At 40.6% G+C, this 144,179-nt stretch overlaps 3 protein-coding genes across 8 annotated transcripts; all 3 read right to left on the bottom strand.

The window, feature by feature from the left end:
• Positions 1-25,246: 25,246 nt before the first annotated feature.
• On the bottom strand, positions 25,247-31,106 carry SPP2 (secreted phosphoprotein 2). Its single transcript, XM_075181388.1, has 5 exons — positions 31,055-31,106; positions 29,428-29,570; positions 29,184-29,312; positions 27,433-27,543; positions 25,247-25,405 (listed from the first exon to the last, which is right to left on the bottom strand). Exons 1-5 carry the CDS (start codon positions 31,104-31,106, stop codon positions 25,247-25,249), a joined length of 594 nt encoding a protein of 197 aa, XP_075037489.1.
• Positions 31,107-41,585: 10,479 nt separating this feature from the next.
• On the bottom strand, positions 41,586-56,283 carry LOC142098012 (speedy protein 1-A-like). 2 transcript variants are annotated; one of them, XM_075180417.1, is made up of 7 exons: positions 55,801-56,283; positions 47,469-47,552; positions 46,831-46,888; positions 46,463-46,545; positions 45,350-45,503; positions 43,833-44,087; positions 41,586-41,953 (listed from the first exon to the last, which is right to left on the bottom strand). In XM_075180417.1, exons 1-7 carry the CDS (start codon positions 55,881-55,883, stop codon positions 41,948-41,950), a joined length of 723 nt encoding a protein of 240 aa, XP_075036518.1. In that variant the 5' UTR covers positions 55,884-56,283; the 3' UTR covers positions 41,586-41,947. The 2 variants fall into 2 exon arrangements, with proteins under 2 accessions (XP_075036518.1, XP_075036517.1); XM_075180416.1 differs by having other exon boundaries at positions 41,586-41,919; positions 43,818-44,087; positions 55,801-56,282.
• Positions 56,284-56,371: 88 nt separating this feature from the next.
• On the bottom strand, positions 56,372-133,467 carry LOC142098011 (transient receptor potential cation channel subfamily M member 8-like). 5 transcript variants are annotated; one of them, XR_012678289.1, is made up of 30 exons: positions 133,405-133,467; positions 126,648-126,764; positions 126,499-126,572; positions 125,210-125,366; positions 124,011-124,188; positions 122,545-122,717; positions 121,269-121,443; positions 112,838-112,905; positions 106,170-106,370; positions 105,947-106,049; positions 101,914-102,032; positions 100,760-101,041; positions 99,349-99,444; positions 97,876-98,005; positions 93,379-93,524; positions 92,335-92,447; positions 90,378-90,591; positions 89,398-89,489; positions 84,069-84,210; positions 83,536-83,707; positions 78,764-78,941; positions 77,533-77,723; positions 73,589-73,685; positions 73,003-73,036; positions 72,762-72,838; positions 60,779-60,837; positions 60,407-60,489; positions 59,588-59,765; positions 58,714-58,968; positions 56,372-56,791 (listed from the first exon to the last, which is right to left on the bottom strand). XR_012678289.1 is itself a non-coding variant. In XM_075180413.1 (26 exons), exons 2-25 carry the CDS (start codon positions 126,735-126,737, stop codon positions 72,788-72,790), a joined length of 3,276 nt encoding a protein of 1,091 aa, XP_075036514.1. In that variant the 5' UTR covers positions 126,738-126,764; positions 133,405-133,467; the 3' UTR covers positions 70,448-71,367; positions 72,762-72,787. The 5 variants fall into 5 exon arrangements, 2 of the variants coding, with proteins under 2 accessions (XP_075036514.1, XP_075036516.1); XR_012678290.1 differs by lacking the exon at positions 56,372-56,791 and adding an exon at positions 56,813-57,298; XM_075180413.1 differs by lacking the exons at positions 56,372-56,791; positions 58,714-58,968; positions 59,588-59,765; positions 60,407-60,489; positions 60,779-60,837 and adding an exon at positions 70,448-71,367.
• Between the last annotated feature and the right edge of the window lie 10,712 nt (positions 133,468-144,179).

Here is a 144,179-nt window from a genome sequence, read left to right as displayed (position 1 = left end):
ACTCACGGCGTTGAACATCGGGCGTGTCATTAAGCCCTGTCCCCGCTAATTTAGGCAATTTATGGTGGCGGCGTGACTATGGTGATGCACAGACGTCACCAGACGTCACCACACCACATCCTACGTCTGTCACATGACCTGTCCTCCCGGAGGACAGAGTCACAAAGTCGGCAACTATGATATATATATATTTGATACTGGCAGATGAAAGACACATATAATGTCTTGCTTGGTAAATGGCACCCTACTGTCCAAATATATTAAATGTGCTGCAATGCTGTGGCTGAATGTACAATACACAATCTGAGATACAGGTGCAGACCGTCCTCCTATGAAATTCTTTATATGCTGAAGATATATGCTGACTGCCTTCTTTCTGGTCCAGCGCCCCACCCATCTATCCATAGTTGTTTCTAATCGGAGCAGTCTGGTTAATACTAATGCACCTTGTAGTTTATAGGCACTAAATTAGGTAAGTTCAGTATTATAAAATTATAATTTGCTAGTGTAGGCACCCATCTGAAAGAGGTCACCTTGGACATGGTACATGGGCATCCACAGTTTGATCAACATGTGCTCTAAGAACCTCATGTTTATTCTACTTCTATTATAGAGTTTATACTACTGCAGAGTTTAACATATATCTGCCTTTAACTATGTATAGATATGGTGCTAGTGCTTAAAGAGTGCATCTGTACCTTGGATTGTGTGTGTATATATATATATATAATACTCACACAAACACTCGTATATGTATATATTCTATGAACATTTAAGGAACTCACACAGTGCACTAAACTTTTGCCAAGTTTTTCGCTTTAATTATTTTTTTTATTTATAGAGTTTTATATACTGTGTTCATTTTGGGTTTATCCTCTAATTGTGTCTTTGGGGCCTGTGTGGACCCATGAGATGTGTCCTGTTTAGAGTAATGATTACACTGCTGTAAGATGAAAGAGATGGAAATGAAAAGATTCCCTCCATCCACCTCCTTTCTTGCAACATAATTACACTAAGAATTATTAGAATGTGAAGTTGGGGCAATTTTCTTGCTCTAATTTAGTAAATTAATGACAATTTGTTCATATTTCTATCCTTTTTTTCCCCCTTAACTTAGAAGTTTTTTCATATTTTGTATTTAGGGCATGCATATTTGTTGAATTGTTAGCTGCCCAGTGTCTTTGATATTTGTAACTTACATTCGTCACCTTTTATGGTATTATTTTCTTGTTTAAAATGCTAAGTACACTCTGTACATACATCATCATCATCATTTATTTATATAGCGCCACTAATTCCGCAGCGCTGTACAGAGAACTCATTCACATCAGTCCCTGCCCCATTGGAGCTTACAGTCTAAATTCCCTACTATAGACACACACTCACACACACAAAGACAGACAGAGAGGGAGAGACTAGGGTCAATTTTGATAGCAGCCAATTAACCTACTAGTATGTTTTTGGCGTGTGGGAGGAAACCGGAGCACCCAGAGGAAACCCACGCAAACACGGGGAGAACATACAAACTCCACACAGATAAGACCATGGTCGGGAATTGAACTCATGACCCCAGTGCTGTAAGGCAGAAGTGCTAACCACTACACCACCGTGCTGCCCATACATACATATGTACATACATACACACATACACTTGCAATCATATGTCTGTGTAAAGGTATACTAAAATTTGGGCTAACATGAAAGTAGCGAGCTATCTAAACCTATATCTGATTACAATTTCCACAGACCCTCATATTATTAATTAGATTCACATCCATTCAGCTCTATGCTATGCCTCCCACATAATCTTTTCAGATATAAACGCAGATAAAATCTGTGCAAAATGGTGTTAATTGGCACAGTAATGCTGAGCAGTGTAATCACAAGGTTGTTTCAAGTAATCTACTGGATAACAACTACAACCACTGGACTCACTGAGATCAACTGTCAGTGTCCTGGATCATGTGTTCAATCAGCAGAACTGCCCCATTATCTCAGCCAGGGTGGTGGCAAATGAACCTCCACCTCACTTCCCTGCCTTGTACTACTTATATCAACTGCTCCTCCCATTCTCTCAATACCTAACCCAGCTACTCCACATTCATTCACATCTCTCTCACTCCACCATGAAGTTACTCAATTTTCCTACTATGTTTCTCCCACTCACTTCCACCACACTCTCCAAACACCTCTTCTCTCTCCAGCATCCTATTTTTTCCTCTTCCGTAATTTTTTCACTCTCACTATTCTTCTCCTCACTTGTCTGCTCAAATGAACTGTTCTGCTTCCTGACTTAGCTCACCCACCAATGTACAACAGCAGAAACAAACATCACACTCACAAGTCATTGCCCCAAGTCCTCTAAGGCTGGGTACACACTACAGGGTTTTCAGATGATTATCAGGCAATCACCTGATAAACGACTGTTCGGCATTAGTGTGTACACTGTAACGATGAGCTCATCGTATTGTTTCATTTGATTTTTAAACCGGACTAAAAATCTTGTTCAACAATGGAACGACATCCTTCCAGTTCTGCAGTGTGTATGCACTCAGGATCTTCATACAGTTTACAGAGTCATGATCTTTTCAGCCGATGGTTATGACAGAGGAAAAGTACAGATCTGAAGGTAAATCTTGTAAAACCTGTATAGTGTGTACACATGAATCAACATAGTGATCTGGACATTTTCTTTTTATCAGTCGTTGGTAAAATCGCTATAGATAACACATTGGGAGAAAATTTCTGTAGTGTCTACCCTGCCTTACTCTGCCTGCTTCTTCAGCTGCTGTCATCTAAGCCAACCACAGGCCATGTGCATTTCATACTATCTGCTTACATTCCTCTTTCCATGCTAAACCTTCCCATCCAGCCCATAATTCAAACCCCTCCAGCCTTATCTGTATCTCTCCATATCTTCCTCCCATTTTCTTGAGCACACTCTAATGCAAGACCTATTTATAACAAACTTGCGTACATCCATGATCTATTTGTTTCAAAATTCATTTTGCACCACAAAGCTTCTGTTGCTTACTTCCTACTTCTGGTCTCTCACAATTTATTTCATCTCGCCCCTACTGAGATGTACACTCCATTAACTTCATCTTCTCACATTTCTGCTCAATCACTGTCTTTTCAAACTAGGCATTTGACCACAACCCCTTTGCCTTGCTTTACTTCATTCTCCATTGCACTCAAATTCACACACAGAGCAACAAATGCTGTCAACACGATCCATTGTTTAAACTCAAACTAATCCTCTTTTCTACAACTATCCTGTCCGGATCTTCCTGCCTCTTCTTTCACAGCACATTCATATCAGCCCTTGACAAGGCATCTCCAATCATCAACAAGGCTGTGATGATGCAAACTTGAACCACGGTATCCCAAACATGCCCATTATGTGCAAAAATGCTTTGGTACTGCTGAGTGTCACTAGAGGAAATCTTGCTCCAGTGTCAACTTCCTTCACTATAAATGTATCCATTCATCTTACAATACTGCTCTTTCACTTTATTTCTCTAATATTCACCCAGTCTTCTTGACAAAATAAACACCATTCTTAGGATATCTACACATGCCAGTCCCCACATGTCCCACTCACCTTCTCCTGTACTCCTTGATCCCCCCTTATTTAATTATCCCCATAAATGACAATTAAGTGTCTCATTTATCACTCATTTCATCTTCTCACCCCACAACTGGCCCCTCACTCCCACTCCCTCTAAACTGGGCTTCATGCCCACCTCTAGGTCCTCTTCACTAGCACACCCATAATCACTAGCACATTCCCATCCTCCATGTTTATTTCACCAATCCTACAGAAACTTCCCTCCACAAACACCTCCCTATTTTTCCACTTCTCTTTGACTTAAAACTACTTGTGTTCAACCACCTAACTCTCCTAATTTCTCTCCTCTCACCCTCTTCTTGACTCTCTGTAATTGGGTTTCCCTCCCCAACATCACTTCTGCATACTCATGATACTGGACCTCCTTGTTGTAGGTGACACTAATGATCACCCTCTTCTCCTGCACACCCTCCATGTATCTATACAGTGATCAAATGTATGGCTTGGTAGTCAATGCTGGGGACAAAAAGACCAGTCTTTGTTCATATAGACTCCTGTTTGAGGTTATTATCCAGATATTATCTGAAAATTTTCAGTCCTGGTTTTGATAATGAATATATCTGGCCAAACAGAATGTGGGTCCCATGTAGGTGTTCAATGGGATACTCATATGATCTGTGTGGGTGTAAGTGTTCTGCTGACGTTTATTAAAAAATGTCCACAAAGTCATAGTACACAGCCAGAAGCTCAGGTGGTGCAAAGCTAATGGTAGCAGAAATAGAAGCAGTCACTGGTGTCAAGAAGCAGTCAAATGTGCACCCATAGATTGTAAGCTTGCAAGCAGTGCCCTCTCAACTCTTTATCTGTTTTACCCAGTTTGTCTATTACTGTGCTTGTCTCCAAGTAAAGCACTACAGAATATGTTGGCGCTATATAAATAAATGTTGATGATGATACATTGTTGTTGTAGAAAAGTTAGTGTTCTCCTTTCCAAATATATGCTGGGGTAGAGAAAAGACAGCCTTAGTATTCCAAGAACAACAGGAAAGTGTAGAGTCTTGACCAAGTTAAATACATTTGAGACAATAATAAACTGAAGTTGGCAGTTCTGAGTAGGGGACGCCTTTTGAATAGTGGGAATCTTGCATTACATATACAAAGACTCATCCATGAAGTTTCCCATAGACCTGGTGTGAAAGACAGCTTGTATTTTTAGGGCATTTCCCACCTCTCATTTGAATTTACCATTGAAAGGACATTTTTGAAGAAAGTGCTCTGCGCTAGCACAATACATGCAGAGATTCCTTTCTTTCTCAGTTTATGGACCACTGATACCATCAATCTATATATTCGCCCTTGGTGAGAGTGGGCCCAGGAAAGGCATTAAAACTCAGGCGAGCAGTAGAAGAGGTGGCGGTGGAGAACAGGTAATCTCTCCTTCTACTGCCGTTGTTCAGTAAAACTGGTGTCAATGATGAAACACTAAGCAATAAACTCCTACAGATCATGAGGTAGATCCATGCATGCCACCTGATACTTGACCTCATCATTAAGACCAATCAATGTGATTTAGCCATGGCATAATTGTGTGTGTCACTTACACAGCTCTTTTCTGTAGCAGAACAGTAGGAGTCATCAACAGCTGCTGCTGTAGAGATGTGCCCCGCTGCCTTACCCAGGAAGAGGGCGAAAATGATGTGTCCCCTTGAAGTGCCCGTGAAGAGGGCGAAGGCAGAAGAAATTAAATTCTACTCACCGTTCTGGCGCCGGTAAGTACTTCTTTTCTTCCGCAGGTCCGGGCAGCAGTGGGCAAGTGAGCCAACCAGGCCAATCGGCGGCCGGCCATTTGAATTATTGGCGCCACGGCGAGCCAATCAGTGCTATGATGACAGCGCGCCGGTAGTAATTTAAGCCACCGGGCGCCGCCAGCTTGAGTTCAGTCCGTCGGTGGAGCCAGAGAGAGAGGACGTCATGGGACCGCTGCCGGCCAGAAGGAAGACAGCGGAGGTGACATGGTGCCCTTGTCAGGGCAAGGAGCTACCCTGCCACAAGAAGAAGGCGCCGGAGTCGTCGGCAGGGAGCCCTTGTAGGGGCTAGGAGCTCCCCCGCTCAGAAGACAGCCGCGTCGAACAGGAGAAGAGGCGTCGGTGGCTGGAGGGTCTGGAAGACCTGGAAAAGGAGGCGTTGGGGACAAGCTGAGTATCCTGCGCAGAGCAGGTAAGTATACTGTGCACATTTAGGTCGGGCATAAGGACCGGGGGCACCGTCGGGCACTAGGCCCGTGGTCACTGATAGTGGGCACAAGGCCCTGGTGCAGATAGGCACAAATAGGGAACTATAAAGGCACAAGGCCTTAGTTAGACAGACTCAAAGCCCATAGTTAGAGGGCACAATGTCCTTTAGTTAGAGGGCACAAGGCCCTGTAGTTAAAGAGGAGCACAAGGCCACACTTGAGAGCCAGGGCACCAGGCCCTTATAGGCTGAGCGGGCATGAGAGCCCTGAGTAGAATAGGGCGCAGGACCCAGAGGTGTAAGTGGATTAAGGTTACAGTCCTAGGCAACAGTTGAGCAGCGGGCTCCTGTTACTGCTATATAAACCGACTGGATAGATAGGAGAGGAAAGTGTATCCATTGGTAGCCTGCCAGATACAGCAGCAAAGTGTTATTGAGCCTGTGTGGTGAAATACAGTATTATGCATTGTATTTGGTTGTGCTGTGTATGTTTATTTACAGGTGCAAGATGTCAAAAGGTAGGCTCTTGTTTCCTACTGTAATCCTGTGATACTCTGTGTCTGTGGGGACAAGGGGTAGATAGAGCACACACGCAGTGAGGGTTAGAACACACAGTAGTCTTCCAGTCCCGTAGGTCCCCAGGGTTACAAAGGAATTCCTGAGGCAGTGATTGGGCACCTCACTGGCAGTGCAGCACAGCCCTTTTGAGTTCCAGGGGTGTGTCCCGTGGTTCCAATTGGGTGTCCCTGTCTGATTTCCGGCAGGTTCCCTGGTGGTTCCAGATTGGGGCGGTGTTCCACTAGGGCGAACGCGACCATCTCTAATTCCAGCAGTGGCCACTGATGGCTCCGAGCGGAAGCCGCTACCCTGGTGGCACGTTACTTCAGTAAGCCCCGGTCGTGCAGATGGCAACTGGTCCTTGGGATATTGAGAATGACCCCATAGTGAGAAGTCTTCTCGGTACGACTTGGTTGAGGGAAAGGCTCAGCCCCGGAGTAGAAGGTGAACACCGGCTGGTGTTCCTCGCAGGTAGTGGGAGGAGGTCTAGGGAGTGCACTACACCTAGTACTTAGCAAAGTTGCGTACCCGACCATTAGTTGTTTGTTTTAGGGTCAGGGTGCCTGTTGGTAGCTAGTACCAGTTGTGTGGGTGGTACATTTAGCCTCACCTGTAGAGTAGAGGGAGGACGTGTTGTGTTCTGTCTTCTACAGGTGACGGAAAGGAGCAGGAGAGCAGGGACCGGAAGTTGGAGTGTCCTGGGTGAGTATTGCTCGTGATTCTTTCTTCCAGTTAGGCCCTCACCGAGAGCTGAGTGAAGTATTTGGGGCTGGTTCCTGGTTCCAATTACTCATAGTCCTGCGCCCTTAGCAAGAGCAAAACGAGGTCTTGGCAGACTGGGTTGAGTGAAGGTCTCTTCTCCTTGCCGTAGCCTCGGACAGTCCCTTTCTGGTAAGCACGGCTTATAATTTCTGTTTCTTCCCCAGAGATAGAAGGGGAGTGAGGTGACGGAGGTGCAGCTGCTGGCCTGCCAGAAAGGGAAAGAGCAGAACGCCGAGGCGGAGAGCGGCTGGGGTGAATCCGATGCTGATGGAAGGTGGTCATCATTCGGAAGGTTACGCTGCGATGTTCTGCAACACATGAAGCAGACGCCATCTCAGGATGGCGTTACCTGTCTTTTCCTATGGGATTCTGCTAAAGCCTCTTTGGCTTTGCAGAATAAGATACAGTGCGCGCACTAGGATTCCTCTTATCGCTGCCAGTAAATAGGAAAAACTAATCACAACACAGGGGTCACTTCGCCTGGACTCTCAGAGTAGCCCCGGCATGGTGCATTGAATCAGTACTTAAATACGCATCACTGCGATTTGCAGCGATGCATATTTACTGGTACTGCATATTATTAATGCATAGAACCCTGTGGATGTGCAGTCCTATGTGGTGTGAGCGGAGAGGTCACGCAGAAAACCATCGCGTGTGCAGTTCAGGAACCACTGTGAATAGAGGACTCGTCCCAAGTTTGCCTATCGAGGTGCTCACAACATGTTGGGTACACCAGCGAAAAAAGTTACACATCATTTGGGAAAACGTTAGGGACTGTGTAAGCAAGGTTCTTAGCATACAAGTTGTTATAGATTCATGTGCAGTAAGCAGGAGCCCAGCAATGACTATCTAGAACAGTCTCTGGAGTTCCCACTGAAGTACAGTGCAGCCCCATTTGCCCTTTCAGTTAAACTGTGATTATTCTTATCACATTGGAACAGAAATCCCAAATTGGGTAGAGCAGGGGCATCCGGAGCTGGATGCAATTCTCAGGCGGTGTAGATAGCTGTCCCAGCGAAATTTTATTATTAAATTGTAACAAGCAGCGGAAGAAAATCTCACTTATCGCCTAACAATTGTAAGTAGACCCCAGATCTCACAGGTGGTCTCTTATCGTGAACTGAAATCCAGAGTAGAGTTCTTATCAGTAACATTTCTGGTGAATTAGGAATAATATAGTATCAAATTGTCAAAAGTTATGTTAACGTTTAATGAATAACTAAGGAATCAATTGCAATATGTCAGGGAATTCCTTTCTGAACATGGGATCCCAGTGTCCAGAAACCTTCAAATATTTTTATTTAGCTATTAGTAGCTACTTTTTATTCCTTATTAAAGTCAGATACATTTATATATCTTTATAGGCATTGCACACAAAACTGGAGAAACAGTGTTTTGTCTGTAGCTTGTGGTAAGATCTCCCAGTTTAAAGGTAGCGCTGCCAAGCTCTGTTTTTTATTCCTGTTGCTCAGGGTAACAGGTCCCACTGATATTCATTTACCTCTCTCCCAATGCAGGGTCAACGTCAGGCCTCACTACCCCTTCCTAAGCTCTGCCATTCCTCTTCTCATCACCGTCACCAAGGAAACAGCGGTGATTAGCATGCACTAGGAGCATCCAGACACCCAAGAGAAGGGGAGGGGGCTGGTAACCTTCTCCCTGCAGCCCCACCCCCAGTAAGATGCCACATGGATCTCAGTAAACATAGGTGTTAGATGTAAGCTCCAGGAGAATAGCTGTGTATTTTACCACACGGTTAACCAACAAGCAGCTCTGCAAAATAACCCGTCCTGTATTCAGAATATGATGGATTTATTTTTAATAGCAGAGAAATAAAAGTACTTCACATTGTTTGTGGCTAACCCTAGTTACAGACGCTTTCTCTTTTCTTGTAATATTGTGGTGAGTGTGTAAAATTACTTCTCACCTTGTCGCATTTTTTCAGTGTGAAATCAGAGGTGTAAATAGACCCACAATATTCAGAAGTAAATTTGCCTGCATATAATTCTGCACCACAGTTTACTTTTCTGTTACCCTGACTGGAGTATTGTTACCAGTAACACTTATTAAATATTCTGTGTTGCTTCCTCTGGATTACACTTATGTCCTTGCCATTTATAACTATGACAATACGCAGCAGTAGCAAGGAGACTGCAACCATGTTAGAGGAATCAAAGCTGAACAAAAACGGAAAGTGTGCTTCAAATAGTCAACAAACAACAAAACTGGGAATTAAAGGGAGTTTTCACGTTAATACTTGTATTAAATCCCCTTAGATCCTAATAATAGTATTTTGGTGTGGTCCTTCCTGGAACCCCCATGACATGCTCTTTTTACAGTATCCCCGGGGCTCACAGACGAGACCTTTGCCGACTATTTTAGTTGCTGCTCGGCTTTCTATATAGCAAGAGACACCTGACACTAGGGCATACTTGCCAACTCTCCCGGAATGTCCAGGAGACTCCCGCATTTCGCGAGAGTCTCCTGGACTGACTAGTGAAGTGGGCAGAATTCGGCTCAAACGCAGCGATTCACCCGGAATCGCGGCATTTGGCCCCGCACCCGCTGTAAAATGACTCGTTTTGCATCATTACGTCACGGGGGTGGGGCCAAAATGACGCGATTTCGGCGCCCCGCCCCCTGCACGCCCACGTCCCAGCCGGCATTTCCCGGAAGCCCAAAAACAAATGTTGCCAAGTATGCGCTAGGGGCAGTTCAACATCTCTACATGTCCCTATTAGCCAAGTATGGCGCAGATTTATCAAAGGTTAAAAACCCTATTACTGGCAAACACAGGAGTTTTCATGTGCAACAGAGCTATTTTAATTTCACCCTATACAAGGGTTACCACTGGCAATAATCCTGCAATAGCTATTGAAGGCATGTAGATAACAGATTAATATAATTTAAAAAACTGCTTCCTATCTGGGCTTTTTCTTCCATTGAACCTGTGCAAGGCCGCCCTGGCTTAGACTGGCATGGTGGAGTGGAAGTTAACCCTTACTGTTTCTGTCCAGTTGTGGTTGTACTAGTTGCGCTTGGCTAATGTCAGGAAATATGTGTGTGTGCTCAGCGCCGGTGCTAGTGTCCTTGGCGCCCTAGGCACACTGTGAAAATTGGCGCCCCACGCCCACTTTAAAAATCGGCACCCCCCGCCGCGGGTACCCTGTCCAAATTGGCGCTTCCCTCCCCTCCCCACGTCTTTCCTTATCTTACCTGCATTAAGCTGCTCCTCTCTGCTCTGTCTTCTCCCCTCAACTCACAGACACTGTCAGGCCGTGATGATGATGTCACGCCCGACAGAGCAGAGAGGAGCAGCTTAATGCAGGTAAGATTCAAAGCCCCTTCCCCCCTCCCCTCCCCGTGGATTTCTCGGAAGCTGTGCGGAGGCTGCCGCACAGTTTTAAACGACCATAGTCCTTTTTTTTTAATTTTAAGGCGCCCTGCAGAGCCCGGCGCCCTAGGCAATTGCCTAACCTTGCCTAATGGGAGCGCCGGGCCTGTGTGTGCTACAAACACGGATTCCTTTACCTAGTGATCAAGAATAAAAATGATACTTATCTGTCTGTAGCCGTTGAGCTCTGCTTCTTGGAATTTGGTGTGGTGGTGCTATACCTTAATTGCAGTCCGTCGATGATGTACATCCTCACCCTATCACACTCCATCCTGTCGTCCAACCAGGGGCACCCTAAAACCTATGTACAAGTAATTTAATACTATTAGTCTAACACCTTTAACATTTTTCTTGCTCTTCCAACACTTATACTAGATACTAATATATCCTACTAGACATGTGTCAAACATACTGTATTGCACCTACATTTAAACATGTTTAACCCTTTGTCACCAAAGGGGACTATCAGCATTTTTATTTTAAAGTGTCCACTGTTGCTACCGTGTATTGCATCCCCCAGCTCTCCAAACCAGTAATAGCCTTACACACCCAATTTCTATGGACCACCCCACAGTACCGATGGACACCAGCTCAGACACAGCAATGCCAAACCTCTAGACGCAGCGTTCCACAGCTAACCTTACTGCTGCTGGACAGTTTTACCTGCTGTTTCGCTCAGCTGTCCGGCAGTATTTTTTGCCAATTGGCCGATAAAAAAAATCAGTTATCGCCATGCTAAGCAGTGACAAAAATCAGACGTATCGCTGCAAGCTTCTAATGATAATACGCCCCTATGCTTTCATCTTATTCAATTTCATCTGTGAAACAATAATGGCTTGTAGACTAAAAGGTATATAACGCACCTCTAATGTACAATGCAGTACAATATAGGAAAAGCCTTTTACTAAAGAGAAGTGAGTCACTTTATTGATCCATTTATCTTACCTTGTTTTCACTTTGTGTTAGATAGTTTTATGCTTTATGATACACTAATGGATCCCTGCTAATAGTTAGTCTAAGCCTGTAAGTCCCAGGATAGGATGCTGGGATCACTGGACCTGAGTCAAAAGTAAGGCAAAACAAGAAGTAAATGTTCTCCAGGACAAACCATATTACAATGCAACGGGTGCCAATTAGTTTATTATTTTATATATAAATTAATTACTGGTTGTTTTTTCCATGTAGCTCACAAATACTTGATATTTTTCCACTGAAATTTAAAATTGATCTAGGAAATGTCCTATCCCAACTATAAATCTCTCCCCACATTTTAAATTTACCTCCTCCTCCAATGCAACATGGTTTTGCCAAGGTGCAAAGTTACTCCTTTTTTATGCTTTGCTCTCCTTAATGACTCAGGCCCACTGTGTTTATTTCTAAAATCACCTAATATCTGTTAAACTGGAATATGAACAGCTCATTTTACACAATTAAGCAGTAACGGATGAGAACCGAGTTGAGGCGATGCTGAGGTAACGTGAGCACTTACCAATGTACAGAGGAGAGAAGACCTACTGCCTGGTGCTGCGTTATAGGCATGTTGGGCATAATGTATGCTATAAAAGACAGCACGTAAAAACATTATAAACTACACCTACAAAATCCTATAATATATGCACAATCAATGCAAAAAGCATTGATTATTAGCTTCAGAGGTGAATTTACAATCAGTCAATCAGAAGTGGATAGATAGTGCTGGTGTTGGTCCCCATCATCAGCGTGTATTTGCGTTTATTTGCATGTATGTGCATAGCAATGACCACCCTAATCCACCCCTTTATCTCACTTCAAACGATGCGTCTCCATGCTGGTCTACCTCAGCCACAACCGCGTGAATAAGTCCTTACTGCCCTCTGCCCACTGTAGACTGCCCCTTCCCACCCCCTGCATACACGTGCACTCTCTTTGTGGGCATGCGCAGGGCAAATCCTCCCTATTTACGCTTTGCAAACAGACGTATGTCCAACTATGCATCAAGTCTATAATGTGCATCACACAATTCCATTAAATATATTTAGATGTCCTCCTTCCCAAAGTTCCAGCCTAACCCCAGCATTGCCTATACATGTTATATAAAACTACATGTCTTACACATATAGCTTTGTCAGGAAAATATCTATTACCAGTGTAATTTGTACCATCACTTCTTGGATAGGGTGAGAGTAACCACACTCTATACATATTTATGAAGGATCCTAAAACTGCAAACTGCAGCTGTTTTGAAGGGAAAATTTAATTTGTTTTCTTCTACTCAGAACTGAGATAAATAAATAGCAGCAGCCTAAGTGTATTTTTATTAACAATAATTACACCATGTTTATCTATAGAAACACTGTGAACCTCGTTTGCTGGATGGGAGACGCAAATCGCTGTACTTTTTCACCGCTGCATCTACATGGACGAGCAAAAGTGTAACTGTCACATCACAGTCCATCCTCATATCTTTCAATAAATGAATATTGTCTCTTTTTCAACTAAAATATTGCTAGATTTAGCCTCATTTATTTTATCATGAGGGGTTATTGTGACTTTTAACTAAGTGTGGCACATTTGTATGTCTGAAGTTTTGTTTACATTGGGCAAAGTGTGCTTAGACATGTGCTTCACCAATGAAGTGTAAAAAGGGTCAAAAAACATCCCAATAAGCAGTGCCAGCTTAAGACCCTATAGGGCCATAGACTCCATACTAGTTTGGCCTTATTTCCCCTCCATTTGTAAAAAAAATCCAAAACATAAAAATGTGTTTTGATAACCTGGGTCCCTCAGTGCCCATGGAGCCCTAGGCAAGAGCCTATGTAGCCTAATGCAGGGTTTCCCAAACCCAGTCCTCAAGGCAGGTTTAACATATCTCCTTGCTGGAACACAGGTGTATTCATTACTGACTGACACATTGTAACAGATCCACAGGTGGTCCTAATTATGTCACATGTGATCCAGAAAACCTGGACTGTTAGGGAGTCCTGAGGACTGGGTTTGGGAAACCCTGGCCTAATGGATGATCCGGCTATGATTAAAAGTATAGGGCAAGACCAGATATCCGCCAGTTTAGAGTCCTTTCGTGGATAGGAAATGAATAGGTGCATAGCAATGAACACCTATAAATGTTCCCTTTCCACCCCTTTATCTCATTTAATAATCTTGCTCTACAAAATGAAATCTCCTTTTGGACTTTCTTCTCTAAACTTGGCATGTCGGTGGCCTACCCTATACTGTGTAAGGGCCAACCTCACTTCACTTATCCCATAGACCGGGGCAACCTTCTCCTCCGCAGTTACCTACATCTTGCTTCATAAATGTATGTGCTTTGGCAGTAATCTAGGAGCATTTACACAAATTCAGGAGTGTTACACTACTAAACAGGTTTTTACACTGCATACTTGTTCTGCGCTCACTGCAAGTTTTGTATTGTAACAATCAGTTCTCCCATATGTTGGAGCAGCAGTGCCTTATACATTGATTAGACCAATGACCAAGTGCTCAACACATAATTAAATCAATACTCAATTTTCCATCAAGGTCCAAACTAGCAGCCACATTCCCCAGTGCCATTCAAATTGCCTAGTCACATGTTACTATTCATTGTCCTGCTACATTTCCCTGTCCATTGTCCAGCCATGTTGTATTGTCTATGGCCCAGCCATCATCACCATCATTTATTTATATAGCACCAACTTATTCCGTAGCTCTTTACAATTGGGGACAAACACAGTAAAGTAATAAACAAACTGTGTAAAACAGACAAAGAGGTGAGAAGTTCCCTGCTCGCAAGCTTACAATCTATGGGACAATGGGAGTTTGATACATTAAGCTAAGTCTACATTTTGCATTTCAGTCCAGCCAGAGTGCAAAGGTAAAAAGTGATTTGTAAGCTAAATGATCCTGTCACACAGCAATGTTGGTCAGGGGGTTGTTGTCTTGTGTGAATTGTGTAACGGGTGGTAGTAATAGGGTAATCTAGTGAGGTTAAGAGGGTGGTTGAGGAATATTATAAGCTTGTCTGAAGAGGTGGGTTTTTGTCCATGGCACAGCCATGTTGTAATGTCCATGGCCCAGCCAAATTGAACTGTCAGTTCCGACCTATGTCACACTATCCATTGACAACCCATGTTACATTGTCAGTTTCCAAGCCATGTCACATTATCGATAGCCCAACTACATCAACACTATTGCTCAGCCATGTTTCACTGTCTATTGATTATCCACATTGCACTGTTCACTGTCCAACTATTTTGCGCTATCAATGGCACAGCCACATTCCCCTCTCCTTTATGTAGCCACATGCAACTATCCCTTTTCCGACCACATTGCAGTGTCCCCCATTCAGCCACATTGTACTGTCCACTGCCTAGCCTCACTATTCCCAATTCCCAACAATGTACACATTTTACTTTTAATTACCCAGCTGCATTGCACACCTCATTGCTCAGCAGAAGTGACAGTAAACACGTCCCTCACGCCCTCATGTCAATAATTGATCTGGGATCTCATGGCTCAGCAGCTTAGCATCACTGTGCTATATTCCAGGATCATATTAAAATTACTTCCTTTCCTTAGCGTGTGCAGCATATAGGAGAGGTGGAAACCGATAAAGAGAATTGCACCCAGCAAATAGAAATACAGAACTCCAGAAGATAAGGAAAGTCACCCCATGCTTCCCTTGGTGCGTCTAATGCAGTGAAACAGCTCTAGGGGGCCACTCGTGAAAATAGCGCTCTTTTCATGCCAACGTCCAAAATATCTTCTAACTCAATGGAGGCGCCTGCTGCCTGCTCACCCAAAACTGTGTGGTTTTGTGAGCGGGAAAGTTGAATGTGAAACTTAAAGTAAATGTATTGGCTGCATTCTCCAAAATATTGGTGCATCACAAAACTGCCTGTCTTCCTTTTCTGATAGCGACAGGTACACCTTAACAAATGATGCCTGGTTTTTGTTATTATTTCTTATATAACACAAGCTAACCCGTGCATGATACTCATGCATTCTAGTCAAATCAAGCTACTTAAGCTGTTAAAAAGGTTCTTGTCATGCATTTGGGGCTAGGCCAGGCCTCCTCAGGGGAAGAGCGTTACCTCCCGACGTAAGCGCCCTTTTTAACGTGGTTTTGTCCACATGTCCCCACCTCACCATTCTTCTCCATCACCTCATCCTTCATCTTCATCGCCACATCCTTAATCTCCATCGTCTTACTGTTCTAAAACCTCTCGATACACAACGTTTCTGCTAAACACCTTATCGCTCTGCTCAATCAGTCTTCCTTGAAGGGCAGTATTCATAACCTGCACTTTCACATCACTGCTTCTCCGTACTCGTGAAAATGTGACATACAATTGTCCATGACCAAACACAGGCTCTGGTAAATAAATACCCACACGGTCAAGAGTTTGAGCCCTCAACTGGTAAATTTAGCCTTTACTACCCCTCCCACGAGGGAAGGGGGGATGATGGAAGTTAACTGACTTCACTATAATTTTTTTTTGCCAAATAATGTCAGTATACAAAATTTCAGGTCAATTGGATGAGCCCTTTCTGAGAAAATAGTTTTTTCCACACACACACACACACACACACACACACACACACACACACTAACACACGCCGCTAGGCTTATATATATTAGATTAGATAACCGATTTTTTATTGTTACTACGTTTTTTGTTACTATGTTTTTATTGTTATTACAATGTAGTCCTCACATGTGCATATAGTACACAATATTTTTCTATCCTCTATCCTGAGAGCAGGGAGCATTGACGTCAAACTCGATTTTTTTCAGACACTTGCTCTACTGACAGTTTCTCTTTAAGGTTCGTTATTTTATTTTTTTTAACCTAGCCAATGCAATGCCCCCAGAGCCATGAGAGTGTCTGACACTCTATGTGGGAGGAGGGGTTGAGATATCCACATCTGAGTGAGGGAAGTGAGGAGACTGGAATTACATAGTTGCATTCTGCCTGTGGAGTTAGAGGAAACCAGGAATACTTACTCTAAACTCATATAAATAAGGAATGCCCCAATCCGCTGCGGAATTAGTGGCGCTATATAAATAAATTAATGATGGTGATGATGAATCTGCCCAGCTCTCCCCCCACCCAAGGAAAAAAGAGAACAATTTTGCACCCCCCACATTCACCACCACCAACATGTACATCACAAAATTACATTTTCACAGAGGACTTTGCATTTGTAGCTTTGTACACAAACTATAGTATCATTCATGTATATATATATATATATATATATATATATATATATATATATATATATATATATAGCACCAGAGTATTTATAGTGGTTTACTCAGGATGCAAATTTCAGCCATTAAGCAGAGATCTCTTCCTTAATAGTAGATGTAATGGGAAAGGCAAAAATATATTTTATGGTGTATGCTCAACTAATGCAAACATTAATGATGCCTTATGTAAGTGATGCAAGGGGCACCATCTAAGTCAATAAAATAACCAGGTCTAACCAGTTTTACAATTGCCTACAAGTATATTAATAATAAATAAGAAGTGTAGATTTGCTAAAAGAAAAGTAAAAATATAATAAAGTAAAAATATAATAAAGTAAAATTTATTAATAGGTATTACACATTCAGTTTGTAGAAGGACAATCACTGCTATATACATGATCATGTTATAGGTTTAGACCCACAGCTTAAGAAATCCTGATATAACTGCACAATTGCTGACTGTCCCAAATTTCCGGAGACAGTCCTAGGTTTTGCACCTAAATTATCCCTATTTTTGTAACCATCTGTACAGTACAACTTGTTCAGTATAGCAGCTGAAATTCTCAGCACCTTATTTAATCTTTTATGTTTAATAAACACGCATGGTTTTAAATTACAATGCTGTAGTGTTAAGTTCATACTCATTGGTGAAATACTGACAGGTGTTTAATGTCTTGTGTTTGTTGCGTTGCGCTAATGAAAACGTTTATGTTCTCTTGTGTAAGTGGTAACGGATGTTTTTTAAATTATCGCTGAAAATTGTCACAGAATGGTAGAATTATGACCACCAATATTATGATAGTAATGGCAATATAATAATCCTGTATCTTATAGCATTTAACACTAACTACAATAATCATTAACAGACCAGAAGATCGCTGCACTTTTAGGAGGCATTTTTACATAATGCTTAAAATATCCTGGCACATAAGACATTAAATTTGTCAAAAGCAGTATTGAAAGGCAGGTTACATAACACATAGCAGAACTCAGATCTACAGATAGCTGTGATCCCTACAGAGTATCTGAAGACATGTATCTTCTGGAGCTCATGAACACTGGATCTCAGGTCATAAATTATGTAAAATAGATTGTACAAAGATGAGGTTCATGCAGAGTTCTCTCTCAATGTTTACATTGATTGGGTTACTCTGCCATCTGCAGGTCATATGAGGTAATAACAGGTTCAAATTCACTACTGAGAGTTATAGCAGCTCATTTACCATATATGTATGTATGTATATATATATATATATATATATATATATATATATATATATATATATATATATATATATTGAGGTGACTTCTAATATCCTTTGTATTTACAGTAGGGGATCCATTATTCCATGTTCTTAGTACAAGCAGGTTGCTTGTGTTAGGTGATCCTCAATTCCTGATGTGTTTTATCTTCACTGACTGTTAAGTTACAGTTCTGTTATGTGAAACAAGTGACATTAACACTCTTCAAATATAAGTCATATCTTACAGGAATTACCTCTATACTCTCCAACTACAAGTTACATTGTGAGGCACATGCACTAATGCACTTGGCTATAGTTGGGGCTGGAAGTGTGCACTATCGGCACTCAGTCCTCCATCTAAAAAACCTATAAGTTTTCTTGTCCCGATGTCCACTTGGTAGACAGTATTGCTGTCACACACCAGATCTGGGGGGTCCGTTTGGTTGTTGTTGAGTTGGAGGAGAGAAGTTAAAGGGTGCACAACAGAGACACAATTGAGACAAGGGTGAGGGCTGAGGAGAGAATCTTACAATCATTGTCATCATCATCATTATCATCATCGGATCACATCAGTATAGATAGCAATCTAATGAGAGCTATTATTGAGAATCCAACATATAGAGGGAGATAATGGGTGTTAAAATCAAATTGGTAATTAAGGGTAACTGGAGGGTTACAGATGGGAATAGATAGACAAATAAATAAAATGGATTACAGACAAAAAATATATTGTACAAGAGTGATATCACAACTTTTAAAAAAATGTGTTCCTTAACGCTGACATAGCTTGACACATAGTAAATTTACGCAGATTCACAATGACAGTAACTGACAGACAAACAATGACCATGACTAACACAGACTCACAATCAGAGATGCTCAAAGTGGTTATCAAACCAATTTGTCAAACCGGTTCTTGAGTATGAAAAGTAAAAGTGAATTCTTGAACTTTAGACTAAAGAGCTAAATTCTAGCTAGGTAAACAGGTTAGACCAGGACCAAGTCGGCTCAAATATGTTTGAGTTTGAATAGCTACAATTTCTCCAAGTCACTACACCATCGTCATCGGGTTCCCCACCCATAACCCTTGTCACCCACACATAAAAGGAAAAAGAGTTATAAACACAAAATTGTTATAAAAGACAAACAGCTATAAACATTGAAAACCAGACCTGACAAAAACACTTATTACCACATTTTCTACGACTAACATTACTCCTTGGCCCCTAAACATCACCCACATTCTGGTACTTATCTCCCATCTATTTCCTCCACATAGTAATCCCAGGAGGAGTCCACCAAGCAAAGGACAAGACACATAACACCAAGAGGAGGAACAACCACTGTTCTGAGCACAAACACCACAAAAGTAACTATTACCTACCTCAAAACCAGTCGGCTATAATATGCATCTGGCATTACACTAGTGCGGCTCTGCCCCCTGGTGATTCCGACTGGCGGTTGTACTAGTTTAACGAGGCCAGTGCCTCACTCAACATGGCACCAGTCGGCTTTGCCCCACGTAGGAGCCAGACTCTGGTTCCCATGCTAGGAGAGGCAGCCATTTTCAGTGAGCCGGGAGCCTGGGAGGCAGGAGTGTGGTCCCAGGTCCACAGCGAGGGGGGATGAGCGGTGGATGTTATGCGGGTACCAAAGAGTAACCCTAATAAGGGAAAGATAGCCCATTATGGAGGAGCCCCAGAGAGGGGCGATGAATGCAACAGGCGGATCCCCACCTCTAAGGTTACCCTAGAAGAGGTACAAATGAATGGGTGTGGATGCTGAAATGCAGAGAGTTGCGCCTGGATGAGAGAGAGCAAGATGGGGAAAGTCCCCAGTGACAGAGGTCTCAGAAATATTAGATAGTCTTTTGATGACAGTGCCTGGAAGTTGAGGCATGGTTGGGGAGAGAAACTCTTGGAAGAGGTGAGTGATATCGGTTGAAGCCACATATGATGTGAGAGACGACCCTGTGTAGAGCCCCCATACTGTGAGGGGGCAGCTAGCTAGCAGGAGCTGAATTAGGGGAGGAGGTTCCCCCTGTAAGAGAGTCCCCTTGAAAAGACCCCAATAACATGGGGGGCAGGGGGTATGATGTTTGCCTGAGTATTTAATGTCTCTAAGTTGCACAGTACTGCAGCTTGGTTCCCAAGCTTTGAAGGGTCCCTGGATATTGGTATGATATTGGAAAGTGGTAGTGGGAGATGTAGCAGTGAGGATGGTGTAAGAGGGACCCTGAGAGGGATGGGGTGCACTGTAGCAAGGAGAATACCTGGATAGTAGGATGTCAGTTAATCCTTGGAATGTAGCACGAACCTCCGTAGTATATCCATTGTGTACTGACACCTGTGAGAGTGAGCCCAGCATTACTAGAAAGTGTAGAACTACTGCACCCGGCAACACCGTGCACGCAGTTGTGTAATTAAGTGATAGAGCTTAACATCTGCTGCAGCTTATGTGCTAGAGGCATTTGGAGCAAGCTGTACGTGTACCATTATGATCTGTGCTGGAGCAGTTTGGTGTTTGAATCAATGTCCATTGCAACGTTATGACATGTGAAGGAGAAAGCGTTGGAAAATAAAAACTGTTTATTTTTGCTATGAGATGGTCTGGTTTGCAACCATTATTTTCCTTTGCACCGCACACCACTAGTGACCACTCCATGTTAATTGTGTTTAAACACTTGAGTATTCAGGGAACCCTCTGGTCAAGGATGCCACACTCACACCATAGCTGACGCAGAAGAGGAAGGCAACAGTGAGTGGATACCACATCACAACATGGTTCCCAAGTAAGTGACCACACAACACATGAACAGCACATGGTGTTGCTTCTAGGTGCCTCACTCACTTCCATATTAAGATTGGAATGCCTATCTTCCCTGCGGTGGTAGTCTTATTTCCAGCAGTAAAAATACAGACGGAAATAATACTGACATGAAAATCCCGACAGTCTAAATACAGCCATAGAGAAAATATCTACACGGAAAAAATACTGACAGCGTGATTGCCAACAGTGAAAATGCCGCCAGTCACAATACTGGCATTAAAATGGCAATGTCGCCAGCAGTAAACTAGAAAAAAAAAAGTATACCCCTCCCCCCTACCCAACCATATTAACCATAGTGCTGCCAGACTAGTGCTGGTTGGAGGAATAACGGGGGGACAAACAGCATGGGGTTCTGCCCTGATTCTCATCCAACCAGCCCAAGGCATAGCCAGTCGGGGCTGGTGGCAACATAGCAGGGGAACATGCAGCAAGGGGTCCCACTGCCATGATGCCAACCAGTCTAAGGCTGGTCAGCACAGGGCTGGATTCCCTAGGGAGTTGGGATCCGCAAAAAACAATGTGAGCCCCCTCCCTAGGGTTACCCAGTCCTGTGGTGACAACTCAGGGCTCTTCCCACACCCCTTGGTGGTGGGTGAGGGTAATTAAACTGTTAAATAATAACCCTAATGCTGCCAGCCAAGGGATGGTCGGAGGAAAATCGGAAGGACAAACAGTGTGTGGTCCCCCCTATTTTCCTCCAACCAGACCTAGGCTTAGCCAGCCGGGGCTGGTGGCATCATAGCAGGTGAACCCACAGCAGGGGGTTCCCCTGCCATGATGCCCAACATCTCCAGGCTGGTCAGCACAGGGCTGGATTTCCTAGGGAGTTGGGGTCCGCCAATATAAAATGTGGGCCCCCTCCCTAGGGGGACTCATCCCTGTGCCATAGGGCTCTTCCCACACCCCTGGCCAGTGGGTGTGGGTTAATAAATGTATAAAAAAATAGAAATAAATGAATTAAACACTATTTTACATTGGTGAACTGCGGGTTCTAGCAAGTCCGGGCTGCCCTGAGCAGTATGGGCATGTATGTGCTTGTAGTACTACAAGCACCAGCATACCCATGGCTGCCATGGAATGCTGGCACTTAGGGAACCCCAAGCCCACTGTGTCCTGTAGTGTACTAATGTAAAATGCAAATAAAAGACACCCCTCGTTAAAACCACAATATTTTATTTAAAAAAAACTAAAAAAAACCTAAAAATTCTTACCAACTCTGTTCTTCTTTCTTCAAAAAATCTTCCAAGGGATGAAATAAGAAAAAAAATCTTCCATCTGGCAGCTTGATCTCCAAAATAAACCAGCTGGAACTTGTCTGGCAAAGCAAAAAGAAGTCTTCAGGAGATGTTGCAACAAATCCTAATAGTCAGCAGGTCTATTTATAATCTGGGACTGCGTCTTTGACAGCGTGGAAAAAGCATCCCTGGCGCTGTAGTCAGGGACAAAAAGATTGGTTGATAGATGGAGCACTGGCAGGGGGTCCTTGCCATCTGTGGGCAGGATGGTAATAGGGGCTTCAAGAGAGTGCTGGCAAAAACCAGTCTTTGGAAATCTCTTTGAAGGCCCCTAGGAGCATGGGGTTTAAAGACTGCCAGAAGGTTTTATAATAACTTATAGTAAATGCGTCCGAGCCTGGACTCTTGCCCACCAGCGTTGAGGAGATGGCGTCACTAATTACTTCAAGGAGAACCGTTGGAATGGGTATTTTTTTATATGAACATAATTATCATGTTTTAATTATTATTTACCATTTTCTTCTTTTTATTCTCTTCCACTTTTGGAGAAAAGGTCTTGTGGAGTCATATAGGTAAGCTACCTACCACTACGGTGGTATGTGAAAAAGAAGGTCTAGTACACATGAGTGCAAGGACAAGGGCTGCCCAAAATGGAACTTTAGATTACAAATGAAGCAAGGGTTGATTATTCAAAGAATTCCAGGAATCCCAGATGAGAAGAATAACAGACGAGTGATGCTGATATATTCCATTTGGTATGTTTGCCAGATGCGATGACAAACCATTTTTAGGGAGGGTTGATGAGACTCCTTCCATGATACTCCTATCTGGCATATAGCTACGCTAATAATATACAGGTGTGTGAGAGTGTTTGGGAACATCTTGAATTGGTAGGGGAAGTAGAAAGTGTTTTATTTTATTTTGAGACAGTCAGTGGTCAAAGTGGAAATTTATAAGTGGTGGTATAGTAAGTGTAACTGATTGTCCGGGAGCTGCATAGCCTCCAAAACTTTAGGGAATTAGATTTGGTTTAAATTAATTTTAGCCCTAATATTAGATGCTTTTTAAGACTATTTAATAAAATACCAATACATATTAAGTGATAGTTGTATTTTACTAGTATTAAGAGCCATCTAATATTAAGGCTACGTGTCTCCCACTTCTCTCAATGTCAAACACATACACACATGGGACAGAGACTGAGAATAACACACAGTGTGCAGCAATCTGGCTGTAACACTAAATTACCTTTTGTGTCCTGAGACATGGTGAGAATGGGTTTGAGTAATGAAGAACTCCTTGTTTGTTCTTTCTGTTGAGAGGAAGTACCTAAATAAAGTTTTGCCAGAACAGGTAAATTAACTTCTATGTTACAGATGAGGTTATACAAGCAGCAGCCATTTTTCTGGATACCAAAATACTATGAAGCTTGTGTAAATATCTCAGACACTGTGGCTTCTGCATTGGAGACAAATTTTGTCATAACAATTTATTACCAAGAGGTGATCTGAGAAGTGCTGGTATAACATAACGCTCATAGTTGCCAATTCCGCTTATAACAAGCAGAATTGGGCTTCTTTTTTTGTGAAGTTGCAGGTTTTTTTCCACTGCCGCGGGTAGCTTGTTTTTGGGCTTGGACACTTTCTCCAAGTCCTCAGGCTGTATAATCGTTTTTTTGTTTTTTTTCCCTCTGTTACCATTTTGTGATTGGTGCATTCAGGTTTTATTTTTTGTGGGCGGGTTGTGCAGCGAATTCCTCCAATGAAGTGGAGCTTTGTGGGTGGGCAGAGTCAGAGGAGGACGTGGAATAAATCACAGGAAGACGGATCTACAACAACTTACTATAATAAGTGATGTGACAGACACACGATCGCTGCACTTATAGCAGGTAACACAGCTATATAACCCCCTCCCCTCCCATTTAGTAAGCTGCTCTTGTCAGAAGACTGCTTATACTGTTATATCATGGGACTGTGTGCTATAGACATACCAGTGTCCTAAATTACAGCATTTGCTTTTTCATTTGCCATATCAGTGTATAAATGTGTCCTCATGTGTTTATAAAGCTTTTATAAATGGAGATTCAGTGTAGAAATTAGTGTTATAGAAAAGGACGGTCCCCTGTAAGTTGGTCTTTTTTTGGACTTTTTTGGATTGCTTTGGGCTTGTTTTGGGCTTGTTTTTCACTAAGCGGTTGCTTGTTTTTCATTTCAGAGCTGGCAACCCTGATAACGCTGTATATGGGAACACTTAGACCACTGGGACAGATGTATTGGTGATGGTAGATATCAAGCTTATGATATTTGTCCAAAGGGATTGAAGTATCTAGGTTTTTGGGATTATGCTATGAAGCCTGTTAGAGACACAATAACATTGACACCGTAATTTATAGGCATTTTTTTTATATATAAACTGTTTCACTGAATTAAAACAAATAACACCAGACGATGAAAGCTTTACAATGGGCATGGAAAATTTAGACAGTGAGCAATACAAAAATAATTCATTTACCAAGAGCTAACAGAAGGCCTGAGGCCTGAGCCAGGTGGGCCAGGTGCAGGCATTTTCTTATGGAAGGTTTGGAAACCCCTTTCCAAATATGAGGCCATTACCCCGAGTCCAGCATTTCGGGAAAATCTGATTCCCATTTAACCTTTTGTGCCTCTCCCTCATAATTTGAGACGGGGGCATTGTAGAGCATCAAGATTAGACCCTTATATGAGTTATTATGAAGGTAAAGGGGTATATTTACTAAACTGCGGGTTTGAAAAAGTGGAGATGTTGCCTATAGCAACCAATCAGATTCTAGCTGTCATTTTGTAGAATGCACTAAATAAATGATAACTCTGATTGGTTGCTATAGGTAATATCTCCATTTTTTTCAAACCCGCAGTTTAGTAAATATACCCCAAAGTCTGTTGAGAGAGGCCTGCGAGAAATGTCTTATTTACCAGTACTGGTGGGACTGTTCCACAGAAATCCTGTAGTAACAAAGTATTTTACATGTACAGTAATGTCTGTGAGATGGACACAATTTAATATACAAACGTGAAGGTGTTCAAACTTGTCCTTTACTCTGCAACATTAGTCATATGAACCCAATTAATAGCAACAGGATGCTTAATTGAGCTCTTCTCATATATTCACAGTACCAGTACAGCATTTAAATGTATGGTAGACTGCAAGCATCTATTCCAGAAGGTAAGGGTCCAGAATCTTCTCTTCTTCCTCTTCCCAGCGTGGGTTCAGGTTGAGATTCTTCTTTCCATGTGGATCCCATGGGGATGGAAACCTCTCTAGTGGAAAATGCAGAAGAAATTGGTGTGTGCATATGACATTAACCGGATGCTGTGCAGATATAAGTGTGGAAAAAATATAAGGCCTAAGGCATGAAAGCAGTTAATAAAGTATTTTTTTTATTATTCTAATAGCATTTCACCTGTTTGTTTGTTTTTTAACGTTTTATTTCTTTTATATGGTATCCCAGAATCTTTTTGGGACTTTGGTTTAATCTTTAGAAATCAAATAGAAACTGCATTAAAAATACATTGCTGTGAATGAGGCCTATTAAGCTTTCACCTATGTTTCTGCATGGTTTAGGCATAATTTAGTATCATAGTTATATAACAAAAGCCTAATGCAGGAGATATCACAGATTAGGCATTCGGCTAAGTATAGCATTATACTGCAGTCCCCATAAATATTAATGGAGATTGCGATCTGGGCCAATTAATCAAGCCAGAAAAGACAAGCTTTTCGGAGCTTAACCCCATGGTAAATGTCATCTGAAGATGATGTTAGCCGTTCTGCCCTACGGATAGAGCATCCATCGCAAGAGAGTGATCTTCTGATTCCTTCTCCGGCAGGCTTTGTGCACTCTCCTCCTTTAAGTAACAAAAATGGCTCTGCTCATGCACGACCTTAGCTCACGCTTACGAATTAAAAGCTCTGGGTCAGATTCTGCAGTAGTTAGTATAGTAAAGTTGTCTACAGGACAGCCTCTTGTCAGATGTCCTGCGATGAATTCTTAATAAATGGCTGCAGTATAGTATCTCTTATTGTTGCGATAAGCGATGACAATTAATGGGGACAATTAACATATTCTCCTGTTTATTAAAAGTCATGACCATGCTGATACATGGAAGCAGAATTGTAGGTGCAACAGGCTATCCCTTGTTTCATCAGTTTATCATAATTCTCTTTTACTATGAGCGAGGCACCATTGTAAATGATCAGTTTTTTTATACCTTATACAATGTATTTTTTCTTTCATATAAATAGGACATGGTGGAGGTCAGAGTAATGAAATGAGCTCTGCAGTAAGAGGGGGTGGGAGTAGGAAAAGGAGACAAAGGGGTCTAGAGAGGCAGAAACATGAAATCTAGTCATGATAGGTGGGTGAGAGAAGATATGATTGTCAGGCATGACATAAGTGTTTAGCTTAACAGCAAAGAGTCAAGTAAGATTTTAGTACATTTACCCCTAATAACTCCTCACCTGGACGGGTCCTTAAACTCCGAGCAGAGTTGGGAGATCTCAGGAACATCTTGTTTTGCAATGTAAAAAAGAAATGTTAACTATATCAGGCTGGACAAAATCCTCCAAAAGTTTTTGCAGCCTAAATTAACTGCATAGACTACCCAGCTAATCATCTACTGTCCCTATATTAGACCACCTCCCCCACAGTATAGCAACCAGTGGCAAAACTACCATAGGTGCGACAGGTGCAATGCACAGGGGCCCTTGGAGGTAATAGGGCCCGCAGCATAGGGTCGGAGGCTCCGATTTCAGCCTCCCTGCACCAGGGCCCACAGCTCGCTAGTTTCTCCTCTGATAGCAACCAGTGTCTCCTACCACACTATAGCAGTCAATGTCTTCAGAAGGAACAGGTGACATTTAAGGTGCTATATAAAGTTATCAAATAATCCGCTAGTGGAGCTAAGCATAAGTGGGCCTCTAAGCATATTATATGCAAGAAGAAAGTGACCTGAGTGCCCTCTAAATCACAAAATCATTAAAATGAGTATACTTATGGTGCACTATATATATTGAACTCAATATTACTTTTAATATTTACTAGTGGTCCCTGTAAAACCAGGTCTGGTACTGGCCTTGCATATATAAAAGTGTACATCCATTGCTGTCCTATATCATATTATATATATATATATATATACACACACACATACACACACACACACACACACTATATATATATATATATATATATATATATATATATATATATATATAAAATCCCCAGTGCAGAAATATCAGTGCAGCCTGTTTCCCGGTTTTAGTATTGAACATTGAGAAACTCTCCAATATCTACTAAAGAGGCTGCGTTTGTTACTGACATTTATCTAATTTCTTACCTCTTCACTGCTGGAAGATTCAGATGAGCTGGAGGTATGTAGGTTGCAACGAGCTTTTAAAACTAAAGCTCTTCCATGAGATACTAAAACTTTGCTTTCACAGGGTGTTTCCTACAAATGTAAAAAATGGAAACAGTCAATGTTAGTCCCAAGGATGCAACAGGCAACACCGAAACCTGGGTACCATTTGCGTACACATTCCTAGTCATTGCTCAAAGCAACCTATGTCTATCCATCTTTAAAGAGATTGAGGTAGTCACAACTAATAACCAATAAGATCCCACCCTCTATGGCACCAAATGCCCCACGCCTTTTCAAAGCTCCCCCAGACAAAAGCTGTCCAAATTTAAACTTTTGAAGAGTAACCCCTACCCCCTGCTTCCTCTTACTAGCGTTACAGGACTCCCTCCCCTGAATTCCCCTTCTCTGCACAGTTTGGGTCCATGCAGCGCTTCAGGGAAATAAAGGGGTCGTAGAATTACTATTCAAAATTTTCAATAAAAAAGTGGAATTATCCTTTAAAACCAATTAGGCAAGGGAGGGCTGGCAAAGTTCAGCCTGAGGGGCAAGACTCAACTCAGCAGCCTATTTTAAAGGACAGAAAAATGTTGATGGCCCATTGACCCAGCCAAATATAGCCCTCTATGGGACTGGCCCGTTGACCCAGCCCAAGATAGCCCTCTATGGGACTGGCCCATTGACCCAGCCCAGCCTGCCCCTGCACTTAGGTATACAACCCCATAGTGAACGAGCAGTCCGATCCCCAGAATTCTGTGATGCGTCAATTACACTGGAAATAAGTTTATCACCTACGGCTCACACCGGTTTAAAAAAAACTTGAATCAAATTACATAAACACAATAATGTTTATTATAAAAGTGTGCTATAAATGGTAAAAATGTGCCTTTGATTGTTAATTTACCTTTAATTAATTTGCCATCTATTTAGTCAGCTATAGGAACTTTAACAGTGCACAATGTCTGAGAGTTGTATGGCTTAAAAACAAAGGCAGATGTTATTTTCCTTCAAAATATTTTTAAATGTTTCACTATTGTTTTTTTTTATACTGTGATGAGATTCTGGTGCTGTCGCATTGGGTCTACTATACTAATAAATTCAGTGTAAATGTTCAAGAATGCACAACCATACACTGCAGTATTAAGGGCAAAATTGTAACACTCTGTGCAACAGTTTGGTGGCCTCAATAGACTCCTTGGGGTATAGTTACTAAACTGCAGGTTTGAAAAAGTGGGGATGTTGCCTGTAGCAACCAATCAGATTCTAGCTATCATTTATTTAGTACATTCTACAAATTGACAGCTAGAATCTGATCGGTTGCTATAGGCAACATCTCCATTTTTTCAAATCTGCAGTTTAGTAAACATACCCCTGGATTTTAGTGTTTGGCCTCCATGTCTTTTTTTCAGAATTTTTTTTTTGTCTGACCTACATCTTGTCTGCATGCTTCAAAATGGAAATAGTTTCATGTGTGTTATGATTGGTTTTTTTTCTGGTTTACCTATTTGAAATGTGATACATTCAAAATTAGTTTGCCCCATGTTTGCTAAAATCAGTCCCTAGTCTGGTTGTTCAATGAATACATAAAAACATATTTTTTTTTGAATGAAACAACTTTCACAGACCAACCTTACAAAATATTACATAACATTACAAATGGTATTCTGATTTTCCTTAAACCCAATCTTGAGTCATTTGAATGCTGAAGAAGTGAAGACTGATGTTGTACTCACCATATATGTCTCCACTTGGAATTCGCACTCGGTAGGGTCACTAGCTGTGTTCTTATTGCAAGTGGTTTCTCTTACACTGAATTGTAAAGTTACTTCAAATACTGCACCCACATCCTTTGGATCTCTCACCTATAGCCAAAACAGAGGGGTTACCTGTCATCTGTAAAGTACAGTAGATGGGAAATCTAGAGATAGCTGCAAGCAGGACAGTCAGAATACTACAGGGATCAACGATTAATCTCACCTTTAGTGAAGGTTTCACCCTCATTACTTTGGTCCGTGATATTCTGAGTAGGTTCTGCCCCAAGGACTGACTATTCACCTGGTCAAGAGAGGCATCTAATGCACTGATTAGTGCTGTTTGTCTGGGATCAGAAGTTGGAAAGCCTGAGGTGGATAAAATACATTGAGTAAGGTATGTAATTACCATGATTATGAGGAAAACATTTTGTGATGACAATTTTGAATGCAAATATTTTCCTGGCTATAAATAGTCCACATGGACACTTTGCACCCATGTGATCCTTGTTTTGTTTATTTCTTGCGGAGATAGAAGTGGAGAAAGCCACTTGTAAAGATTGGGTCATTGATTTCTATGGTAATCAGAGCTCTGTGATATCTGTGATAATACATGTAGAGTCATATATTTAACTAGTTAAAACAAAAGTAAGAGCAACTTCCTTTTAGTAACCTAGATTGAGTTCTCAGAGCCCTTTATTTCCCTAATTTTTAAGTACACCACAATGGTGGCTTCCTGACCATGGCCTTATGTGTGTGGAGTTTGTATGTTGTTCCCGTGTTTGTGTGGGTTTTCTCTGGGTACTCCGGTTTCCTCCTACACTCCAAAAAAACATACTAGTAGGTTAATTGGCTGCTATTAAATTGACTTTTATCTCTCTTGGTCTGTGTGTGTGTTAGGGAATTTAGACTGTAAGCTCTATTGGGGCAGCGACTAATGTGAATGAGTTCTCTGTACAGCGCTGCGGAATTAGTGGCGCTATATAAATAAATGATGATGATGATTTGCATTTCTTGACAAATGTTCTACAGCTTCAACATTCTAAAATTCCTGATCAGGGTGCTATCAGGTCTTACACATGAAGGCATTTAATGGAAAACAAAAAAATACTATTCTTTCAACAAAAAGTATTGCTGATATAGAAATGTGAATCTCTCTGTAATCTCTCCAGCATTATTTAACACTCAGAGTGGTCAAACAATGACATAACTCTCTTCTTGTGTGTAATGTAATGCAGGTTGGGGTACAGCATATCGATGCCGAGTACCCCGACAACACTTACCACGACTTGATGATTCCGAAGGGCTCCTTACTGACGATCACTGATGATGACTACTGTTGAAAGCGACTTGAACCAATCATGAAGTAGTAATAAGCCGGCTCCCCTTCATGACGTAATTCACCATGGCGACAGGATTATCGCAGCTCTTAATGGTGTAATGTAAGTATGCGCCTCTGTACAATGTAGAAGGCTTTGTAAACCACATTGTACATAGGCGCATACTTACATTACCACGGTGAATGACGTTGTGAAGGGGAGGCGGCTTATTACTTCTTCATGATTGGTTAAACCCGATTTCAACAGTAGTCGTCATAGGTGATCGTCCGTAAGGAGCCCTTCGGAGTCATCATGTCGTGGTAAGTGTTGTCGGGGTAGTCAGCATCGATATGCTGACTACCACCATGTAATGCATACACTCCCAGCAACGTCATGTTATAAAATTATATAAATGATATAAAATCTATACCCTGTCCCACAGAATATACAGTATAAATGTATTCTCACTCCAACGCAGCAGCTCTCTTCCCATTCCCCTCTGGGTGTAGAATGATTCTAGTCTCAACTCTTTACCTGAGCAACAGACAAGAGTAGCCAGAAGAATGCAGAGTAGCATCATTTTCATCCTGGAAAGTGACACGAAGTGAGACTGGTCTACTGTACATGTGCCCTTATATACACATACCAGTCAGATTTAACCTCAGGCAAATTATTAACACAGTTTTTGCCTATGACCTTGAGATTTCAGTTAAAATGTAGAAATAGATGCAGCGAAAAGTTGCATCAGTTTGTCTGTATCTCCAGACTGGCCTAGAGACTCTTGCAAAAAAATCAATGGAGTTCTCTTGTCTGCCATCAAAGTGTATGTGCATAAAACATATTAAATAGATTCAGTGTTATTTAGATTAATGTTGCTTTAAAACATTGCTAATTTGTTAAACAGCAAAAGGTTTATGTCAGATGGATACATAACTCTGAGCATGTATTTTACAATTACTTGCAATAATCTGGCCAATGGGAGCACTCTCCTCTTGTAGAAAGAGAATGATGTTTCATTTTGCTTCAGCTGTGTAAACAATATCAGGCACTGCAGCAAGGCATGATGGGATACCTATTGCAAGTTTCCTTCCTCGGCGATCAAATTATAAATATAAAGAGACCTTTTAGGGCGCTCCCTTATGTGAAAGGGTAAAAATGCTGCCAAATGGAGATAAATATGAAACCCCTGATCCTATACTAGTAACCAAATCTAGAGAGAAAACTCCAAGGCGCAAAGTGTTGTGAAAGTAGCTAGTGGACGTGAAGTAGCTGTAATGAAGAGGGGTTATTGTATATGCAAAAATTTTATTCACACCATGAAACCGCTAAAAATCAAACTCTGTGGGGCATATTCAATTGTTGGCGTTATAGCCAAAATTCTAGCGGCGTGCGCACTATTACCATCATTATGGTAATAGTGTTCGGAAATACCGGTATTATGGTACTTTACATGCTGGATTTCAGCTCGCGGCTCAGGGAGCTGCAAGCTTAAATCCAGCTTACTATTACAGTAATATTGGTAATAGTTTTTCCGCGGCGGAGACCGCGGACAATTGAATATGCCCCAGTGAATAAAGCCCAAATGCAACTGTAACTCTTGGACCCAGTGCTCACTTGTCCAGGGAGACTGGATCCCGTTATTTTAGAGACTTCCTTAGGTGCTGAGAACTGTATATCCCAGCATGCACAAGGAGGGAAGAGACAGAAAGTAACATCAGTGCACGCCTTGGCTGAGGGGTTTTGAATCCAGAGAAGGAGAGAAGTGCAGCCTGAGAATAAGGTGGGGCTGCCATTGCCAGGACCACAATCTGACTGAGAGGAGCTGATAGAGGAGGCAAAGCAGAGCAGCTAAGTCTACTGAGCCTATCAGTGAGCACAGAAACCTTGTAGAGTGAGGATTGTGGCGAGAGAAGCTGCAGAGAGATGCACAGTGAGAGGGACTGAATGGCAATCCATTAGTAAGAGCTGCCAGTTTAACAAAGAGAGTTGCCAGTTTAATAGAGAGCGCTGCCAGTATAACAGGAGAACCGCCAATTTACTAGAGAGATTTGCCAGAATTACAGAGGAAGTCCAGTTTCAATGCAGAAGTCTAGAAGAAGTCCCAAGTCCAGAGGGAGTCAAGATATGGTCCAGATTGAGTCCAGATCCTGTTCAAGTGTCCAAAGGGAGTTCAGAATTGTTCAAGTTCTTTGCAGAGTGCCATGATTTATTCCATTTATTCCAGGTGCCTGCATTTGCTACTACCTTGTGGTCTCATAAATAGAGTCATTGGAGACTGAGTCCTACTCTTTATGTATTCAAGTCTCCAGAAGGGGGCTGAGGACCAGTACAGTGATCTGCCTGAGCTAGAGGTCTAGCCTTGAACTACTTAACACTGTAAAACTACTCCTCCCCTCATCTCATACACCTATTTGTATGTATTATTATTGTTGGGACTACTATTCCCATCTTCTTCATATTAATAGTTATCATTGTTGGGACCACTACTCCCGCCCTTTATGAGAAATTAAGAGACACACATTTCTTCATTACTCTTATTATAGAGGAACTCAGTTTGACTCGTTGTCATTGTCTTTACAGTACAATTATTGTATGCTGATACCTCAACCTTTTTTAACTCACAGTTTTATTCCTCTGATCCTGGTGTTTTTCCAGTTCATGTTGACTTCTTACATGTCCTGACATGACATTAGCCAATTTAAGTTATGTGACTGTACCTTTTACCTTGGCTGAGGACAAGATATTCTTTCTATCATTATCTACTGATTTACTGGCCTTCCAGTTGTCAGCACATGTAATAAATGTGATTGCCAGAGGCAAGAATCGGACCAAAAAACTATTCCTCCAGCCAGTGACTTTGAAAAGTGTTACTTATACATTCAAATATTACATTTTTCATCATGGCATAACTAAAGGCCCCTACTTAGAGTCTGGGCCTGGGCTCACTTATGTCACTGGGCCCAGTGCCTTGCACCTCACAACACATAGCATGCAAACAATAGCTACCTACCTGTGCCCGTAGCCATTTCTCCAGTGTTGTCTGCCTATAGTAGGGTAGTTGTGTCTGGATTCCTCTATATTGCTTGCTCCATGCCTGATCATCTGTCCTTGTATGTTCCCTTATCTTATGTTTGTATACATTGTCTTCTGTATATCTTGTCTCTCCTTTACTCCCCATGCCTCCTGTTTACCTGCCCTTATCTCCTGCCAGTCAGTTTTATGTCTCAATGCAATTAATTCCTCTGATATGTACTTGATGATAGTGAGTTGCAGCAATAATAGTTCCTAGTGGACCTTCTTCAATAATACACGTATATAAGCACAAGATATGTTATGAAGTTTCTTAGCTTTTACTAAAAAAAATAAAGTCACAAAGAAGCTGGATATAGTAATATTGTAGCCAGGGTAGGTCTGCAACTTTTGGCAAGTGATCGATATACAATAGGGAGAGCATTCTAGTGACTAATAACAATACAGAGAAAATACTAGTGACCTATATACATTACACAGAGCATCCTAGTACCCAATGTATAATACAGAAAGCTTTCAATGGACCTCTCTACAATACAGAGAGCATCTTAATAAACAATATGCAATACAGAAAACATTCTAGTGACTGGTATACAATGCAGGGGACCACATGCAGTCTCTGGGCACTCTGGAGTTTGGCTATGGTGGGGTGCCGTCATACCCAGTAGACAGATCCCAGCACTCTGATTGTTAGGTCATTCCAGCCATTCACCAATCAGTGTGCTAGCAGTTGTCTGCTGGGTATGACAGAAGTCATCATACCTAGTACTATGTACAGCACAATTAGAACAGCAGGCAAGTATCTCTGTGCCTTCCCCTCAGCCAACAGATGTGGCCATGCACGTTGCGGCCACAGGCAGCCTGGCCCGATTGCATTGGCCCAAGGGGCACATAAGCCACATCCCAGCCCATCCCTGATTGTATATCTCTCTCTGTGTCATGGATAAAATATGCCTTCTTGTTATGGATTCAAATTAAATTAATAATTATGCATGATATTAATACAGCTTAAAGCTAATTAATGTCCCCTTCTAATAGTATTAATAACCATTCAGGATATGTCAGAATTCCCATTATATAACCTTAGATCTAGGGCTAGATTTACTAAACTGTGGGTTTGAAAAAGTGGAGAAGTTGCCTATAGCAACCAATCAGATTCTAGCTGTCATTTTGTAGTATGTGCTAAATAAATAACTAGAATCTGATTGGTTGTTATAGACAACATCTCCACTTTTACAAACCCGCAGTTTAGTAAATATACCCTCAAGTCTGAGTAAATTGTGAGCTTGTTTGTACCTTGACGTTTTACATTCAAATTATATACTTTACATTCCACAGCCCACTTCTACAGGTCATGAGACATATGTTTGTTTCCTAATAAACCTTTTGCTTTAGTGCATTGACCCAGCAGATGAGCTGTCCATTAACTGCAGTAGAAAGGGCCCTGGGGTATCTTGACTGTAATCTCATATCAAGGCCATTCTCTGGGTTCACTCAGTTGTCATATTCAGAAACATGACAGTTGTGTAGAAAGGATAGTTGCAATTGGCTAAATTGTTTTCATATTAATTTATTATTTTTATTTTTTTCAAATTAGAATAATCAATTTACAATACCGGGTGCTTAGAAACTAGTATGTTTCAAAGAGGTTCCTTCAATGTTACAACAGACAATTACAATAGAACATATACTGGCTCATCTGAAAAACAGCTAAAGCAATAATGTTGTGTATGTCTGTGAGCTATAATTGAAGGCACATTACTAGATATGTCCCAACATGGCAGCAATAGACAGCCAGGGGTAGGCTTTATAAAATAGACCTAAAGGCTTATGTGGAAAATATGACAGCTAAATGACATGCATTTGAAATAAAAATAGATGATGTAAACATAAGGCAGACATTTATTGTGAAATAAGTTAGCATTTTTCCTTCCTATACACGTTCTTCTTGTTCTTGGGAAAACATTGCTACATGTCTTGTAATCATTGATCAGTTACTGGTACACATCGTTCAACTGGCCTGGAGTGGTAAGCGTTAGTTGACTGCTTCACCGAGCTAGTCTCTGCTGATTCAGGCGTGCAGGAGTCAGCTGCATAGTGGAAAAAAAGTTTAAAAGAAATAAAAATATTTTTTTACAAAAATGTCTTATTCAATTAGTGAATAATTTTTTTAATGATTTCCATCTTTTATCAACCATTCTGAGATGGTTATAATTAAAGATGCTCAGGCTCGGTTTCCTGAGAACCGAACATAGCCGAACTTAGCAGATCCGAGCCGGCTCGGTATTGTCGCGCTTTTTTGGAATTGAAAACGAGGCAAAACGTCATTGTTACGTCGTCGGATCTCGAATCTCGCGAGTTTTGGATTCTATAAGTACCGCCCCCCCCAGCGATCCAGTGACATTTCACAGAGGGACACAGAAGGGGTAGCACAGTCTGTAGAGCAGTTGGGCAGCAACATAGGTAGAATAGAAAGAGGAGGGGTAGCTGTGTTCTTCAAAGTCTACAGTGACATTCAGGAGAGCTCCATTGCTAATTGTCATTGCTGAAATGGAATTAATAGGGCAGACTTGGTCTTCTAAATCTGCAGTTCCATAATGTACAGTGTTATAAAGGTAACACACAAAGAGGAGAGCTCCATTGCTAATTGTCATTGCTAAAATACAAATACCAGGGCTGGCAGTCTTTTCTTCTTACTTTGCAATCAAATTGTACGGTGTTATCAAAATGGATTAACAGCAGTAAACAGAAGAGCAGGAGCACCAAGCAGCTGCTGCCACCAGTCATGATGATAGTAATCCCTCTACGTCATCTGGTAAAGCCTATGTAAAAGGGCATAGTGTTTTTAAGTCAGGTAAACAAAAATGTAAAAAAACACCTTTTACCTTGGTCAAGAAAAAAAGACCTGTAATCCAGGCAAAGTTATCTGCAGAAAAAAATAAAATTGCCAACATGCCATTCTACACACACAGTGGCAAGGAAAGAATGAGGCCTTCACCTTTCTCTATGAGTGCGAGTTCTGCAACTGTCACTGAGGCATCTTCTTGTAAGGTCAGTCGTGACTATGTAAGACCTTGTCATTCGGACTCCAAATGTGGTGGCCAATTACTTTTACGTGTAAAAGCCGAGCTGGAAGAAAACAGTAAGGCATTAGAGGAAAATGTATGTTCAGATTCAAAAATGACACAAATCCCTGACGAGAGTGTATCCACGAGTGCTATGTGTAATCCTGACCATTCTGATAGTGTACACATAAAGAAGGCCCCTTTCAGCATTTCTGCATATGTGTGCATGAACAGCCCAAGTGTAGCCGGTGATACACCATTTCAGGATGCCACTTTGGAATTGCAACAGGATGAGGGGGATATTTGTGTAGCCAACGAGGGCGCTAATGAGGATGTTGATGAGGATGATGTTGTTGTGTAAGTCCTGCATATGCTTCTGCGGATGGAGGAACAGCGAAAAGCCATCCACGCTTACTCCACAAGCCATGACATTGGGAAAGGAGGGGGGATGTATTTTAGTCAAGCTCTGTGGAGAATACTTTCTGTGTTGTGCAAGTTGCTGAAACCATTCAAACTAGTCACCTGTGAAGTGAGTTCAGACACGGCTAGCTTGAGTCAAGTGATTCCCTTAATTAGACTTTTGGAAAAGCAGCTTGAGAAACTGAAGGAGGAGATTAAACAAAGAAATTCTGCTAAGTATGTCTGACTTGTAGAACAAATACTTTATTTGCTTCGCCAGGATCCAAGAGTTATCATATTCTTGAGATCGGATCACTACATTTTGGCAACTGTGCTTGATCCTAGGTTTAAGAGCTATGTCTTCTCTTTGTTTCCAACTGACCCAGATCTGAAGAGATGCAAGGAGTTCCTGGTGAGCAAGATGACAACTCAAGTGTTATATGACAGGGCGGCGTCTCCTCCTTCAGTTTCACACTCAACTGCTGCTAGGAAAAACTTTGCTTTCCCAAGACACCCAGGGATGATGCAGATGGCTCTGCCTCAAATTTTGACATCTGGTCTAAAAGAATTGACCAAAAAACGTGACACCTCTGCCGTAACTCCACTTGATCCTACTATCAGCATCCAAAGGATGGTGGAGGATTATTTTCACAACAGCATATAAATAGACACATCAGACAGTCCTTTTACATACTGGGAAGAAAAAAAGGGAATTTGGAGACCCATGTACCAACTCGCTTTGCACTGCCTAAGCTGCCACCCTTCAGTGTGTACTCGGAAAGAGTTTTCAGCACAGGCGGAAACCTTGTCAGCGATCGGCGTAAAAATGAACTTCAAGTTCCACAAGGAAAGCCTTTCCCACAAATTACATCAAAATACTGAGACTTCTTCTGCTACAATTTGTTGTTGTCTATTAAGCGTTATTCTTTGCATTTTATTTATGATGTGTATATTTTTTACTTATTTCATTTCCTAAGCGTATTTGTACCCATTTACCATTAAGTTTCTGTTTTAATTTATCAAGCGTCTACAAACTACTGGAGCATTCTTAGTCTAATGGACATCACAGCGACTACCAGGGACAGAACAATACACCGCCAGGCCCCTTAACACAGTTGGGGTAGGGGCACCTATAACTTCAAGGGGGGACTTTTCTGAACATTATGTCTGGAAGAGGACTCTGCACTGTTGTTTTTAGAGTGTTAGCCTCAAGGGTAATATAGGGCCCTGGGGGTGCAAGGGGTCTGCTGCAAGGGTCTCCTGTGGGGGCCTTGGAGGAGGGGGGGGCATTGGCAGTGCTGGTTCCTCTCAACTTCAGGTCCCATAGCGACTACACTCCGTGTACCTATGGTAGTTCCGCCAATGGTGTTAATCTTAAACCAGTTATAGGATAGGAACAAAGACTATGGGCTAGATTTACTAAGCTGCGGGTTTGAAAAAGTGGGGATGTTGCCTATAACAACCAATCAGATTCTAGCTTTCATTTATTTAGTACATTCTACAAAATGACAGCTAGAATCTGATTGGTTGCTATAGGCAACATCCCCACTTTTTCAAACCCGCAGCTTAGTAAATCTAGCCCTATATGTCCATACCAGCTGTCTCCTAAGCAGCAAGTAAGTGATGTTTTTTTAATATGATATAACATACATACTCTGTAGCAAAGAGGGTGTCACCATTGCTATCATATACACATTATTAAATCACTTGGTTCTCCCTTATTAATGGTTATGTTTAACAATTCATCAAATTATAACAACAACAAATCATAAACTATCTGTTTGTGGCAATGGATTGTTTCTTATAGATATTCTATGTATTTGTCAGTGTATATTCTTATGTTGTTATTTACAATAATATATTGATGATGTCATCTGTGTATATGTGGAAAATTGGTAATCCTAGTAGCTTATATAGGCAACCTGTGCATTGTGAAGTGATGAAAAACATCAACTTCAGAAAATCTCATTCATTTCTTGTTTCACAACGGAATGTGACTGAAAATAATAACTATAAATGTCTTGACGTTAACTGCAAAAGACAACACGTGAAAGAATGAAGATGCATGCAAAAACATACACATTGCATATAGATAGTATAATAAACATTAGTTGGCAGTGTTTTATGTGTGACATGTGATGGGGAGAATGGGTGAGGTTGTACAATGATCCCTTTGGGTAATTAACAAGGACTTCTGAAGTGGTCCCAGTACAATGAACCATGGAACGTACATGTTGATTGGAGAACCCTGTTTTTTAAGTGGAGGACTTAGAGACGTTTCCTTTATTTGTATAGCGCTCCGTAGCCCTGCCCGTTATACGTCACTCCCGGGGCCTGATACTGCACATACTGTAGTGTCTTGTATAGTAGAGCACAGCAGACCTGCACCCAAATTCATCAGCGCACATATCTTTAGATCTGTTCCTTGTTGAATTCGGGAGTTCGCAGAGTGATTTACGTGCTTTTTTGAACACACGCACGATGCGCTCAGAATGCATGTCTTAATGGATCAGGTCCCCTCAGTTTTAAGTGAAACAGTGGAGAGTCTTGTTGTTTCCCTAATTTATGTAACCACCCTCAGCTTGGATGTTTGTGATCTTTTCACATCTTCTACAATTTGACTGCTAGTGCTAGCAATAAGTGGCAAATTCCAAAAGGACATCATTTTGTTAAGTATGAGGGTAAGGATTTATGGAGTGTGTAGCAGGCTGGAGGCCTTTTGTTTATGGGTAATTGTTGATAATTGGGCAAAGAATGGTTCCACCTGATGCTGGTGGCTGGAGTGTACCAAGGTCAAGGGTGTCATAAGAAGAGTGATTGAGTTTACATTTATATAGTGTGACAAAGAGAGGTGTTTGCCTCAGGCATCTAAAAGAGAAGTTAGGTATTTAGCTGGCAATCTGCAGAAAGGATGCAAACGAAGTTACATACAGAATTTGTACACTAGTTCGCCTAAGATAAAGAGATACAGGTGGAAGACATATGTGTGACAAAATATTAGTAAACTGTCTGATTTTACGTACATGTTTTGAAGCGGTTTAAAAAAAACAAAGAAATTTTTTCCAAAGAAAACAGCAGCCTGACAAGGTGTGTCTGCAATCAAAACAGAGCACCTGCAACAAACTTCCTTTTAAAAACAAGGTGGGAGTGTCATCTGTTGATCAAGTTAGGACTGTGGGAGGAGTGTTAACTATTTAAAACTGTCTGTTTCATTGCTCAGTTTTAACTGATGCCAGATAGTTGTCAGTGGCTAGTGAGTTGGTCTCTGTCTAAAGCTGGGTATACACTACAGAATTTTCCACCAACTTTTTATGCCGATCGATTTTACATGCGATCGATGTTCCGATCGCTCGGTCCATGGACTGCATACACTCTAGCGTTGTTTAGGACGATAAAGGGAAGAGCGGACGTCCCTTTAGCAACTTTTTACAGTCATCCTGTCGTGAGCAATGATTGTAATTTCGTACTCACTGTCGTGGATCGGTCGGAAGTTTATACACACTACACAACGGAAACGAAAATATTAAACGGTACGACCAACCAAATGAGGCAACAATCGTCCATTTGGGCAGACTTTCGACCATCGTGTCACTACACACACTGACCCGACTTTTGAACGAGCGGTCGTATGTCGGCTGATTTAGCCGATTATTGGATGAAAACTGTGTAGTGTGTACCCAGCTTTAGAGTGTGGAACTCTATGCTGTCAATTTACTTTATCATCCTGACAATAAAAGCACAGTAAAAAGGAAGAAAATGTTTGTGTGTGCATCTCCTGAAGTGTGCCTTTGTCATAAAGGTTAGAAATATTTTTCAAAGTGCCAATGAGGCTTCTCTCTGTAGGGCCATAACCTGCCGGTTCTGCTCAAATTCTTCTGGAGATATACTTTCTTCCATAATATTTTAGGTATGAGAATTTCTGCTTCTCTCACTATCTACTACAGTACCTTTCAAAGAAATAAGGTAATACAGTAGGTTGACACAGGGGCGGATCTAGAAAAATGCTGTACCCGGGGCGATTTAGGGGGGAGCAATTTAGGCCCCGCCCATTTCTAAAATCTTAGACTGCCGACGGCTGCACACTATGTGCAGGTCCGTCCAGCCGTGACAGGCAGTGACAGTGTGCTGCCCGGCTGCTCTGATTGTGTTTTAAACACAGTCAGAGCAGCCGGGCAGCACACTGTCCCTGCCTGTCACGGCTGGACGGACCTGCACATACTGTGCAGCCGTCGGCAGCAAGTGTCTGCTAGGGGGGGGGGCGATCGCCCCGATCGCCCCCCCCCCTGGATCCACCACTGGGTTGACATTAGAGACTGGGAAGCAGATTGTCTTCTTCTGAGGGTGCAGTTGTGAATTGTTTGTTTACAACTGTTTTGTGTGTTAGGTAATTGATGTCCCCCTCTCAGCAATACACAGAAATACGTAGAAGCACATTTTTATGAAGGAAACACACAACTTTGTTAACTGATGATTAGTAATAGTTTTTTTTCTTTTTACCTTTTTTTTTTTAGCTCAGTTGACATAATGAACAGGAAAAATACACAAATAAATGACTCAGACAAAATTAAAGATGAGTTTTAAATCTGAAATTTAATATAAGGTAGTTATATATGTTATTTTATGTTAAGGTTATTAAGTTATGAATTATAAAATATAATAAGAAGGCACTAATTTATTTACAAATAAATAGTAATATATAGAGAACTAGTAATCATTATCTTATAATGTTTAATAAAATAGACAGTTACCTCCCATCAGTCACAATGCCATATGGGTGTCTATTACATGTTATGTCTGTGTACTAAAATGAAAGAATGGTAGAAGATCCTCTTCCTCGTCTGTGGTCCTCTGGTCTTCCATCTACTGGTGTTCTTCCTTTGGTATTTCAGTCTTTCTTCTCTTGGGCTAAATGAGTCCTCTTGGTGCTTGCTCTTCATGACTATAAAAAGACACACACGATGGAAGCATATTACGTTAATTTACCGGATTTCTTCAATTCATTCTCAGTTACACTCAAAAAGGGTAACAAACTAACTGCAAAAGTGTAAAGCTGAAGTACAGATACTCTTTTGTGATGTCACATGACTTTTTGTGTGCAAGTGCACCTAGCTGAGCAGGGAATAGATTTGCAGGTCAGGATAGCAGCATCTGCAGGGTGAGTTTGCACCAGTGATGAGAGTATTTGTGTGTCCCTTTCTAAAAGCAGATCAAGCACATGAGAGTGTAACATTTATCTGCTGAGTGCAGGAAGGAAATTTAATTTTGTGGGATTGGATTATTTAAACAAAATGTTGAGGGTGAGAGGGAGCATTCACAGGTGCACACCCTGCTTTTTGAGAGTTTGCACAGCTAATGAATAAATGGGGTGAACATAAAGTGGTAGTAGGTCAGTATTTGATGTAATGTTTTTTCTGGTTTTATTATTTTCTGATGCATCCACCAATTTGCAAATATTTGGGAAATTTGTGTTTATGGGGTGTTTCTGAACCTCCATCAAAGGGCTTGCACATTTAGCTGCACTATCCAGAAAAATAGGCGAAGGTAAAGAACCACCATTGTGGTTCAGTAGATTTAATGATTTATAAATGAGTTTAAGAAATGTAAAAATCTTTATCTCAACATTATCATTTTCCAACATTTCCAACTGATGCTGAATCTGGATCAGATACCAGAACAAATAAGAATAGACACCATGTTACTGTCCATCACACTGAGAGGAAGCAGGAGGGATATTTATGGATGCGTAGAACTTCATGTATGTGCCAGTTCTCCAGAATTATGGGAGATTAGTGGTCTGATTAACTTACTGATTTGCTAACATAAAATGATAAATATCCTCAACTTTCCAAATAAAATGGCATTGGAAACAATTAAAACAATAGGTAACTGGTAAAGGTTAATCCTGCACTGTGTTGTAATATGTTGTTTCAATTCATATATTAGAATATTAGAAATGGAAACCCATGTTCTTGATACCACATTTTCTGATTATTTATGTTTTACTACATTGAGTAATAATAACAAGTGTGTATCTTTATGCTCAGACAGTAATCATTGGAGACAAATGATATTTGTAAAGTTAAACCTGAGCTCTGAAGATTCATAAAGATATAATGCATTTCCCTTTAAACATATCTGTTTCCAAAATGTATAAAAGGTCATTCTGGTTACAAATCATTTCTCATGGATTATTGTTATATAGATGTACAGTTATGTACCAGGCTATAAAGTGGAAATCCAGGAAGAGTTGATTGATGATATTTTATGAAAGGGATCTAAGAAGCGGTGGCTGAGTAACTTTCTGTGATTATTATGGTTCCATGTTCTTCTGTACTCAGTATGTCAGTTATTACCTCCTGAGTCCAACAACATTTCTAAATGTGTTTATTATTCTTGATCACCTCTGCCTTGCCTATCCTCTAACCCCAGATGTGATCTTTTCTCCACTTCAGAAAACTACAATTTATAAAGTTTTAATTATTGGAAACTTTTTAATTGTAACATGAGTCAATCCCTAAAATAATTTAATACTTAGGGGTATATTTACTTAACTGCGGGTTTGAAAAAGTGGAGATGTTGCCTATAGCAACAAATCAGATTCTAGTTATCATTTTGGAGATTGTACTAAATAAATTTTAACTAGAATCTGAATGGTTGCTATAGGCAATATCTCCACTTTTTCAAACCTGAAGTTTAGTAAATATATCCCTTAATGTTAGGTATTAATATCCTTCATATCTCTGCTTCCATACAAAAAAATGGTTATTTAGATACTTTTACAATGATTACATTTTCGTTACCACTGACCCATTACTCACAGAGGATGTATATGGGACCAGGACCTTCATAATGGTCACAGACTCCTCCTGCAGATCTTCACGGCAGATGATGTTTCCTACCACTTCCCACTGGATCCGATAGTTCATAGGGGCGTTACAGAGGGAGCAGGATAGAGGGCTGCTCCCTGGGCCTCGGATACGATATTCTTCAATGTTCCTCCGATGTATGGTCCAGCCATTGTGTTCTTTCCTATTACTCATCCAAGTCCAGTGAGTTGGGTCTTCTACCATGATCTACAAAGAAATAGACATCAATGAAATTAGTCTTCTCAATGTGGAATCTTAACCAAACACTGTTATTATACTTTTATTGTGAATGTACTTTAGATGTGATAGCGCTCAAAGTGAAGGGCTGTGATGTCAAGGAGGAGCAAAGAACTGAACAGCTCATTGTTGTGACCATCGTTATCACATGTTTGTTGCGTGCTCCAGAATCCCTTGCAACCAGAATTCTGGAGCATAAAATATATAAGTTCCCCTCTGAGCACTATGTGGCTGGTCCGCTCCGCTGTGCTCTGCTGTCAGAGGGGATTTATTTGTGATCAGCCACCTCTGAGTGCAGAGCTCAGCTCCACTCTGCAGTTGACAATGGTGCAGTGAGAGGGGATGCATGGCTACAAGGGGAAATAATGCAAAAGGGGGGATCAATGGCCACAGGAGTGGGGAGGGGGTGGCGGGTTAATGCTTTGGGTCACCAATGACTACAAGTGCGGTTAATGCTATGGACGGATCAATGGCTATAGGGGGATAATGCTACAGGGGGACAAATGTCTACAAATGTGGGGTGAAATGCTACAGGAGGATCAATACATAGAGGTGGGATATTCCTAGAGGAAGGACTCTTATCCATAAGTTTTAAGTAACACTAAAGTGCTAACTGAACCTTGCTTACCTTAGAGCATAATATCGCATTGGTGAGGAGACAACGGCATTAACGGCCTGCTAAGGTACCTTTATATTCAATAAGAGAGTTTAGAGAATCTGGGCTGTAGTATCATAGAGCAGCGTGGCCCATCTAGCCTGCCCTTTTTGCTTTTCCTTTTGAACACGTTCTACACAACTATGTTGCTGATCATTTCTCACCTGTTACACTCAGTGTTGATTTTTGGCTGGGGAGGGGGTGGGGAGTGTCAGCAGAATTTAGAACTAAGTTTCAGTATATAAATGGTTAAAAGTTATTTCAAAAGTACCTATTATATGTTATTTTTTATAAAGTGAGTGGTTCCATTTCATATCTGAAACTTAACCCTGGTCAAACAGGTTTTGGCCTTGATTTGTTTTATATAGTAAATCAACATAATAAATAAATTGTATTACTAACTAAAGCCCAAGTCATAGAAACTGAGTAGCAAAAATAGGTATGTGGTAAGTTCACTAAGTCTCCACCTTGTATTTACAAACCTATTTTCTCCATTACACAATACTTTATCCACTGTTTAACTCCTATAGTTACTATCAAGTCCAGCATAAGTTTCTTATTCTTCATTAATACAAACCATATCACAGGTGGCCCGGTCCACCAGAGCTTGGAATCCCATCTTTGTCAGCAAAGTGTTTCTTCTCTCTTGCCTCAACGTCCATCCCAGGGCCCAGGGATAAATCTCCATCATGAAGGTGATTTTCTCTTCTTCCTCTTGGCTTGCTAAAAATCTGGAGCAACACACAGCAAGTTAATATAGACAGAAGCTGTAGACTTCCTCTAGTAAGTGACAGTAGGTAAAATATGTAACAAAAAGGACACAAGGTAAAATAAGCAGTAACGTAATCATGGTCAGGTATGTAACTAAAAATTGTCAGGGACTATAGCTGATTATGCACGAGGGGCAGCACTTGTTTAATGTCTTCTGAGTGTTCACAAAGGCATCATCATCATCATCTATTTATATAGCGTCACTAATTCCGCATCACTGTATAAAGAACTTACATCAGCCCCTGCCCCATTGGAGCTTACAGTTTTAGTTCCCTAACACACACACACACACACACTAGGATCAATTTGGTAGCAGCCAATTAACCTACCAGTATGTTTTTGAAGTGTGGGAGGAAACCGGAGCACCCGGAGGAAACCCTCGCAAACACAGGGATAACATGCAAACTCTACACAGATAAGGCCATGGTTGGGAATTGAACTCATGACCCCAGTGCTGTGAGGCAGAAGTGCCAGAGACCATAGCAGACTTTTTTGGGGGGACCCTTTCTCTGCTCTTCTGAGTATGCAAGAGGGCCAGCACATGTTCAATATAGCCCGTTTGGGGTTTATGCTCTTGAAACAAAAGCCCAAATTGGGCAGAGCGGGAACTGGAATAGCGGTTGGGCCCCTCACCCCTGAGCACCACAGCTATAGTTCTGCACATGACATGATGTGGGTGTGTGCCTAGGGTGCGCACGCAAGTTGGCTTGCAAACCCTTATGCTAATATGTAACAAAGTGTTCAGTATTGGGGGCAACTGCACATTAGTTTCCCTGCTAGCTCTATGGCGGAAGGGGCTTTCATACCTGAAAATCATAAATAGCTAAGTTAGTGGTGCTTGGATTAGTTTGGTCAAGTTCTGGTAATAAATAATTATTTCGGCTAAACCTTCTCCAATTCATTTAATGTAGATACTTACAGGGTGGCGAAAAAATACTTCCTGTACTCCTCGGTCTTCAGTCCGGCCCGTTTGAAGTAAGCCAGGACCATGGCCAGGAGATACTGGTGGGGAAGAGAAATATGCTAGAGGCTGTTAATGAATGCAAAACATATTAACAACTTACCTTTGTATTCAGTATATGACATAGTCCCCTTACACACATATCAGAAGGTGATGTTCAATGTCAGCACTTAATAATGTCTGTTACATCCCAACCAACAAAATAACATTGTCTAAGCCGGTTACAACCACTGTAAGGTTATTTATTCATATAGAAATAATTTGATATTGTCAGTCACTTATATCTGTCATGTTGTCTGTCTCTTTCAGTGTAAATGTGAAAATACCTTGTCTGAGATTCTCAGGCCGAGTTCCTGGCCAGGAAATCCTGAACGTGATTTTCTTCTAGAATAGATAAAGATATCTCAGCTGGGATACTCAATGTGTTACAGTTGTACTAGGTCACAATCTCTAAATTCACCTGTGAGAAACAGTCTATGTTCTACAGTGTTACATATGGAACTGTTTGTGGCAAGGAGGCTGATTTGTCTCACCTCTCCTATAGGAAAGTAGGTAAAGACCCAGCTAGTCTGCAGGAGGGTTACATTTTCCATGGACTCCTGTCAGCACATACATACACAGATGTTCTAAATGGGTGTAATTGATTTGTTGTTTGCTGTGGTTGGTTTGTAGTGCTGGGGCGGATGATAAGTATACTGTTGTATTTGTGGGCTGGGCCACCGATGCCGGTTAGTGGCCGGCTAGTAGTGAGGGAACTACTGTATAGCCAGATATTTTATATATAAAATCTATCCAAAATGTTTATATCATCATAAATGACTGTCACCCTGACACCTCCATAAAAGGAGTAATTAATTCAGGAGTAATTAACATTATTTGTAAAGTTGGTCTGTAATGCCATCTATACACAGTATATATGCTTTTATATTGTAACTGATGAAATAAGATCAAATCTTCCACTTACTGCTGTTCTCTATATTGTCCGCTGACCTGTCTCTTCCTCTTCACTCTCTGGACCTGGGGAGAGGTGACAGCTCCTGGAGATGGCCTTGATGAGAATGATTTATCTGTTATTACTCTATAGCTATCTTACTGCATTTCAGCTATAATGAGCTCTCTACCACCTAGATGAGGTGAAATAGACATTACAGAGCAGAAAACATATCTGCTCTAGATTCATATATACCATATTCATCTAGGCTAATCTTCTTTGACATGCTCTAACACTCTAGAAGGTCATGAGAATGTAGAGAGTGAGACTCACCATCTACATGCAACTCAAAACTGAGAAAGTGTGAGTCCCAACATAAGTGTGCACGAGATCCCTAAGCAATGAGCTGAAACTACCAAGGTTAGGAGGAGGCTCTTTCAGAGCATGGATCTTCCCATTCCTGGTTCATACTATTAGTATATAGGAACACTTTGCTCCGTCTCCTTCCGTTATCCCTGATGGTCTAGGTGGAGAACCGGAAGTGGGGCAGGATGTCTATGTCTGATTTGCGCTACTGCGCATGCCCAGACCCTGCAAACCAGAAGTTTGGCTTTTGCGCAATTACTTCCATCCCAGACAGCGAGGGGACAAGACGCAGCTCTGATAGCTGCAGTATTAGAGTGTCTAAAGTCCCTCAAAGCTCCCATACAAGTGACCAGAGACTCTCCCCGGCATCCCTAATAGGATTAGAGAGTCTGTGCCCACGTCAAGTATTACTTGCACAGAAGTACAGAGTATTAGAGAACCTGCCTGCATCTGTATCTATACTGTATGAGACAGTGTATATCAACATATCTACATACACGAGTGTATAAGTAAAACTGCATAAACTATATTGCCTGCAGTACTACAAGCAAATGTGAGTACCTACATATTCTACTGTTGTTATCATCTTTAATAAACAGCAACCTGTTTAAGTTACAAAAGTGTTGTGGCTTAACATCTACATTAACACTGCTGACACCTTTAATTCCATCAGAAGTTATAACCAACACATAAAAACTTATGAGCACCATTGTTTGGATGAGAGTCACCTCATTGAAATTAAAGTGCCTCTGTTTAATAAATTATTTATTTTAATATTCTTATTTTTTTAAGAAAAAGTGAGCTCTTTTTAAAATCTTGATCCTAATCCCATATTCTGCATGATTAAAGGAACACCACTATTTACCCGATGGGTATAGTCTTTCATAAAATTGCCATTTTAAAAAATTGATTGCAAAGCGCCAAGAATCGGCGGTTTGTCGGAACCGCTGCTTAGTAAATATACCCTTTAGTCTTGCTTCTCTTTTCTGCAGAGCGAACATTCAAATTGTTTGTATCATTCAGAGAACTTTTGTTGTATGCCATTGTGTGCCTGAGACTGACTTGTTTATTAGTGGCCGTATTATTTGCTAAAGGAACTTTGATACTGCTCACCTGTCATGCTGAACCCATTTTCATTATCTTAATACCTGTTACTGCACACCACAGAAACAGCGATGTACTCCATTACTAACTTGCTCCTCTGTGCCCATACTGTTATCCACTGAACTTGTTGCTGACTGTCTTCTGTGAGGGGCGAGTGTCTGACCTGCTCCTACTATTCGTTTTTTTGCTGTTTATACCACTGCAGTGTCGGTGACGGACTCCATTACAGATTGGCCATCAGTGTCTCTGTGTCTGGACTTGTGATAACCTTTCCGGGTTCTGTGAGTGTAACCATTTCTGATTCATTATCAAGGGCTGGCTGGCTGGCAAATTTTAAATCAAACTAAATGCAGGTAGCCCAGTGACCCAGCCCAAGATAGCCCCCTATGGGACCTGCCCCCAAACTCAGCCAGCCCCTGTTCATTATTAAGGCAGAACTATCTATGTAGTAGCCATCTCTAATTTTATGCATTGCTACATGATGTGGAACAATAAGTGTTACTGTGCTCCGGATAATCCTTGCTGTATTCTGAAATACATGAACTGTGCCGATCCATATTGATATTGATATTTGGAACAGTACAGTTATCATCATTCTAAAGTATTGTGGTTCATTTATACTCAAGGCCTAGTTACAGCTCTCCCAGAAGTCCATGGGGAGTATACTGTGAGAGTATAAAACAATGAATAGTTATTAAAGGTACAAATATATGTGTGAAATATCTTAAAAAGCTATAACTGCAGATATGAGAACTACGCCCTTGACATAAGAACATGGAACAGAGACAAAAACAGTCAAAGTGTTCCCTTTTGTTTGCCGCTTACTAAAGATGTCACTGACACTGCTCCTCACAAAATTGCTTTCACCTTAAAACACTCTGGGGTCTATGCATTAAGCTCATTTTGCACTTAAAAGAAGTGGAACGGCTGTTTCCGCATCTTTTAAGTTTAGTTGCGAAGCATTACATGCCTAACGGAGATTTCACAAAAATCTCCTCCATTTACGCAAATACTGTGCAGCATCGCAATCCCCATAGATTAGTATGGGGACTGCGATGTTCTGCAATGCATGAAGCTTTGATAAGCTTTGCATTGCGCAGACTGTTTTTTACTAAAGATGTCACTGATACTGCCTGTCACTATATTGAGTACTCCATATACAGAGAGAGTACAGTTACATAACATGGGAAAGGGTCAGTACTCAATATAGACATACAGAGAGAGTATAGTGACACAATGTGATTAATACAGGTACTCAGATACAAGAGAAGAGTACAACAGTGATAAGAGTGACACACAGCCTGAGTAGTTACAATCACACAGCAGTAGAAACAAAACTTTCCCCCAGGTACAAGAGAAGTGTGGCCATCAGCCTGAACGCAGTTAAAATCACGTGGGTGAGTGATTAGGTGTTTAGTCTATGGGCTTGTGTTATATGTGAACCAATAGGCAGAGAGGGGGGGTGGTTTAGTTTTATATAGGTGAAGGTTCTCCACCATTTTCCCCTCTCTGTTTCCGGATTCCTCCCGCCCACCCGGCAGTTTTTAGAATGGTTATGTTTCTTTCGGTGGGAGAGCAGTGCAGTTGGTAAGTTTGCATATGGTGCTTGGGTTATATGTCATAGGTCACTAATCCCCCTTTCGGATTGTGTTGTCATCACGTGTGTTGGGTCCAGTGAATGGGACTCTGGGCCAGTATGTTGAATATCTTGCTGGCGGTTTAAATAGGGGGTGTAGTCTTGCCGTTGAACATATGTTTCGCACCGGCCAATAGATAAGGTATTGTCCTGGGTTGGTGGTTCAATGGTCTGACCTTTCCACCGTTATTGGTTTTGTATTTGCTATCTGCCCTGCTCTCGTCCGCCTTTCAGCCCCTTTAGTTTAATATTATCCATTTAATAAATATATTTTAATTCCAACGTTATTCTGGTGTCCGTGTCGTTATTGGTTTAGAAGGTATTATGGTAAACACTATGAACTTCCGCACTGTGCATTTTATGTGGACCAGGCACTGCAGAGGCAAAGTGACAGCTTGAACTGTCGGGCTCTGCTTAACTGCAAACCCTGCACGAGGGGAGATGCTACCCTCTAAGTGAAGATACACCTCCTCCTCCTCAAACGTCAGCCCTAACATGGCAGTTATTCCTGTCCATCTCAGATCCTGGTGATAGCTGTTACTATTACAGCCCCTTAATAGGACTTAGCACCCTGGGATTGATCACTGTCTGTCCGCAGTAGCTGGTGTGGACTGCTGGCACACAGCCTTAGCCGCGCTAGGGGATACTGGGGCTGCATGCCGCGGCTCCAGACGTGGTCCATCGCTTCCTTGGTACAGCTTCTGGGTCCCCAGTTGCTGCATCTCTGCAAAGGGGTGACCATTTTGCCGGGTAGCCAGCGTTGTAGAGCGGGAGACAGCATGGGAGCGCCATCGGCACTCTCCCCACTCTCAGCCACGGTGTTCACTTCCACCGTGATCACCGCTATGTGCCAAACATAGAAATAATTCAAATAAATTGAAAATAAGTTAGAATTAAATTGAAAATAAAATAGAACTAACTGCAAAGTGCCCTATTCCATAGGAACTATAACAAAATGGATTCTCCTCTATCCAGGGGGCATAGAGGGGACGGAGCAGGCCAGACAAGCTGTTAGAATGTAGTGCCTTACTCCCAGCACAGCGCCCTCTATACCCCATAATAAGCAGTGACACCCAAATGGCTGGCTGTTTTTTGGGGTGTGCTACTCAGTCAAAGAGCACCCTATTTTTATCGGCTTACTAAAGATTTCACTGATACTGCCCCTCACAAAATTGCTTTCACCTTTTTAAAAGCAAGAAGTTTGTTTTTTCTTTGAGATGTGCTGCTCAGGGTCAAAGAACAACCTGGTTTTCTCCACTAAAACAGTTAAGAAGTCGCACGCACTGATACTGCCCCTCACAAAATTGCATTCAGCTTCAAACATACTTACCAACTTGATGGAGCTGTCTTCCGGGAGCCTGCCAGGGCAGGTGGGCATGAGGGGGGCGGGGCGGCAAAATGGCGTCATTTTGGACCTGCCCCCTTTGACGTAATGACGCAAACGCGTCATTTTACACTGGGGGCGGGGTCAATTGGACCAAATTCTGCCCACTTCACTAGGAAGTGGGAGAGTCTCCCGGGAGTCGGGAGACTCTCCCAAGATGCGGGAGTCTCCCGGACATTCCTAGAGAGTTGGCAAGAATGGCTTCAAACACTTTAGATGTTAAAAGCACGAAATCTATTTGTTTTTTGGGGTGTGCTGCTCACAGTCCTACAGCACCCTGTTTTTTCCCCACTAAATAATTCAGATGTCTATACTATATATTAGAAAAATCCAACAGATCCAAGATCTCTGGATCCGAGTATAAACAAAATACGACTTGATTCTTCGCACCAAAGTCTGATCTGAAAACGAGGTAAAACGTAACTGCAGGGGAAAAAAATTCCAAAACTTGCGATATCTTTGATATATGTAGCCCTTCCCCTCTTTTCATCTGCCATCTTAAAACAGACAGTGTATAGGGAGGAAGGTGGCTTGCAGGCTGTGCTACTAAAATGGCATGTAGAGAGTGACTAGAACATTAGACAAGGAGTAATAGGGAATTCTACATAGAAAATAATAGCTGTGATTATTGTTAATGCAGTTTATTATTAGTAGCGATCAGTCAGCTAGAAGGATAACAGAGACAGGAATTGGCCCGAAGTAGCATAAACGCCAAGGTTGTTTCTATTGCAAAAAAGAATTGAGCTTAGCAAGAGTTAACTTAGCACTAAGGGTTTATGAATTATTAGCCAATCGGTATTAGGGTTTAGGGAGGGGCTACACTGGGAAGGCTTATAAGGGCGGTAAGTGGCAGTTGGCTTTCCCTTCCTTCTGGAAAGTTCCCACCCAGGCCCCTTGTTTGTTTTGTCTGTCTGCTTTGTGAGTTACTCAGCTTTTACTTTCAGAAAGGTCCACTTGACGCAAAGCAGACTAATCAGTGGCCATTATGACACATTCGGGTGGCGTGTTGGGCACTCTCCCCTATCAGGGAAGTTCATTTAGTTATGGAGAGTTATGGGGCACTCAGCTAATGAACCAAAATAGGGTAGAGTTGGGCTCCACCGCCTGGACGTGTCCCAATATTTTGTTCAATATGTTTACAGTTCATGGATATGGCTGAAGGTTGATTGGTCTTGCTTTTATTTGCCACCAATTTAATAAAATTTAGACATCATTCTGAACTAATATTTCTTTCTAATTCTATGAGGTGGAGAAAAACAGGGTGTCTGTGCTTTATGACTCTGAGCAACACACCCCAAAAAACAATTAGATTTATTTCATTTAAAATCCAAAGTTTTTCTAGTGAAATAAGCAATCTTGTGAGGGACAGTTTTAGTGACATGTGAGCAGGCAAAAGCCAGGGATTGACTGTGAGCAGCATCCACCAAAAATCAATTATTTATTTTAAGATCTTTTCATTTTTCTAGTTAAAGTAATGTTGAATTTGGTGAGGGGCAGCCTCAGTGACCTCTTTATTAAGATTGCAAAAAATGGGTGTTGTGTTTCATGTGAGCAGCAGTCTATCAGGACCCCCCAAATAAACAACAATACATTTCTTTCTTTAATATTTAAAGTATGTTCTCTTTTGCACTAAAAGTTATTGTGTCAGTGACATCTTTATTAAGCGGGGAAAAAAACAGGGTGTTGTGCTTGAGTGTGAGCAGCAGGGTGTTCTTTTCTTTGACTCTGAGCAGTACAGCCCCCTCAAAAAATATAACATTTGTTTCTTAAGAAATAAGAAATAATTATTAAGCTGCCACGTATTTTTGCCGCTACTTTGTCACTAATTTTAGCCAGCCAGCTTGCTGCAGACTTTGGACAAAAAGGTGAAAATTTGGACAGTTGTGAATAGTCCATTATAAAAAAGACCAGAAATGACTGGAAATTAATGTTAATACTATAAATGGTAATAGAGGAACAAAAACAGCTCAAAATCACATGATTTTACCTATTTTTCACAATTTTTGGCCAAAACCAGTAACAAAACCAACACACGAAGAAGGTTTAGAACCAAAACCGCATCCAAAACCAAAACACGGGGTCAACTCACATCTCTACTATACTGTAATAACAACAACCAATAACCACTACTCGCACACCGTATTGATGAGCAGCACACCATTCTAGCAGACTGATCTCTACATAAACTGCAGTAAAATGACTGTTGCTTGCTGTATAAATTGCCTCTTTCACTCTGTCTAACCCTCTCCAAATCATATTCCTGAGAATAGAACTGCAACCACCTTCCTCCATCCTCCTCCTCACATGCTCTCTCTTTTAAAATGGCAGATGAAAACAGGAGGGGGGGGAGGGGCTAAATATAGAAGTATAGATCCAAAACTGCCAACATTTTCCCAGAAATGACATTTTGCCACTTTTTTTTATATCTAAGTCTGACAGTCCTTTCATGGGATATTCTATGTCAATTTGAATCTGAAGTACCACAGGATGGATGACTGTGACTGTCCTTGGGAGGGAAGTGTGGAATAAGTGCAAACTATGTAGTATCTTCTGATGAAATGTCCCTTTAACAAACAGGTTTAAAAAATGCTTTTAGCACTTTTCCCTTCTCTTTTTTTCTGTGATTTTATTCACCAATAGATGGTTTATGGTTCATTCGGACAGATCAGGGAATTTAAGTTGAGCACTATTTTTCTAGTTAGTACAGTAGTTATGTATCTCTGTATCATTTCATCTGCCAACATTCTACATGAGGGGAAGTGAAAAAGTTTCTAGCTCTTAAGCTAATGAATTACATTAATAATAAAACCTATAGTCTACAATGATTGGTTAATCTATGTTCCCAACACACACCTACCATCACCCGTTATTCATCATATTGCCAGCAGCAAACTTGTGACTGGAACCAGGGAGGCGTATATCTGCTATCCAACCTTCCAACAGTCATAGCCTCTAGTGTGGCAGCAGATATTGCCAATTGGACTGATATTGATAGTACATGTTGTCCAACAATGACGATGATGCCCATTAATGATACTATCAAAATCGAGTAACGGGCATTATCGAGTGTGTCTGTAAATGCTGTCAGAAGATGACTGCAGATGTACACTATGATCGATATTACACTAATAGACTCCAATGATAGCGGATATGTTGTGGTAATAACATGTGGCCAAGATGAATATTAATCATGTTGCCTGACAATCATACCGAACAGCAGAATGGCCGTGTATGACCAGCTGTACAGACTTGGCAGAGAGTGGAGACCTCAAGGATTGAGCTTTGCTAGCGAGTGTGTCACATAGCACAGTGCACCCCATGGGGAACACACAGCTTCTTTAACCCTTTTAACCTTCTTTAACATCATTAACAATATTTTCTATTTTTTTTCTTTGTACCTTTGTTTAAACTAGAAAAATACACAAATAAATAATTCAGACAAAATGAAAGATGGGTTTTAAATATGATATGTAATATAAGGTAGTTATATATTTAATTGTATGCTAATTGTATTATGTTATAAATTATAACTTAAAATAAGTAGGCACTAGCTTAATTAGTAGTAAATAATAATAAATAAAGAGATAGTATTATCTATCTTATAATATGTAATAAAATAGACAGTTACCTCCCATCACTCACGCAGAGTGTACAGCAGCACTCAGGACAGGAAAAACCCCCGGTGGAGGAAACCTGCAAGGAGCCATGGCTGATGTACTGCCCCTCCTCTGGGCATACTAAAGGGAGAAACAGCTGTCCTACAATGTTATATGGGTGTATATTGCAATGTATGTTTGTGTACTGAAATGACAAAATGGTAGATCATCCTATCCCTCTTCTCTGGTTCTCTGTCCTTCCATCTACTGGTGTTCTACCTGGATGTTCTTCTCCTTAGTCCTCTTGGTGCTTGCTTCATGACTGTAAAAAGACACACAAGATGGAAGCATATTACATTCATTCTCAGCTTACACTAAAAAAGGGTAACTAACAATCTGCACGAGCGCAAAACCACAGAACAAATACGCTTTTGTGTTGTCATGTGACTACTTTGTGTGCAAGGGCACCTAGGTGAGCAGGGAATAGATATGCAGGTCAGGATAGCGGCATCTGCAGGGTGAGTTTGCACCAGTGATGAGAAGAGTTGTGTGTCCCGTTCTAAAAGCAGATTAAGCACATGAGTGTGTAGCATTTATCTGATGAGTGCAGGAAGGAGATTTCATTTTGCGGGATTGAATTATTTAAACAAAATTTTGGGGTATAGAGGAAGCATTCACAGGTGCATACGCTGCTATATTAATGTTAATATATATTTTTTCCTTTTACCTTTTTTTAGTTCAGTTGACATAATGAACTAGAAAAATACACAAATTAAAGATGAACTTTAAATATGAAATGTAATATAAGGTAGTTATATATTTATTTGTATGCTAATTGTATTATGTTATAAATTATAACTTAAAATAAGTAGGCACTAAATTAATTTCTAGTAAATAATAATAAATAAACAAATAGTATTCGCTATCTTATAATATGTAATAAAATAGACAGTTACCTCCCATCACTCACGCAGAGTGTATAGCAGTACTCAGGACAGGAAAAATCTCCTGTGGAGGAAACCTGTGAGGATCTATGGCTGCTGTACTGCCCCTCCTCTGGGCATACTAAAGGGAGTAACCACTAATACAATGTTATATGGGTGTCTATTACATGTTATGTCTGTGTACTAAAATGAAAGAATGATAAATGATCCTCTTCCTCATCTGTGGTCCTCTGTTCTTCCATCTACTGGTGTTCTTCCTTTGGTATTTCGGTTGTTCTTCTCCAGTCAGGCTAAATGAGTCCTCTTGGTGCGTGCTTGCTTCATGACTATAAAAAGAAACAACAAGAGGGAAGCATATTACATTCATTTTCAGCTTACACTCAAAAAGGGTAACTAACAAACTGCACGAGCGTAAAGCCACAGAACAAATACGCTTTTGTGATATCATGTGACTACTTTTGGGTGCAAGTGCACCTAGCTGAGCATGATATGGATTTGCAGGTCAGGATAGCGGCAGCTGCAGGGTGAGTTTGCACCAGTGATGAGAGTATTTGTGTGTCCCTTTCTAAAAGCAGATTAAGCACATGAGAGTGTAGCATTTATCTGCTGAGTGCAGGAAGGAGATTTCATTTTGCGGGATTGGATTATTTAAACAAAATTTTGGGGTATAGAGGAAGCATATGGGTGTCTATTACATGTTATGTCTGTGTACTAAAATGAAAGAATGATGAATGATCCTCTTCCTCATCCATGATCATCTGGTCTTCCATCTATTTGCTTTTCTCAAGCAGCTCTTGGGCTAAGTGACTCTTCTTGATACTTGCTCTTTATGACTGTGAAATGACACACATGATGGAAGCATATTACGTTCATTTACAGGTTTTCATAGCTTACACTCTAAAAGGGTAGTTAACAAACTGCAAAAGTGTAAACGCACAGCACAAACACTTGTGTGTCCCTTTCTAAAAGCAGATTAGGCACATGAGAGTGTATCGCTTTTCTATTGAGTGCAGAAAGGTGATTTCATTTTGCGGGATTAGATTAGTTAAACAAGATATTGAGATACAGAGGGAACAGTCACTAGTATATTCCCAGCTTTTTGAGAGGGCGCACAGTTAATGAACATATGGGGTGAACCTAAAGTGGTAGTACGTCAGTGTTTTATGTGATAATTTTACTGTTTTTATTATTTTCTGTGTTTGTGGGGGTGTTTCTGCTCATTTAAATGTGCTAGCCAGAAAAGTTGGCACACTTGCACATGTAAAGAAGCATTGTGGTTCAGTAGATTTTAATGATTTTTAAATGACTTGGAAATCTTAGAAAAATATTGAGTTAGGTTTTTTTATTTTTCCAACTGATGATGAATCGGATATCAGAATAAACAAGAATAGACACCATGTTACTGTCCATCACACCGAAAAGGAAGCAGGAGTGATATATATGGATGGGTAGAACTTCATGTATGTGCCAGTTCTTCAGAATTATCGGAGATTTGTGGTCTGATTAACTTACTGATTTTTTTAACATACGTTGATAAATATTCTCAACTTTACAAATAAAATGCAAGACAAAATATTTTCCAAGAATAGATAAAGGTCAATCCTGCACAGTATTGTAATATATTGTTTAATTTTATACACTAGCAAAATAGAAATGGAAACCCATGTTCTCCATAATGCATTTTCTGATTCTTTATATTATATTACATTGAATATTGATAACATTACTGTATCTCCCTGCTCAGACAGTAATCATTACAGCCAAATGATATTTGCAAAGTTAAACATGGGCTCTGGAGGTTCAGTTGTACAGTTATGTGCCAGACTATAAAGTGGAAATCCAAGAAGAGTTGATTGATGATATTTTATGAAAGGGATCTAAGAAGCGGTGGCTGAGTAACTTTCTGTGATTACTATGGTTTCCTGTACTTCTGTACTCAGTATGTCTGTTATTACCTCCTGAGTCCAACAACGTTTATTATTCTTTATCATCTCTGTCGTGCCTAGCCTCTAACCCCAGATATGATCTTTTCACCATCATTCCTTAAATCCACAATTTATATAGATTTAATTAATACTTTACAACTAAGGGGCATATTCAATTGTCGGCGGAAACGCCGAAAATCTTGCGCTCGTCGCACTATTACCGTTACTATGGTAATAGTGCGCGTAAAAACCGTTATTATAAAATGGTTATTTAGATACTTTTACAATGATTACATTTTCTGTACCACTGGCCCTTTACTCACTGAGGATGTTCATGGGACCAGGAACTTGATAATTGTCTCAGACTCCTCCTGTAGCTCTTCACGGCAGATGATGTTTCCGACCACTTTCCACTGGATCGGATGGCTCATAGGGGCGTTACACAGGAAGCAGGATAGAGGGCTGCTCCCTGGGCCTCGGATACGATATTCTGCAATGTTCCTCCGACGTATGGCCTAGCCATGGTGTTCTTTCCTATTCCTCATCCAAGCCCAGTGAGTTGGGTCTTCTACCATGATCTACAATGCAGCAAACAAATTCAATTAGTAATTTAAAGGTGAGCTCTCATCCAACCACTGTAATTAAATTGTAGTGTGAATTTATCTTAGATTATTGTCTTGAAAGACATAGGCCTAGATGTTATAACATGTGCTAAGATAGGGGCACCTTACTATATAAGTGAGAGAAACTTTGTTAAAGTAGCTATGCTATGTGCAATTAGCTATCCTAAATAATTGTTTTTGCTTCAACTTAAAGTATCACTTGAGCATTACTTATGTTGTTAAGTAATAAACTACAGTTACTTTACAAGCTCTACATGTACAGAACTGATTATTAGTAGCACTCTAATGTTCCTTAAAAAAATCATTTCTGCTGCACAGGTAGAATTCTTTAAGTAACGGCAGTGCGTTACCGAAAAATAAATTAATTTCGGCATGTGTGATAGCGCTCAAAGTGAAGGGCTGAGATGTCAAGGTGGAACAAAGAGCTGAACAGCTCATTGCTGTGAGCATTGTTATCACACATTGTTTGCATACTTCGGAATTCCTTGAGACCGGAATTCTGGGGCATCAAATATAAAAGTTTGCAGAGATGAACACAAGTTCCCTTCTGCGAATATTCCTCCTTTATACAAACCATATCACAGGTGGCCCGGTCCACCAGAGCTTGGAATCCCATCTGGGTCAGCAAAGTGTTTCTTCTAACTTTCATTTGTTCCATTCTCCCCCCACACCTCCACGTCCATCCCAGGGCCCAGGGATAAATCTCCATTATGAAGGTAACTTCCTCTTCTTCCATCTGGTTTGCTAAAAATCTGCAGCAAAACACAGTGTGTTAATATAGACAGAAGCTGTAGACTTGTTCTAGTAAAAGACAGTAGGTAAAATATGTAACAAAAAGAACACAAGGTAAAATAAGCAGTAATGTAGCCATGGTCAGGTATGTACGTAGAAATGACCAGATACCATAGCAGTATTTTTTGGGGGGGATCTTTCTCTGTTCTTCTGAGTGTGCATGTTTAATAAACCTTGTTTGGGGATTATGTTCTTGAATCAAAAACCAAATTGGGCAGACTGGGAACTGACTTAGCAGTTCTGCTTGCATCAGCAGCCCCCCTCACCCCTAAGCACCACAGCTATAGTTCTGCCCCTGTCCACTAAGTTAATTAGTACAAGGGATGTATCATGCATATGACATAATATGGGTGTGTGTCTCAGGTGCACACACTAGTGTGCTTGGTAACCCTAATGCTAATATGTAACAAAGTGTACAGTCCGGGGGCAACTGCGCTCCAGTTTCCCTGCTAGCTCTAAGGGAGAAGGGGCTTTTATACCTGAAGATCATAAATAGCCAAGTTAGTGCTGCTTGGATCAGTTTGCTCAAATGTTACAAGTTGTAGTGTTAAATAATTATTTTCTCTAAACCTTCTCCAATTCATTTAATGTAGATACTTACAGGGCGGCAAAAAAGTACTTCCTGTACTCCTCGGTCTTCAGTCCTGACCATTTGAAGTAAGCCAGGACCATGGCCAGGAGAAACTGGTGGGGAAGAGAAATATGTTACTGGCTGGTAATGAATGTAAAACATATTAACTAATAACTTACATTTGTATTCAGTATATGGCATAGTCCCCTTACACACATATCAGAAGGTGATGTTCAATATCAGCACTTAGTAATATCTGTTACATCCTAACCAACAAAATAACATTGTCTAGTCTGATTACAACCACTGTAAGTTTATTTATTCATATAGAAATAATTAGATCTTGTCAATCACTTATATCTGTCATGTTGTCTGTCTCTTTCTTTGTAAATGTGAAAATACCTTGTCTGAGATTCTCAGACCCGTGTCCCTGGCCAGGAAATCCTGAATGTGATCTTCTTCTAGAATAGATAAAGATATATCAGCTGGGATACTCAATGTGTTACAGTTGTACTAGGTCACAATCTCTACATTCACCTGTGAGAAACAGTCTATGTTCTACAGTGTTACATATGGAACTGTCCCTCAAATCTTATTCCCACAGATCTCCAGTGTAGTATAACATTATATTTTCTATTTCCTGGACTGAACCATACGCAATGTGAATATCGCTAATTACATTCTCTCTCCTGCCGTCAGGTACAGATAAATATAATATTGTAACCAGTAATGTCTGCTATAAATTGTATATTATAAGAAGTTCAATTTACAATAATGTCGGATGATTATTTATGTCATAAATAAGTTATGTAGGTAAGGTAAGCTTGAGGCTTCTTTGCATTTGTCAAATATATATATTCTATATTACCTCGATGCCCCAAAATTGAAATTCACTTTACAGAAATCACTTCCATTACAGCTCAGTCTCAGTCTTACTCCCTGAGATTGAGTTACTGCGACATTACTGGCCCAGCCCCTATGTAAGAATTAACCAAACCGCATTGTGCATTTATGTAAAGCAGGTTGGCCTAGTTGCTGAATCACAGGGCCTGAATAATGTTTGGACATAAGTCTGTTTGCGTGATTACTTTCTGCACATGCTTCTAAATGAAAGAGACACCAATAAACACAATTGCATGCAATTCATGTTGAACAAAAATGACACTTATGATTGTTTAAAATAAGGGCGCGTCAAGGGCTTTCCAACGTGAATGCAGCCAATTCAATTCCTGAGTTTTTCGTAAGTACACTTGTTTTAGCCGTATCAATTGCACCAGCTAGAGGGCAAGTGTAAGTGCCAACTGATAGTGATGACTGACATGATATAGTCCGCAATGAGCCCAAACTGCCAAGGATAGGAGGAGGCTCTTTCAGAGCCTGGATGGTTCACCATTGTTTGGATGAGAGTCACTTAAGAAATTAGGGTGCAACTCTTTCTTTAAATATATTATTGATTTATAAATTCTTATTTTTGTAAGAAAAGGGGGGGCTCCTTAAAATCATGATCCTGCTCCCCTATGCTGCGCATGATAAAAGGGGCACCATTATTTGAAAAAGAGAAGATATGATAGGTTGTACGTTTCCTGTGACTTCTTGAGCAATTTTTTTTGTTTGTTTTGCTTTTTTTTTATCTCTGTGAACTTTTCAATACACTTATTTAACTTTTTTTTTTTTAATAAAATATATTTTTTAAAAATGACACAAAAAGTGATAGTATCATAGGAAGTATCATATAACAAATATTTAAAGTCAATCCATACAAATGGAGTCTCTTTTTTGCTAGTAGACCTGCAGTCATTCAGAAAGGTATGACAATTTGTTTTTTTTCAACTATTTGCCCAGTGTTTTACTTTTAATAAAAAAATAAAAAATGTGTTATTTTCCACTATTGCACCACTTTCTGGAAAAATACTGTGCATTCTAGTTTTGGTTTATAAAGACGCAAATTTAATTGTCTTTAAAATCTTCTGAAATGCCAAGGTATAATTTGTGGGTAATTGCACAAAAATATTACTGATATTGCAGTCAGAATGTGACGTCAAAATTGCCAAAACAAACACATATTTATAAAAGCAAGAGGATTAAATTAAATTAAATTAATTTTATCTTCATTTTTAACAAAAGTCTTCATTATAGTCTTCAATGATTAGAAATGATCTATTGGTAGAGAAATTACAAGCTGAGTAAAAGACTCAGGGGGCTGAGACTCTGGGCTTCAAGGTGTGTTACCAAACTATTTGTTAATATGCTATTTGTAGTAAAATAATAGTATATACTTTATCAGAGGAAAAAACACTGCATCTCTTCATCTTTCATGTCCTATTTAGTTATTGCATCTCACTATACTACACTCTCCTGCTTACCTAGAGGCTATGGAGCAGTGGCGGATCCAGGGGGGGCGATCGGGGCATTCGCCCCCCCCTAGCAGCAAAAAGCTAGGTCCCAGCCGCCGATTAAAACGGGAGGGGCGGGGCTAAATGTGGGCCAGCCAAACAGAGTGGTCCCACCCGGCGACCACAACGGGAGGGGGCGGGGCCAATCGCGGGCGGAAGGCGGGGTTAATGCAGGCCAGCCAATCAGAGCAAAGGAGGGGCGTGATTATGCAAAATCGCCCCCCCTAAACATAAAGTCTAGATCCGCCCCTGCAATGGAGTCTGTTCTCACTCTGCTATAACAAATATGTGAAAACACCAATCTAAGATTCAAATACAATAAATATAGTACAAAAAACTGTTATTGTTAAAATGAAATGTAACACTGTATGAATTATATTTATTATACTACTATAGCAGCTATCAATAAGTTTAATAATATGGTGATCAGATAATATAATACAAAGTAACAATTATGTAAAGTATAAGTGCTATAATATCTATAAAATACGTATAAAAAGTGATAATAGAAATATGGATGATCCAGTAGTCGAAGTGTCCACAATCTCAGCTTCTTCCTCAGAGATCAAATCCAGTTTTAAAAAGAATAACTGTCATCGCCGTGCTTTCCGTCAGTGTTCTACATGACTGATGTCACTGCCATTTACACAGCTCACACCTGTATCGCAGCACATTCTCTGTGCAAATAGGTCTGTACTTTATGTTTTATCATATACATGACAGAATTATATCAGTCACTGACGCCCAAGATCTTTTATAAAGCCACATGTGGTGGTAGTGCCAAAATTTCTCAGGCAGCTGTCACTCAGTAAGGTGTATTTCCTAATTCAATTGGAGAGCCTCAGCAGATAGCTCGACTGCTACCTGAATAAGGTGGACTCTGACTTAACGCATTCCGATTTTGTTTCTGGTTTCCGCTTGCTGATTATGGGGTCCATTTAGGCCTCATCAGTTAAGAGTTAAAATCATCATTTGTGTTTCCAGAGCTGCTGGTGGAAAAGGTTAGCAGGCAGGTCTCGTTGGGGTTTATGAGTTTCCATTAAAATGGTTAATGGCAGATATCCCTTACTTCCCTTAACTTCTCAATACTAATTTAACCACTTTGAATAATTGATACGAGACATAAATGTGTCAAAATTAAAAAGAGTTTATTTGCAAATATGGTGGTGGAGAAAAAGAGCAGTCAGTACGACACCTGCCAGGCAACCAGGATGTCCCAGCATTAACAATGGGATATCCATAAATGGGAAATGGGGGGACAACCAAAACACATCCCAGGCGAACATATCTACCTTACCGGGACCAACAGTCCAGAGAACTTCAGAACCCGCAAACCTTCTGGGCTAAAAGGAATGCAACCACAAGCTGACCCACAGGGTCGGTACTTGTACCAAGACTATAGCCGACTCATCGAAAAGAGGTGGGTTCAGCATGCCCACTACTGTAATGTGTGCCCCAACCACTAGCCCATGACTGCACTGCGTTTTCCAGCAAATCGCCATCCAGGATGTCCATCAGCAATGCCAAACATACCAGGAACTGGCCACTGTTACCATAGAACAGTCTGACAATCCATAACAGGCACCTGAGTTCAGCCAACCAGGGAGGGTGGACAGGCAACTTCCTGAATTAAAGAAAATGTTTTACTACCCTCTCATTAATCTTATAGACTATACCTAATCCTCTCCTGTGACATCAGTACTGGCAATAGTACTACTGTTACGACCTCTAATAGTTAAAAAAAAGTTATTGTGGGAAGAAAGTTGACGAAAGCGTTCTCAAAATCCAAACTCTATTTGTCAAATTCAATTTCAAAGAAACCATCAGCTCTTGATGTAAGGAGGAGGAATAAGAGTGACTTTTCTGATGAAGTGGCGATTTGTCCAAAAAAAGGAAAATAGCTAACATTCCATACACCACCCGCAGTGGCAAGTCAAGGCTTAGACTAAGTCCACTTTTTGCTAGTAGGGGAAGTCATAATCGGAGAGGGAGGAATAGGATGATAGAGAAAGAAGTGGAGTTTAGAGAGAAGTATTGTGACAGTAAATAGGAGATACTGTAAATTGAGTAGGTGCATGATGGAGAGATGGGAATAAATGTGTATTAACTAGGGTATGTAATGAAAAAGTGGAAAGGAACAACTGATCCAAATTGTGCGGGGCAATGGAAGAGTTGAAAGATTCTTTACCGCCCACTGGTTAGGGTTAATTGAGTAAGCAGTTTCTGCCTCTGACACAGCGAGGTCCTGGAGGATGCTGACAGTTGGGTGAAGAGGGTCTAGCAGAGATGGTAACAGCAATCACTATTGAGTTCTGTGGGTAGCTGAACAGATGTTGAAACAGCAATCACAGTTGAGCTCTTTGTGTCCCAAAGCTGAACAGAGATGATAGTTCAGTAGATCCTAAAACAGCCTTGTTTTTTGCCATGAAGTCGATCCTCAGCGCTGCTGTAATATTTGTCAACAATTTTCAGAAATATGCAAAGCGTTATAATTCTGAGAATAAGGAAAAGTGGGAGTTTGGGCAAAGAGCTAAGCCAGTGTACAGTTTACCTAAATTGCTGTCCACATGACACTCTTTATGTTGTCTACGTACAGGAGGAATAAAGAATGGTAATTATGGCGGTTCTATATTTTTTCTATAACATGCCATGTAGACCATATTAACATATATCTAATATCTCGTCTTGGATGTCCTGTTTATGAAGGTGAAGAAAAAGAGACAAATTTATATCTGGCAAAAACTGCTGTTTTACTGAAGAATTTGTGTCCATTTCTTATTTACTAATCCAGTTTTATTTAGCAGCATATGGCTTCTAAATTGTTGAGTTTAAGGAAATTCATTCATCATTCTGTTTTAATTCTTTGTAATATAATAAGATTAATTGTATATTAGTGTTACACCACGTGTAAGTAATAACTAGAGATGCTCAGGCTCGGTTCCACGCTTGTTTGGAATTCCTTTTTAAGATCTAACATAGCGAAGGGTTCCACCATTTTTCTTTTCTGCCACTGCTGTGTGCCAATGTGTCCTAGATGTGCTAGGAACTTTTGTGTGTTTGTGTCATTGCTCTGTCACCTACCATCCAGCCAGGTCGCTGCAGTTTTTGTCCAAAAGTGTATGAAAATAATATTATGACCTGTGAGATGGTCTAAATTGACTACAAATGACTTGAAATTAGTGTTATTGAGGTTAATAATGATGTAGGAACAAAAAAAGAGCAAAATTATGTGATTTTAGCATATTTTTGGTATTTTTTCTACAAAATCCAAACCCAAAACCAAAATGAGGGTGGTTTTGCCAAAACCAAAGCCAAAACCAAAATACGAAGTAATCCAGATCCAAAACCAAAACCAGTTCACTGGGGTCAGTGAGCATCTCTAGTAATAACTGTTTTGTGTTTATTAGAGAGGGTGTATGCCTAAATTTGAGATTTTTAAGTGTGGCCATGTTTTTAATTCTTCCACTTATTTAGTTATTTAGTTTACCTTATTTATTCTTGAAGTCCTACCTAGATAATATGTTGCTTTGCCCACTGAAATGTTAATGTTTTTATCCAAGAAAGATGTATTTATTTCTTCGATAAAGCAAGGGCTGTGGATTTTTCTGTATTTATTGTGAAGCTTGATGGCTCTATTCTTTCCCCATAATGAGTTGTAGAGTCTGCTTAAGGTTCAATACATATATAAATCAAGTATAAATCATCCACAAATGCCATCAGTATGACTGTGCTATGCCCATTTAGATACCCTGAAATATGTGTTTTTAATATTCAAAGTAGAGGGTCTTATGTAGTTTATAATTAATTAAGTAGTTGGTGTGTCCAAATGAACATTTGTAAAGTCTATTTTTTAAAATGTGCCGATGAGATTTTTTCAAATGCTTTATCTGTGACTATATGGAATATTATGTCTGAGGATTTCTTGTTGAAGACATTCTAAATAATTAACATCTTGATTTAAATGTGCTATTGCTCTATATGATGTGACTAGCTTGGGTTTTTGCTTGGTTTATGTATTGTAAACACTTCATTAAAGTTTGGATATGAAATATGATCTTTGTGGATTTTTTTGAAAAAGGTATAGAGATGGACTATGTACTGGTCCCATAGCAATACCGCCGTTATAGAAAGTGGCTGTAATGCAGTCCTAATTTTTATTATTGCAGTATTACAGGTGCCATCCTGCCCTCCTTCACTGTCTGTTACTTGATGTCTTCAGTGGGAGTTAGCGGTACAGGCACAGTCTCCTTCCTTCCATATGGATGAGTTGCAGTGTAAGGGGCTGTAAAGAGCCATCCTCTGGCCACTTCTCTGTCAGACACCACCAAAGCAAGGTAAAAGCCAGAGGGAGGTTGTCACGAATGCCTAGCCTGTCCCAGATACAGCAATCTGAACAGCTGGCCGTGCCTGGCGTCACCTTATTCACTTAGCAATGAATACACCTGTTCAGCCACCACAAAGGATTTATAATGGTGTCCTTACGTTCACCAGAACCACTTATTAATGTTTCACACTTAAATCACATAAATATGTAGCATGAGCCTCAATGGGCTACATAAATTCACAAAGAATCACGGAGAACACACTAGATTAAGTTTATTTAATCTGAAAAATGTTTCCAAGGCTTCGTGACAAAAATGAATAACAAGACATTCAATATGTTGCACAATTAATTTTAGAAAATAAAATAAGAAATAAAATCAGAGTCACTACTTACTAGTTAAGACCTGGTGTGTGAGAGAACACAACTGACAAATATGAGACATTTCAGTCTTGATAGACCCCCTCATGAAAATGCACAATGTAATGATTTTAAACCCTTCTTACAGGCTCTTCACCCCCATTTTAGGAATTACATTTTAAATTAAGTCAGATTGATTCCCAAAATGACACAGAGCTTTCCAAAGTAAATTACCTATCACTAAGATGTATGTTTGGGCACCTCAGAGAATCTCTCACCTCTGCTCTGCTTGAGTGGCTAGATGGTTTACAACTTTGGGGCTTCAAACTCATCAACATCATCAACATTTATTTATATAGTGCCAGCAAATTCCGTAGCGATTTACAATTGAGAACAAACATTGATAAGACAATACTGGGTAATACATACAGACAAAGAGGTAAGAGAACCCTGCTTGCAAGCTTACAATCTATAGAACTCCTCCAAGATCCTTATCTATCCCGGGCCTGGCTAATTTCAAAATATTAATGACACTTGTATAAGTTCAAACTCATGTCGTCTAGCAAATCACAAATTGAGATTACATTACAAGGTTGCATAAACTATTCACATTGACAGAAATGAATTCAACAGAAAACAACTATCAGTCATTAGATATACTACATAATCGTCAGAGGTTCAGAGGGCTGGTCCTCACTACACTCAGCACAGCTCCATGGAGTCTGTGCAGAGTGTCAATGATGTCATCAGCATTGTCTACTTACCTCCACGTAGAGGGATCAGTACACCAAACTGAGATAAGAGATGGTGTAGGAGGGAAGGTAGTCCTTCACTGTAGAAAAATATTTTAAACTTCTAGTATATTAGACTACAAAAATGTGTTGTCAGGATGTGTATAATTTATGCTTAGCACCATTAAAAGAAAATTGATTAAAGCTGGCAATAAAGAACAAATATCACAAAATAAAATATTAGATCTCTTTCCAAATGGAAAGCCTTTTAACAATTGTAATGTATTTTGTTTTTACAAAGTTAGCTCCCAAGCCCACCACTCAACCTATTGCTACTGCATTGATAGGTCAAATAACACAAGACCTGCATGCATCTTGTGATTTGACTTGGACCAAGAGCTTGTTTCTGGGGAGAGCAGACAGGGCAAGCCATGTTCTTCTGGTTTTTATTTTATTACCTGTTGCCTGTTTCCAGAGGTAGCTGTAGTATTTTATAGCTTCCAGTGCCCTACCACAGCCTACCCTCTTATTCATAGTGTTTTTGTCTGGAGCTGTCTACTGCTCATTAGTGACAAAACCTGGAGTCATCCTTAGAAATTAGTGGGCCGATGATGGTAGTAAAATAGAAGGGCAAAGCTAGCTGTCATAAAAATTATCAGATAACTCTTACCATCACCATTGACAATTGCCTACTGCGAGCCAAATTGGTGGCTGTATGTTATTTATAAAACATATATAATTGGTAAAGTGCCAGTCACATTTATTTAACTAATATATCCTCCTCACTGTTCAAGCATATACAATCACAACCAGATATGTTATTTTCCTTTTTATAGTTTATTTCTTGCATATAATTATTACCTGCAGACTTTCTACACAACTTCAATTTCAGTCTGTGTTCTTTGTCGTCTTCAACACAAGACATTGTAACTAAAAATGTTTGTCTTCTTTAATTATAAAATTGCTACAGAAGCTTAAATTCTCTACACACTGCACTATTCTATGTTAGGAACCCCTCTAGCCGGTACTGCACAACCCGGAGTCTGCTCTGCCAGTCAGGTGTTCACTGGAGCCCCTAGTGGTGGGGACAGACTTGGCCGCAGACTAACAGAGGGTCGTGAAGTGCGTACCGGCTGGGGAGAACCCAGGAAAGCGGAGTGAGGTCCAGGCAAGGGTCGTGGGCCGGCAGCAGACAGGGAATCCAGAGAACAAGCCGAAGTCAAGGGTCACAAGCAAACAGGAGAATCAATAATCACGCCAGAGGTCGGGGTCACAAGAAACACAGGCAGGGTCCAAATCCAGGCAAGGGGTCATACACAGGCAATCCGATCGTAATATCCACAGGACAGAACTGGGAACACAGCAGGTCAGCAAACTGGCAACAGGAAGCTATAACTGGCAGTGAGGCTGCAGACCTCACTGCCTTAAATACCAGCATCAGCCAACCAGAGCCCAGCTCTGGAACCACACACACAGCCCCTGCTAATTAACATGCTTAAGCAAATTAGCCCACAGGCTTGTGTCTCCTACTGCGCACGCGCCCGGCTGTCCCCAGCCGTCGGGACGCGGCGCTGCTACTGCTGGCGTCCGACCGTTGCCTTAGCAACGGTCGGGTAGACTCCGGAAATGACGTCCCGGTCGTCAAGGTGACGACCGGGACGTCAGAGGGCATCAGAAGCTAGCCGCGGCAGCTGTGAGTACCGCTGCGGCTCGTAACATTCTATGCATATTTCCAATGTTAGGAAAGTGGAACAGTATCGACATGAATAAAGTAGATTTTATTATTAAGGGGTTGTAAATTATATGGGTAGTCCCAGTGAACATGGCACCTGAATCACTGCCTTACTGGTCACTGGTCAAGAGGAAAGCAGAATGAGACACAGATATACAATAAGTGAGGTTGCTAGAGCTAGTGGCTGGAGTAAGGTTAGATATAAGATTAGGTAAAGAGGAGATGGTGGCAGAGGGTAATGAAGAGTGGAAGATAGAAAAAGAGGAGAAAGGTTTATAAAGCAAAAAACAAGCATGCTGAGAGAAGTAGAGGTGTGTGGGAAATGTAAACATTTGAGCAAGGGATTAGTGAGAGAGAATAAGGCAGACTGAACTGCAAAGGCATTAGAATGTCGGCAATCTAAGGTGCATGTGGACAGATGATCATGCCATCCGTCCTCTGAAGTCTGACAGTAAACCTCCTCTCTGTGCAAAGCACACAAAAACAACTCCCCCCACCCAGAAAAAAAGAAACAATAAAAAACAACAACTATGGTTTGATTTTTAGGTTTTATTAAAAGATCTTATTTCTTTTTTTTTTTAAGTAAAAAAATGCAGCTAAACAGTATGAATATTATAGACAATAACGAGTCTGAACTTTAAGAGGTATTCAATTTACATCTATTATATGACAACAACATCATATGAGTTAATCAGAGGGTATGGATTATCAACAAAAATACTATAATTCTTGTTTCATTGAAGGATGATCTAACTGTACCAACGGGTTGTAGATGACTGTAGATTCTCAGTTTTGGTGCTTCCTTCCTGGTTTGGATGAGCTTTGTCTATTGCTGTCAGTCTCTGTCGGTTACTAGTGAGAGGCAGTTGGGGGCAGGGGTAGCAGTGCAAAGAGGGTGTTAGTGGTGGGAGACGGACATTGGGGTTATTTCTGAGAGACAGTTGGGGGGGTTAGTTCTGACAGAAGTTCTACTACTGGAAGGAGGAGTAGGGGGTTAGTAATAAGAGATAGAAGGGGAATAGTAGTGATAGAAGGGGGACACTATTTGGAGGGAGGGGTAGTGGTGAAAGAATTAGGTCAAATACATTTTTTCAATAAAATGGTTATGGTTGTGAGCAGATGGTTAAGACTGGGATTAGGGACTGAGTATAAATTGGGACAGAGAGGGTAGAAAAAGGGATGATGGTTATCAAGGTGAGAGGGATTAGTTGATGAGTAAAGAGTATATTTCAGTGCTAAGCAAAGGTTAATTTGTTTCAAACTCCCATTGTCCTATAGATTGTAAGCTTGCGAGCAGGGTTCTCTTATCTCTCTGTCTGTATGTATTACCCAATATTGTCTTATTAATGTTTGTTCCCAATTGTAAAGCGCTACGGAATTTGCTGGCGCTATATAAATAAATGTTGATGATGATGAATGAAGAAGGACCAGTTAGGATTGTGAGTAGAGGTTTACTGTGGGGATTTGAAAAAAAAAGAAAGATTAATAACCGTGTTAGTGACAGTTAAGGTGGGGATGGAGGGGGGTGCAAATAGTGAGGGGTAAGGAGGGGTAGTGGTTAGGAGAGGTGTCTAGGGCAAAAAAATTTAGTTTTTTCTACTATCAATTTTAAAGTATTAGGGGGAAGAGAGGAGTAGGTATAAAGAGTGGCACTAAAACAACTGTGTGAAGTATTCTGTGTATGAGGTTTTATTAATGTGCTAAGGGGAAGGGATGGTTAGTTAAGTATTTTAAGTAGGTGGTATTGTAGCTTTAAGTGTCTCTGCCAGCAGGTCCTTGACAAGTATTACATTCCCTTTTAATATAGTTATGTTTCTCCCTCTATTACACACATATACACACATAGGGCCTAATTCATTAAGGAAAGGAAAGCAAAATAAATGAGTAACTTTGCACCTTGGCATAACCATGTTGTATTGGAGGGGGAAGTAAATTTAAAATGTGGGGGCAGATTTATAATTGGGGTAGGGCATGTCATAGATCAACTGTAAATGTCAGTGTAAAAATAAAGCTATCAAATATTTCTGCGCTACATGAAAAACAGCCAGTATTTCCTTATGTGCAAAATAATAAACTCATTTGCACCATTTGCATTGTAACATGGTTTTGCCATGGTTCAAAGTTACTCATTTTTTGTTTTACTTTCCTTAATGAATCAGGCCCATACTGTATATCTCTATTTACATACACAAAACAGTAGTTTTAAATACCAATATTTTTTACCTGCTATTCTAACGATACTCTCATAAACAACTGCCAAAGCAATCTAGTGCACCAAGTTTAAAAGGCAATGGAGGGGCTGTGTGAGGGGAGGACCAATCTCTTGAATGCAGCTTGTGACTGGTCCTTCTGCTCACACTCTTCCCAGTTTTCTACTGGGGATGTAAAAATAATGAAAGAAGCCCTAGGAATAATGGATGCATTAGGCTATAGATAGGTGGATGGGCACATTAGAGAATCTTTTATGAAGGGTAGTTCAGCTTTAACGGTCTATTTATCAAATAGTGAAGAGCCCTTTTGATGACGTAAATAAAGATTTTTTTTTCTGCTGGCGATAGGGCTTGTCATCATATTGTCGAAGGTGTCATGTTATCAAAGGTGTCAAGTTACCAGAGGATGCTGCACACCCAAATTTGGGGTTTCAGTTCCATTGCACAAGCGCAAACCATATAGAGACTGGCCCAATGAAGTAGTAAGTTAACTATTACTGTTCCAGGACAGTATCGCTGAAGCAGCTGAGTAAATTTGGAAGTTAAGTGATTTTTTTTATTAAAATATTCTGATTATTTATACTTAATACTAATAAGCAGGCCTGTATGTTTGCAACTTAAGTGGTTGAGCTACTTACCGTATGTTTCCCCTGAGTACAAGATGTCACTTTATCTTGCTATTAATATCTTTCAATAGAACTTTCAAGTCATTTAACTGTTGAGAGGCAAGAACAGATCCAGTTAGGGTTGGATGTATAAAAGACGAAATATAAGAGGGTGAAAACTGTACAGCGTTGGACACTTTATATGTATAGACATGAATAACACTGTGCACAGTGTACAATGTGCAGAGCAGAGTTGGAGAGACATTGCATTTACCTTTGCTTCTAAATCCATGAACCTTAGCTCCGTCCTGCCAGGAAACAAAAGCTATATTAGACCAAAGGACACTTTGTCACTACCTTTTACAACGTTCAACTATAAATTTGCCGACTATACCAGTCTCACTCATAAAGTCTGCACTCTGCTGTCCTCCATATTACACCCAGGTGAGAATCTATGTTTTCCCTTGTAGTCTAGGACCTTTATTCTGTCTCATCAACTTTACATTTTCCAGATTTCTCTCCTCATATTTTATATAGGCCCACTAAAATCAGTGAATATATTGACATGTGTCCCCGAAATAGGGTACAATTATAAAATTTAAATCGGATTATACATCCAGCAGGTGATCGCTAATATTGATGTGCGGTACAACAGTACCTAATGTTATCTATCCAATCTGGTGAAATTAGAAAGTGATCCGTCACTCAGTGCCTGAGATCAGCAGGAGGATCACATTGTTACTTGTTGGTTATAATTGACATTCAAATTGTTCAAAATCAATCACTTCTTTCTGCTTTCTAGTATTAACCTTTCCTGTCAATACCACCCTCCTTTAACCCTCTCCACAGAGGACACTTACTCCATGTTGTTGTTTGCTTGGATGATCATTTTCACCAAATAATTCTCCTTCATAACAGCTTCCCAGGACAGGGTCTTAATATCCTCCTTCTTAAAGCCTAGAGACAGAGAGCTCATTACATACAGGGGACAGTTGTCTATACGAACATCACATACCCACATATAACTGAGGGGTAAGTATAACATACAATCAAACCCCCACACTTACTTAATTTCCTAAAACTTTTGAGGAACAAGTCCACAAATGTACCCACTAGTCCAAATTCCACTACTAGGGCCTCTACCTTTCAAAATTGTGTGCTACTGAAATGAAATCTAAATTATACATTATTTAATTACCCAGATAACTGCATCCATTCACTGGAGACAAGTTGTCAAATTGAACAATTTAAACTCTTTACAAAATTCTCAGAATGGTTTTGCTTAAGCACATACATTGCAATCCAGTCATTCTATCACTTTACATCGAATTGTTAAAGAATTGACATATGTGTATATGTTCAATAGATTTGAATGTAAAGGGCAAATACAATTGATAATCCAATCAGATTAGATGCAAAATTTTCTTCCAAATGGATTGAAACTGATTGAAGAGTTTGTATTATAATTATACAGTCAGGGCATCATTTAGAGATAGGAGCAAATAAAAAAGGGTAAATTTGCTCCTGGACAAACCATGTTGCATTGCAAGAGGTGAATATATATATATATATATATATATATATATATATATATATATATATATATATATATATATATGTATATATATATATATATATTTTGCATGCAGGGAAAATACTGGCTGATTTTTTATAGAGCACACAGAAACTCTACAATTTTATTTTTACGCTGCAATTTATATTGGAGTTGGGACAAGCCTTTAATTTTGTCCACAGCGTTACTTCTACAAGGTGCAAATTTTTTTGTTTTGCTCTTTTTTGTTTTTTTTGCTTTGCTCCTAACTCTAAATGAGACCTTTACCATTTAATAATCCCTCTGCTGTGCTAGGTTGTGCATGCACTGAAAATGTCTTTCTACTCTGTCCAATGAAACTTGTAACATCTGTGAAGCAATATTTCATTTTGTTTTACCATCAGATTCAAAATGATTGGATTTAAAAGTGTATGCCGCGATTGTATATTGATGCGCAGATATTGGGCCCGATTCATTAAGGACAGTAAGGTAAAACAATGACTACATTTTCTCCTGAACATAACCATGTTACAATGCAAGGGGTGCAAAATAGTTTTTTATTTTGCACATAAGAGAAGTGTGTCCATTAGACTAAACGCAGTTAAAATCATGCGGGTGAGTGACTTGCCAAAGAACCTATTATCTGTGGATTCCTGGAATTTCAGCCAATGGGAGCAGGAAGGGGTTGGGACTTATACACAGTTATAAGTCAGTGCAGACAGGATATAGTTCTTCCTGCTTTCGGATTCCTCCCACCTCCCTGCAATTTCATAGGCTACATTGGAGGTGTAGTTGGTTAGAGTAGGAGAGCAGTGCAGTCGGTAACTGTGCATATGGTGCTCGGGTGATCTTGTCATAGGTCACTACCCCTCTGAGGTTATGGTGTCATACTATGATTGGTCCGTATGTTAGGAGGACCATTGGGCCAGTTTTGTATGGTTTATACTGGCGGAGTTAATAGGGGGCGTAGTCTTGCCGTTGGACTTGATCTTAGCACCGGCCAATAGATAAGGTATGATCCTGAGTTGGTGGTACTATGGTCTGACCTTTCCACCTTTATTGGTTTTGCGTTCCTCACTGCCCTGCTCTTGTCCTCGTTACAGTCCTATTAGTTTAAAGATTAATAAATACCGTCATTCATTCCAACTTTAATTTGGTGTCCATGTCTTTATTTGGTTTGGTAAAAGGTGATGTCACAGTGTGTGTTATTTGGGGAAAACTTCCCCGCTATGTATTTTAGTTAAATACTGTCTGTTTTTCCATGTAGCACATAAATAGTGGATAACTTATTTGTACGCTGAGATTTAAAGGTAATCTAGGACATGCCCTACCCCAACTATAAATCTGCCATCATATTTTAAATACCTCCATCCCTCTCTTTGCCAAGTTGCAAAGTTACTAATTTTTTTTACTTACTTTCCTTAATGAATCAGGCCCAATGTCTGTACAGTGTGATTGTACAGAATTTGTGTGACTGTGCGGACAACATTAGAAAATGAAGACCTTAGGAGGCTTGCACTCATTGAAAAGGAAATACTTTGTATGGAAAAAGTAAATTATAGATTTTACTTTTCCTTCAATAAATGGTGAAACCAGATTTTGCACAGTTGTGTGCGCAGGGGCAGACTTAGTCATTCTATCAATGGAGTCTACAACTGAAAAAGGTGCTGTTCCCATTTTTTGTATAACAATAAAGATTTTTTCCCTGAAATAAAAGCTTTCTACTTCTAAATTTGAGGGTTTTCACCAAGAGATATACATATAACTGAGACAATAGAATAATTTTTATAATTGACTCCTTACTGTGTAACACAACCACTGAATTACCCTTACTATATAGGACCACACCTGTGTGATACTTTTAAGGGTACATAAAGTCATAAAAACTGGCAATCATTTAAAGTAGCTGTGCCAACCGTGCCTCTTTCTGTTTCATTCAATCATGCCCATAATCCTGATATAAACCAGGGCTTGCAGCTTTAGACAGCAGAAAGCAATAACTGTTCCAGGCAGATAAGTCCTAAAATTCCTAGAGTGGAGGGTTTGGGGGCAGAAGGAATCTGAAATTAAGTTGTACTCAAGGAGGATAATTCAATTAGCTTCAATGTTCTTCAGAACATCGTGGCCACGAGATTGTTACAGAAATCTCCGCCTAACAATTTTTTTTACCATAGTAAAGGTAAAATTGCACAGCTACGATGTTCCTCAGAGCAATGCGGCTATTTGAACCCTCCCCCAATGTGGTACCCTATTATTGTATGTATCTTATTGTTATTTTTATTATTATATCAGTCCTCGCCCCAGTGGAGCTTATAATCTAATTCCCTACCACACACATATACAACCTATGGTCCATTTTCTCAGAGGCCAATTAACCTCTCATTATGTTTTTGGACTGTGGGAGGGAACTTGCAGATATGGGGAGAACATCCAAACTCCACACAGATAGTTCCCCGGTTGGAATTGAATCCAGCAATGCTGCCCACGGATAGGTATATGTGAGCATGACTCTTTAGAGAAGGCCCGTTCTTTCCATTGGAGGTAATGTCTCACTATCAATAGCCCCTGCAACATCAAGTTAAAGTACAGGATTGAAAGACATAATGGCTGGTGTCCAGTTCTTTGAGTGATAACACAATATATGCACACTATAGTACCAATTCAATCCAACTGTTAAAGATAAATTAAAGTATCTGTCAAATCAATCAATTGCTTACCAATTGTTAACCCTGTGTGTGATGCGTTCGCAATTCGGCGAAGCTAGCAATTGCATGTCACCTCTAATACGGTTGTGTGTAATTACTTTGTAGCTGCGAGATGTAACCTCAACGCTTCTTATATTAATATCACATTTGTGCTTGAATCAAACTGCCCTGAATTTTTCACCATCCAAAGTGTGGAAAGCAGATTCAGGTGATAACAGTTCATTGCACAAGAGTGAACAAAAATATTGCAGAAAGAGAACTGAATAGGACATTTGCACCCACCCTACTTTTTCTCCAGCCAATCAGGTTTTGTCTTTAATAAATGTGCCATTTAAAGAACATGACTTTAGAGCATTGGGAATCGACGGTTCATAGTAAATATACTCTCAACTCTACCAGGGCTGCATTACCAAAACATCTAAGACAAATTATTGTTGCACTTATTTATGAAAATGGATATGAACACTACAAATATTATTCTTCAACTACTAAACTAACTGCTGAACTACAATAGGGCAGAATGATATGTTACATGGTCTGAACTTACAGCAAGGTGTAGGCTGAGGTTCTTGTTGTTTGCGACAACAGTTAAACATCTTCCTTAGTATCAAATAGAAGTAAGCAACGATGACAAAGGGGAATGGGATGGTCAATTTGTTGCAGTATTCCTGAACTAGGAAGTATCGCTGGAACTTCCATACTTGATCATTGTTTTCCTGAACTGAGCCCACTGTGTATCTGGTAAGAGAGGGAAACATTATTACTAACAAACGAAAATATTGCTTCAAAAATAACTAGCCTTAGTCAGAGTTTAAAGCGCCTTTGATTATTTTATTGTACTATAACCTACTCTGTCCTTTGACAGTGAAAGTTAGGGTAGGGGCCACACTGGAGAATTTTTCGACCAATGTTTTATCCACAACGATCGTGTATACAGGCCCGGCGCTCCCATTAGGCAAGGTTAGGCAATTGCCTAGGGCGCCGGGCTCTGCAGGGCACCTCAAAAGAAAAAAAAAATTACTATGGTCATTTAAAACTGTGCGGAAATCCACGGGGAGGAGAGGGGGGAAGGGGCTATGAATCTTACCTGCATGAAGCTGCTCCTCTCTGCTCTGTCTCCTCCCCACCGCTCACTGACAGTGACAGGCCGTGATGATGACATCATCACGGCCCGACAGTGTCTGTGAGTGGAGGGGAGAAGACAGAGCAGAGAGGAGCAGCTTCATGCAGGTAAGATAAAGAAAGACATGGGGAGGGGAGCTGAGGGGAGGGAAGCGCAGCGCCAATTTTGACAGGGTACCCACGGCGGGGGGCGCCGATTTTAAAACGGGGGGGGGAGGCGCCGATAAATTTAATGAATTTCACCTAAAGCAAAATGCTCAACTTGCCTAATGGTATTTACTATTTTTTGTACTGCTGGCATAAGAACTATACTGGGTATTCTTAAATTAGGCTATACTGTATATTGTCATGAATATGCATTAGGCTGCAGTTGCCAAATCAGCCATTTAAAATTGACATTTATGAAATATACAGGTTGCATACTGTGCAAATTTGCAGTAAGCATGTGAATTATTTTTAATTCAATGTGTATATTTTATAGGTGTCTGGCTTTAAACAGATGATCTGGCAATCCTACATGGTATTATACTGTACAATGGGCCTAGAGCTATACCAGACATGGCATTGTTATAATTTATTTTAATTGGAGGGGGGGGGGGCTAGATAGAAGACATTATAGCATACATTTAAAAATGATTTGATTATGTTTTACTCACCCAAACATGGCAATGAGCAAGTTAACAATCAGGATGTTGGTGGAGAGCATGTAGATACAGAACAAGGGGATTGTGATCCACTCTGGGAATCTAGGATGGTTGTCATTATCCAGCTCTACACACAGTGGTTTTGACTCATTCCCAGAAAAAGTGCAGTGATCAAAATTAATAGTGGTGCCTAGGAGCAGGACAGAAGACATTAGCAGTCATGATGGGACTGTAAAGGGACCAAATCAAGACACTTTAGAGACCCAGGCATAGTATTCAGGGGCGGATTAAGGGAATGGAGGCCCCTGGGCTAAGGGCGCCTCCATTCCCCCGTGAGGCCCCCAATGTGAGCCACCCGCTGCCCCCCCCCAGTACCCCGTGAGGGCCCCCCCCAAGCACTTACCTGTCACTGTGGTCCTCCGTCCTCGGCGCGCTGTAAGCTCCTTACTGAGGAGATCTCGCGAGAGTTCACTCGCGAGACCTCCTCAGTAAGCAGATTACTGAGCGCCGGGGACGGAGGACTACAGTGACAGTGCTCAGCAGCATTGATCGGGCTGGGGGCGCCCCCGCCCCCGGACCGATCAATAATGCTGCTGAGGACTTTGAAGGGCCCCCTGGATGCCCGAGGCCCCTGGGCTATAGCCCAGTTAGACCTTGGGTTAATCCGGCACTGATAGTATTATTTCGTGGCCCCAGAAATTCCTTTCTGTCTGGTTTAATTACATTCCTCAGATTTTGTTATTGGCTCTATGTGGATGATATGAAAAGATTTTACAATGTGGTTATATTAGATTTTGGTTATGAGAGCAGACCAAACATTCAATGATATTAAAATGCGATATCAATATAAGATTATTGAATGTTGAAGTTTAGGATACCAAATTGAGAGAATCAGTTTTATGAGGATATATTATCTAAATTTGGATAATTCAGGCCCAGCTGAACTTAAATTTTTGTAAGTTCCATAATGAAAGATTCTGAAGACTTAGGTTCATTACACAGAGTTTTTACATTAACCTGTGCCAAATGTATACATTATTTTCATTATTTAATCTTGGGAAAATCTAATCCCCTAAAAAAATATTAAATGTATTTTCTATTTTCAGATGATTTTAATTTATTGGGTTGTGTAAGCCCTCTTGCAACTTTTACTACATAGATTAATCTTTTCGTTGTCTTTCTGTGTTTTTAGCCAATTATTTATATTATCTACCACTTTGGGCTGTGCGGTCTGCATTGGGCATTATGTTATCCACAGTCTAGCTTTATGTTGTCTCACAGGGCCACAACAACAAACAATTCTGACTAATGATGTAAATACATAACTGAAAATAACAAGAGGAAGCTGAAAAGAAAAAGCAATATGTTTAATAAAAAATGAAAGGTAGTATGTACAAGCCAATACATTAAAATTATCTAAAGGTGGAAATCTGTTAAAAAATCATAGGAAAAGACTTTGTAAAATCAGCATAACAAAAGTATAAGAGCAAAAGCTTAGCTAATTTAACCACTAAAGTAATGTTATCATCATCTTACTGAAGAAGCAGATTATTGCATTGAAAAGGAAATAAAATGTGACCATTTATCTATAATATTCTCATAGTTACCTACTGTCTGGGAGACTTACAAATTAGAATTAGGGGAGACTTCCAGGACTCTGGGAGAGTAGATAAGCCGTAACACTGGATATGTTCTTAAAATATCTGATATGATTAATCAAACACGTTATTTATTTCTCTAGATGAAGACATTGGGGGTGTCAGGATGGTGAATTGGATGGAGCTACTAACTGGTATTGGCGCTACTGAACAAGGAGGCGCGGAGTCTAACGCACCCCGGTATTCACCAGGGACCCCCGCAAAGAGCTCTGTGGCATACTATGTATTTGTGGGGGCAACTGTGGCATACTATGTATTTGTGGGGGCAACTGTGGCATACTATGTATTTCTGGGGCCAACTGTGGCATACTATGTATTTCTGGGGCCAACTATGGCATAGTATGAATTGGGGGCACGACTATGTGGCATGATATGAAGTGTGGGCACAACTATGAGGCATAAGATGAATTGGGGGCACAATTATGAGGTATGATGTGAACTGGGGCACTACTGTACGACATAACTTTTTTTGCTGGTCCCTTACTGTTAATATAATATTAGCCTCATAAAATGAGACATAATTTTTATATATATATATATATATATATATATATATATATATATATATTTATATATAGCTGCCGAGAGGGGAGGTGATGACTACAAATTGCCCGGGCCTGCTTGGTGGCCCGAGGCCCCACTGGAGACCTATCTTTGAAAAAAAAAAATGTTATTTTAAAAGTACTTTTTTTAAAAAATTTTTTATTGAGTGCAGGCTTGACCCAGATTGTCCTGACCACCCGCATCTCTACTACACTGGTAACTGTAACCTGCGCACCCTTCAGCACAGGTACCTTCAGATGTCAGGTCATGTGAATGCACACGGTACTCAGTGCGGGCGGGCTGCTGGATATCTTCCCATGCTGTGCAGTGGAGAATAAGGTAAGAAGAAGGTGTGCTGGAGAGGGGGCATTTGTGACTAAAGGTGCTGGGCAGAGGAGGGGCAAGTGTGATTAAAGCATGTGGGAGAGGGGACATATGTGAGCAAAGCTGCTGGGCAAGGGGGCATGTGTGAGTAATGCATTTTTCTGTAAGAGGGTGACCTGGTGCTTTTCACCTGCTAGACATGCCCCCAATAATGCACTGCCACGCCCCCAATTGTACGAACACTTGCAGGCGCAACATTTTTTTTACCATGCTCAACTATAAGGGGGGCCCCATGAAGTTGCTGTATAGGGGCCATGAGTTTCTCTAGGCATCCCTACATATGTGTATATATATATATATATGCAACAGAAAAACAAGCAGGGCGCCTCTCAGTGATATATCAAATATACAAAGTGGAATAGAGCAATACCATGCGTACCGTGGGGTAAACAATGATGTGTCTTGTAGGAGATAGTGGAGTAGTCTTAGCTGTACTTGTAGTCCTCCAGATCTCCACCGATCAGTACCAAAATGTAGAAAAAACAACCATAGTATAACTCTGTATTATTATAGTGAGGGCAATATCCCCAAAATCCTATGGGGTGTGTGGGATTGATATCCCAAAGTTATACATTAGATGACACCCATATAAGTGCAATAAAAGATTTCTAAATCAGCGTACCAGATGTCATGGAGTATCCCACTTCTGGAGAATATTAAAACATGTGCAACACCAATGACTTCACAGTCACAACCTCCCAGGTATAGGGGTTTACATCTAGCAAAGATGTAAACCCCTATACCTGGGAGGTTGTGACTGTGAAGTCATTGGTGTTGCACATGTTTTAATATTCTCCAGAAGTGGGATACTCCATGACATCTGGTACGCTGATTTAGAAATCTTTTATTGCACTTATATGGGTGTCATCTAATGTATAACTTTGGGATATCAATCCCACACACCCCATAGGATTTTGGGGATATTGCCCTCACTATAATAATACAGAGTTATACTATGGTTGTTTTTTCTACATTTTGGTACTGATCGGTGGAGATCTGGAGGACTACAAGTACAGCTAAGACTACTCCACTATCTCCTACAAGACACATCATTGTTTACCCCACGGTACGCATGGTATTGCTCTATTCCACTTTGTATATTTGATATATCACTGAGAGGCGCCCTGCTTGTTTTTCTGTTGCAGTAATCCATTCCGTCCGGACTAACCATCTGGCTTCAGGCTATCGAGGCTGCCACTCTCACTAGAGTCAAGTGATTTTTTATATACTGTAGATACGGGACTCAATTGTCATATATTGTATACTTATACATTTTCCATTTTACTATTGGAAGTTAGCTACGCTGTGGTGATCAGCGCCAGATATATCCTTTATTTGTTCATAATATATATATATATATATATATATATATATATATATATATATAAATATTGAACTACCACTTGAGCTACCACTTGTTTCAGCCTTTGGCACAGTACCTGATGTAAGTGCATCATTTACTTTGTCTTAATAAACCATTATTGTATTTACACCATACCTTTTCCTTGTCATTACCGCCATTGAACGAGGTTGGGATGGAATTGCTAGATGCCTGATTTGCAAAGAGTCGTCTACCATTGGAATATCTGGTACGCAGATTATATGTTTTTTTATTTAGATGTGTTCACACGGGTGTTCCATCTAGATCATCTACCTTCACTATGGGTTCATGTATTGTTTCACTGTAAGGAAGCCCAGTTTTTTAAGGTGGTATATTGATCCACATGAGGTGTAGTTTATGCCTGAGTCTATGACAATACTACTCTATGTTAGGTTTTTTCTGCATTGTTTCATATTCACTGGATATTTGGAGGAGTAGCCTTGGAGAAGGACCCTTCTTTTTTGAATCAACTACCAATTATTACTTTACGGTACGCAGCTTAATACATTTCATCACATTATATATCTGATAATACACATTGAGGCGCCCTGCCTGTCTTCTGTTGCAATATATATATATATATATATATATATATATATATATACACCCAACTGGCACACCTGGGCTTGACTAGATTTTAGCCGGCACTCTGATAGAACCCAACCCCTGTTTCAGAATATGTAGTATGAAGAAGGTCAATCCCAAAGACAGATTTAAATAACATTGCCATTCATTGCCATTATACCAGATTTATAGAATATCCCTCTATTTCCTTCTTATACCATATAAAAGCAAGTTAAGGGATAAAAATAGATTACCATCAACATCATCAAAGAATTGTCCAAACACTGCCAGATATGGCTCATAAATAACAGAGCGTAAAATCCATTCCCATCGGGGCTCATTCCACCTCAGGATTCCCTGACGAGCCACTCCAAACGCAATTACCCACACAGCAAAGAGGAAGAGGAAGAAGAAGACATCGATGAACTAAGAAAAGAAAAGAGACTGAATGTAAAAGAAAGCAAGTAAAATAAATACATAACCTTTGTATGAAGTGGTCCTAATATAATGCTGTGAATTGCCCAGAGTCAAATATCAAGTCAAGTACTGGATGCCACCACCCATTCCTAATGCAGAAATATGGTTTGGGTTATTGACAAAACTAGGAGAACATGAGAAATTCTGTCCAGCAGGTGGCAGATTAGTTTACATTGGTTCCCTCTCTGGATCTTCATGTCCTTTATATGGTGCTCTCGGGCAACATTTATATATCTATTATGTTATATAGGCTGAGAGAGTGAATCAGTAACACTACTGGAGTTATTGAAAATATATTTTCTGTTCTCACCATCCTTTGTAGCATAATTATCTTTGGTCCAAGGTTTTGACTGACAGTGAAGATGTCAATAAGACGTACAGTGAAAATGATGTAATCCAGGCAGAAAATGACTCTGCCGATGTATAGAGAGCTGGAACTGGAGCTGTAAAGTCTGGGGAGAAAGGAAAAAGGTCAGACACCAGCTACAGCCATAGAAAACGGTTTCATTGTGCCAATAATTAAATCTGTATTCAGTTTATTGATACTGAATTAAAATGTCTCTAAACTAGTGACCAATCAATACTGTATATATGAGAGAAGGGCAACAGGTGGGCCACCAGCTGCCTGGTGCCCTTTCCCCTGCAGCTCACAGCTCTGACATTTTTTATTGCTTTATCTTACAAAGCAGAGATTGAGACTAAACAGGGGCCACTGCTTCCATTTCAAGTGACCTCCTTTGCACAATGCAGGGATGTCACACAGTACATGACAGGAGGAGGGAGTGCAGACTATTCTGTGCCACATGGTCTGTCTCCTTTCTCTGCAAACTTCGGACTGAAGGCAAGTCATTATATATGACTGAATATATTTATTTTATGATTGTTTTTGTATCTGCTTCAAATGGGACTGGTTGGTAAGAAAAAGTGCTGTGCCACATAAAGTATAGGATGAATCCTAAATAGCCATAAAATATAACAAAGAAATTTATAAATATAACAAAATACTTAAATGAGACCCCTTGAGTCTCATTTAAGTATTTTGTACAGCAAAACAAAATCTCATTTTCTCTGATGTACCATTGGAGGACACTGCGGCAATGGGGTATAGTAGGTGGTCCAGGAGTAAGGGGCACTTCAGTCTGGAAGGACAGCTAGTTAGGAAGACAGCTCCACCCCGACTATATCACTCCCAGAGGGAGGGATTTTTGTTTTTATCTTTTAAAGGGTACATGGGGAAATATCATGTTCCTGCCTGGTGGCACTGGTAAGTAAGAAAGGGAGGTCTTTGTCCCCCTTCTCCTTGACAGGCTTCCTCAGCGGAGATGCTATTTTCTAAGCAGCCTGTTTCTCTACTGCTATGCTCCTCCTGTTGGTGACAATTTTTGCACTTTCTAGGCTTGATGCACTGTTTAGTTTGCTGTTTTCATACTCCTTTCTATCCTTTGTAGTGTGAGTATGTGTGAGTGAGCCCACCTATATATCAATTTAATTTATAATTACTATATAGGTGTCAGTGACCAATCTGTCTGTATTATACAGCTTCTGTGTTTACTGAAAACAACAGTTCTGTCTTTTCTCTGGTAATATTGTTAATTTAACTTTACCATTGTGGCTTAGAAAGGGACTTTAAAGACTAAAGCGTCCACTGGAAAGTCTTGCTGCATTATTCATGTGGAAAAGTGATCCACGATTGCCTGCGACTCAACCGCAACTGTTGAAAAATCGATTTGGCTTAAGACTCTGACAGTGTCCATTGTCAAACTCACTCAGATAATGTCTCACAGAGAGGTAGGTGACCCTTCTCTTTTACTGCACCACACATTCTGCCTTTGCAATCGGTACCGTCCACTAGTGGTGTGTCCCAGGCTGGGGCTGATTTGGCTTTGTCTGTTGCTGAGTACGCCTATGGTCTTGCTAGGTGCTTTTCCTCCTTGGAACGCCTCCTTAGCGCTCCCCTTCACCATAGGATGATGAGTAAACGTCATGTTCCAGAGACGGTTTAGACAATTATTTTGGATGATGAAGAGGGCAAGTTGCTTAGGGACTCTAACGAGGAGGACTCTTATGGCATTGGATATTCTTCTACTTCTCAGAGCGCAGATGACGCAAACTTTATGGTGGACAAGAGGTCCCTTTCCCTCCACCCCCTCAGCTTTAAGAGATGGTTTCGGAGGCTTGGTAGAAGCCTGACCAAAAGTTCCATATGCCGAGAAAATTTAAATCCCTTTACCCCTTGCCATTGGAGGAGTCTGTGAAATGGGAGAATTCTCCCAAGGTAGATCCTCTGATAGCATGTCTTACCAAAACCACTGCTATCCCTGTGCAGGGTGGTATTTCTCTCCGATATGCTACTGATTAAAAAATTTGACTGTTTTGTTCCGCTTTTATGGTGGCCAGCAGCCTCATTAAAACAGATAGGTCTACTGTTTGGGTAAACAAAGCTATTCAGGCATGGGCGGAACACTTTGCTAAGGGTTTGCAAGAAAATCAGCCGAACAAGCATCTTTGGATACGGTGTCTGTTACTTCCAAGCTCTCTGCGCTCATTATACTGGCCAGACATTCCTTGTGACTCCGCTCTTGGTCATCGAATGCTGACACTAAACTTACGCTAGAGTCTTTGCCCTTTGATGGGGTGACTCTTTTCAGACCCCAGCTGGACCAGATCATTAAAGTGGCCTCGAGTGATAGGTGCCCTTATTTCTGCCTCTTAGTAAAACTAAACCTAAACAACCCAGGTTTCAGTCCTTTCATCCCTTCAGTAGGTCAAGAGCAGCTCCCATCAGGAGCAGTCCACCTCCTCTAGGGGTAGTTTCCATTGGGGATGGGGGTCTGCCAGGAACCAGAATCTCAAGCCTGCAGAGACGGTTTCTGCATGATGCCTCACTCGGCTGTTTCAGGATCAATGGCGGGCCAATCCTTGGATTCATGGGTTTGACGGTTTATCACTCTGGGCTATGTTATCGATCTTGTGTATTTCCCTCATCGCAGATTTTTCACCACAAGCCTGCTCTCCTGCAGTTTCAGGTGCAGGGCACTCCGAGACACTATCCAAAATCTTCTGGTTTTGGGTGTAATTATTCTAGTTCCTCCTCTTGAAAGGGGGTGGGTTTTGCTCCAACCTTTTTCTGGATCCAAAGTCAGATAGCTTGTTTCATCTGATCTTGAACCTCAAAATGCTCAACAAACAGGTTTCAGTTCTAGGCTTGAGGATGGAATCACTGTAGTCCGTCATCACAGGCATGGAACGGGGAGAGTTGCTTGCTTCTCTGGACATAAAGGATGCTTACCTCCTTTCCCTCCTCTGAGAGGGGCATCAGTGTCTTCTTTGCTTTGCGTCTGCAAGGCACATTACCAATTTCCGGGCTTTGCCCTTTGTCCTAGCTACGGCCTCACAGGTTTTCTCGAAGGTTGTGGCCATCATGGCAGGTCACCTACCTTCCCGGGGCATCACTATTTTGCCTTACCTAGATGACCTGTTGATGAAGGCTCCGTCACATTCCATTCTTACAAAACACACTCAGCTGACAAGTCTTTCTTAATTCCTGCACAAACTATGCACTTTCTTGGCCCAACACAGTGTGTCAGCAGGTGTTCCTGTCAGAGTTTTCTCAATTTTATCGAAGACCATGTCCCTCCTGGCCAGGTTGGAGGTGTCCCTTCTCCATTGCATGAAGCTGCTTGGGTCCATGGTATCAAGTTTCAAAGTGGTTCCCCTCGCCCAGGTTCATTCTCAGCTCCTCCAAAAGTGATCTTCCCTTCACCTGGACAAACAGTTCATCCGGTTGTCTGTGACCGTTCATCAGTCCCTCATGTGGTGGTTGACCAGGTCACATCTCAATAGGGGTCGGTCCTTCCAGTCATGGGAGTGGACCCTGCACACTACAGACACCAATCTGTCTAGGTGTCGCATGGTGTCAGTGCTCTTTGGTTCCAGGGCCTTTGGGACCCCTAGGAGGTACTGCTGCCATCAATGTGCTGGAAATTCTGGTGATCTACAGGGTGCTTGTCCAGGTTCGGGATTCTGGCTGGCAAGCCTCTGAAAGTCCAATCAGACAATGCAATGACAGTAGCCTACCTGAACCATCAGGGGGAATACGCAACGCCATGACCATGAAGGAAAAGGCATGGATCATGTTCTTGGTGGAACTCCATGTTCTCGTGATATTTGCCATATTCATCCTTACCTCAGCCACAAATGGATCCACCTGGGGAAATGGTCCCTTCACAAAGGGGTTCAATGTTGAGGTCAGCTGGAGATTGTTCTCATGCCGAGACTTCAAGTTCACTTTTTACTGCATGAAGTCCACGGATCCTGATGCGAGGTTCACCTATGCCATAATGACTCTCTGGTGGTTTCATCTGGTGTATTTGTTTCCTCTGATTCCCATGCTACCGATGATGTTCAAGAAACTAAAGAGGGAAGGAGTGGCCGCCATTATGGTGGCTCCAGATTGGCTGCACTGAGCATGGTAATCTGACATCATGGGGATGGCCATAGTCCCACCCTTCCAGTAACCTCTTTGGCCTGATCTGCTCATCCAAGGCCCTCTTTAGTCGTCTGTTTTGTTCAGACCAGGCAATGCTTTGCACTAAGCCCTCATTTGTTCCTAAAGTGGTCTCACATTTTTACTTAAACCAGGAGTTTGGTGTTCAGTCTTTTTCTCCTCGGTTCACAAGACTACCATCTTGTTTGTGCTGTACGATGCGCAAAAGAGTGCTTGGCCGGCCTCTAGGGGGTGTCTTGGTCGATGAATCACTGTGACTATTCTTTTGGTTTAAGTTCAGTCAGCTAGGCCTGTGCCAGTGGATTTTGAAGCTCATTCGACCAGGGCTCTCTGTGCTCCATGGGCGGCGCGTCATGGTGCTTTGGCCAAACAGTTGTGCCGGACTTCTATGTGGTCGTCTGTACACACGTTTTACAAATTCTACAAGTTGCATGGCTTTGTATCTTAGGATGTTAGCTTTGGGCGCAAGGATTTTCGCACAGCCATTTTAGAGCAATCCCTCCCTTTGGGACAGCTTTGGTATGTCCCCTTGTTGCAGAGTGCCCCAATGGCACGCTAGAGAAAATAGGATTTTTACTCACTTTAAAATCCATTTCTTTTAGTCCATTGGGGGACAATGTGCTCTCTCCTTTTACTCTGATTGTTTGCTGGTTTCCTGTTTTACTCTTTTGGGGGTAAATGTATCACACCCCGGTTTTGTCAACTCCCACGAGTTCGGCGTCTTCGCAGCTTAAATTTAAGGGGGAGTTGACAAAACCGGGGTATGATACATTTACCCCTTGGTGTTTCTTGTTTTACCATTTTAGGCCCTCTCTTTTGGGCTTTGTTATTAAAAAAACCTGAAGATGGCTCCCTCTGGGAGGGGCATAGTAGGGGTGGAGTTGTTCTCTCAGCACTTTCAGATTGAAGTGCCCCTTACTTCAGGACCACCTACTATGCCCCATTGTTGTAGGGTCCCCCAACAGCCTGTGTTCTAGGATTACTCTGATCTATTTAGCTCTTGCCACAAAAAAATTATAAGTTTTCACTTCCTGCTGATAACTAGGGATTGTGCAGTGCTATCTAGTGTACAAATACATATGGTAAACATAGGGCTAAAAGGATGTACTGTAAACACAGAAAAGGGACTCACCTGAAAATAATCCCAACAATAAAAAACAGGATGGCGAAAATATCCATAATGTTCCATAGATCAGTAAAGTACTTCACTCCACTCATGTACACCTGCCAAAAGAGAGGTGTTTCATTCCTTTGTATATATGTGACAAGTAGAAGGCATTGCTATATATAGTTATAGCAGCCTAAAGATTCTGGTAGAATTTTGTGCTGTAAAATAGTACGCACTGTGCTACAGAAGGGTGTAGTATGAGTTAACGGTACTGTAAACACTGACACTCTTTAATCCTACAGAATTATTCCTATAGTGAACAGAGCGACAAAGAAAAAATAACTACTTACCAGTAAAAAGACACACTGTAAATCCGAAGAGAGGAGATCGCGACTGCTGCATATGACGTCAGTTATATGCGTTTAGTTTTTTTTAAAGCGGCAACCCACGGAGCAGGTTAATATGAATTTTATACCTGGGTCCGTGCGTTTGCGCTTTAAATTCAGGAATGTGCAAGTCGCTCATGTAAGTGAAGTAATTTGCAGCAGTCGCAATGTCCTATCTTCGCATTGATAATATCATATATTATATGATATTACAAAGGTTTTGGCTTGGACACATTTAATTGTGTCACGTTATTGAGTATAGCTTGAGTAGACTTGGTACTCACTGACTGATATAACAAATTTAGGTTTTGTAAAAGGGCTCATTAATAAACATAGGACATAGAGCTCATTGCTACATATCAGTAGTCTATCATAATTTCTTAACCATGTGTTGAAGTCCTAGGGGTAAATGTATCCAGCTGAGAGTTTTCCAGCGGGTTTGAAAAACCAATCAGATTCTAGCTATCATTTATTTAGTACATACTACAAAATGAAAGCTAGAATCTGATTGGTTGCTACAGGCAACATCTCCAGGTTTCAAACCCGCTGGAAAACTCTCAGCTTGATACATTTACCCCTTAGTGTCAATCCTTACACACAGTGGGTGTCATACTGTACCTGTCTTATCTCTTCACACAACATAATAAACACCAACACATAGACTGAGATCTCAATGCCAGTAGGAGATCGCTGGAAATCCATCAGGAGGACGTATGCAAAGAGTAGCAGAAATCCAATATAGGAAATAACCGTCCATGAGAAGACAACAAATGGGGAGGAGAAGAAATCAAAGTAATTCAATAGAAAGCTTCTTTTTCCATCTCGATTTCTCCTAGATTCAGAACAAAGACACAAATAGGTAATTCAATTCACCTTCACAAGGAGCTATCACAAGGAGTTATCAGCAGTTATATGGATATCTGCCAAGCCACACAACTTAGGTTAACCAAAAGGAAGTGGTAGATGAAAAGCAGTATATTTAATGGATGAATCAAGCGTTGTTGAATCAATTTAATGCAATATAAAGAATTATATAAAAAATAATGGGTAAAATATAAATATATTGATATGTTATAGTCATAATCAACTTTATACTAATATGATGCTCCATGTTGCCATAAACATATCACAATTGAGTAAAGTGTTGATAAATGCATCAAATAATAACCCATAAGTTATCCCAGTCTTATCCTAAATGTTCCTTTATAAAAACATTTTGCTCATTACTGAGAAGTAGATACCTGCACCATGCACTTGTGTTGAAAACAATCCTATGTTATTCACTCATATATTAGGAACCCAGAGAAATTGTATGAGCAGTTGCAGGATCAAACACGTCCTGGTCTTCTGTGTACTGCTGTGAATCCGTTTTGATAACACAGTACAATGTGACTGCAGATTAAAAACAACACTGCCAGCCCTATTATTTGTATTTCAGAAATGAGAATTAGCAATGGAGCAATGGACCTCTCCTCTTTGTGTGTTACCTATATAACACCGTACAATTTGACTGCAGATTTAGAAGACCAAGACTGCCAGCCCTATTATTTGTATTTCAGCAATGACAATTAGCAATGGAGCAATGGAGCTCTAGTCTTTGTGCGTTACCTAGATAACACCGTACAATTTGACTGCAGATTTAGACCAAGACTGCCAGCCCCATTATTTCTATTTCAGCAATGACAATTAGCAATGGAGCAATGGAGCTCTCCTGCTTGTGTGTTACCTATATAACAAAGTACAATGTGACTGCAGATTTAGAAGACCAAGACTGCCAACCCTATTATTTCTGTTTCAGCAAAGACAATTAGCAATGGAGCTCTACTGTTTGCGTGTTAGCTATATAACACCATACAATTTGACTGAAGATTTAGACCAAGACTGCCAGCCCTATTATTTGTATTTCAGCAATGACAATTAGTAATGGAGCAATGGAGCTCTCCTCTTTGTGTGTTACCTATATAACACAGTACAATGTGACTGCAGATTTAGAAGACCAAGCCTGCCAGCCCTATTATTTCTATTTCAGCAATGACAATTAGCAATGGAGCAATGGAGCTCTCCTGAATGTCACTGGAGACTTTGAAGAACACTGCTACACCTCCTCTTTCTTTTCTACCTATGATGCTGCCTAGATAACTGCACTAGAGACTGCCAAGAACTGTGCTACATCTTCTGTGTCCTTCTGTGAAAGGCGCTAGGTCGCCGTGGAGGGCGGTACTTATAGATTCCAAAACTCGCGAGATCTGACGATGTAACAATGACGTTTTGCCTCATTTTCAATACCGAGGGCGCGCGAAAGTAACAAGCTGGCTCGGCTCGGGGCTCGGATCTGCTAAGTTGTCGGGGAACCAAGCCTGAGCATCTCTAGTTATTTTATTTACTTCTTCTCACTAACTGGAATGTGGGACCATTATGTTCTATAGTAAGCTAAATGTTTTATAAAGGAACTTGTATCTAAGACTAGGACATCTGGGTGTGTAAATCAATGTTAATACATATTTATTTTATATTGGCAGACTATACAAGATTTTGCTATTTATTAGTGTGTATTATGCTTTTTGAAGATCCATACCTGAAAGATATGAATCCACAGCAGATTAAGGGAAACAGCACAGGGGACAAGATAATCTTCCATGTTTTGGTATCTCTAGAAATCTCTCCGTACCATTGCTTGGAGAGGAAGTTCTGGGTTGGTATAAAAGACAGTCTGTGAGTTGAGACAGGATGCAGATAGTAGTTTGGGACATTGGGAAGACTGTGGGTTTACACACAGAGACTTTTGTGGGCTAGCTCACTGGGAAGCCTGTGGATCACAACACAGGGAATAGAAGTCTCTAGTTCTGGACAGTGTGAACGCTGTGAAATAGACATTGGCCAGTCCATTAATGATCATATTCTGTAAATCAGAACACTGGGAAGGTGGTTTATAAGGGCACTGGAAGTCTGTTGGCTAACAAAGATGATTAGCTATGGTTCTGGACAGACAACATACTAGGGACTGCAACTGGTGTTAATACGTGGACAAAGCAGGGAATAAGATGTGGGTCAGGGAACTGACTAGGTTGTGTTTTCAGGAATAGGTTAGGCAGGATGTGAGACAGGAAACAGGCATGGAAAAGGCTTTTATTGGGGCTGTTGAAGAGGCAATAGACCTGCCCATATTGTTGGGGCAAACTAGGTCACTAAAGAGAGGTGTGTAAACCAACTTCTTGGTTTAACCTCATTAATGGCTTCAATTAATTATGATAGTGTTCAAGACTGCATTTAATACATGTGGAACTTTGCCCAATGTTTAAAAAGCTCACACATTCACAAAGTCCGTCTAGCAAGGTGCTCTTTCTACACCTTTATTAAGTTTTAATACTTTCCCTCCACAAAATGAAATCTCATTTTTACAATGCCCTCTGGTGTGCCTACTCCATACTTAGAAAAGAACACCCCCACTTTGCCAAACATCACCCACTGGCTAAACCAAATTTCTGCTCCTTTGCAAAACACACCATTTTTCCACACAATCCCATGAGTTTTGGTGGAAATCTAGGCACAGTATTAGCCAAGGAGTGACATGGTTTTCTGACATGACATGTGTGACGTGTGATATCAATGTGTATCTTACCTGTACCCCAGGGTGTGCTATAAACTCCTGGTCTTTTGCTTCCACTGCTATCTCAAGGCAGTTACTGTTCCCCCAGAACTCACACGAATAGACCAGCAGTTTCTCTGCCAGGACCTTGTCATTACTGTAACACTCTGTGAATAGTTCTACAGCAAAAACACAATTATAGTCACATACAGAATTCCGCACTTACAGCATAACACGTCACTGTATGCATGTAATAGGCACATCCACGATTCCACTTTAATTGTTATTATTTTTGCTTTAAATATTTTCATTATCTGTCTCCTTTGTAATTGGCAATCCTTAAACTCAATGAAATTAATAGATTATTAATAGAAAATGTGCCTGATCGCATAAATTAAGGACTGGAGTTGGGGGCTTTGGATTCAAAAATCTGTACCTATTATTGAGTGTAGAGAAAACTAAGGTTTTATGGATGTTTAATCCCTAAAAATGTTCCTGAAATCTCCAGAACTGTGATTCCACAGTAGTTACTAATGTGCTTTGTACTTAAAACGTTGCTAGTGGGATTTATACTATAAAGTTTCTTTTTCTATACCTGATCTTCAATAAAACTCCACAGTTTTGTTACTCTTTTTTTTTTTTTTAGCTAAACTAGCTTAAAAGGTGCAATCCCGTGAAAAAATGATTTATAATTTGCTCACTGTGATGCGCATACCATGGTACCGTCACAAGACAAATAGTGTGGTGAGCAGAGAGGCTCTGGAATGTTTATCTCCCCTGTCTTCCTCTGTTATCATGCAATCATGGAGAAGGTCTGTGACTGACTGATTCTTATTCAGAAGCCAACCAGTAAAATTCTGAAGCAGAGAGCCATGGTTCCTTGTGTGAGACAGATTTTTTGGAGTGGCAGCCATCTAAATCTGCCACACAGATCAGTTTTACAAATGGACAACTGAGTTATTAGAGAACATCCTGGAAAATGTTTTATCAGTCCTGTGTTTCGAAGGTACACAACTTGCCGTCTATGTGGGATTGCTCCTTTAGTCAACCCTAAGGTTTAAGTTTTCAAGAACAAGCCACTGCCCAATTTTTTTACTTTGTTAGATACACTGTCAGGACCTGATTCATTAAGAAACACATATTGGGCCTGATTCATTAAGGAAAGGAAAGCAAAAAACAAAAGTAACTTTACACCTTGGCAAAAACATATTGCATTAGAGGGGGAGGTAAATTTAAAATGTGGTGACAGATTTAAAATTGGCGTAGGGCATGTCCAAGATCAACTTTAAATTTCAGCGTAAAAATAAAGCTAGCAAGTATTTGTGTGACACATGAAAAAACAGCCAGTGTTTAACTTATGTGCAAAATAATAAACTAATCTCAATGCAACATGGTTTTGCCAAGGTTCAAAGTTACTCATTTTTTTTGCTTTACTTTTCTTAATGAATCAGGTCCATGAGCTCAATTAATTGGTTAAACCTGAAGCATCTTTGAAGAAATTAAACGCACATCCAATGCTAACATAGCTGTCATGGCTTTAGTGATCCACTATGCAACAGGATGCTGGCTGTCATACTTAGTTTCTCTTGCAAATGCTTGTTTCTCAGACAATTGTTGCTTAAAACTATGCATACTGTTCTTGCTTCACTGTATGTAAATCTCACCCCTAGCAGCAACAGCAGCGGCAGTGCGCAAGGATGCCTCTCGGAAATCATGGATAGCATTAGAGGAGTACAGTTGAATTTCAAAATTAGATGCTGGACTACGTACTAATAATAAGGAAGTTGATGATGAAGGTGTTGACAGTGAAGATTGCATGAGGTGTCTATCCATTCGGCTGCTAGCTGATGCTGGGCTGGTTGCTACTATACAAATTTTTCCACCTTTTGATAAACTACTTTAATGAAATTGCTGCAAGTGATATAACAGGAAGGAGGTGATCAACAACCCTAGCTCTACTTATTGTGGCATCACAAAGGCTACAGATGTTTTGGAGCTGACAGACCTACACTGTGAGTGAGAAGGTGGTACATGGGAATTTAAGGAAGTTGCATGAACGTGTTGAACACTCAATGCAATGGTCATTCTAGCAAAAAGTGGGCATGGTCTAAACATTTTCTTGCCACTGTGGGTGGTGTATAGAATGTTAGCTATTTTCATTTTCTTGAACAAATCACCACATTCATGAGAAGCTTTTCCCTTAATCCTTACAAAAAGAGGTGATGTTTTCTTTGAGATTGATAAACAGTGTTTGGATTTTGAGCACACTTTGTTAAACTTTCTTCCCGCTTTACCTTTTTTACTAGTAGAGGTTGAAAAAGTACTACTACTGCCTATACTGGTACTGGGAAGCTTCTGATTTGTAGACTGACCCATTGTTGACAAGTGGAGTAAAGCTACTTGAAGTTGGAGCTACTTAAAGTTGCCACCACACCAGGTGAACGCCCAATGAGGGAAAGGAGGAAATGTTACCTTACAATTCTTCTGACACTGCTCCACAATATACTTCAAATTTAGAAAATTGATTCTTAAAAATAAATTTTATATATATATATATATATATATATATATATATAGATTGTAAGCTTTCGAGCAGGGTTCTCTTACCTCTCTGTCTGTATGTATTACCCAGTATTGTCTTATTAATGTTTGTTCCCAATTGTAAAGCGCTACGGAATTTGCTGCCACTATATAAATAAATGTTGATGATGATGATGATGATATATATATATATGTATTTTTTGGCCAGGTGTAGAGCTCAGATTCAAAGAGCTCCCTGACGTTTGGCCGTTTAATAAAGATGTCGCTGATACTACACCTCGCACAATTGCATTCAGATTGAAACACTTGCCATTTTAAAAGCCACTTACTAATGATACTGTATATATTTTTTTAGATGTGCTGCTCAGAGTCAAAGAGCACCCTGTTTTTTGTCTACTACATAGTTCAGATGTCACTGATAATGCCCCTCACACAAATGCTTTCAGATTGAAACAAGTGGGATTTTAAAAGCAAGACATATATTTGTTTTTTGGGGGTGTGCTGCTCACAGTCATACATTACACTGCTTTTTCTCCACAAAATAGTTCAGATGTCACTGATACTAACCCTTGCACAATTGCTTTCAGATTAAAACACTTTGATTTTAAAAACAAGAAAGAATATTTTTTTGTCCACTCCTAGTTAAGCTGGGTACACACTACACAGTTTTCATCCAATAATTGGCTAAATCAGCCGACATACGACCGCTCGTTCAAAAGTCGGGTCAGTGACACGATGGTCGAAAGTCTGCCCAAATGGACGATTGTCGCCTCATTTGGTTGGTCGTACCGTTTAATATTTTCGTTCCAATCTCGTTTCCGTTGTGTAGTGTGTATAAACTTCTGACCGATCCACAACAGTGAGTACAAAATTACAGTCATTGCTCACGACAACATGGCTGTAAAAAGTCGCTAAAGGAACGTCCGCTCCTACCTTTATCGTCCTAAACAAGGCTAGTGTGTATGCAGTCCATGGACCGAGTGATCGGAACATCGATTGCATGTAAAATCTCTTGGCATAAAAAGTTGGTTGAAATTTCTTTAGTGTGTACCCAGCTTTAGTTTACAAATATACTATTACAACCAGTAGCCACTCGTTGTCTACTCTTCACTCTCTCACACCCAATTTATCAGCACACAATTCCAGCAGACTCTTAATAAACTCTTAAGATTTGTGCAGTAAAATCACAGCTCTTGCAATACAAATTGCATCTTTCACCCTGTCCAATTCACTGCAAGCGATTTTCTGAACACATAATTGCAGTAAACGTCCTACCTACATGCTCTCAAATCTAAAATGGCAGCTGAGAACAGAATGGAGGGCTATATATAGAAGATATTGATCCAAAACTCGCGCGATTCCACATTTTACCAGAAATTATGTTTTGCCTTGATTTTAAATCTGAATTTCTAGTGGGAAACCGAGTCATGGCTTGGTTCAACTCAATAGCCCAAAATTCATATCTGTCATATTTCTCAGAATTTGAAATTCTCATCTCTACTAAAGAGTCATCCTTTGGGTATCAGATGTGTTACTACTGTTTAAATGCATGGTTCTAAAAAACCCTGGAGCAAGTGATGAGTATGGGGAACATGAGTGAGTTAGAGGAAGGACCTAGGCTGATAATAAATGCTTTGGGGGCGGGAGGGGGTGTGGGGGGGGGGGGGGGGAGTTTAGTGGTGTTCATTGACCTCTGGGTCCTCCACTTACTTTGGGCATTTAGATTGCGATGGTGGAAAATATCTGAAATTTGTTAATATCAGGTACTTTGGGGGTTACATCAACAATTTAGATTGTGCATATATGTATATATTCATATATAAGTATGTCATGCTAACTGCTTTCTTCATTTATGTAATCCGTAAATGCCGGGGCCAATTTGTTTCCACGTCGATGTATGTGTCGATGTAAGTTCTTGATGTGTTACAGGTATGTTCAACAAGTAAGAAGAGAGCAAAATTTACACTTTGTTAATAGATTGCAACTTACCAACTGCTCTCGTTTCATACTCATTGGCAATCTCCTCTGATTCCCCAGCACAATTGAAATCATTCTTTACTTGTGCCAAGCTCTTTAGCAGTTTGCTAGCACCCAGCGCAGCTAATGTGCATCCTCTAGTCTTGAGAAAAACATTAAGATAATCACATATTTAAAGATATTTCCAACAGTGTTGCACTTGAGACTTTTGCATGTGGTTGTACAACTAATTGGGGAAATGCTATGGCAGCCCATGCAAGAGTCACATGCACTAACCTTCAGTATATGTCTAATTCATTTTTTTTAATAAATATATAATGCCCCCTAGTGGTATTTTAGTAAACCAAGCACCCCAGTGACTACAGGCAGAGTCCATATAACTAAAGTGAACCCCAAGAGAGAGAGAAGGAAATTTTGCATGGAAGAGACCCTAGAGAGAGGGTTGCTGTAAGAGGCAGTGTAGCAGCAGTGTCAGAGCCCAAGGGCTGAGAGAACACAAAGAAAAGTGTTAGAGCAAAGTGGCTGAGGGAACACAATGAAAGAGCGCCTGGAGAGAGAGTTGTAGCAATGAGAGGCAGTTGTGGGAGTCCCCAGGAGGGGCAGAGAAGAGTGTTATAGCCAATGGGATTTTACCCCTGCTTGCAAAGCTAAGAACTACACACAGAAAGAGCTACAAGTGTGTTGGAGATAAGCTACACTGTGATTCCTGCATATTCATACTGGAAACAGACAGAGGCTGAACTGTGAGTAGCTCTGGAATTACTGTGACCGGGAGAACCTGGTATGTACTGTGATAAAACCAGCAGTGTAAGATGTGTGCAGGAGTAAGGAGATATGCATGCAACCAAATTCATATTGCTTATTACTTATTACTGTGCTGGAAAGAGTAAGGAGCTGTATATATTTCTTTATTGATGAAGCCATTATGATTATCGTGTTGTAGGAAGATGAGTGTAAATAAAGAGTTCAATTTGGGGTAGAGATGGTCTGGCGTCCAAATTATTCTGACTTTTATTGCACTGCACCACAAAGTGACATCATCTGTGTCCCACTTCTTACAATGAGACTTTGTAAAAAATACCTGTATGTGCAGGAACCCCCTGGTCATTTACACCCATGCCCATCAGCTAGGGCAGGCTTGAGAAGGAGGTGCATGGCCTACCCTGTGCACCCCACACTACACACAGTGACAGGGGGTTATTGATATATATATATATATATATATATATATATATATATATATATATATATAAAACCTTTGGAGAAAACAAAGCAGGGAGTTTTGTCCTTGAAAATTCACTTATATATGCAAGTATTCACATAAATTGGACCTTGATCACAACACCATATTAAATATCACACCAGAACTAGGGATAAGTAAAAGCCCTTGAGATATTTTTCAGGAGCTTCTAGGATGCCCACTACCACAGCGGATACTAAGAACATTGTGAAAATCTATTGGTTATGTAAACATGTTGCTTTTACCTGCTCCCAGATTACTTTGGATAGCTGTCTTTTGTTCTGCAGTATGGTCCATATGAATAGGACATGGACAGGATGTTTTTTTATTGCACTGAGATTCTGATTGGGAAAAAAACAAAAAGAAGATTTTGCTATTGGCTTATATGTATATATGTATGTGTGTATATATATATATATATATATATATATATATATATATATATATATATATATATATATATATGTATATATATATATACATATATATATATACATATACATATACATACCTATTGTGCTACATAAAAAAACAGACAGTATTTAACTTATGTGCAAAATAGAAAACTAACTTGCACCCCTTGCATTGTAACATGGTTTTGACCAGGAGACCTCTTACTCAATTTTTACTTAACTTCCCTCAATAGATCAGGCCCATGTATCTATAACCTGTTGGCAGATTCATCAGTGAGAAGTATGTACCCTGATAGATATATATATATATATATAGATATATATATATATATATATATATATATATATATAACAGGGTACATACCTCTCACTGATGAATCTGCCAACAGGTTATAGATATACGTGTGTATATATATACATACATATATATATATATATATATATATATATATATGTGTATATATATACATATATATATATATATATATATATATATATACACGCACACATATGTAAACATTATATACATATATATATATATATATATATATATATACATACAAATTTTATATATATATATATATATATATATATATATATACACATTTGTATACATATATATATATATATATATATATATATATATACATGTATATCCATATATACTTATATATATATATATATATATATATATATATATATATATATATATATATATATATATCTATATATACACACACATATATATATATATTTATCTATATATATATATATATATATATATATATATATATATATATATACATATATTTATATATACATATATATATATACCTATATATCTATATATATATTTATGTACATATACATACATATATATATATATATATATATATATATATATATAAATATATATATGCACACAGAGTTTGACAAGTACAGTTTGCGAGATATAGTTGTTTAGGTGGATAGGTAAGATTACTGAGTTCTACCCAGTACCCAGTACCGTGAAAGGGGTTATGCCCACATTTTCAGGAAAAAGGCATGGTGATTCTTACTTCATTAGAACATTAACAATGTTCACTTCACTCCCTGGGGATCAATTCACCTGATCACTCTATAAAATCTCCAGGGCAAATAAGCTACACTGTATAATTTATTTTCAGTTCTGAAAAGCTCACAAAACCACTTTAGCTATACTTAAAATAAACCAAAGCAATACATGTCGCAGTCATACCCTCACCTGAATCTCTGAGACATCACAGCTATTCCTTTCATCTCTACGGTTACGCCGGTAGCTCAAGACCACCTCCCAGATAAAGTCAAGTATTGAATCATTGTAAGAGCTTTTGGCAATCTGCAGATTCCGAAATGCTTGCGTGCTAAGATGTTGAGAAAAAAGTTCACTGAGAATTTCATTGGTCAGGAAGTTGTGTAGATTCAGACCATTTTCCAGGAAAAGACGCACAAACTTCGGCCTATCCTTCACCAAGGCTGCAAACATGGCGTCTTCCAGGTCATTTGACTGTTAGAAAAAGACAGGATGAGAGAAGAGCACAAGAATCATGGTAATAGAATAGATTAACAAAAAGTCAATTGTGCTGAAAGGAATGCAGAGAAAATAAATGAAACTGAGAAATAAATGGAGAGATATGATAGTACTGACCTAAGGAAGAAATGAATGTGAACAGGGAGCAAGAGGAATAGAGAAAATAGAATATACAAAATGGCATTGGGACAAATAGACATGAGGGAAACACTTTGTTAATGAATACATTAATGTAATTAATATAATATATAGATTATCAGTTAGGTAAGTGGCTGATTAAGACCATCTTCGGGCCTCTGCAGCATTGGGCCTATCTAGTCTAAGGATCTATACATGCTTCTTACTGGGCAAGCAACCAAAACACCTACTGTCACATTGGATCACACTCTATGGGCTAGATTTACTAAGCTGCGGGTTTGAAAAAGTGGGGATGTTGCCTATAGCAACCAATCAGATTCTAGCTGTCATTTTGTAGAAGGTACTAAATAAATGAAAGCTAGAATCTGATTGGTTGCTATAGGCAACATCCCCACTTTTTCAAACCTGCAGCTTAGTAAATCTAGCCCTATGTCTGTTTGTTGATGTGCAGAGTGTGCAGTGACTGCAGCCTTCAACTGTTCTAATAAATGCAGGGCTGGGAGGCTGAGCAATGTATTTTAACACATCTTTGGGAGAACAAACCTGCCCACTAATACTCTTAAACATATGCCATAGTCACTAGATTGCCAGTCCAGTCCTCTTTACTAAGTACAGTAATAACATACGTCTCACAGTTGCACCAGCAATGACCAATTATGCAGGTTACGTGACTGACACGTTGCTTCTAATGATAGTATAATGTAACATACCTTCCATCGTCGGTCATTGGTGAATATCTCCTCACTGGCCAGCTCCAGCTGGTTCCACTCCAGTAGTAATTTCAGCTGAGCATTCCAGTTGTCCTTGTCCTGCTCATTAGTGCTGAAAGCTATGATAACAGGAAGTGACATCAGGAAAAGGAAGGCACATTCTCAGGAAGTGTGAGGTGCAAAGTAAATATTTTTCTCCATAGTAATATACTAGGTTGATATTTGTCAATATGGCAATGCGCTGTTAAAAATCTAAACAATCTCACTATCTTACAATCATGGTATCTACAGTGATTTGTCTTTGTGCATCGCTCCACAAGAATATTTGCTAGTGGGAAATTAACATCATCAACATTTATTTACATAGCACGAGCATATTCTGTAGCAGTTGGGAACAAGCATTAATAAAACAATACTGGGTAATATATACAGACAGAGAGGTAAGAGGGTCCTGCTCTGCTCACAAGCTTACAATCTACGGACAATGGGAGTTTGAAATACAAGGACACGTGCTACATCATATTGCACATTGGTCCAGCTAGAATATAATGGTAAAAAGTATTGAGTGGGCAGTGTGATCAGTCACGCAGCAATGTTGGTCAGAGGGTTGTTGTCTTGTGAGGGTGATAATTGAGTAACCTAGGGAGATTACGATGCTGGTGGAGGAATAAGCTTGTCTGAAGAGGTGGGTTTTCATAGAATGCTTGAAGGTTTGAAGACTAGAGGAAAGTCTTATTGTGCGAGGAAGGGAATTCCACAAAGTGGGTGCAGACCAAAAAAATTCCTGTAACCAGGAATGGGAGGATGTGATGAGAGTGGAAGAAAGGTGCAGATCTTGTGCAGAAAGGAGGTGTCGAGTTGAGAGGTATTTTGAGACAAGTGAGGAGATGTATGTCGGTGCAATTTTGTTGATGGCCTTGTATGTTAGTAGAAGAATTTTATATTGGATTAGTTGAAAAACCAATGTAGAGACTGACAGAGTGGCTCAGCAGAAGAAGAACGGTTTGCAAGGAAAAACAATCTAGCCGCACGTGAATCAGGGGCAGCCAGCCTAGCATTTACTTTTATTTTACTGATTAGTTAGTAGTCTACATAGGAAAAATGTAATTAAATATTCTTCAATTATTCACATGTTATTTTGCAAACTAATATGTGGTAGGTAAAAAGAAACTCCTCCTTAATTTAAAATCCAGCATCCTTCACCCCACCCCTACCAATATTTATATTCCTGTGCTTTCAAAACTCTGATCCACTTGGCATTTCCTTTTCATTAAAACCAAAACTGTATCCCAGAATGAGTGTGAGAGGGTGACCCCCAGATGTGGAGCCTGTGAAGATGACAAAGAAAGGAGGAGGAGAAAACTCACCTGTCCAGGGATCTGGCACCAGTAAGCTCCTCTTCTTTCTTTAGGTCCTAGCGCTAGCAACAGAGAATCTTAAACAAATCGTGACGCTTCAGAACAGAGATGGAGTTAAGAAAGAAACCATCAGAAAGAAGAAAGAAGCCAACGGGATCAACAAAGAAGATGCCAGAGAGGAGAAAGAAGCTGGGGGTGACAAAGAGATAAGGCAGAAGAGGTCATAAGGCAGCACAGAGCCAGAGAGCGTCGGGATAAAGTAGGGAGACTGCTGAAGACTCCATCAAGGAGATGCAGCAGGGGGAAGCAAAAGAGCTGCCATGCTTCCCACTTGCTGCAAACAAAAGTTGCTAGTTTCAGGCACCTTATGAGCACTACCTAGGATGTAGTGCTGTCACGCCTGTATCTGTCGCCATCCTTGTCTCTCCCGCTCGCTTATTATCTAGTCCCCGCACAAGGATGACTCATTGTCTTCAGTCCGTACCATAGGAATACGTCAATATTAAAAAAAAAATCATGTTTTCTATAAATAAATAATAATAAAATATTATTATTATCGTAGATTTGAAAGGCTTCACAGTGCTCCGCTGCGCCGCACAGTAAGGAAAACAGTTTTTACATAAAACAGGGACATACAAGGTAGACAAAATAAACCCAGACATGAAAACAAAGGGTATGTGTCAGGCGCCGTGTCCGCACTGTCACTAAATGCCGGAGACGGCCGCCTGTCTTGCCCCAATCATCGTGTCCCGTTGCCTAGCAATGGATGCTTCCTGGCTCCTGTCAGGGGTCACGCTAGGCAATGGGATGCCTAACCTGATGGCGGTCAGTGTTTCTGACTGCCACTTCCTTGCCCACCTATCAGGGCTTTCAGCCATCTATATTAGGCAGCCTCTGGCACCACTCTAAGAGGGCGGGAGGGAGAGTATTTTGATATGAGATTTGAGATATATGCAGGGGTAGTGTTGTTGAGGGATTTGTAGGTAAGGGTGAGTAATTTGAATTTTATTCTGGAGAACAAAGGGAGCCAGTGTAGGGTATTGCAAAGTGGTGCAACAGATGTGGAACGGTGAGAGAGGAAGACCAGTCTTGAAGCAGCATTTAGGATGGATTGAAGTGTGGATATATGGGTTGCAGGAGGTTGCAATAGTCAAGACAGGAGATGATGAGAGAATGGATAAGAGTTTTGGTAGCATGTTGAGTAAGAAAAGGGCGGATTCTGTCAATGTTTTTAAGGTGGAGTCGACAGGACAGGGTGAGAGTCTGGATGTGAGGAATAAAGCAGAGGGCGGAGTCAAGTGTGCCACAAAAGCAGTGGGCTTGGGAGACTGAGAAAATTATGGGAGATTTAAGGGCAGGGGGTGACTCTGGCAGGAGGGAGATAATAAGCTGTGTTTTGGACATGTTGAGCTCTAGGTAGCATTAGGACATCCATTTGGAGAAAGCATTTACCATACCCTCCTATAGTTATTGCTCAGGATGGAGACATCTCTGCACAAGAAAAAATGCTACACTTTTCTTAATTTAAATATATGACATTTTTTTTATTTTTTTACTATATTTTTGAAATGTTTATCTTTTTTTAATATTTATTGAAAGTGAAACTGCGTATGCATGAACCGGCAACCTGTTCACACATATACATGTGCTACCACACTGGAACGATGAAGCAGTAAGTTCAGCCTTACCACTGCCAGGCATTATTGTTGGGGATTTAAGTCTCACTCAGCTGCCCCAGCGAACATGTATTGTAAATTGCGGCAAGAAAAGATTTTCTATAATAAGCAATAAACAGCAATAGAAAATCTTTCACAATGCTGGGTTTTGATAAATGGGCCCCTATGACAGCTATTAACTTGTGCATGTAGTCATCTTCCGACTTATGCATGAATTACAGTTACACCAGAGGATAGTCAGATCTCACCTCATTTGACACCTAAATATGTGACCAAATTGAACATTGATCCGGTGAAAAAAAACCACTGTGTACCCAAAAATAACCTAACCAACATTCTTCGAATAAGAGTTGAGATTTCAGGTGTTCTGCCTGCTAGACTCTCAACATTCCCAATAAAGAAGAACCTCAATTTATAGTAAGTATAAACTATGTTTAGACAAAAGAAGGGTGAATTTATAAGAGGCTCCCTGTTATTTATGTCAAAACAACTCTCCAAATAAGCAGTGAGGATTTAAATTACTTTGTACATAATAGGGCTAATTTATTAACATTGTATTTAGCTACAAAATTTGTCCAAAATCATAGTGACCTATCAGACACTTGCTTTCATTGTCTAACTTGCACTAGATAAATAAAAGCTAATTGCTGATTGATTGCTATGGTTAAGTGCAAATTTTGAACCTAAATGCAGTGTTAGTAAGAGAGACCTACGGGGGAATTCAATTAGCCGTGAAGTGTCTCTTGATCATTCCGGAGACACTTTGCGGTAGAGATAATGACATATATCTCTGCAGACTTTTCCACGTACCCCATAGTGTTGTGAGGTACAATGAGCGTAGATTTTACCGTAGTAATGGTAAAAATGCGCAGCCAAGGTGTTCTGAGGAACATCGCGGCTAATGTGTTAAATCATCTCCAGACACCACTACAGGTCATGTGCATCTAATTCAGTCTCATGAATCCGTAATACTGTAATTCACATTACTTGTCCACATACCTTTGTAAAGCGCTAAAGAGATAGCTTTGCTGACAGTCTCATCCTCAGCCTGCTCCATCTTTATCACAGTCAGAAGATGTAAGTGCTCCATGATCTCTTTAATCTGCAAACCATACATCATCCCAAATCATTCAGTGAGTGACCAACAGTGACAAATTATCATGAGGAAAATGGCACTGCCAAAAACTTCACAGTTAACGAGTCAGATGCAGGGATACTCTACCCATTGTATCCAGGTCTCCATCTCATCTTCCGCTAAATGAGATATGGTGCGGGGCAAGAATTGAAGTAGCTTCTCCTTGATGAATGAGGATATGAGAGAACTGCCCTCATTTCCCACTAGGCTGGCAATGACATTGGCCATTTCTCCAGATCCTTCCACTACTATACATGGGATTTTACTCTTAATGGCGATGTTAATAGCCTGTGGAATAGAAACAGGTTGTTGTAGAGATCAGTAAATCCCCACTAGTATTAGTAGGCTCTCGTTCATAATTAAACATATTAAAGCAAACAGGGTGATACGTAAAGGTCAAAGCAGGCATTTAAAGTGTAGCTATTTCATCTAACTCTCATAGTACAACCTGAATAAAAGCCAAATTACAATATACAGTTATTAACCCACATAACATTTTAGAGAAAATCAATTATAAATTGTCCTTCCCTCTCTAGCATGCATGTCCCACTATAATGCAGTATGCAGGGCCAGCTTTTCAGGGGTTCCATTAATGCCATTTCGTTTAAGTGGGGCTCAGGACTTAATGCCCTTCTTATCACCTTTTTATTTTAAAAAACAAACTGAGCAGCGAAGGTGTCACCGGTGTTTATGGAGAAGATGCAGTCTAGGCAGCAGCAGAGAGGTCTGCAATGAGCTCTCTGCTCTGACTGCTGATACTGGCATTTAATCAAAGTCCCAGAATGCTGTGTGTGTGGTTCTCTCTCATTCCAAATTTAAACTCAAAGATTGATCAGTTCCTCTCTGATCAAGAAAGGCAGGAATAGTGATTGATGGTGGCAAGGAAGTCCTCTGAAATGAGCATTATAATGGTTCCATTTCACAGTCGTTTATGAGCAGCTGTTATTTGGTTTATATTTATATATTATAAGGTTATATGTAGGGATGTGCACCGGCGACTTTTGAGGTCTCGTGTTTTGTGTTTTGGATCCGGATTTTCGTTATTTTTGGGGTTCGGATTTGTCTCGCAAAACACTTGACGAAAGGTCTCGGTTCGGATTTAAGGTTTTGGATTCGGATTTTTTTTGAAAAAAACATAAAAAGTTTAAAAATCAAGTTTTTGGGCTTATTTTCACTCCTAGGCTATTATTAACCTCAATAACATTCAATAACAAGCATTTCCACTAATTTACAGTGTATTCTGAACACCTCACAATATAGTTATTAGTCCAAAACGTTGCAACAAGGTATCTTTCTGGACTGCGTAGAGGAGTGGGTCACCACAATATATATTAAAAACCCTGAACTTTTATGATTCGCACCAATAAATGTACCTGGACTGCGTAGAGGAGTGGGTCACCACAATATATATTAAAAACCCTGAACTTTTATGAATCGCACCAATAAATGTACCTGGACTGCGTAGAGGAGTGGGTCACCACAATATATATTAAAAACCCTGAACTTTTATGATTCGCACCAATAAATGTACCTGGACTGCGTAGAGGAGTGGGTCACCACAATATATATTAAAAACCCTGAACTTTTATGAATCGCACCAATAAATGTACCTGGACTGCGTAGAGGAGTGGGTCACCACAATATATATTAAAAACCCTGAACTTTTATGATTCGCACCAATAAATGTACCTGGACTGCGTAGAGGAGTGGGTCACCACAATATATATTAAAAACCCTGAACTTTTATGATTCGCACCAATAAATGTACCTGGACTGCGTAGAGGAGTGGGTCACCACAATATATATTAAAAACCCTGAACTTTTATGATTCGCACCAATAAATGTACCTGGACTGCCTAGAGGAGTGGGTCACCACAATATATATAATAAGAAAACCATCAACTTGTTTGATTCGCACCAATAAATGTACCTGGACTGCCTAGAGGAGTGGGTCACCACAATATATATAATAAGAAAACCATCAACTTGTTTGATTCGCACCAATAAATGTACCTGGACTGCCTAGAGGAGTGGGTCACCACAATATATATAATAAGAAAACCATCAACTTGTTTGATTCGCACCAATAAATGTACCTGGACTGCGTAGAGGAGTGGGTCACCACAATATATATAATAATAAAACCATCAACTTTTATGAATCGCACCAATAAATGTACCTGGACTGCGTAGAGGAGTGGGTCACCACAATATATTAAAAACCCTGAACTTTTATGAATCGCACCAATAAATGTACCTGGACTGCCTAGAGGAGTGGGCACTGGGCACCACAATAAAATATATAAAAAACCTTCAACAGGTCTGCATTACACTACACATACGGCTGCTCCTCCATCCTCTCCATCATATACATGTTGGAGTTTTAGCGTGTGACAACCTCTTGTTTTTGATAATGTCAGTGCATTTTGAATATTTTTTAATTTGCCCCACACCACTGAATGTACTTTATCTATGATACGCATCTATCTATCTTGACTGCGTAGTGTGGTGGCCCCGGTACACAATTTGGTACCGGGGCCACAATACCTCCTCCAAACATGGTACAGACAATTCATCATTGAGATCCCATCAAGTATGTTAAAGACAGACAGGGTCCAAGTGTTATTGGTTGACTTTGTAAACCAAAAAACTGTCCCTGTTGCACATAGTCGTGCAATGAAGACTGACTTTTTCATTTAAAGGCACCATCTTTCAAGTGTAGTGTTTGTAAGTCTAAGTCATATTATACTTTTGGTAAAATTGGTTTATTTTGTTCCTCTTTATGGTAACTACTAATAGAATTAAAGTATTAAATAGAAGCGGCAGTTCCTCTTTATGGTAATTAGTAATAGAATTAAAGTATTAAATAGAATTAAAGTATGAAATAGAATTAAAGTATTAAATAGAATTAAAGTATGAAATAGAATTAAAGTATGAAATAGAATTAAAGTATTAAATAGAATTAAAGTATGAAATAGAATTAAAGTATTAAATAGAATTAAAGTATGAAATAGAGTGGTATAGAGTTGTAGTGTGGTATAGATAGAGTGGTCCCCACAATATAATTAAAAAACCCTCCACGTGTCAGAATTCCACCAAACAAGTATCTGGACTGCGTTGTGTGGTGGCCCCGGTACACAATTTGGTACCGAGGCCACAATATAATTAAAAAATTGGGCATCAACTGTCACCGTTGTTTAATATCTGATACACCTAAATATGGACTGCACAGTGGAGTGGCCCCGGTAGTAAATTTGGTGCCGGGGCCACAATACCTCCTCCAACTTCCAAGTGTAGTGTTTATAAAGACAGACAGCGTCGAAGTGTTATTAGTTGACTTTCTTAACCCTAAAATTGTCCCTGTTGCAAATATTCGTGCAATGGACAGTTACTTTTTTATTGAAAGACTCAAGCTTTCAAGTGTAGTGTTTATAAAATATAAACAACAATACAGTAGTTTTAGAGCACGTCAATACCTCTTGTTTTAAATTATGACACGGCATTTTACTTTTGGTTTAATTTCTTGAATTTTTTAAAATTTGGTTTTACTTTTTGAACATGGCAAACGACTGTTGATTGGTCATATAATGCCAAAAAAAAAGTTCCAAGATGGAATTGTCCTTGGGCCCTCACACCCACCCTTATGTTGTTGAAATAGGACATGCACACTTTAACAAACCAATCATTTCAGCGACAGGGCCTACCAAACAACTGTGGCTGAAATGATTGGTTTGTTTGGGCCCCCACACCAATAAAACAATTCATCTCTCCCTGTACAAACTAAACAGGCTCTTCTGAGGAAAGATGTCGTCCTTATCCTCAACCTCTGATTCCTCTCCCCCTACAGTGTGTACTTCCTCCTCCTCACACATTATCAATTCGTCCCCGCTGGACTCCACAACCACAGTCCCTCTGTACTGTCTGGAGGGCAGTGCTGTACTTCATTGAGGAATTGATTATTCATTTTTATAAACATCATTTTTTCAACGTTGTGAGGAAGCAACCTCCTTCGCCGCTCACTGACCAGGTTCCCCGCTGCACTAAAAACTCTTTCCGAGTACACACTGGAGGGGGGACAACTCAGTTAAAAAATAGAGCCAGTTTGTACAGGGGCTTCCAAACTGCCTTTTGGAGTTCTACCACGTCACTACCTCTAGTTAATTTAGATTGCAAGGCTTGTAAATATAAATACTTTGAAGATAAAAAAAAGCAGGCTGCACAGACTGTGGAGCTAGAAAGTGAAATTAAATGGACCACGTTACTTTGGTGGCTATCTATGCCCCCCCCCCCCCCCCCCCGCCCTACACTTGTAGTTGAATATAAATAAAGCAGCCTGCATAGACTGTAGAACTAGCAATTCAAATATACAAAGAAATGGACAAAGGCAGTTTGGTATCTGTCTGCATCAGATCCCCTCTCCACTAAGAGTAAAACAGAAAACTTTTCAGCCGTTATATAATCTAGAATATAAATAGAAATTGAGAAATGCAATTTGGTATCTGTCTGCATCATAATCATCAACATCCTCCTCAGCGCCAGCTACATCAATATCCTCCTCCCAGTGTACAACATTCACACCTTCATTAGCCAAATCTGTAACTGGACTGTGGGTGATCCTTCCAGCATATGCAGAGGGCGTGCTGCAAATGCTGGATGGAGTCACCTCTTCCCGTACAGTGATGGGAAGGTCAGGGTTCACAACCAACAACACCCTTGGACTCGCCTTGGGGATTTGTGATGTCATCTGTTTAGAAGGCAGAGTTCTTTGCTGTTTTGTTGTTGTTGCTGACAGCATAACTCTCTTAAATTTTTTGTAGGGGGGGGGAGGAGGGCTTAGATCCTTGGGTGAAGCTGGACCACTAGTCATGAACACGGGACAGGGCCTAAGCCGTTCCTTGCCACTACTTGTCGTAATTGGCATATTGCCAACTTTACGTTTCTCCTCAGATGATTTTAAGTTTCTTTTTTTGCTGTTTTTTGAGAACTTGGGCTTTTTGGATTTTACATGCCCTGTACTAGGAGATTGGGCATCGTGCTTGCCAGACGACGTTGATGGCATTTCATCGTCTATGTCATGACTAGTGGCAGCAGCTTCAGCATTAGGAGGAAGTGGGTCTTGATCTTTCCCTACTTTATCCTCCAAATTTTTGGTCTCCATTATATGTAGCACAAGATACTGCAGAATGTGTGAACTTGGTAATATTGCAGTACCAATGGACTTATACTGCTGGATTGGTTTTGCAAATTTGGTTATAATTATATATATTTTTTTTAATTTTTAATTTTTAATTTTTTTTTATTTTTTAAAAACTTGGGAATAATGGGGAAATAACTATGCCCTTAGAAGCACAGAGCACAGGACACAGCACCACTGGACTGAACAGGACACGGCACAGGACCCAGCAGCACTACGGAACTCAGCAGGACAGAGCACAGGACACAGCACCACTGGACTGATACTGCAGAATGTGTGAACTTTGTAATATTGCAGTACCACTGGACTTTTACTGCTGAATGTGTGAACTTGGTAATATTGCAGTACCAATGGGCTTATACTGCAGGATTGGTTGTGCAAATTTTGTGGTAATTAAAAAAAATTAAATTAGTTTTTGGTATTTTTTTAAATAACTTTTTTTTATTTTTTTAAACACAGGGGAATATTGGGGAAATAACTATGCCCTTAGAAGCACGGAGCACAGGACACAGCACCACTGGACTGAACAGGACACAGCACAGGACCCAGCAGCACCACTGACCTCAGAAGGACAGAGCACAGCACACAGCACCACTGGACTGATACTGCAGAACACAGCACAGCACAGCACAGCACAGCACAGCTCAGCACAGCACAGCACAGCACAGCACAGCACTGCACAGCACAGCACTGCACAGCACAGAACTAAACAGCACAGCACGAGATCTACCAGGACAGAGGACCACCTAACACACCCTCCCTCTACCCTGATCAATGCCCGAGTGAAGATGGCGGCGACTAGCGGGGAATTTATAGGATCCGAGTATCGCGAGATCCGACAACGGGATTATGAGTCAGAGCCTCAGTTTCACATTTGAATTTGGCGCCAATACCCGGATCTGTCTCGGATCCGACTCGGATCCGCAACGTTCGGGTGGGCTCGGATTTCATAAATCCGAGTGCGCTCATCCCTAGTTATATGTACACTTTAGTGATAATTTAGGTTCAGGTCACAGGAAGTATGTCATGTTTGGTAATATTTTAATCCCCTATTTATCCGCAGTTGTCCGGTTCATTTGCCCAAGGGATCGCACATTGCCTTCGCTAGTTATCGATGATAGGGAATAAATGATTAGAATGATATTGCCTGTGTAGTGTAAATAGACTAGTTTAAACTGGATTCTGGGTGACAAATTCGGAGTGCATCCCCTGGAAAGCTGACCCCCACCTTTGCAGATGTTAATAGACACACAGTATAATCCTATTTATATTGTATTCATTCGCCAATGTTGTGTAGGATTGCACTACAAAACATTTGCTTTTCTCCTGTTTGCTTAGTTGTATGATTTTTTTTGTTTCTGCTCTATAATGTTAATTTAGCCTATGTTGTTTATGAATGATGTTACTTATAAATATGTGTGCCAGACACTGCAATATAGTACTGTAATCTTGCTGATTATAGACTCTGTTGCAATACACTTTTTCTTTACGATATCTGGTTTCTGAGACAAAAGGCGTTCTTTATCAATACTTTCATAACAACATTTATTATTTCAACTCACCCTCAATGTGCCCTTCCCTCCTCCTTGAACAAAACACACAATGGGGATTTTTCCACCATAATTAGAATCTGCAGAAAACAAATGGAGAAAAAATGACAGATTTGTACAAAAAGTTGGTTCGTTACAGAACAGAGAGACATTATACAATGTGACTCTCTGTAAACCACGAAATACGAGTACTAAACTGATTTACTATGTATTTTTCACACCACCATATGTCAGATGTGGTTTTTAGACACAAACTGCAGAATGCATCAAGTTGTTGCTTGCACTAAATCTCATCCTATCTGTGGAGATTGGTAAAGACACAAATCAAAATTGGTTTTACAAAACCACATATGGTTTAGAGCAGGGTTGTCCAACCCACAGCCCGCGGGCCACATGCGGCCCAGCACGCCTGTAAATGTGGCCCAGAAGGGGTTTTGGTTGTGGCAAGGGAGCAGCACTCTTAATGGAAAAAAAAATCCTGCAAAAAAAAAGAAAGAAAAGAAAATACTTACCTTGCGGTCACGTCAGCTGGTACTCCGGCTCCCTCCCTTTCCTCCTCCTCCGTGTGGCACTCGCAGTGAATGTCGGCCGTGATGTCATCACGCCCAACATCCATTGCGGAGCGCAGCACAGAGGAGACACCCGCGCGAGAAGAACAATCAGCAGCACAGAATTGGAGAAGAGAAGAGGACAGGAGAACAAGCCGATTAAAAGGTAAGTTAAGGGGGATTTTTTTTATTATTTCAAGGGATGCTGACAATTGAATAAAAGTCACCTGGTCCTGGAGCATCATGGACCTTATTTCCCTGCTACATACTTCTACTTGTATTACTAATGGGGCATTATATATTTTTCTCTTTGGCCCATTTTAAGTTGTTATCCCTTAACTAACATAGTGGTGTAATTATCAAAACAGGTCACAATTTGGGGTCACAGTGATGTATATGTCAGGTACCGCAGGCCTGGTCAGGGCACCCTGATATACAATGCCTGGCTTAAATGATATTGCAGCGAAACAATACAAAAAGTGATTATAGTATAATAACTAGAGAGGATTTTTTGAACAGGGCGATTGAAAGGTAAGTAAGTATAGGGGGATTTGAAAAAAAAGTGATATCTAATATATATATATATATATATATATATATATATATATATATATCTATGACTTTTTTTCTCATATATATGTTAACTATGTTTTCTATGGTTTTTTAGATGATCAGCTATCGTTATTGTTAGTGTATCTTATGTGCGGCCCAAACCAACTCGTCGTCTGCCAATGTGGCCCAGGGAAGCTAAAAGGTTGGACACCCCTGGTTTAGAGCAAGTTGTTGATTTTTAAACTAAACTGCAGTTGTGCAGGCACAAATACGCAGCTACACACTCACGTTTCCATTTCCACATCTGTACTTTAACTTACATGAATAGAAACTTAAATCAAGCGGTGCATCAAGACGCATCTTAATGTTGCACAATACTTATTTTCAATTCTAAAAAAGGACCCAACTTATGATAAGATGATCAGAGACGAATTCTGTGAGCAACCTCTGGTGCATATATGGTGCCTGGCTAGATGGTCATATGTGATGCCTGGCATTACAGTCAGGGTTGGTGCCAACCTGCCAGGCACACATTTTGTAAAATGTAAAGCAGTTCACAACACAATATTCCACACCATTTTCTTGCAACCCTGATGCTAAGTTTAACAGAGCCCAACTACCTAGTCACCGACCAACTTGTTTGGCATCAGTCACTGCACTGCATAATGGACACCTCAGGCTTAAATTCTTTATTCTCCTTTCCCCCCCCCCTTGGCTTAAAAGACAGGTGACACTCCTGCATTTTGTGCAACTTTATGCTATAAATTACTTTGTCATGCTGTTTATTGTCAGCATGGTAAAGTAATTCATAACATAAAGTTGCACAATAGGCGAGCAAAGTAAAAGCAAGAAGGTGCTCGTGTGTGCATCACCTGACGTCTGCCAGTGTCACAATATCTCTCTATATATGTGTGTGTGTATGTATATATATATATATATATATATATATATATATATATATATGTGTGTGTGTGTGTGTGTGTGTAACTCCTGGTACTTCCATGTAAAATTAGGAACTACACTGGACATTATTTGTGTGGGAACTAATTAACTGATAATTGCCCTTAATTGTAATGTGTATGGATATGAATGAGGAGGCGTGGGCTGACAGTTAAACTGGAGGACAAGACAGAGTGGGTTATCCCTTCTGACAAGATGGGGAGTAAATGTCCAGTGCTGAGAGAATAGAGATAATGTAAAGTGATATAAGATAAGATAGACTGATATGTGATCAGAGGTAGAGAAGAGAGCTGGCAAAATGATGGGGAAGCTGATTGATATGAACAATACCCTGAGATGAGTATACATGAAGCAAAGAGTGTAGTATCTGCAGGGGTTAGCTGGACTGTGCCCAGGGGCCGGTCCCATAGGGGGCTACCTTGGGCTGGGTCACTGGGTTATCTGCATTTTTTTTCCTTTAAAATGTTCCTAATAGGCTGCTGAATGGAGTCTAGCCCCCCGGGATAAAATTTGCCAGCCCTCCCCTGAGTATCTGTCAACTGGCATATCTGTAAACCCCAATCCTGCTTGAGAAAACATAATGGAAGAAGAAGAAGCTGAAATACCACGAACACATCCACGTCAAAAGTGTATAAAGTGCTAAAAATTGTATAAGACACAGATAAGTGAAATTCCATCTGCGGCTGCTACCACACTAGATTTTATCATTAAAAGAGTCAGAAAAATAATCTGATAAGGGAACCGATGGCAGTTTCATAACTTACCTCATCCTCACACTTAATATATATGAAGAAATAGACTGCTATTCATCTAGAAGGGCTATTTAAATTGAAAGGCTGGCCTTAAGCCCTTATTATCAGTTAATTTCTAAGAGACTGACAAACATTATTAACTAAGTCTACATCATTCCTACAAAATGGATTGAAGTGTGCTTGACATATACTAAGGCGTATTATGCTATAATATGTTTCTATTAATACATACAGAGCACGACCATACATCCAAAGTAAATATTTTCTACCAACATTGCTCCTCAGTAAAACTAACTCTTCTGACAACATATGCGCCATAATAGCAGATAATTAGTTCTGCTAAAATGAAAGTATTCATTCATCGTTACGAAAGAGACATTTGCTAATGACCATGCAATAATAACCTTTGCTGAATAACTGTTATTATGGGGCAGATTTATTATTTGTTGACTAAAGTGATTTTCTGAGACAGGGGGGTACTGTAATATTTATTTGCTTGTATATATTCGATGCTAAAGTGCTATTGTCATAATACCTGCTAATTAAATAAATAATCCCGGTTAATTTTTTATAGTTGCTTATCTAATTATTGGTTGGGGAGAATCCCAGAATCGTCCCCTAAATGCTCAAAATCTGGAGTATTAATCCCAAGTGTATGAAGATTCACAAGATTCAGCTGGAGACACTGTTCCATATTTCTAAAAACTACACTACTTCTTGGGAACCTGGACTGCCGTGTTTATCCCTGCTTTATATATATATATATATATATATATATATATACACACACACACACACACCAAATATGAATTTGATTATATTGTGCGAATTAGAAATGTATATTTTATATTTTCATACAATTTCCTCAAGAGGTTGTATCTTTTATTTTATAATTTTTTCTATGAAAACTATATAAAGTGTTAGTCTGGGGATGTGGCCTGGTATCCAAGCATGATAGTCACATGAAGGATCAGCTCTGTTTTAGTAAAGCTTCTATACGTCTTCATCGAGGCAATACGGAGCTAAAATTACTTATTAATAACTTGTTAACACCACCTGCACAGCTCACTACATAGGGAGTCTAGATTTATAGTAATTTGCTGAGCTCTCCACATATATGGAGTACTGCAGCTTCCCTACTCTGGGGAAGCTGGCTGCTCCTGGACTCCTCTTGATGACCGTTCGTTGGTTTTGACAGTTTCTTGCACATAGCTTGCTGACCTTACCAGGTTCCTCACAGAAAAGTGCCATCCTGTCGGTGGCCCACCTCTGGCTAGACCCGTCTCTACTCTGGGTTGGCCTTATCCCCGACCCGCCCAATCCTGGCACTCACATGTGCAGATCTCCCTGGACACTACTCACATAATCATAGTGACCATATACCAATCAGCCACAACATTAAAACCACAGACAAGTGTGAATAACATTGATTATCTCGTTACAATGAAATCTGATCAGTCAGTTGTTGAAGTTTATGTGTTGGAAGCAGGAAAAATGGGCAAGCATGAGGATCTGAGTGACTTTGACAAGGGCCAAATTGGGATGGCTAGAAGACTATGTCAGAGCATCTCCAAAACAGGCAGATCTTGTGGGCTGTCGCGGGGAGCGAAGGCTAGCCTGTCTGGTCCAGTCCCACAGACGTGCTACTGTAGCACAAATTGCTGAAAAAGTTAATGCAGAGTGATTCTCTGGGCAATGTTCTGCCTGAACATTATTGCAGTACGCCCTTTCATGCTAACCGTATTCCTGATGGAACTGGTCTCTTTCAGCAGGATAATCACACTGCAAAAATTGTTCAGGAATGGTTTTAGGAACATGACAAAGAGTTCAAGATGTTGACTTGGCCTCCAAATTCCCAAGATCTCAATGCAATCGAGCATCTGTGGGATGTGCTGGAAAAACAAATCTGAGCCATGTTCTCCTCACCTCGCAAATTACAGGACTTAAAGCATCTACTGCTAACATCTTGGTGCCAGATACCACAGGGCACCTTCAAAGGTCTTGTGGAGTCCATGCCTCAACGAGTCTGAGCTGTTTTCGAGGCACGATGGGGGCCTACACAATATTGGGCAGGTGGTTTTAATGCTGTGACTGATTGGTGTATACTCACCTGAAAAATGGCTTGATGACTGCCAGCCCTGCTGTACAAAGAAGCACTTGAGATCCAGCATAATGCTGGCCTGATCCATAGTTTACTCGCCAACAGGCGAAGTCACACGCAAGGAAAATCAGGCCTGCAAAAGCCGCATACAGGTGAGTCTAATACTACCATAGCACAAAGGTAGTTGCATTATTTGCAGTATTGCAATAGAAGCATTCAATCTCTTTCTAATGAAATCATCCCTGCTGGGGTTCAATAGGGTTTGCTCAGGACAGCGTTTCCTAAAGGTTACGACAAAGCCACTTAATTATCAAACAACAGATTTCTCTCTTTTTGCTTTTTTCTCCTCACCAATTAAACACCTTTTCACTGCTACTACAGGGAACATTTACACTTCTACAAAACATCTCTTAACTGTTTCACTCTTTTGATTGAATAGACCCTTATTAAATCAAGTTCAAACAGCAAACGACACATAAAAGGGGTTTGGCCCTGTACTGATCTTTGATAGACCCCATGGTCTATCTCAATAATAAGGTGCACTAGTCACAATACAGCGCAATGATATTGGACCTGCAAATGTCTTTGGATCCAGATTGAGTCAGTGAGAGAGGAAGAAGATGTTACAGAAACCTTCCTTTGATATAGGCACAAAGTTGTCACTGTTACACGAACATCTTAAGACATTTTATTCACCTGTTCCTTTTTCCACAAAGTTATCCACACACTGTAGAGGGAACCCCTTTCAGAGTTGATGCTGACCAAATGATTCTCCCATGCTTCAGCTTTGAAGAGAAGGGGATTCTTTTAAAATGGGAACATGCATTTTAAAAATTAAATAAGCTGAGGGTCCGAGTAAGCACAGGATGGTGGCACATAACAGTGGAGGTAACTCTTTGGAGTAAAGCACCATATTTTTAAATGATACACAGAGAAACCTTGATTAATTTTACACTACTAAAAAGAAGTCAGTGCATGCAGAAAAATCTTCCTTCTTCAAGAAGAGAGAGAAACTGGGCCAGGGTGCCCACTCTGTATGTACATCTCCAGCTCCAGTCTGAGACAGAAGAATCAACCAACATTGAAATCAGTTGGTCAGCACCAGAATTTATGAATTTGATTCAAACCACAATACAAGCTGAAATGCATACAATCACTAATGAGTTCAAGACAGAACTTGCAGCCCTAGTGGTGCACACAAATTCACTGTAACAGGAGGTTCATGACGTCTTTATCTATCAAGAAATAGTCGAACAGGAGCTGACAGATAGTCTGGTATCAGCACTGTCTCATGCCCTGGGCCAGTGATCTAATCTTATACTGCTTTGTTATGTTGCTCTGCTGTCTAAATACCCTGCATGTACCCCTGGCATACCATGAAGTTCATCATAGAATGGAGGCCTCTTGACAAGTTCCTCCTCTGGACCTCTTCCCTTCCCCCATACTAACAAATTCCCTCCCACCTGTTCCATTCTCAAATCCTACTCACTGGAGACAGAAGCATTTGAATTACAGATTCGAAGCAGACTATTTCACCCCAAATACCCCCATGAACCTTAGAATATTGTCCTGAAATGTAAATGGGCTCAACCACCCACAGAAGTGTCCCATGCAAGAAAATTACTGCCCTGCAGTGCTTCAATCATCATAGGATCATCATCAGCAGCTATTTATATAGCGCCACTAATTCCGCAGCGCTGTGCAGAGAACTCACTCACATCAGTCCCTGCCCCATCGGAGCTTACAGTCTATATTCCTTAACATACACACACACTGAGAGAGACTAAGGTCAATTTAATAGCAGTCAATTAACCCAACAGTATGTCTTTGGTGTGTGGGAGGAAACCAGAGCACACGAAGGAAACCCACACAAACACGGGGAGACCATACAAACTCCACACAGATAAGACCATGATCGGGAATCAAACTGGTGACCCCAGCGCTGTGCTAACCACTAAGCCACCCTGCTGCCCCAAAGCACATTATACTTCTTGAAGAGAGACACTATACTCACTGACACCCAGAAGTAACAAGCAGAGCCTTCCCTCGCCCCTATTAGTCAGAATTAGACTGCAAATATAACGGCACAGCTAATCTACTGCACAACACAAATCCCATTACCATAGACTACTCAATCTCAAATAGAGTTTCTCAATTTATAGCAGCCATAACTTCCCTAACTACAAAGCATACACAATCCTAGACCAAAAGCTTAAATCCAAGAAACAAGTAACAAAATCATGTTAGCAAAAGATGCTTCTGACCCATTATGACCACACACAGATGATGAACAACTTCTAAGAATATTACTCTAAATTATGTGATCTTCAGTTTGGGTTTCCTCCATTGGACCGAGTGATTACATTAAAGTCTTCTTACTGACGCACAAGCAGCTTCACTCAATAATTTGATTACCATGGACAGTTAAGTTGCTCAGAAATGCTGCTGCACCAGACCCAGACCCAGATGGCTTTCAGCCTTTTTTTTTTTTACAAAATATTTGCACTTCAACACTCTTTCCTGCTCTTAGATTTATTTAACACTATTCGTGGAGGCAAAAAATTATAGAGGGCCACTACTAGGGCAGACATAGTGATTCCAAAAGAAGGTTGTGACCCCAAAACATACTCCAGATGGGGCAAAAGCAATGGAAGGAATAGAGGGGGAGAAGCAGGAAAGGGAGAAACAGGAGGGGTGGAGCATAGAGGAAGGTGAGTAGCAGAGGTGAAGTAGTAGAGGGAAAGGTGAGGGATAAGCAGAGGGAAGAGATGGGTAGTAGAAGAGAGGAAGAGGAGGAGCCTAAGGGGAAGTCAAGTAGTAGAGGGAAAGGTGAGGGATAAGCAGAGGGAAGAGATGGGTAGTAGAAGAGAGGAAGAGGAGGAGCCTAAGGGGAAGTCAAGTAGTAGAGGAAAAGGAGAGAGATAAGCAGAGGGAAGAGATGGGAGGTAGAAGAGAGGAAGAGGAGGAGCATAAGGGAAAGCTAGCCAGATCTTTAGGAAGGAGAATCAGACCAGCCCCCTGCCCTGACAGGCTGTGCATCTAGTCTAACAGACAGAGAACTGAACCAGTCAGGACAGAGGTCTGACCTCTGCTATAAACACCAGGACAGTTAATAGGATTGTTGGCCCCTGGGGAGGGGCCAGCAACCAGGAAGAACCCAAATGCCAAGGCCAGTCCCTTAGAGTACAACTGTGGGTGCAGGTTGGGCCCTTATGTAATTGGGCCAGTGAGGGGACCCCCATGACCCTTAAGTCAAGGCACTATGGTGGATATGTTACTGTTCTGAGAGGCCCACTCACACTTAGAGCTGCAGCAACCTCATGCCCACACTGCATCAGCTGATCACGTTTCCTTCACAGACTGACCCCCCCCCCCCCCCCCCTTAAGCAGCGACACATACTATTATGTGAGCCTATCAGTTATTTCCCCTATGGGTGCCCTATAAGCCCCAGTCCGATACTACAGGGTTAAGATACATGAAAGGCTCATTAGTGGGTCTTAAAAATCACTGTGTAAGACAAGTCCTGTACCGGGTACATGAAGTTCAGAGATGTATTTCTCCAACGAAGCACGGAGTTCAGTCTCAATAGTTGGATGTCCATTAGATCCATTATCCACCAGAATAGTGTGTGTGTGGTTGTTGTCTAGGCAGTAGAGAGGATCTTGCTTCCGTTCATCCATGAGGTACTGGGCCACATAATTTCCCTGTTGTGTAGAATAAAATGTTATCCAGAGTACTGCTGTGGGAGATCACCTTTATGATTTTTACTAGATACATTTATTTCTTAGTGCCCATCCACATGAGCTTATGTTTTCCATTTACTTTACATGCATCATTTTAAAGTCTATGTGGCTCATGTTTCCATTTTTGAATACACATGTGCTGGTAACAGATGTTTATGTGTATACATATCAAAATTTCCCCAGCTTGCAGCATTTAAGGTCAATATCTGCAGAGCATGTGAAATGCACTATTCAAAGGTAATGAAAAAAATCATGTCTGTATGAACCTTAGCATATATGTGTATTACTTGTGCCCTTTCGTAGCTAATTTCATTACTTTTTCAATCGCTCTACATATATTCTTGCTATAGAGAAATCTTCAAACTAAAACAGCGGCAATGAAACAAATAATTAACTATTGAAAATTAGCGCTTTATTATCACATGTTATTAGGTCAGGTATTGTGCCACTATAGATACACTAATCTTATTTAATTTAAACCTATTAGGTGATGTAGAGTTGGACGTAATGTACGGCAAAAGCGTAGGTGCAAATTCCGTCCATAAAAAAAAAATCTATTCTATCATATTTGCATTATGAACTACTGATTCCAGCATGCCCTGGCTGCCTTAAAGTGTATTGGTATGCTGGTGTTTGTAGTACAACAAGTGCCAGCATATCCATGGCTGCCAGGGCATTCTGGGACTTGTGGTGCATCTTGATTTTGTTTTTCGCCATGACCAGGATTGCCATCAGAAGATTCCACATGTGCCAGCCTTGATCCCTGTAAATAAACCTAGCTTGTTTTTTTTAAATGTATCAATTTATTTATCTATTATCTGGTGGAGCAATGTCTGTAGTGATGATCATCATTATCAGCATGCATGTTGCACCAGGGGTGAAGTAGGAGGCATGTCCGCGTCTGCTTCTACCTCTACATATATAATGTACGGTGTGCCCCTCCTTTCCCCTGTTCCGCCTCTCGAAGTGTACAGAGGCGCAATGGGCAGATATGTCTAAGTATAAATACATTTTTCTATAATAGTCTATATTATATTTAATAACAGATTTTAGTGTTCAGACCTCAGTGGTGGAAGTTCGGATCAGTGTCTCACGATTAGAGACCATTCCCCAAGCTGCAATACCAATGGCTATCACCTTCTCCTCTGAGCTCCTGCTAATGGAATTGTCTCTGACCACCTCACCAATGTACTTCATCAGGCCATAGTGCGTGCCCCCAGTGAAGATCCAGGACCCTGTATGGATGATGGGAAAATACATCATAACTTAAGCTGAATAGAAATAACCTCCACCAATGTACTGAACAAATATTTACTCAGAATTACACATACTTGACCTCCTTACATATGCTGTAAATAGTGAGTTTCAATTCCAACCAATATGTAATTTACAACGATTTTACTAACAAATGGAAAAAATAAGTTCTGATCAGCATGCTGATTCATGTTACTGTCGCCCACATCAGTGACGTAAATACCAAGTGTCATTGTTTCCTTCAATCTCAAAATATACCAGTTGTGTTCCGGACATGTCGGGGATCTACTGTGTCCTTTTTAAGTTAAGTCTGCTTTCCTTTTTATCGGGTTTATTACAATCGCCATTATTTTGTAGGAATTTAGTCTGTCAGTAATGTCAGCATCGGTTATATGTACCCAAACCGCTATAGGTAATATCTCCACTTTTTCAAACCCACAGTGTAGTAATTATACCCCCATGACTCTATAAACCCTATGGAGATCCTGATCGTGAGTACATACACACTGCAGGATGGGGAGGATGACGTCCCATAGCGGAACGAGATTTATAGTTCTGCTGAACAATCAAAACAAACGATGGGCTTTGGAATGACTATCGTTCATCTTCTAAGTGTACACACTAATGCAATATCTGGCTGAACAGTTGTCTATTGGGTGATTGGCCCGATAATTGGCTGAAAACACTGTAGTGTGTACCAAGCCTACAGATACTCTGAATTGTGACTAAAAGTAGGGAGTGATGTAATATAACAAGAAGTGGAAAAGCTGGGACAGAATTAATACTGTTTCAGGTCTTCAGACATCACACCCAACAAGTAGATTCCAATGCAGACACAAATTTTGCACTTCTGGTTCGAACAATGACCTCACACACATTGCAGTGGTGACCATAGGTTGGCCTTTTTTTGCAACACCTGATCTAATTCAATCTTGTTCCAATTAGATTTTGATCAAGTTTAATAGTTGGTCAATTTGGTCAGACTAACTAAATTGATCAAACTAAATATTGCTGTGTATGAGCAGCATTTGTCTGATTTTTATTGTTCTCCTTAGTTGGTCCATATTTGCTACCATCTATCAAATTAGATGGTTTGGTTTGACCATGGTTTTTTTTGCTAGCTTTAATCCACTTATCAAGGTATGACACAGAAGCCCCCTTGTGCTCATACTGACTTTTGATCAATATCGTTCCTAACCCATATCTCCCTCTGACTAATAACTACACAGACAGGATTCTTCACTTTCACACAACGTCAGACTCTCCCAAAGCACCTTTGGTCTGTGCAATGTAAATGAGACGGCTGAAGATCTTGCGCATTCGTGGCTTAAGAAAGAAGTTATTAGCTCCTCCAGTCACAGAGATAACGAGGTTTGGAGTTTTAAGCTGCCAGTGTTTTGTCATCAGCTCATACAATGTCTCTGGAGTTGTGTCCCGGGACAAACGAATGTACTAATGCAGTGGATACAGAGGTGTTAGTTTTATGACAATGAACAATCTACTCTCCAACAACATCTAATATATTAATATACTATCATATAAGTGCTGACATATTAAGAAACATAGTAGAACATGGGGACAAAGCAAAAATACAACGTCTTCTCTTTAATCAATGTTAAATAATGTTTCCTTTTCTCAATTAAAACTAGTTATTAAAGCTGGTCACACAAGTTCTTGCCATTAGCCTGATTTCCAATTGTCCTAACCTGTGTCAAATTTGGCCCAGGTCAATTCGGAGGGTATTCCAAGCAGTCAGATCTTATGAGGTCTTATTTAGCGCTTTTGGACACTGATCGCATGCACATAATGCGTGTTGTCACCATCCAATTGCATTTTGAGCCTGGAATAATTAAAATCTAGATGGATTTTAATCATTCTTGACCACTGCTGGTTGTCAGAGGGGGCACACAAATTAGGTGATTTCAAGTCCACTGGGCATACATTGGCCAATATGGCTTACAAAATTGGCTAGTGTGCAGTAATTTAAAAATGGCCCATACTACTTTTCTTCCTCTTTATAACCCATTTCACAATGTCCCCTTACTTAGTTCTTTGGGTGGTAGTCAGCATATCGATGCGACCCCGAACGGCTACTTCACAACCTGGCTCCAGGACGACTACTGTGACCGCCGACTGCCAAGGATCGCGACCATGAAGAATCCGGCCACTCTGCATGACGTCACTGCTGACCGCGACGCTCTTCTCCTTGCTGTTAAGGTGGAAATGTAAGCATGTGGCCATAGACAATGTACTTTGCTTAGCGTTGTCTATGGCGGTCACAGCAGTCGTCCTGGAGCCAAGTAGTGAAGTAGCCTTTCAGGGTCGCCGCGTCAGGGTAAGTATTGTCGAAATAATGGCAGCCATTATTCCGTACCCCACCCAGTTCTTCAACAACATAATTATCTTTCTGTTTATTGCTGTGCTCATTTAACTGTTGTCACAGTCAGACTTCTCCTGGACCAATAGGACCTACCTTCCCTCTTCTCTCAAATGCATCAAACTGAATATCTCCATATGCATCAGTGGGCAGTTCGTTAGTGTGCTTCTTGTAGTTCCACTTATCGCTCTGGTTGATCTGAGTTCCTTCAATATGCTGGCCCTTGGTGTTTCCACACTTGCATATATTATCCCTGCAATGAGGGGACACACATTTCTATCTTATATCTCAATAACTCAACAGCACCCATAAGTCTGTCATCCAGTTTCAAATGTTCATGTATGGCTGCCTCAGCATTCCATAGAAGAAAGCAATATGATATATTAAGATTGTCAATTCATAGGGCGGAAAAGTATCTCCAAGGCATTGGGGTGCCCATAGTCTCTCGTGACTTTCCAGATTTTTCTACAAATAGTGAGCTGAATCTATAGGCATGGGAATTTAGCTTGTCAGTTCAGCAGGAATCAATGACATCACTAAGCAGGCTCAGATTGGCCCACCATTGTACCTGTGGACACCCCCTTCATGCAGGCTACACTCTACACTGATAAGCAACACATGGCCTTTTGGAAGCAGGACAAATATAGGGAGATCTGGAATGTTACAGAAATATTAATATTCTCCTGCTATGTGTTTTCACCCTCCACAACCCAGTTAGATCCTGCCATTCGGAAAAGTTTAAATACATAACAGGGGTGGTCCTTAAGTCATACCTCATAGCATATCATCGGTAGTATAGGACAGGGGGCGAGGCCACATCACAATGGGGGCGTGGTCATGTCAAATGGGAGCATGGCCACACCTCCAGAGGGCTACCTAGCATATAAAACGCTAGGCTGCTTATTAGATATCTTCCTCCCCCCAATATTTCATTTGCAGGACAAACATGTCCCCGGTCAAAAGTAGGTGCATCTCTCTTTTGCGAGGCTGTTCCAAGAACCAGGTAGTAGATACACCTTGAAATGTGGAAAACTAGACACTTCTGTATAAGTTAACAAGCCATGCAGGCCTACATTTTTGGGGTTTGTAAATGACCCTATTTCACTTTTTATTATATTTTTTCAGTTTACTCTTTCCTACAAAATGTATGTTCACCCACTGTTTATTGATCTTGTTGAATAAGTGTAATAAAATCTTATAGATAAAAATTAAAAAAACTTGTGGTGTGTCGCAATTTGCAAAGAGTTGTGGTGTTATGGTTCTAGGGAGTTGAACTTAAACACATGGTGCTATAAAGTTAGTGCAGAATGTAACACATCAAGTGACAGTTCAGGGTGTTATCCTGTGTGTAGCAGTATCACTATATCCTGCAGTCTGATGCTTACTGTGATTTGGAATCTTTGGTGTATACCACACACTCTCTCTTCTTAAAATTCTCTTGAATGAATTTGAAATCACCCTACAAATGGAAAGAATATAATTTATTATCAAATAAAGGAAATATGTCCTGTACTGATTTGCAGGGAAAACTTACAAGCTCATCCAGAGATAACTCATTACTGTGAGGTATGCTGGAGTACAGTGCCCATGAGCTTTCTGGCACCCCAATTCTGCCACTTCCCATTTTGGCTCAGATTAATTTTTCAATGATCTAAGTGGAGGAGAAAGTTAAAAGGTTAGACTGAGTTATTTTGACATTCATTATCTGAGCAGTACATCCGATGTCTGGATAGAGATCCACAAAAGTGTTCAGAATATAACAAAATGAATCTGCTGTAATATGGGAATTATACACCCAAAAGTGCCAGTCATCACTGATATAGCTGTAAGATTCTCATGCTGTAGCAGGATTCCTCAGTATTGTTATCGTGTATATGTGATATGTGTTTTTTACACATTAGTTTTATTAACATTCTTAGGCCTGGTAGACACCAGCACCATTAAAACACCAATAGGACATCCATGGTGCGTCTCACTGAGGGTGCTTTTAATGCACTGCAAATACTCCAAAAAATGAGGGTTCATAGAACACTTTGACTAACGCTTATTCTGTAAGCAGGTCTCTTTAATACGGGGTGATTTTAGGGTGCAAGGCAACGCTACAGGCATTTTAAGCACCCTCAATGCCACCTAATAGGCTCTTTCATGTGTACAAGTATATACTTATATTATTATTATTTATTATTAATATCGTTTATTTGTAAGGCGCCGCAAGGTTTCCGCAGCGCCGTACATGGTACAAACAGTAGACTATACAGGGTAAGACAGTACAGAACAATAAACACAAAGTACCAGTACTTCAGAAACTCCAGGCAGGCAGATACAGTAGAGACGGAGTGGAAGAACAGGTATGGAGACAGGAGGGAAGATGGGCCCTGCTCATATGAGCTTACATCCTAAGGGAGGGTAAACAGAATCAGGTACATAAGGGAGCCAGTGAAGCAACGGGGAGAGAGAAAGGGGGCAGGGAAGAACCAGAAGAGGTGAGAGGTTAAGTGGATGGTTGGTAGGCCTTAAGGAACAGGTGAGTTTTAAGAGCCCGCTTGAAGGAGCACAGATTGGGTGAGAGACGAATGGAGCGAGGGAGGTCGTTCCAGTGAAGGGGGGCAGCACGGGAGAAGTCTTGGATTCTAGAGTGGGAAGAGGTGATCAGAGTGGAGGAGAGGCGGCGATCATTGGCTGAGCGCAGGGAGCGGGCGGGAGTGTGAATGGAGAGGAGGTTAGAGATGTAAGGGGCAGTAGACTGAGAGAGAGCCTTGTAAGTGGTGGTGAGGAGTTTGAAAAGGATTCTGTAGGGGAAGGGGAGCCAGTGTAAGGAAAGAGAGGGGAGGCAGAGGAGGAGCAGCGTGAGAGGAAGATGAGTCTCGCAGCCGCATTGAGTATAGAGCGGAGGGGGGCAAGGCGGGAGCAGGGGAGGCCAGTAAGGAGGAGAGCATGGATGATAGTTTTGGTGGCATCTTGAGAGAGGAAGGGACGGATGCGGGCAATGTTACGGAGTTGGAAGCGACAAGTTTGGGCAAGGGATTGAATGTGGGGGCAAAAGAGAGAGAGGAGTCGAGAGTGACACCTAGGCAGCGGAGTTGGGTGACAGAGGAGATAGTGGAGTTGTTAACAACGATAGAGAGGTCATGGTGGGAAGGGAGCCTGGGTGGGGGAAAGACAATGAGTTCGGTTTTGGAGATGTTAATTTTAAGAAAGTGAGAGGACATCCAGGATGAGATGGCTGAGAGGCAGTCAGTTACACGAGAGAGGAGGGAGGAGGAAAGATCAGGAGAAGAGATGTAGAGTTGAATATCATCAGCATATAGGTGATACTGAAGACCGAAAGAGGAGATGAGAGCCCCAAGGGAGGAAGTATAGAGCGAAAAGAGTAAAGGGCCAAGAACAGAGCCCTGAGGGACTCCAACAGGGAGAGGGGAGGGGGTGGAGGAAGAACCAGACGTGGATACGGAGAAGGAGCGATTAGCAAGGTATGAGGTGAACCAGGCATGGACAGAGCCAGAAAGGCCGAGTCACAGAGACAGGACAGAGACAGGATTATACAGTCATGGGCAAAAGTTTTGAGAAAGACACAAATATTATTTTTCACATAGTCTGCTGCCTCAGTTTTTATGATGGCAATTTGCATATACTCCAGAATGTCATGAAGAGTGACCAGATGAATTGCAATTCATTTCAAAGTCTCTCTTTGCCATGACAATGAACTTTATCCCAAAAACAACATTTCCCCTACATTTCAGCCCTGCCACAAAAGGACCAGCTGACATCAGGTCAGCGATTCTCTCGTTAACACAGGTGAGAGTTTTGGCGAGGACAAGGCTGGAGATCACTATGTCATGCTGATTGAGTTAGAATAACAGACTGGAAGCTTTAAAAGGAGGGTGGTGCTTGAAATCATTGTTCTTCCTCTGTTAATCATGATTACCTGCAAGGAAACACATGCAGTCATCATGGTTTTGCACAAAAAAGGTTTCACATGCAAAGATATTGCACCTAAATCAACCATTTATCGGATCATCAAGAAGTTCAAGGAGAGAGGTTTAATAGTTGTGAAGAAGGCTTCAGGGCGCCAAAGAACGTCCAGCAAGCGCCAGGACCATCTGCTAAAGTTGATTCAGCTGCGGGATCGGGGGCCCACCAGTGCAGAGCTTGCTCAGGAATGGCAGCAGGCAGGTGTGAGTGCATCTGCACGCACAATGAGCAAAGACTTTTGGAGGTTGGCCTGGTGTTAAGAAGGCCAGCAAAGATGCCACTTCTCTACACGAAAAACATCAGGGACAGACTGATATTCTGCAAAAGGTACAGGGATTGGACTGCCGAGGACTGTGGTAAAGTCATTTTCTGTGATAAATCACCTTTCAGATTGTTTGGGGCATCTGGAAAAACGCTTGTCCGGAGAACGAAAGTTGAGCACTACCATTAGTCCTGTGTCATGCCAACAGTAAAGCATCCTGAGACCATTCATGTGTGGGGTTGCTTCTCAGCCAAGGGAGTGGGCTCACTCACAATTTTGCCTAAGAACACATCCATGAATAAAGAATTGTACCAAAACATCCTCCAAGAGCAACTTCTCCCAACCATCTAAGAACAGCTTGGTGACGATGCCTTTTCCAGCATGATGGAGCACCTTGCCATAAGGCAAAAGTGATAACTGAGTGGCTTGGTGATCAAAACATCAACATTTTGGGTCCATAGCTAGGAAACTCCCCATACCTGAATCCCATTGAGAATTTGTGGTCAATCCTCAAGAGGCAGGTAAACAAACATAAACCCACAAATTCTGACAAACTGAAAGCATTGATTAGGCAAGAATGGGCGGCCATCAGTCAGTATGTGGCCCAGAAGTTGATTGACAGCATGTCAGGGTGAATTGCAGAGGTCTTCAAAAAGAAGGGTCAACGCTGCAAATTTTGATTCTTTACGTAAACTTAATGTTATTGTCAATAAAAATCTTTGACACTTATGAAATACTTGTAATTTTACTTCAGTATACCATAGCAACATCAGACAAAAAGGTCTAAAAACACTGAAGCAGCAAACTTTGTGAAAACCAATACTTATGTCATTCTCAAAACTTTTGGCCATGACTATAGTCGGAAATCTGTTATGCCTTTTAGCAGTCACAGAAATATCATCTCATCGCAACACAGCCATCTCACACTATTCTGCTATGGAAATTGCAGTATATCTTATTCGTGTTCCTGGTTTTAGTTTTGTGCCAGAGCAAGTAATTTAATACTACCTTACTAGAAACCTTACCAGGAGTAGTTACGGATATTTATGACAACAAGGATGTAGTCATTTGAATAAGGCAGACATAGTAGCAGTGAAATTGCTTTTTGAAAGGTGGTGACAAGGGAGAGTAACTAGGGATGTGCTATAATATAATAATACTGTCGTAACAACAAATCACAGTAAGGTTATATGAATGTTTTCTACGACCACATTATTCCTATGCATTTCTTTTTTTTATAAATTATTTTTATTATTTTTTAAATATTTATATATTTTACTTGTTTCTATAAGTAAAGTAAAAACATTAAAAGGAACAATAGTCAATTACAATTACCAATAAATGTCAATATAGCAGAAGAGTCATATTAAAAATAATATAAGGAAAAGAAAACATGAAGATAAAAACAGCAACATACATGTCAAGTACAACATTAGTAAGATTACCAGTGTACTGATTTTATAATGAATAATCTTCAATAACAACCATTAAGAACACAAATTTCTATTAATTTCCAAACCTTGGAGGATAGCATTGACACCGATTACTATATATCAATGTTTATTATGTCATACTTTAAGGCGTAGGTAGAACGACACCGAAAAAATCATAGGAGAATGAGTTTTTCTGTGTCTGAAAAATTAGTTTGCAAGCAATTTAGACAACTCTATGGGGTAAATTTAACAAGCTGCAGGTTTGAAAGAGTGGAGATGTTGCCCATAGCAACCACTCAGATTCTAATTATCATTTATTTAATATATTCTACAAAATGACAGCTAGAATCTGATTGGTTGCTATAGGCAACATCTTCACTTTTTTCAAACCTGCAGTTTTATAAGTTGAAATTTTAGGAATCTAGGAAAGGGATTAAAGTCTCTGAAAATAAATTAGTTGATAACGTGGAATTTTTACTTGCCTCATGAATACTGTCCAGCATTGGGTAATGCCTAATATGCTTCTTGTGTTTTTTTTAACAAAAAAATATTAATTTTATCATGTTTGTTGATATTTTTTTAATATATTTGTCCTCACTACATGGTTTGGGAAAATGTTTAATTGGGTTTTTTTTTGTCCTTGTGGGGGAAAGTGTGCCTCCTTTTTAAGGTTTCTTACATGATTCACTCAAACTCATGCATCTCTTCAGGATTATTCAGTAAAAGATGAAGGTGTACCAGAGCTACAAATGTGTAGGAGAAAATTTTCAAAATTGAAGTACAAAGAGAAATGGAGGAAAACATTCCAAAACCTGGGGGCAGAGGGGGAACCCACACACTTCTCTTGATTTCTGTGGATTGCATTTGTCAAGTGGTCAGTAAAATACATTAATTCTAATAAGACATCTTTTCAAATAATTAGCCGAGTACTTTTTTTTATTCTCTGTACTCTACTTTTGAAAGTGTCATTAATAGAATTAGTGCCCTAAATGAAAATATTACCTACACCCACCCCTTCCCCTGGGTCACAGGGAAATCACATTTATTGTTATGGGATGGGAGGGGGGGGGTGAGAACATTTACTGTGAGACAATTGGAGGGAGAGGGGAACATTTACTGTGATGGGATGGGGGGGATAGGAGAACATTTGCTGTGACATGATGGGGGGGGAGATGAGAACATTTGCTGTGACAGGATGGGGGGAGATGAGAACATTTGCTGTGATGGGATGGGGGAGGGGAGAATATTTACTGTTATGGGGGGACATTTACTGTGATGAGGGAGTGGGGGGAATGTACTGTGATGAGGGGCATGTAAGGGGAAATGGGAGGTATGTATGGGGAGGGGGGGGGAGGGGGGAGGGGGGGCCCTGTCAGATTAATACTGGGCCCCACAGTTTCTGATGGCAGCCCTGTTTACCTCCTTTGGAAGTTCTAGTATTATGTGGCAAGTTGCCCAGGACTGCTCATTCAGGCATAAATAGAAGATAATTTACCAATTCCGTTGTTACAAATATCCACACACATCCACACGAATCTAGAAACACCTTATATAATATATGTATCAATGCAACAAATCTGCTGAACTGTATTACATTTGGGACATGACAGATTTGCCCTTTGAAAAATGTTAAGAAACATTCCCACATAAGTGGCCACTGGAAGTAATTTTATAGACATATTCAAAGATTTAATTATTGTTTCCACTTTCAATTCAGGAAAGTGTTCTAGCTATTGAGTAAGACCATTTCCACTTGTAGTGTGGTCTAAAAGGTTTGTGAGAAAATTATAGTGTAAAGAAATTGCTTGTTCTTCAGGTGAGTTAGCTGTCATCAGAACATCCAAAGGATTATGCCAGTCCAGTCCAGAGAAAAAAACTGTTTTACTTTTAGCATGATATTGGGCCTGGAGAAAAGCAAGTCCACAAGGGCCTATTAATTGAAATTGTTCTCTCAACTGAGCATATATTAGAGGTTTCTTAGAAGATTTGTCCAATAGTTGCCACACCATCCGTAAGCGATTTGCTTCCCATGCAAAGGGCTTGAACCGCCATGCCATGTTAGAACTCTGGGTTTCCAACAAAGGGTAAATGTATAGATTTATACGGGTTTAATTTATAATTATGTCCTAAAAGATGCCAAGTTTTCCTAGCAGACATTAATAGAGGATCATCTAATATATGTGTTGGGAACTCTTTTTCATGTAAGGCTTAAATTCGTAATAAATGTTTTCCTCATACCAGGTTTGTATAGGTCCTTTGATTCTGTAGCCAGCCTTTCAAATATCTCAAGTGTGCCACAAGGCAATAGTGAGTTATATTTGGAAAGTTAATAACCCCAATAGTCTTGGGTTGTTGCAGTTTGGTAAAATTAATACAAAGGTGTTTTTTCAACCAGATAAATTCACGCAATCAATTGTTAATAGTTTGAACATCCTTATTAGACAATAAGCAATGTTTGTAATAGATAAAGTACAAATTCTGGAGTGTGCATAATGACCCATGGGCGGTGCAAGGTTTCTCGGCACCCTAGGCAAAGCTTCAGCCTACCGTCCCTACTCCCCCAATACTCACTTCCCAGCCGATTGCACATTTGACTTTTGTGAAATGAAAATAATAACTCTTACCTCCTCTTAGCTGGCTGGCAAGACTACGGTCCCGATATACTGATGTCCAGCTGTACTGATCTGTACAGGGGCAAACGCAGAAATTTTAGAAGGGGTTTCAAGTGTTAGATTTCAGAAAAAAGCAAAAAAAAAGCTTGTCACAACTGGTCAACACACAGGTCAACTTGATATTACATATCTGATACAAACTGATTACTATACACCAGTCTCACACATCAATATCACACACCTGGTACACACTGGCATGCTCCCCCGCCCACCAGATTTTTTCACACATGCCACTCTGCCTACAAGTTGTTCTCACACATACCACCCTGCTTACCAGCTTTTCTTACACATGCCATCCTGCCTACCAGCTTTTCATTCACAAACAACTCTATTTACTTACCAGGCACACTGATCACTATACACTATACACAGGTCACACACCAATATCACATATCATATCATGACATGACTCCCTGCCCACCAGCTTGTCCCTCACATTCCGACATGCCCACCAGCTTTGCTCACATGCCCGCTGACCACCAGCTTTTCTTACATGCCCACCAGTGTTTCTTACCCATGCTACACTCTGCTCACCAGCTTTTCTCATGCATACCACCGTGTCTACCAGATTTACTCATACATGTCACCCATCAGCCTGCCAGCATTCCTAACACATTCCCCCCATTGCCCACCAGCTTTGCCTATACATACCTCACATGCCCCTCTGTCCAACCGCTTTTATCTCACAAAACACCCTGCCCACTAGCTTTTCTCACACACGCCCCCCTGCCCACTAGCTTTTTTCACACATGCCCCACATTACCCTTTCTTTCCTGATTTTCCTCCACTGCTGTCAGCTACACAGGAACATTTCCATCAGCCCACCTCCACTGTGTAACATGTGAATGTAGCAGTGTTGCAGTCAGCGATGACTGCAACTTTATATCAGTGAGCCCACCTGGTGAAATTTGAGACACATAAAACACCAAACTTCAAAATACATGCAACACAATTAATTAATACATGTAATTATTACATTGCTTGCAGAAAGGGGGTGCCAAGCTGGATTAACCTTTATTTACAACATGCACGGCACCTTCATCTCATCAAACAAGGGTTTTGGAGAGTCTTTGTTTATTCAATTAAAGTTTATTTGAAAATTGTGTATATGTGTCTTTATTTACTCTTTTGGTATACCAACCTCGATGCTCTGTCTTCCTAGGCTGCAGACAACACTGACAGTTAAGTGATAATAAGTACCTGTTGTTTGCAGAGTATACAATGATCAGTCACAACATTAAAACCACCTGCCTAATATTGTATAGGTCCCTTCGTGTCACCAAAACAGTTCTGACCTGTAGAGGCATGGACTCCACAAGACCTCTGAAGGTGTCCTGTGGTACCTGACACCAAGACATTAGCAGCAGACCCTTTAAGTCCAGTAAGTTGGTGTCAGTAGCTGAGGGGGAGTACTGACATTGGATTGCTATTTGGAGGTTTCTGGGGTACCTCTTTGGTAAGTTAGCTCTCAATTTAAAAACACATAGGTATGGCCCAAATATATGGGACTCTCATTGTTTAGAGTAGGACCACCCTATTAGCAAAAGCACCGTGGAGTGGTGGGTGGCTTCAACATACATTTGCAAATGTGTGCAACCAAGACTTTTGCATTTTTATCTACAGTAGAAATAGCAGATTTGTTGCTGGCTATAGCAGTGTGCTGGGAGAATTTGTCTAAGTCCAGTAAGTTGCAAGGTGGGGTCCCCATGGCTCAGATTTGGTTTTCCAGCACATCCCACGGATTCTCGATCAGATTGAGATCTGGGGAATTTGAAGACCAAGTCAACACATTGAACTGTTTGTCACGTTCCTCAAACTATTCCTGAACAAGTTTTGAAGTGTGACAGGGAGCATTTTCCTGCTGATAGAGGCAATACGGTTACCAAAAAGGGATGTACTTGGTCTGCAACAATGTTTAGCCAGGTGGTATATGTCAAAGAAGCATCCACATGAATGTCAGTACCCAATGTTTCTCAGCAGAACATTTCCTAGCGCATCACACTGCTTCCGCCGACTTGCCTTCTTCCCATAGTGCATCATGGTGTCATCTCTTCCCCAAGTAAATGACACTCACACACCCAGTCTTCCACATGATGTAAAAGAAAACGAGATTCATCAGACCAGAACACCTTTTTCCATTCCTCCATGTTCCAGTTCTGTGACTTATCTATCATAGCCAGCAATAATTTTTTCAGTAATTTGTGAAACAGTAGCTCTTCTGTGGGACTGGACCAGATGGGCTAGTCTTCACTCCCCACGTGCATTAAAGAGACCTGGGTGTCCATAACCCTGTTGTCAGTTTACCGGTTGTCCTTCTTTGGACCACTTTTGATAGGTGCTAAACGCTGCATACCGGGTACACCCCACAAGACCATTTTGGAGATGCTCTGACCCAGTCGTCTAGCCATCATAATTTGGCCCTTGTCAAAAAGTCACTCAGATCTTATGCTGGCCCATTTTCCTGCTTCCAACGCTTCTACTTCAAAAACTGACTTCACTTGCTGCTTAATATATCCCACCCCATGACAGCACCTGACATTGTAACGAGATAATCAATGTTATTCACTTCACTTATTAGTGGTTTTAATGTTTAGGCTGATTAGTGCACACTGGCAGGCTACATCTACTATTTCCTTTTGCGTGTGCAAAATGATATTTACATTAAGGAGAGAGAAAAAAAAAGTGTCAGTGTTGACATAGGCTTATGAAAAAGAGCAACGAGAAAAAACAGCTATAGCTACAAAACTGTAGACATTGAGTCTTTTTTTTTAAAATATCCATAGAAAATTGCAGCACATACAGCATATTCGTCTAAAAGTTATATTTGTATTGGGAGTGTTACAAATTAAATAGCAAATAAATAATTGATGTGTTAGTAAGATGTTAGTAAACGTTTTATGGGTACAAGAATGAAGGGCCTGCTTTATATTTGGACCAAGCGTGGTCTGCAACACTTTATTTTTACTGAACATATGCAGGTATAGAATGCTGAATTTACAATTAATGCAACCTTTCTAGAATAGCAGGCATCTCTTTGGAGCCATATCTGTTGTGCCTCCTGAAGGTCTGGTGTAAAGATAAATGTTGATGATGATGATTACAATCATCATCTGCACATATCTTTACTTGTTAAAAAAACAAATAAAGAATAATTAAATAAATAATAAAAAACAACAACTTGGGCTGTGACTGCTAAAGCAAGGGTACAGTGAAAGTAGTGTTCCCCCAGCTGGGCTGGTCAAACCATAACAGGATCCACAGTGTAGGATCTCTTTGTCATAAAGGATGGGCAGCACGGTGGCTAAGGGGTTAGCACTTCTGCCTTACAGCACTGGGGTCATGAGTTCAATTCCCGACCATGGCCTTATCTGTGAGCAGTTTGTATGTTCTCCCTGTGTTTGCGTGGGTTTCCTCCCACACGCCAAAAACATACTGGTAGGTTAATTGGCTGCTAACAAATTGACCCTAGTCTGTGTCTGTGTGTGTAAAGGAATTTAGACTGTAAGCTCCAATGGGGCAGGAACTAATGTGAGTGAGTTCTCTGTGGCGCTATATAAATAAATAAATGATGATGATGATAAAGTGAAACCAGTCCCAGCTCAGCCAGCATGGGGCTAAATTCTGTAAGGACTTTACCTCCCCTATAAGCAAACTAGCTTTGTGCTATGTAGCACTGGGGCTCTTCTTGGCAACATTTGGGTGGTGGATGACAGGGTAATAGTGTATTGTCCAAAATGATATGAGGTCTAAGCAAGACCTGGCATTAGCTTTGCTTGCCACAGCATAATGGAGCTTGCAAAGCTGGGATCAATATATAATCAACCAATAGGTGTCCCACCTGAGGGCTCTGAGAACATCCCGAAGGGTTGCTCGAGTTGGTGCTACCCTCCTAGAGGTGCGGATTTTAACGGAGAGGGAGGATTTCCCCAGTGACTCCAACAATGGAGTATGGGCTTGGCGGCTCCGTAACCGCAGGTTACGGTCCTCACAGAGAGTGGTAAGCGAACCCGGAAAGAGAACCTAGTATTTAGGGACTGGAGATACAAGGGAGGAATGGTGGAGCATGGAGCCCTTAGAAACTGGGTGGGATATTCTGCAACTGTGGTTACCGTAGAAGTCCTGTGAAGCTGGGAAACCCCTAGAATCAGGATGACCGTTCTAAATGTATATAAATTGCTGTTTTAAAAAATAGTTTCTCTACTGCACTAGTAATGTATATAATGTGCGTGAGTAAGGTCGTTGGGGGGGTCTTTTCAAGCTTTACCTGTCAGAAAAACTCCTACAACAACACATTCTCTAATACTACCCCAGGGTATGATTTGTCATATTGTATAATGGAGCCTAATTGAGGGACTTGGATAATCATCTCACAGTATGCAACCTATCTAGCTATTAAAGGAATACATTATGTCCAATAGTTTAGACAAAATTCTTAATGAACATTGAGATAAATTAAGTTCTGCCAGATATATATACTTTCTACACTGCCCTACTATACGACAAGCTAGTTTATACCTTTAATTACATATAAAGGAGGGAAAGTAGTGGAAGGGTTAAATATTAACCAGCATGAAAAGAATGTGATCTGCTACAAGATGATTGTATGCTGTAAAACACTGGTTAAACTTGTTTTCACATCTTTATTTTGTAAAAAGTGCTTAGTAAATACATTTATTATTTGCTTCTTCTAGACATTGTAGGCCTGATTTAAAGTTGAATGCAGCAATGCCCCGTTTGTGTAGGAGTAAAGATGCTTCTGCACACTTACATTTTCTATGTTTGTAGCTTGAGTTTCACTCATGTTAAGGTACGTGCAACTTACATCTAGGGCCTGATTCATCAAGGCACGCATTCTGAGTACAACCTACATTCAGAATTATACGCACTTATTTAGATTTTGCGTGCCCCCAACGTCATCAAGTCACAGATCTCAAGATACGGGCACTGATGAATATGGGTGCAGGGCTGCTCTGTTCTGCTCTACTGCATGGGACGCTGTAGGATATGTACCTGTCAGTTCCTGCAGCGCCGGCAGGTCCGGCGGTGTTACAGCCGCCTGATCCACAGACTCTATACAGTGTTAAAACATAGATTTCTTTTTGTTGTTAAAAAAGTGTGGGTCCCCACCACCCAACGATATTAACCATTGTGCTGCCAGCCTATTGCTGGTAGTCACAAATTGGGGGGGGTGTGGGGTCCCCCTGATTTTATGATAACCAGCACTAGGCTAGCCAGCCAGGTTTGGCCGCAGCGTGGGGTCCCCCTACCATAATGGCATAACAGCCCCAGGCTCTTCAGCATGAGGCTGGATTCCCTGGGAAGTTGGGGTCCCAGGCTCTTTCCACACCCCTGGGTGGTGGGTGTAGGGTAATGAAGTAGTTAAATAATAAACTAAACACTATTTTAGTTTGTGGAACTTAAGGTCCCAGGCTGTTATAAAGAGTCTGGGCATTCTGTGCATGTAGAACTACAAACACCAGCATACCCATGGCAGCCAGATCAGGCTGGAATTTGGAGAATCACAAGTGCCTGCATGCCCTGACACCCAGGCAGGGCCGCCATCAGAAATCATGGGGCCCAGTACAATGAAGCAGGCAGGGTCCCCCCGATGGACTCTCCACAGGGATTGGCCTTAGTGTTTTCTTGCAGCTCGGCTTTCACACGTAACAGTAGTTGTGCACCACTTTTGGAATTCAAATTACTTGGTCTTGCAAATTCTATAGACAAGCCTGCTTGTCTTTCTCTTCATCAATGACTCTTAGCAGTTGAGCACTCGTCTTTGGGTGTATATTACACCCAAACCTTATGAGTGCAAATTAGTAAAAATACAGTTTAATCCCTGATAGGCCCTCCACCATCCTATGCATGTTAATAGTAGGATTGGTTGGAGTTATGGTCAAGGTCACACATTTTTTTAAAAAATCTTTCAAACCAGCCCAGATGTTAAACTGTTGTGGTCTGCCCCTTGCGTCATCCCTGTATGTGTTTGGAAAGTGCATATTAGTGCCAGAACCTCACGTGCCAGAACTGCTGCCACTGGTGCTACACTGATGCAGGACTTACACAATCAACCGCATCCTCATCGTCGGATACCCAAATCTCCCCCACATCCTCTTCTAAAGACAAAGTGTCATCCTCACTTGGTGTATCACCGGCTACACTCGGGCTGTTCAGGCACACATCAGCAGAACTGCTGAATGGGCCCTTCTTTATGGGTACACTAACAGAATGCTCACGATTAGACATACCACTGTTGGATGGACTCTCCACAGGGATTGGTGTCATTTCTGATTCAGAGCAAACATTATCCTCTGATGCCTTACTGTTATCTTGCAGCTCGGCTTTGACCCGTAACAGTAGTTTTGCACCACTTGTAGGCTTGGTAACATTTTTTGATCTGCCACTAATAGACAAAGGTGAAGGCCTCATTCTCTCTTTGCCACTGCGTGTATAGAATGGTATGTTGGCAATTTTTTTTTTATCGGCACTTAACTTTTCCTCAGTTACACTTCTTTTGCGCTTAAACATTGTAATTTTTTTTTGGGTGCGTGTTTTTTGGACTGATTTCAAAAGATTGTGTAGTTTGACATCGCCTTTCCCAGATGACGTACTGGGAACACTACCATCAGGACTGGTGACAGAACCTGGTTGCTGATTCTGCTCATATGTGGACTGCTTAGAATCCATTGTGAGACCAACGCACTTGTAATGCTACAAATTGTTTTAGATACTTCTGACAAATATGACTTTTGACAGCCACAAAAAATAATGCTAAAGAATGGGGGACACCCCAAAAGCACTTGGAGTGCTAAATATTATATTTTAAATCTGCTGACAGATAGTACTTAAGACAGCCAGAAATATTAATGCAAAAGAATGGGGGACACCAAAAAAGCACTTGGGAGTGCTAAAAATTATTTTTTAAATCTGCTGACAGATAGTACTTTTTACAGCCAGAAATATTAATGCAAAAGAATGGAGGACACCCAAAAAGCACTTGGGAGTGCTAAATATTATATTTTAAATCTGCTGACAGATAGTACTTAAGACAGCCAGAAATATTAATGCTAAACAATGGGGGACACCCAAAAAGCACTTGGGAGTGCTAAAAATTATTTTTTAAATCTGCTGACAGATAGTACTTAAGACAGCCACAAATATTAATGCACAACAATGGGGGACACCCAAAAAGCACTTGGAGTGCCAAATATTGAAAAAAAAAGACTACTCTATCCTTCTCTCTTCTCTATCGATTGTTATCACAATTGGAATCAGAATTGTATTGTCTGTCCCTGCTCTAATCAGCCTGTGACTACACCCTGCTCTCTCCCTCTGTCAAATGGTGAGGGATTGCTGTGGAGGCAGGTATTTATAATTTTCAAGTATCGCGAGAACCGAGCTCCGAGATCCGACGACGTCACGAGGATGTTCGGCCTTGATTTGGATTCCGAGCGGGCGGGACTCGGATAGGCAAAGTTCGGGTGGGTTTGGTTCTCGGGGAACCGAGCCCGTCCATCTCTAATATATATATATATATATATATATATATATATATATATATATATATACACACACACAATTATTATGTAAAAAAAAAGTGATTATTTTTTCATTATATATATACATATATATATATATATAATATTAGGGGAGAGGGAGGGAGAGAGAGACTTCAGGCCTTAACTTCCGGAGGACAGCGGGCAGCGCTGTAACTGTACCTCAGCACTTAACTTCTGCAGTGGAACGCACGTGCGTTCCACCTACAGGAAGTTCAGCATTTGGAGTGCAAGTTTGCGTTCCACAAGCCGAACTTCCTGTTGGTGGAACGCACGTGCGTTCCACTGCAGAAGTTAAGTGCTGAGGTACAGTTACGGCTCTGCCCGCTGTCCTCCAGTCCCGTCTTCACTGCTGTCTTCAGCCTGGCTGTCACAGTGACAGCCAGGCTAAAGAAAGCGGGCCCCCTCGTATGTGTGTGCCACCGGGCCCCCTGGTGAGCCCGGGCCCGGTACAAGGGTACCCCCTGTACCCGCCTGATGGTGGCCCTGCACCCAGGGCCCGCTGAGCCATGTAGTGCCACAAACTACAATTTAAAATTAAAAAACCCATATATACTTACCAACATCTATGTTATTTATCTGTAAGGGATCCAGTAAGCTTTTAATCCAATAGGCTTGTGTTCATAATAAAAACCATAATAATAAACCAAAACATTCCAGGTCCTCTAGCTGTCTAAAAAAAATAGCATCCTAGGTCCTGGAGTTTTCTATGAAAAATAAACTCAAAAAATATACCACAGGTAGTTGAAAACAAATGTTCTTATCTTAAATCTTGATGAACCCAACATAGTCCTCTGGATCAAAAAAAATGACAAAAAAATAATTCATTAACAACACAACAAGAACTTAGTTCCTGTATGGAGAAACAACCGTTGCAGAACGAGAACTTAGTTCCTGTATGGAGAAACAACCGTTGCAGAATGAATTATGAAAGAAACGAGGTCTATTTATAAGCTAAGGGGCTTTCTCATGCTGACAGTGTGGGAAAGCCCCCTAGCTTATAAATAGACCTTGCATCTTTCATAATTCATTCTGCAGTGGTTGTTCCTCCATAATGGTTTATTTTTTTGCCAAGCCATATCCAGAGGATTATTTTGGATTCATCAAGATTCAAGATAAGAAGATTTTTTTTTTCAACTACCTGTGAAATATTTTTTGGGGTTTATTTTTTATGGACAACTCCATGACTTAGGGCTAGACTGAAGTTAGACTAGCACTACAGCTGGTGCAAGAAATATGGCAGAAAACCAAGTAACTTTGAGGCGTAGTAAGTGTCCTTTGCCTACAAACGCGCAGCAGACAGGGCTGTGTACATGGACGGATGTCCCTGTTCTGGGCATGCGCAGTAAGATTTTGCGTACAATACGCTCAAAATCGGCAGATACGTACCTTGATGAATCAAGCCCCTTCTGTTTAAAACAGTCATCATCCTCAACTCCAAAACTTTAGGTGTACTGCTCAGGTGCACCAAAAATGCATATAATTGATTTGCATATCCTTATCGGGGCGAGCAGGGGCCGGGAAGCATAGTCCGAGTGCAGTAAGTGTGTTTGGCAAAACAATTAGATTTGTACATATCTGCAGGTACAATACTCCTTATACAGAAGAGGACTGGCAAATTTTAGCCCCGGGGACAAGACTCGACTCAGCAGCCTATTAGGAACATTTTAAAGGACAAAAATTGCAGGTGGTCCAGTGACCCAACCAAAGGTAGCCCACTGTGTGACTGCCCCAGGGGGCAGATGCCCCCATGCCCCTGGCCTTACAGGAGGCACATCTCTTGTGGATGCTAAAGGGCTGTTGCAATAATACACAATGATGACGTCACTATCAAGCTGCTTCTAATTGAGTGATTGCATATTGACCCCACAAGCTCATAGTCCTGAAATCATTAGCGTTGTGGCAATATTATATGAAGTTGCCTCCATCTATTAGCATTATTTAATTGACATTTCCACTTGGAGTATTCCAGGAAGGAACAGTCTCATTTAATTTTTAAAGGGGGAAAGTAACAGATGTTTGTATTTAATATAATTTAATTTAATTAGTATTTTCATTTAATTTCATTTTATGAGATTTTTGCATGTATTAATAACTTTAAAGGCAATATTCTCACTTGCTTATATGACACTGCATTACAATATTACATTTGTGCACAGATAGGACTTTTTCTTGGATTTTTATTCCCTATATAATATGAGTCCACCTTGTGTCGAGTCCCATAATGTCCCTTTAAACATAAATGAGTCTAGAAAGTTGACTCCGACTTTTGTAGTACTAAAGAATAAAAGATATTTGTACATAGAAACTTTTCTCCCAGAATCTAAAATGCCATCACATGTTTAAGCAAACATTTAAATTATATACAATTCTGATTATTGTCCTTTTTAAAAATGTAGCCAATCATCTGACAACTAAACCAGTCAATAGTTTGATCAGTAATTTTGCTATCACCTCAGTTCAGAAGATTGTGTGATATATGGAGAACATAGTGAACATGTCTTGTACATTCACCAGAAAATCACCTTCACAAATTGAAAGCAAACTGTAGCAAGTTCAAAAAGTGCTTCATTAAATAGGACCCAAACTACCAATTATGATTAAATAAACAATACAAATGTAGTTATACAAAACAAATCTGGCGATGTCCCTTCTCAGCAGGAAAGATACAATGTATTTGTTTAATTTTTACATCTTAAATAATCAGAAAAGGACACAGAACAATCAGTCAGTGACAAACATTTCAGAATACCTGTAAACACAATACAATGACATATACAAAATAAGTGTTCACTGCAATATACACAGCATCTGACATGTGTAAACCCATGGAAAGATAGCGTTCTGTGATAGGAATACAGAGCATTGACAGCTAGACCAACAAACATATACATATTGACACTACCTGAGAAAAGTGATTGGGCTCCTTGCTGTGACCACACAAGCACTGCACTAACGGCCCAGGAAGTATGTTATAACTTGTGTAACGTCTCCACCTCCAGCCCAGCCTCCAGTCATAAGATGGTGTGATATGCTGGGGATAGGTCTAGGATTGTGCTCTGTATATAACCCACAGAGTTACATTAGATGTGTTAGACGTGTGTGTGCGTGTGTCTGTGTGTATGTATATATATATATATATATGTATATATATATATATATATATATATA

This window comes from Mixophyes fleayi, chromosome 7, assembly GCF_038048845.1.
Source record: "Mixophyes fleayi isolate aMixFle1 chromosome 7, aMixFle1.hap1, whole genome shotgun sequence".
Classification (NCBI taxonomy): Eukaryota; Metazoa; Chordata; class Amphibia; order Anura; family Limnodynastidae; genus Mixophyes; species Mixophyes fleayi.
This window is presented reverse-complemented; position numbering and strand designations above follow the sequence as displayed.

Bases quoted from the DNA above. Each gene is read 5' to 3' on its own strand.
- LOC142098011 (XM_075180413.1), bottom strand. From the start codon at position 126,737: ATGGGAAGTGGCAGAATTGGGGTGCCAGAAAGCTCATGGGCACTGTAC. The intron at 92,448-93,378 runs GTAAGATACACA...ATACCAACCCAG, and splicing joins TAGCACACCCTGGGGTACAG to AACTTCCTCTCCAAGCAATG. The intron at 89,490-90,377 runs GTACAGTATGAC...CTCTTTTGGCAG, and splicing joins TGTGTGAAGAGATAAGACAG to GTGTACATGAGTGGAGTGAA.
- SPP2 (XM_075181388.1), bottom strand. From the start codon at position 31,106: ATGAAAATGATGCTACTCTGCATTCTTCTGGCTACTCTTGTCTGTTGC. The intron at 29,571-31,054 runs GTAAAGAGTTGA...TATCCACCTCAG, and splicing joins TACTCTTGTCTGTTGCTCAG to GCTTTCCAACTTCTGATCCC. The intron at 25,406-27,432 runs GTAAGAAATTAG...ATATCTGCACAG, and splicing joins AATCTTCCAGCAGTGAAGAG to CATCCGGTTAATGTCATATG.
- LOC142098012 (XM_075180416.1), bottom strand. From the start codon at position 55,883: ATGAATGTAATATGCTTCCATCTTGTGTGTCTTTTTACAGTCATGAAG. The intron at 46,889-47,468 runs GTAAGTGGAAGA...TATCTATTCTAG, and splicing joins GGACAATATAGAGAACAGCA to AAGAAAATCACGTTCAGGAT. The intron at 45,504-46,462 runs GTAAGTATCTAC...GTGTTGCTCCAG, and splicing joins AAGTATTTTTTCGCCACCCT to ATTTTTAGCAAGCCAAGAGG.